General features: G+C 36.8%; 3 protein-coding genes and 2 long non-coding RNA genes across 6 annotated transcripts; 1 reads left to right on the forward strand and 4 right to left on the reverse strand.

The window, feature by feature from the left end:
* Positions 1-11,264: 11,264 nt before the first annotated feature.
* LOC140150519 (uncharacterized) lies at positions 11,265-16,885 on the reverse strand. The gene is made up of 3 exons (XR_011858803.1): positions 16,721-16,885; positions 13,279-13,425; positions 11,265-11,856 (listed from the first exon to the last, which is right to left on the reverse strand). It is a non-coding gene; the product is annotated as an uncharacterized lncRNA (long non-coding RNA).
* Positions 16,886-33,655: 16,770 nt separating this feature from the next.
* Positions 33,656-38,358, reverse strand: LOC140150520 (uncharacterized). The gene is made up of 4 exons (XM_072172552.1): positions 38,138-38,358; positions 37,037-37,143; positions 36,068-36,358; positions 33,656-35,821 (listed from the first exon to the last, which is right to left on the reverse strand). Exons 1-4 carry the CDS (start codon positions 38,162-38,164, stop codon positions 35,818-35,820), a joined length of 429 nt encoding a protein of 142 aa, XP_072028653.1. The 5' UTR covers positions 38,165-38,358; the 3' UTR covers positions 33,656-35,817.
* Positions 38,359-43,517: 5,159 nt separating this feature from the next.
* Positions 43,518-48,893, forward strand: LOC140150522 (uncharacterized). 2 transcript variants are annotated; one of them, XR_011858805.1, is made up of 3 exons: positions 43,518-43,641; positions 45,750-45,842; positions 47,122-48,893. It is a non-coding gene; the product is annotated as an uncharacterized lncRNA (long non-coding RNA). The 2 variants fall into 2 exon arrangements; XR_011858804.1 differs by having other exon boundaries at positions 43,541-43,641; positions 45,703-45,842.
* Positions 48,894-51,158: 2,265 nt separating this feature from the next.
* On the reverse strand, positions 51,159-56,452 carry LOC140150521 (uncharacterized). The gene is made up of 3 exons (XM_072172553.1): positions 56,310-56,452; positions 54,177-54,283; positions 51,159-53,380 (listed from the first exon to the last, which is right to left on the reverse strand). The coding sequence occupies exons 1-3, from the start codon at positions 56,373-56,375 to the stop codon at positions 53,200-53,202; spliced, it is 354 nt and encodes a 117-aa protein (XP_072028654.1). The 5' UTR covers positions 56,376-56,452; the 3' UTR covers positions 51,159-53,199.
* A 13,344-nt stretch (positions 56,453-69,796) lies between these two features.
* On the reverse strand, positions 69,797-107,593 carry LOC140150524 (alpha-N-acetylgalactosaminide alpha-2,6-sialyltransferase 1-like). The gene is made up of 8 exons (XM_072172554.1): positions 107,495-107,593; positions 98,078-98,778; positions 93,487-93,658; positions 87,939-88,092; positions 85,918-86,026; positions 82,872-82,978; positions 76,352-76,464; positions 69,797-74,068 (listed from the first exon to the last, which is right to left on the reverse strand). The coding sequence occupies exons 2-8, from the start codon at positions 98,561-98,563 to the stop codon at positions 73,854-73,856; spliced, it is 1,356 nt and encodes a 451-aa protein (XP_072028655.1). The 5' UTR covers positions 98,564-98,778; positions 107,495-107,593; the 3' UTR covers positions 69,797-73,853.
* Positions 107,594-114,453: the final 6,860 nt, after the last annotated feature.

Below are 114,453 nucleotides of genomic sequence, written 5' to 3' on the forward strand. Positions count from 1 at the left end.
CGTTTGGGGCCCTGGGGCCCATATTATGTGACATATGAAGGTTATATATACATATGACAATATAATAATAAAGACCTATCTGTGTACCAAATCTGAACCCTGTAGCTACTTTATTTGCTGAGAAACGGCCGGCCCTTTGTTTTAACATTTGGGCCCCTGGGGCCCCTAGCCTTGTAAATCTGGGGCCAAAATGGGCAAAAGGCACATCTACAACTTAGGGCCCATACATATGGCATATATGAGCCCCAGTGATCTTGTACTTTTAGAGCTAGGCTTGTCAATCTGTTGCACCATATTTTAACATTTGGGCCCCTGGGGCCCATAATATATAACATATGGGGCTCTTGTATATTTGTAAATATAGAGTACCCCTAGGGCTATCACTGGACCAACTCAGGGCCCTGAGGCTGCTTCATTTGATGAGAAACGGCGTGCTTTGTATTTTCACATTTGGGCCCCTGGGGCCCGTGACCTTTGACCTCTGGGGCCAAGATGGGCAAAAGGCACTTCCACGGGTAGGGCCCATAAGTGTACCACATATGGGCCCTGGGGCCCTTGTAGTTTTTGACAGAATGATGTGTTTGATAGGAGAAGGAGGAGGAGGAGGAGGAGATGAAACCACAGAATGGCAATATACCCGTTCATGCTTCGCATGCGGGTATAATAAATAACAAAAGAATTATGTATCTTGGTTCTGTAAAAATACGTCTTTATAACAGGGTTTTTCTTGTATCAGAGTTCGTTATAATGAGGTTTTACTGTAACATCTAAAAATAGGAAAGGGAATCCTCATTTGCCGCTAAAGTGATGTCTCGAGCGAGTATTTTGTCAACTTCTCACATGATTTGCATCATAAATTTACCTTGGGAAATTAGCTTGTTTTATCCATCATAAAAACAATAGAAAACAAAAGCTTTGACTGACAGCAAGTGCTCGTATTATGCGGATTTCGTGTTATTTACCTCGTATTAAACAGTTTATTTTGTACAGTAAATAATAGGGGAAAATCGGGACCACAAGTTTCTGTTTGTAGTAAGCGGTTTCTCGCATTAAGCGATCTCGTATTAACGAGTTACCACTGTAAAAAGCATGACCTTGGGTCTATTTCCATTTAACTGCTATGCTTGGTGGGGGACATTACTATGATATGTCCCTATAATTCTACACCTCATGAAGTGCCTTGCCTGGTGTGTCAAGCACATTCAGGTAGTGTCCATGGCAAAAACGACTTTGCACTGATAAAAATACACAATTGCACCCTCTATAGTCATACTTGTATAAAGGGGCAGTTTACAATGTAATTATTTTAGATTTAGCAGAAGGGTGAATGTTAAATTGGTCAGAAACCCACATACAGGTGTCAACATTGGGGGGGGGGAGATTCTACCAACCATCCCCCTTAGCATTGAAAATATGGGGGGATTTATCCCCCATCCCCAGGAAATGTCTTGCTGATAAACATGTCTTAAAGGGGCATTTCGTGATCCACAGCCTCATCCCCCCACTTTTCCCAAAAAAAGTTGAGATTTTTACACCACATACCTCTGGCTACATAATGTTTATGTACCAAATATTTCTTGCAGATTAATTCGTTTAGCAAAAATATCGCCAAATTTGAATTTTGTTCTGGTGCACCAGAACGAAATTACAACACATTGTCTATGGAGCAGTGTAATACACATAATCATGCATAACTCGCAAACGCAAAATCGGAATCAACTGAAATTTTGGAAATAAGCTTTTTTCGTGGATATCAACTGAAAAATGTCATAAAAAGAGGATGCTAGGATCACGAAATCCTCCTTTAAACAGCACTCCATGACACTATTTTGACAGTGTACATGTACCACTCTGGTTAAGTTGCTATGAAGCTTGCCAGGCTGATAATGGATTTGCATACAATTTCTTGGATAATTGGAAAGAACCACTAGCATGGCCGGATTTACCTTTTTTGGGGCCCTGGGCCAGGCCAAAATTTGGAGGCCCCAAACGCACCGTGATGTGAGGAAGGCATGTGCACTCAAGTTTACTAGGACAAGCGCGCAAAAAAATTCAATTTTAGACTCGGTATTTTAGCCCAAATTGAAGCTGAATTTTGCTATATAACAAAGCAAAGCGCGCAAATTTTTCAATTTTGTACCCTATTTTGGCCCAAAACATGGTATTTTTCGGCTAAAATGGAAGATGGACACTGCACAGGGCAATTTTGGGGGCCCCAAAAATTTGGGGGCCCTGGGCCCGGGCCCATCTGGCCCTATGGTAAATCCGGCCCTGACCACTAGCCTATATAGTTTATTCTCAGGGTGCTATTTTTGTTGTATTACTTTTGCAAACCATGTAATTCCTGTTTTGTGGATTTCAATTATTATGTTTATAACTTTACATTTTTTATAAAACTAAAATACATGAGTATAAGACAGGGCTGTCAACTCTCACGCATTGGTGGTGAGTCTCACGCATTGGGTCACTTTCTCACAGTCTCACGCCAAAGTAGTATAATCTCACGCCCAGGTAGTAAATCTCACGCAAAAAGCTGGAAAATGAGGAAAATCTCACGCATCGTCATGAATAATTTGTTGCTCCTACCCCTAACCCCCCCGCTTTTCACATTCTTGTGCGCCGTGGCTCAAATAATCATGGTACAAAATGAACATTGGAGTCGGCAAATCCCGGTACGCCTCTGTCTCACGCCAATCAATTCCAAAAAGTTGACAGCCCTGGTATAAGAAGGTGTATAATGTGTCTGTGTTTGCCTGCAAACGAGGACATACACAAGATTTTTTACTATAAACTGTGGACTTGCCTGCAAACAAGCACCATCCTCGGTTTGAGGTGGTCTGGAGTAGGTCCCAATTGCATGCCAAATGCATTGTAGAGATATGTCCGCTATTGTGCAGTATTTCGTGCTGTATATTATACACAACACACCCATACGGCACATTCTCCGATAAAGTGTTCAAAAAGCCAAATCTTTGTCGCCCATAGTTTCAAGTCGTATTCAGACTTGTTTCGTCAGAAAGAAATGACTTTTATTAATATAACTAATACTTAGGAGTTGCTTTCTAAAATGTGTTGGGCTAGAGGTTGTAACATGCCTAGAAAGTATAAAACAATAAAGCTGATTATGCATATCCATTGTTTTCCTCCATGTCGCCAGCCAAGGTGCGTTCCGTATAATGTGTCCCTGTTCGCTATACATGCGCGCATAATAATGGATTATAGGTACTTTTCATTAGCTGGTATCATGCCCTAATTATAAAGTATAAAACATCACAACGCAGGTTATTCAATTTTTCCAACAGGTCTTTGAGACTATGTCGCCAATATTGTTCACAGATACGTTACCATATTTCTAATGGATAGCAATCTGTCAAAATAACTAGCTATATTAATGTTCTCATATGTGATGGATCAAGCAGGCTCCATAGTTATATTATATATGTGGTACATAACACAATGGTTTCAAAGTAAAAAATCAGGTCTATTAATGGCAAAAAATCCTGACGTTACGGTCATGTCGTCACAGATACGTTACCTAAATTCTACGCCCCTCGGAAAAACGCTGTGATAAATGAAGCCAAATACCATACCAGACTTTAGTACATTGGGTGATGACTGATCAAGTATGGGTATTAAGTCGGTCAGTTTTTACCAGTTCACGATTAAGACAAAAGTGTGAAAGGGCTTCACAGATACGTTACCACAGATACGTTACCCCAATGCGTACAAGTAATATTGCTCAAAAATGAAGTATTGTTGACAAATCACCCATGCATTGTTTTGTGCTCTGAAACTATTAAAGTTTACGATTCTGAATGATTTTCATGAATTCTTCGTGGTTGGAATTTTGCAATTCCCGAGATCAAACTTGAACGCTTTATCGGAGAATGGGCCATACACACGAAAAATCACCATTTTATTCCTCAGTTTTGAATGTTGATTCAGATGTCCTCGTTTTGATAGCAATACACAATGTCCACAGTTGCTGGCAAACACAAACAGGGGATGTATAATAAGGTATATTCTTTTTAAACTGAAAAGCATTCAAAGCAGCAAGCAAAATTGTACTATTGCATCACATTATCATAATATTATTCTACAAATTGGGAAATTAAAACAAATAGATAAAACATTAAATGAAATAATATTAGTGTTTATTCCATTTGTTGCTATTTGCAATGTAGGGTACCATTTTGGGTTATGTTACTCTGTGTAATTTTTTTATTTACTATCCATCACATAAGCGTTCTTGTAGATTTGGTTGCTTGAAATGCATACATTGTCCAATCTGCATTTTCAGGCTGTTGACAGCCCGAAATTACAGCACAGTGGTATAAATATAATTCTGCATAACTCACAAAAGCAATGTCCGAATCAACTGAAAGTTTGGCTTTAAGTTTTTTTCTTGGATATCTGTTAAACATACTATGAAAAGAGGATGCTAAAATCACAAAATATTCCTTTGATCAGAGACACAAGTCCAGTGATCGTGAAAGTAAGGGGGAGAACAGCGGCGTAGGGTCAAATCGCAGCGCGATGCGATGCTTTTAAAACATTGCAGTATCGCGCGATGAAATTAAAATGTACTTTTTAATTTCATCGCGTGATGCTGCGATGTTTTAAAAGCATGTGGGGTCTGCATCTTTTATGGTCATTCTGCCGACATAGCAGCCAATCACAAGCGTGAACGGCTGCGATATCACAGCGCGATGCTATAAAGTTGAACAAAATCCAACTCCATTGCGGACTGAAATTTCCACCGCACGATGAGAATTTTTACCGCCAAGCTCGTAAAAACCTGGCTCAGATTTCAGTTTTTCGCCAGCCCATTCGGGGCTGGTACCTGTTTCAGGTTTGGGGTCAGTTTACTCAAGAGATTATATTTTAGTGGTATTGGAATGATTTTTTTTTTTACTTTTTGTGGTTAAAAAAAAAAAAAATATTTTAATTCGATTTGTTAGGAAAAGTAAGTATGTTTTGCCGTTTCAACGAACGAAAACGAGTGAGTATTACCAAAGTTATGTATGAACTAATTAATTATGACTTTAAAAGTTTAAAGGCCTAAATGTAACAATAATAGTTAATATATATAGCATCATATGGTCAGCAGAAGAAAATCTGACATCACCTATGATGTCATATCAGTGTCCTTGACCGGGGGGTCCTTACTCCTTGACCACTGAACAGCGTGATATCATGTTGATAACAGATCTATAGAATCAAAATCTTCATCATATCCCCGGATCATATCACAGATTCTCAACAATCTGTGATCATATGGACCATATTGATGTGAAAGTAGTTATCTATCATATCCTGTGTCGTTTTATGGATAAAATGACTCAAAATGTTATTGATGAAATGGTTGCTATCATAAACATCAGTTTTGTCTTTTCAACGGGAAAAATCCGATGCAAAATAAAGTTTTTAGGGCCTAGCTATAATATGGGCATAATTTATGCATATAGTATTGAACAATGTACCCCATTTGACATGCACTTATAGACAAATAAATTGTCTTACTTTATTAATTTAATAACTTCTTTATTATAAATAAAATGACACATAACTATTTGATTCATAAAATTACATTCAACAAAATGATTGAAGAGAAAACACACAAGGCACTAGGCAGACTGTTATAGAATGGAGTATGTAAGATGCCATGTCCATAGCTTCGCAGGAGTTTCCGACTAGCAATCAACATGATCAGCACATTCAGAAAAACACAGTTTAAGAGTGAAGATTGTAGTGAGTAACCAGTCCTTTATAAATGTGCTGGCCACTATCTATTATAATATAGTTGGCTTAAACTATACATTGCGAATTAATTAAGTTATTTTAAAATAAAATGTACATGTAAGTTAACTCAAACCGGCAGTGTATATATCGAAAGCAGTGAAATCGGACATTCCTAAGCGAAGATATTGAGTTCGTAAGTTCTGGTATTACAAAATTGGAAATTGCGATATCGTGGGTAAAAAGCTGAAAAGAAAAAACAACAACAACAATAAAACAACAGAGCAGAAAATTTGGAGTACATGTAATGAATTAAAAGAGTTGACATGAGATTAGGAATTAATGTTTTCTGCTGTTTCAGTGTGCATGTTCTCATCGTTGATGGTTTGGTGGACTGTCATGTAGATGTAAGCGTGATCCTAAAAATGCCTTTCACATTGACCAAAACTAATTACAAGACCTCTTCTACATTGAGGCTGGCTTTCCCTTTTAAAGGGAATTTTATATAGCATTGCATCGCGTGCGATGTGGAGTAAGAACCAGACTTAAGTCATTACTGTTTTGCCTGCCTGCTGTTCTTTCAGAGCATGAGAATCTGCTTGGGGACTATCGACTATCTGTATGAATTAGGGATTCAATCATGTTTCACCGTTGTTCATCACCGTTTAACAACGATGCGGCCGCGTCGTCTGCGTGGTTTACTTCGCGAGGGCAGCTTTAGCTGCCCGAGCGAAGTAAACCACGCAGACGCGCCGGACGCGAGTTGTTAAACGGTGATGAACACCGGGGAAACATGAGTGAATCCCTTTCAACAACGCAAAGAAGCTAAAGATCGTATAATTCACGATTATTTCACGAGGAAATGTCAGTTAATCATTGTCACTAAGCCTTACAAAAACTTCGATGATTTCTCTGTTAATATCATCAATAAAACTACAGAATAAAACGGCAAAATTTAGCCGCTATCTGAAAATACTGAATTCAACTTGTAAGCTTTCATGTACGCACAAAGGTTCCAGGCATGACGAATTTTACGCGCTCTCGCGTAACGCGTAGTCTCGCTCGCGTTCGCGTATACGCTACAGTAAAAGTGTGGATTCATCACGGATTAACAACGGTTGGCTCCTGTACAAAGGTATAGGAGGAGTTGTTGAAATGACTTTTAAGGTCTGTCTCAGAGCTGAAAGTTAGAAATAAAGGCACCCAACCATTTTTTTTTATCGAACCACCTTGTTTTATCACTTATTATTTTCAAATTAGTTTCCTTGGTGTTCAATTACCAAGTGCCATTCCCACCAGGTTTACAATTCAAATTGTGAAGTAAAAATGCATATTTTGTTCAAGGCAGTGGTAAAGTAATATGGGTTGAGAATTGTTAGTTTTAAGTGTCAACCAAGATGGTAAAAGACAAAATACACTGAAGTCACTTTCTGTTTTTTAGGTTCAATATTTTATTCTAAAATATAAAGTACAATGGTCCTATCTTGTCACCAAATTAATAATCGTGGCACAGATCAGCTACTATACCAAGGAAAACATATTATAATTATCATCAAAATGGTAATATTGTCATCACAAATCATGATGAGGAATAAACTTATGAGAATATAATGTATTCTATAAAAAAAATAGGTGCACATATATCCCTATGTAGAGCATAAACATACCTGATAACGTGGATAGGTATGGAATTAGCTTTGGCCAATCATGATCATTACAAACCAGCGTAATTTAAAAGGAGAAATGGTAAAAAAAGTAAGTCACTTCAGCTAGACAGAGTCAAAAATTTAGTATTCCCCCAAATTTGTTATAGGCCTAATAATGATTGTAAGATATTTTTTTGTACCTTTGAATTTCCGAATTAAGCATCTGAATTTATGTGATTTTTGTTCAACTTTTCCATACATTTGATTGAATTTTTCAAAGCTTTTTGCTTGATATGAGAAATAGTGATTGGACTTTTGGTTGTCTGTGGATTCCAATTATATCCTTCTTTGCAAAAAATACGCTCTTAGGGCGTGCATCTATTTTATGGAACAGCTCAAGGCAATTTCAAAAAAAGTTGTACCATAAATGCTATAGGTTGACTGTACAATTTATATACAGACCGCAAAATAATGTACCCGTTTTCATCCCTGCATATCCTAAACGAAATCAACTGTGTCAAAATTAAAACCAGCAGCCAGTAACTGTACTCTTTTAGATCTAATTTAAGACCCGATTTGTTGAAATCGGTTGATACATTAGGAAACGAATTTGGAGAAAACCTTCTGTTAATAAAATACTATGCTGAGCCACCAGCCTGGGTGGCTCACGCTCCAGTAATTTCAGATGATTGAGCTCAGTAGTACATCAAAGAATGTCTTCCAATTCATGAAAACAAATAGATAATCAGCTTATCGGATTAAAAGCTCAGCGAGTGTTTGTAATTATCAGGTGGTTTTCTCCAAATTCATTCTCTAATGAATTAAAAAACGGTGATCTAAACCCAGGAAGGAACAAAAAGTTCCATTTTTAATGTGCTAATCAATGGAAAGCATAGCGCTAGTTCTCTTTATATTCGAGAAAGATTTTTGGGAAGGATAATTATTTCAAATAATTATAGAGCATATAATAGCAATCTGCAACTTTTGAATATTTGCATCATCTTTGGGATTCTGGATCACAGTCTCTTCATTTCTTGACCGATTTCAACGAATAATAAAATTCAAAAAAATAATCCGAGTTAAAAGATGCAGCTATTGGCTGCTGGCTCTAATTACTATTATCAGTCTTTGTGCAGGATATACAGGGTTGTAAATAACTGGTACCTTAATTCTTTTATACTCTGTACTACATAGTATAGGCTAGACAACTGTTTTACAACTGTAAGGGTTTGTGGTCTTATAGTGGATTTCTTGGCAACAGAGTTTTACTATCAAGAGTCATTACCAATAAACAACACTGAACAAAACTACATACAAACCAAATAAATTTACCATAATTATTATACTCGTCATGCGATGCACTAGATACAACTTTTCATCTTGATAAGACGATCTACTCCATCCATCTTTTGACAAAAAAAACGCAATAAACTTAACATCGTACCTGTGTAATTTCTTAATGCAAAGAATTCCATAACGGCGCCCCATAGTCAGTTTAATACAAAGGCACAGTTTATAGTTACCTGGGTTCGTCAGTATCAGAAAAACAATAATATACAACAATTGCCTTAAGGCGGGTCGGAGGGAAGCATAACCTAGCAGTGTTTGCACTTAACTATTTAGGTAAATAAAGCTGACGCACAAAAGGAAATGTATAAGTTCTATAAAGGAGACCACAAGGCTTGGTTAAAAGGCGTGTCATTTCCGCTCCCGGTTTTTCTCAGGTGGTGGCTGACATGATCGAGCCGGCAACTTGTGACAGCGCCCGGCCGTATGGCATTTTCAATATACTTGGTTAGTTTTGTGGGGTTTGTTATCGAACCTCAACGGTTTTAGCTTATATTTATATTATTTATTAACATATAGGCCTATTCAATAACACGGTTGCCGATGAAAATTTACTGAATTTAGGGAATGCAATGCGGCCACCACCTGGTTTTTCTCGGAAGAGGAAAGACGCCCAAAATTTCCGTTTTGATATATTATTGGCCGTATTAAACTCAAGAACCGCCGTATACCTATGGAAACGTGAGATTATTGGCTTCCTTGACGCATTTCAATGACTAAAACTGGTAAATATGCCTTCTGCCATCCGACTCGCCTTAAGAGGTTTCAGTCGTTTGAACAAATAATAATTGCACCTGAAAATTAAACAATACTTAACACGCAAATATAACACTGAACAAATAATGTAATATAACTTAAATATAAATATTTTCATAAACACCCTATAACAATTGCACTCTATTGAACTTATAAATTAAAACAAATAAATAAAACAATCACTTAAACACATAAAAGAACAATACTGAAATAATCATACCGGTAATCAAGTTTTTGTTTTTCATTTCAAATTGTTTTATCAATACTGTATGACAGATTGATATGCCAAGTTTTTTGATATTTTTTTAAACTAAAAAAGAGATTTTTATAATCTTGCGAAAAAGGTAAAATCTGTATACCTGGCACAGTACAATATTGCATTTTAATTTATGTAAGTTATACACTATACAAATTGTCAATATATTTTTTTAAATAGTCAAAACTTCAATATGTCGAGTTCGAGTTCACATTTTTCGGAGCCGCGTAGATTATGATTAAAATCGAACATTGCACTCATAATTATATAATTTACAATAATGACTTGATTTTGTTCTGTATTTAAAAATAATATCAATATTGCGTTTCCGACACTATCGCCATTGTGTAAATTGCACTTCTTCCTATTGCTGACTTTTACTCATGAATTACAAGAGATCACACGATGGGCTATTCCAGTTGAAATCCACACTATCCCTGTGGAATATTTTGGAAATACCTTCCACAGGGGGAGTAAGTTTTTCAAATGTAATTGGTCAGAGGTAATCATTTTGAAACCCATACTCCCCTGTATAATGGTTACCTATATCTTCCACAACTGGAGTGAGTATTTCAAATGGAAGTTACCCAATTGTTTATTCTATTCGAAACTCATACTCCCTCTGTGGAAGACTTTAGCTAAATCTTCCACAGGGGTAGTGTGGATTATAAATGGAATAGCGTAACATGAATTTAACAAAGAGACGAATTGCTATTCGGCATTCTGCCAAACTCATAACAAATGTATCTTTGTGTAAATGTAATTTTTAAAATAAATTTGGCCTAATAATATTTCCCCTGATAGCTTATTTCACTTCCTTCTTAAATGTTGTACCATTATCATGTACAAATCTGTGTAAAATGTTTTGAAAGAACAAATGAACCGAACGAAAGCACCATAAAATAATTATTGTAACATACGTTTCAAAATAATATTTACATTGTATTTGGTTAAAATAGGCACAGGGTTGTAAATTCATTTGGTTGACCAAGTACACAGGTAATATTACAGTAATTTGTGTCTTGCCTATAAATTCAGATTACACTACCTTTTTTAGTACTGTTAATACAAAGGGCTTACAATACTAAGGCTAATTCAAAAAGTCGAATCCTTTATATTTTTGAAGTTAATGTTCTTTAGCGGACATAATAGTCCTAGGCCTATTTAGGCCTATACTAATCAAACGCTGGTAACATTTTCATCATAATCGCTACCAGCCCACTTTTAATTCCCCTATACCCCCACCCGTCCAACATCTCTATCCCACCCCTACACACAGCCACACTCTTAGCAAAAAGGGTTCTAAAAGTGTCCTCTATAAGGCACCCTCCAGAAAAACGGTTCTTTAAACTGAAAGAGCCCTTTTAGATTCTTTAAATGGTTCTTTAAACCTTTTGTAGAACCTTGGCCTTTATAAAACCTTTTTTGGTTAGTTGCAGAACCGTTGAGAGTTCCACATAGAGGACAGATTTTAGAACCATTTTGCTTAGAGTGCGCGCACAAACCCACAAAAATTCCCCGGAAAATTCCTGTTGGCGCCACTGCCTGGACTATAGTTTGGTCGACAAAGAATTCGTTGGTTGGCGTATGTGTAGGCCTACTACGGGGCCTACTAATGTCTGCTCACTGCTCTCCATATGAAATTTGTGAGCTTATGACCTTCAGGGATGTAAGTTTGTAGGATTAATCCTGAATTCAGGATTTTTTTGTGTCCAAATTTCCGCACTTTTATTTATTATCAGGCCCGTTTTGGGGCTTTTTAGCCCAAATTCACGCGCTTTTTCCAGATGTTTAGGATTTTTTCTTCAGTCCTACTTACATCCCTGGGCCTTACGTTTCACATCACGTCATCAGTATCGGTAGGGCCTGTACATTTGGTAGTGGCCTACATCCTATAGGCCGTACATTGCTTTTCCACGAGTGATGGTGTCTACGTCACAGTGTGGCAAAGCCATGACTTTACGTGACTTCATAGATACTAGGTCTATTATAGTCCAAAACTATAGGCATATTATGCCTTGAATTATATTCATATAAAGTGTGCCTTCACTGTTTGGTAATTCCAGACACCGCTAACTCTCCGGTTATTGCATGATCCAAGTCTGGTAAATTCTGTAATGTTCAAAGAAAGATAAGAAGTATTTAAAATACTAAACAATATCGTTAAGGAATCATTTTTACACGTTATTGGGACCTTTTTTGGTTGAACAATCTACACCACAATAGTTTTAACATTTGTTAATAAAAGAATCTCCGCAGAATATATGCGTTTTTCTTATACCGACGAACCATAAATGACTATAGACCATCCCTTTATACTATAATGACAGTAGAGGGCTCATCACGTAAGGCACTTCACGGGATATATAGGGACGGTGTATAGGCCTAATTTGGTTTTCGTAAGTATGCGGGTGTTCACCAAGTCATTCAAAGCGAGGACAAGATATAGTTTCCCACATTCAAAGTGAGGACATTTTGGCATAGCGAGGACAAAATCCCAGTCCTCACTTTGTGAACAGGTGCACAGGATGACACTCTTTCTGTAGGGGGTATAGGGGGGGGTATGGGTGAATTCCTCTCTTTGTATGTGCTATTCGGAGATGTCCTCGCTGTGAAAAATGTCCTCACTTTGAATGTGTGAAACTCACTCTTGTCCTCGCTTTGAATGCTGGGACAGACACACTTTTATACCTATACACACGCTTTTACACACACGTCCTCTCTTTGAATGCCCGCGTACGTAGGTATGACTCACAATGTGTATACAAACCATGCTTATTAGTCGCTGCTCGTGCTCGGCGAATCGCGTCAGGTATACTTCACGGGTTATATATAGGGACTGTTTATAGTAATCTGTTATTCGTCGGTATGCTGAAATCGCAGTGATTAATTCTAATACTGGTTTCATACTGCCATGCCGCTTGCCGCTGAGCGGCATGACGCAAGTGCATTGCAGACAAATGGACACAATCAATGCTTGTGATTGGCTGATATCAATATGTCTTGCTGCAGCAGCAAGCGGATTGAAAGTATGACAGGGGCATAACTGATTTAAATGCTTGACAAAAGTTGTTATGAATAGAAACACATATCTTAGAGGACACAATCTAAGACACTTTATAGTTTCATCAGCTCGTATAAATCGGCGGGAATTGTTGGGTTTTTACTATACGCCGAAAAGTAGCCAAATAAAACGTTCAGAGTGATTAGTTGACCTGTCTGGTCTATATTGTGCATGTTTAAGAAAGTAGACTAACTATGGGACTTGAATAAATGATTTGTGATGTTTTTGGTGAGATGTCACAAGACAATATTCTTGAAATTAAATATACTGATATTAATCCGCGATGTTATAAGGCCCGCCGATTACGAGCTGATTAAAATATACTTGTGAACAGTTGAGACATATCTTCAAGCAAGTCATGTCTACAAAGTCAAGACGTGTCAACAACTTGAACTTGCCGATGCCAGATATTGAGATTTGACGATTGTCATGAATTAAAACGAAGCAAACGAAATTTGAAAAATACACACCTTTGTCATCTACCTCTCTGATGTCCCGCCTTGAAGATAGTGATGATGAATTGGTAGCTATAGAAGGACCCCACACACTACACCCACGATGATTGCAACGAATAGGATAAGCATAACAACGATGAAAATCTTCTTCTTTGTGCTCCACTGAAAATTGGAAATTGAATAGTAAAAATGTGTAAGAAATATACAGACTTGACATTTAGTATGGAATATTTCTTTACCAAGTGTCAAGACTAATCTGAAAGGGGTCTGCATAAACCGCACGGGTTAAATATTTATTGGGGTGTGTCGGGATATGGTGTCAAATATTTTTTGATAGAAAATGTGCTTTCCGTGAGTTTGCATTATAGGCCTACGGTGTTAATAATGTATAGTGCATTTGCCTGAAATGGCGGATTTATAGGGAGGCTGAATTTGAGCTTTGTGGGGACACAAATTCGGACTTCATCATGCAACATTGTTATGTTATTATTTATTTGGGTTTGAGGTGATATTTCCTGAACTTTGGTGTGGCGTACAGGGCATGTTTTTTATTTATTTACAGTGATATAGTATTTCACAATTTCATATTCGTGTTTGGTGTCATCAATCATTGGATATTTGATAAATAAACCAACAAATATTCAATATGACATACTCCACACAGCATTATTATATTATATGCACATTTGAACTTTCGCATAATTGTCTGAATCCGTCACCACTAATTGATGTTCAATTTAGAAATGATTACTTATGTATTATTATGTGCAGTGTCTCTTTTGCGATAACATGATGAATTGGCCCCTTTTTATTCATAGTTCAAGCCTAGCGATGAGCGATTGATCAATCAACCAATGAGAGCATCCTATATGTAGACTATTTCTGCATGCGCCAAAAATACAATCACTATGATTGGGCAATTTGCAAACACTAACGTCAAAATTGAAACACGAATATGTGCGGAAGGGCGGGGCGAGAGTATTGGAGTTATATTTCTCAATAATGATCTTTATGAAATGCCATTTGAAGTGAAACCTATAGGAGACAAGAATCAATTAGACTTTAGGCATTGTAAATAAACTCTGAGCTAAAATGGATAAATAAATAAAAGAATTAAAAATTGATATTTTTGATATTTCTACTCGAAGTAAACTTTATAAATCTGATGATTTCTACCTAAAGTGTATGTAGGTGGGATGAAAAGCCGACGATCAATTGTAAATTTTGACCTTTCGTATTGAAGATATGGATTTTTTCCCCAAAACACCAAAAAAAAAAAATGAGGTCTTTTGGGGAAAAAATCCATATCTTCAATATGAAAGGTCAAAATTTTCAATTGATCGTCGGCTTTTCCTCCCAGCTACATACACTTTAAGACTATATCATTAAATTTATATTGTTCTTTCACTTTAAAGAAAACTGTTATATCTCCAAAATGTGAAAAATATCAAATTTTAATAATTTGTCATAAAAAATTTGTATTATATCGTGAATTTCATAAAATAAAAATTATTTGATATCAGAAAGACATTCTTCGTATTCAGAATGCAATTCGATAGGTCTGATGTGCTCTCATGTCCCACAAAAAATGCTGTCGAAATGTTCAAAACGCTCATTCCAGTTCCCTTAATTAACCTGACATTTATTGTTATTAAAAGGTTTTACAAAAAAACCCAAAAAAACAAACACCTTTTTGTGTTTACAGGGCTATAGTTAATTGTTATGAGAAGACGCAACCTGTGAAAATAACGAATATCTCTCTTCTAATAGGCCACTGGATACTTGGTATTACGTTGATTAAGCTGCTGGCTCATTATCAATTTGTAAATTTGCATATTAATGCTATGATACCTGATTAATTACATATTTAATAATTGAATTATTTTTTCATACCCGGTATATTTCACATCAATGTAAAAACCATACAAATCATGCACTTCCATTTGTAATGTTCTCATCAATGATAATATCATACATATTAACATGTAATTTATTTAATCGGAATGATTAATACAGTTCTTAACTTCTTATATTTTCCATTTGTAGGCTTCCTATCGTGCTTAGAAAAAAATTATACGAACCTTATAAAAGGAAATGTATGAAATCTATATTTTTATTAAAATAAATTGCATGTTTTGTATGGTTGTGTCATTGATGTGCGATATGTCTGCACTGCAAAAAATATTGAATAAAAAGGTCCCAACTCAACAGTTGAGTAAAAAATTTGAGTAAAAAATTACTCAACATTGAGCTCATATAGGCCTAGATCACAACTCAACAAATGAGTAAAATATTACTCAACATGAGCTCAATTTTGAGTAATTTTTTACTCATTTGTTGAGTTGTGACCTATATGAGCTCAATGTTAAGTATTTTTTTACTCAACTGTTGAGTTGTGACCTTTTTACTCAATGTTGAGTAAAATATTTTTGCAGTGTGTCTACATGGTTTAGATGCATAAATTAACCTTGATTTTCTAAATTCCGACATTTCAGTCTCATCTCATATAAAATAATTTATGTCCAATATCAGTAATTATATCCACTATGTCCACCGTATACTCAAATTACATCCAGTGGCGGCGCTACGGGGGGGTATTTGCCCCCAAATATTTTCTTGCCCCCCAGTTTGCACCCCCCCACTTTTGAGGCAAAACCCCCAAAATAATCACGTAAATTTCCTCTTTTTGCTGCAATATTTGCCAGTTTTGCCCCCCTGAAATTCACTTTGCCCCCCCGAAAAAAATTCCTGGCGCCGCCACTGATCACATCTGGTTCATGCAATGACAGCATTAAAATAATTATGCACTTTCACCGCCAGCTTTAACTATATCATGAAGGCTACTAGTGATATAATGCTATGGCTATATCATATGGTTAAGCGTAACCTGGCGAACATATTAATATGCAGCACAGGAAAATGCCAATACCAAAATGACTCACACCGTTCAATAGCAAAATTGCGTGGAAAGGTTTTTATAAATTGCACAGAGCCGCATCTGTATATTTTTCATTCGTTAAATTATTTATTATACTAAAAATAAGCATATCTCAAATGTGTAGATAAAATATTCCGTATTTTAAATGTTGGAATTATACGTTAATATTATTTTAAAAGGTAATATATTAAAAGCTAGGACAATTAATTAATTTTGGATCCGTTAAGCAGGTATAAATTAGTAGTTCAACAGTAAACTATTATATAAAAATATATATTTGCATTTACACAGCTAAATGTATAATTGCTTCGCTACTTGCATTTCATATATTGCATATACATGACATCATTAATTTACAAAATAATAATTTACATTCTTGCTGTCATTATTGACATGCACAGACTTCACAACGATATACATATCTTACCATCATACTGTCAAATATCAGGCTAGTTATATAAGCTACTTTGGAATTGGAAAAATAAAAATGAAATTAACATCATTAATTTACAAACATACCCCTTCTCCTCCGCCTCCTGATCCAGCCCCCATGATGACGTCACGAAATAATGAATAATATTAACAATTTAAAAGTAAAATAATGATATAAAAACATCTATGTGACATACATATTTGTGAAAGCAAAAGCGCCGTGTTTATACGCCCATCCGCAGTATTATAGATATAGATAGTCGTTTGACCTATGAAACGGGAAGTTATCGCGTGAACGGAAACCCTTGCTCTATATGCTAATGGTAGAATCATCAGCCAGGCTGATTGACCTTGTTAATGATATAGCATGCGAGAGTGAAACAAATGTAATCAAATATTATCTTTATCTCAATTGATAAATCATTGTTATTTTAAATTACTAAAATATTTCAAAATATTTTTTTTTAAATCAGTGTAACAAGAAATTAAAAATGTTATTATTATATGATTTAAAATGTGCAAGTTTCTTCATTAAAACAATAATCATAATTATTAAGTTAGCTTTGTGAATACAGCCCTAGCAAAAATGTAAGATTATATTGAATAATAATAATAATGAAAGTATTTAAAATATGCTTGCAAAGCAGTGTATCATTATTTTTTAAAATTCATCAATATCGCGCTTTTGCTATCTACGGTAGATAGCACGATAATCATGCATAATGCATCGTACACGGGCTTACGGAGCACTCTAAAGGTCACTAGATTCGTGTGTGTATAATGTGTGTTTGTGAAAGCGCCGCGCTACATGATCCGATTAAAGTCGATTAAATGATCAAGTATGTCAAGATTCATGGGCAACATAAACGCATCATGGGTTGTAAATGAGAGGAAAAATAAACATATCTGATTTCCAATGTTACGGAAATCCGGTTTAGAGCAGGAATAATTTTGATGATACAAACATAAACGTTCATGGCACATCTTGTTTTGTTGGTTCTAGCCTATTATTCCGAATAGAAATTATTTTTTATTTTACACGCCAGCATAAATTTGACCCTAAAATTGCATGCACTCTTAGGGACCGTTCAATATTTAGGCGTACACTGGGGGGAGGGGTGTGTTGACAAAAATCGACAACAAATTTTGCCCCCTCCCCCCCCCCCTCGCGTTCGCTCAAAAATTTCGGATTCTCCCTTGTTTTCCCCTTTTTCCTCCATTTAAAACTTAACATCCCCTCATTGATTATAAGTAAAAATATCCAGATTTCCCCCTCAAGACACCCAAACAATTCGGATTTGCCTTAAAACTCCCACTCTCCCTGGCGTAAATATTGAACGGGCCCTTAGAAAAGAAAGTTCCAAAAGAACCATTTTGTCTTCTCAGGAGAACCCTTCCCTTGATGATTCTTAGAAGAATCATCAAGGATCTTAGGACACTCTAAGAGACTCTAAGAACTTTTTTTGGCTCTCTGAAACTCATGTTGAATCTTTATTGATTTATTGATTCTTCGAAAGGTTCTTAGATTTTCACTAAACCCCTTATGAATTTGAAGGTCCTTAGGGGAATCTTCACTGTAAAAAGTGTGTTTAGAAATTAAACACTTTTCTAAACACTATCTCGCACCACGTTTTTAAATGTTTGAAATCTACACATGTTTAGGAATTTGATGCTTTGTGTTCAGGAATTTAACACATGATGTCTTGAAATTTGACATTGGTGTTTAGGAATCAAACATGTTTATAGAAACATGGTGCAAAAAAGTGTTGAATTTCTAAACATGATTTTTACAGTGTTTCCGTTCAACCGAAAAGGTTCTTAAAAAATAGAACATTTGGAGAACCAAAGAAGCATCTAAATGACTTTGAGTTCAGAGAACCAAATATTTCCTGAGAGTGTCCTAAGATCTTTTTATGGTTCATCCTAAGAACCTTCTTCTAAGAGTGCAAATGGGAGGTTTCATAAGTACCCACCAAACACAAAACGTTTTACAGAAAACGTTTAAATGTCGGGTTCTAAATATTAAGGATACAAAACGTTTTAATAACATTGAGAAAACATTTTTGAAAACTTGGTGCAAAACATTCTTATTTTAAAGTATTGACAAAATATTTTGCAAATATGTTTGCCAACATGTATTTTGCAGTAACATTTTGACAACATTTTAAAATTTTGTTGTAGTGTTTTTTCATATAAAACGTTTTGAAAATATTTTCATGACCTTTATATAATCAGACATTTAAATGTTATTAAACGTTTTGACCAAATTTCAAAAGCATAACACGTTTATAACGTTTTAAAAACATTTGTGTGTTTGCTGGGATATCTGGATTCGTGTACTCTTAGTAAAAGGTTCCAAAAACCCTTAAAGAACCTTTTTGTCCTCTATATGGATCCCTCAAGAAAATAGTTCTTTAAACTGGAAAACCTTTTATATTCTTTAAAGGTTTCTTTAACCTATTGGCTTTTTAGAACCTTTCTGGTTCGTTACAGATTACAGAGCCGTTGTGGGTTCCATAGAGGACACGTTTTAGAACCTTTTTGCTGAGCGAATAACCACAATGTTGTCGTTTGAACAAATAATGGGCTATTCCAGTTGAAATGCACACTCCCCCTGTGGAAGGTTTTAGAAATATCTTCCAGGGGGAGTATGTTTTTTAAATGTAATTTGTCAGCGTTAATAATTTTGAAACCCATGCTCTTGTGGCTTTCCCTATATAGTGAGTATTCATGGAAGTTACCCGTATTCTGTTCGAAACTCATACTCGGTCTCACTGTAGAATAAAAGTATACTTTCACGCAAATAAAACAATGAACTACATTTGGTAGGATAACATAAAATAAACAATTTTCAATAATATACTACAAGTATTATAACATTTACTCTATACTATTATTTTATAGTAAAAATTAAAACATAAAAATAAAACAATATAAATCAGCATACAACAAAAGATCATCACAAATACACTCTTAGAAAAGAGTGTTTGACTTAGAACCTTTTTAGTCCTGTATACGGAAGCATCTCCCAAAATGGTTTTGGAAAAAACCAGTATCCCGAAAATGGTTCTAAAAGGAACCAAATAAGTTCTATCAGCTTTTATGGTTATACAAAGAACCATTTTAGGGGGATAGAAAACTTTTTTGGTTCTATACAGAATTTTTAAAATGGTTCTTTGTCAAGAAACCAACTTAAAGGGTTCTATACAGAACTTAAAAAGTTCTCAAACCCATATGCTGATATAACCTTTTTGGTTCCTATTAGAACCATTGTTTGAGAAAATGGTTCTTTTTAGAACCATTTTGGAGAGGGTACCGTACACAGGAGTAAAAAGGTTCTAAATCGAACCTATTTCAAGAGTGTAGCTGCTGTATGTGTGAGTGTGTTTTGTGAGTTTTTGACTCAGTAAGTATAGCGTTTTCCTTTCGGTTTTGAACTGAAAGTAAATAAGAAGGTTACGAGAAAACGTAAAATAGTACGTAATTTGTATGTATGAAAAGGACATTTCGTGATCCAAAGCCTCATCCCCCCTGAAAACCTTTGGCTACATAATGTTTATGTACCAAAAATTTCTTGCAGATTAATTCAGCGAAACTTAAAGCAGCCCTTCGAGGTGACAATTTGTTTCAAAACTTAGTTCTTTTTCTGATTCAGAATCAAACATTGACAATATGATTTACAAATAAGTTGGTTTTGTATTTTAAATTTCACTTTCGCCATTACTGCACTAAGACTTTCCTTGTGGCTTTTATACCACTGACTAAAATGGTGATTTTTTGCTTATTTTTTTACCGTCTATTCTATTCTATTCTGTTCTATTCTATTCTATTCTATTCTATTCTATTCTATTCTATTCTATTCTGTTCTATTCTATTCTATTCTATTCTATTCTATTATATTCTGTTCTATTGTATTGTATTGTATTCTATTCTATTCTATTCTATTCTATTCTATTCTATTCTATTCATTCATTCAATTGATTTGTTCACACATGATGTTCACATTTATGATAATTACAATTTTTAAAATCTTATAAGAACATTTATATTAAATATCTATATAGAGAAATGCATTTAATGATACAAAATTATATAATTAAATAGCAATTTACAATCACAATTTTCAGAATCGTATATAAACAAATTTATCTGAAGTATATATTATACAAAACTATATGATTAAATAGCAATTCAACTAATCATACATATTATTGTTTTTGGATTAAATTGTCGAATTTTCCGGATATTCAGATTTTTGGCCCCGTCTGAATACTCCTTTACTACTTTCTATTCATTGTGGCGTCATCGGTATTATTTAGCCCAACATTGCTTTGCCGTGAGTGAATATTAAAGCCATAAAATGCGATCCTATAATATCAAATTTGTTGGGTTTTTTCAAACCCGATTTTTTGGCATAATTGTAATGTTTACACCTGTCCCAACTTACACCTAAATGGAATCAGCCACATTTGTTGTGTTTGTTATGTCAAAAGAGCAATTTTGACATAATGGGCTATTCCAGAAAATAAGTGCACACCCCCTCAAAGAAATGTCTGGATTCCCAGGTCTGCTTTCTGAAAACGACTGGAATTCCAGTTGCCAATGTCACTTGGAAAAAGCCTGGAAATCCAATTAAAAAATCACGGAAATGTCCAAAATGAGCTCTCAAATTGAGGATTTCTGAATTTGAACTATTTTCCTGCTGGATTTTTTCGCCTTTGGACACTTTAAAAGTCTGGATTTCCAACAGTCACGACTGGACAAAAAGTACGGAAATTCGAACTCCTCTATAGGGGGTGTGCATCTATTTTTTGTTTGTTTTTGGAATAGCCCAATGTGTTATTCTGATATTAAGTCCCCATAGAACTCCACGATAAAAGCCAAAATAGCCAATGGAGTTTCTTTCGCTTTACCTTGTTATTTCTGTTTAAAATGGACAGAAACCTTTTCTAAAGTAATTATTACTAATAGGCCAACTATTTCAGCCTTTTGAGTAAAGAATAACAAATTTTAAATTTAATGGAAATCGTATATTATCATGTTATGGCTCTCTACGGCGGGATGAATTGAACGGGAACACTTTCTAATTTTACGTCACAAGTGTAGACCTTCAAATCTACCAAGTGTACAAAATAGGCCTACATTATAAGTGGATGCATGTTTAATTTATCTATTCTTTTCAACACATGTTCAAATCACTATACTACTGTATAGATTCCTATTTTGTGTCCTTATAGTGTGATGTGCCCTGAGTAATTTAATTTAATTTAATTATTTAACTTTGTTTACAAGCTGAAAGTATGTCATGAGATGGGAAAACCCCTTGTACGTGCAAGATAATGATGTGGAAAGTCGTTTTGGAATTCCCCCAAATTATTGTAAACAAAGTCAGATCTATGTTTGGAACTTGGAAAGCCCCAGTTCATTGTTGCACCATCAGGAAAACCCCCCAGGAAGTGATGTAATGTGAATGTGTATAATTAATCTTGGGAAATCCCAAGATTGCAGCAATGTTGTGAAAATGTTATTGAAGTAATGGTTTATTAATAGATTATGGGTTTTTGCATGAGTACTGCTATAAAAAGCTGGAGGCTTTTGTTGGGACTGGACAGAATGCCATGGGAGATTGAGATATTCCACATGTGTGTGATGGTCTTCGTGCTTCAAAAAAGAAGTACATTTTAACCAGTTTATATAGCCAATAATTGAGCTAATTTTAATACAGCAACGAAGAAGACAGCGAGCACACAAAAGTGCTCTTCCTCGTCAAAGGATTAAAAGTTCTTCTGTCAAATTGCTGGAGTTTGCTGGGTTTGTGAAGGCCACGCATCTGTCAAAAAACAGCGGAGCTGTGTTAAAGAAACCTGTTCCCTGGAAAAAGAGTGATTGGTGAAAGAAACACCATTTTTGGAGAAAGCAGCGCAAGGAGATAGTTTTGCGGAGAAAGCATCGCAAGGAGATATATTTGTGGAGATACATGTAGCAGCGCAAAGGAGATTGGAGGAAGCATCATCATTTTCGTATGAGGATTTTATACGCAAGGATTTATAAATGCAAGTGTACTATGGACTTCGCTGATTTTCGCAGGACAAGTGAATAAGGATATATTACATCAGTCGTCCAGAACATTGCAAGAACTCTAGGATCACCAACAACAAGACAGCTGGTTAAGTACTGATATAGTAAAACTGTCATTGTGTGATTTTATTGTATATGCGATATTGTTATTATATGTACCAATCATACTCCGTTTTCAATTAAAGACTTAGATTTTGTTAGCTTAAACAAACAGTGTATTTGTGTTGTGCATTCGTGTGAGTTCGGGAAAAAGGTGATTTTGGCCTTGAGTCAAGTACGACTCGTAACAATAGTTATAGTGAAAAAGTTCAATTTGGTGACCACTCTCTGGCTAGTAAGGTTTGACGATTGATTCGACTTCTATGGACCATTTAGAAAAAAAATAGCCACCATGTCCCTCGCGAAAATCCCGGCATTTTTCGCTAGAGGCCAAAATCCAAAATGGCCGCCGCCACCATTTTGAAAATTTAAGTTTTGAACCAGAGCACCTATAATCATGCACACAGACACTTTTTCGGATATGTCGAGTACAAGGATTCCGATTCTGACATTAGTTTGACATTACGGCATCATTTTCACCCAGAAATCCAAGATGGTGGCCGGCACCATCTTGAAAAATTTAGTTTTGAACAAGAGGACCTAAAATCGTGTACAAAGACACTTTTTTAGATAAGTCGACCACAAGGATTTCAAATTTGACATTACGAACTCATATTTACCCAGAAATCCAAGATGGTTGCCGCCGGCGCCATCTTGAAAAAAATAAGTTTTGAACCAGATTACCTAAAATCGTGTACAAAGACACTTTTTCCGGTAAGTCGACCTCAAGAAATCCGAATCTGACATTAATTTGACGTTACAAAATAATTTTTGCCCAGAAATCTAAGATGGCCCCCATTTGGTAGAGCGTAAATGTGATTTTTGAATGAGAGCAGAAGCATAAGTGTGTCATTTCCGCCTTATCTGGGGTTCATGTCTATTATATGGGGTTTAAACTGCCTTATCTTGGCTTTACATCCCTTATCTAGGGATAAGGCGCCTTATCTGTGGTTTAGACGGCCTTATCCTGGGTTTACGTTCCTTACCTGTGGCTAAGATGCCTTAACCTTAGCATATCGCAGTCTAAACCCAGATAAGGCATATAAACCCCAGATAATGCGCCGTAACCTCCCTGTTTTCCTTGTAGTTTTACATACTCATGAACCGCAGATAGCTATTGATAAACCACCCCTTTGTGTTATACTAACTGTAGAGGACGCAATTCACAGTCTTTTTCCTCCCTGTTTTCCTTGTAGTTTTACATACTCATGAACCGCAGATAGCTATTGATAAACCACCCCTTTGTGTTATACTAACTGTAGAGGGCGCAATTCACAGTCTTTTTCCTCCCTGTTTTCCTTGTAGTTTTACATACTCATGAAACGCAGATAACTATTGATAAGCCACCCCTTTGTATTATAGATGGCGCGGTTCACAGCTGTTATAATTTATATAGGACGGCTTATAGTAACGTGGTATTCGGCGGTATGTATAAATCACGATGATTATTCTGTCGGTCAGACATCCGGGCTTTTGCTCCATATATCACTCTCACTCCCCGAGTGCCGCTGGAGTGAAACTTTGCATTGAAGTGTACACTTTCTGTTACTGTTAATTGTTTACAGTTTGATATACATTCGATTACCATTTTCTCTTTGCAGAAATTGAGAGAATATCAAACTGGACAATATGTTAGTGGAACTTTTTATGAAACGATGAGGCTGCTGTTTCAAATTTTGTTAACTGTCACATTCACTGCAACAGCAATCTTTCACTCCAGTTTTAGAGGAAGGTTGAAGAATGACCCAGTTATGACAACCAGAGTTCGGTTTTTGCTGGAAAAGTGACAAAAACTTGTTTTTGCCATTTGTTGTCTGGTTTAAACCGGCAAAAACCTGTAAAACTCATATATAGTCAGTCAAAAATTAAAAAGAAAGTAACACACAACTTTAAATGAATCATTCAACATTTTTTTGTCTCATCAAGTCCTTAAAATAAAAGCGTTTTGAATTTGATATATGCCACATTGTGAAATTAGGATGTGTAGGGGAGACCGGGGATGGAAGTTACACGGGGAAGTTGTTACACCTCTCAGTGTGCCAAGCTGGAATAAGAGAGGGCAGGCTAACTGACATCCATATGTTGCCTACACATCACTGGGGTATACTGCCAATCACGAGCTTTCTCCATTGTTCTACTAAAAAGTTATGTTTAAAAAACCTTTTTTTGTCCTCTCCTAGTAACTTTCTGACAAAACTGTAATATTGTAATAGCTCTAACGACTGAAGGTGCATAATGCTAGCTTGTTATGGTAAATATAGTATGTGTAGGTCACTAATATATCCCCGAGTCATGATCTGTAATTCTGCCTCAGGGTTGTGTTATAATGGCGTATGTGTGCAAAACTCCCTATGGGGATAGTTGTTACACTGTAACAACCTACCCCATGTAACAACCTACCCCAGTTACAGTTTACATGTGTTGAACTAAATTTTGTTTCAATTTTCATGTTTAAATATTTCATATGTTTACTGTGTATTTGCTTTACCTAGAGCTGTAATTGCTCTACTATTAATGATGACAAGAACCTGGAAAAGGAAGTCAGAGAGGGGGAAAACACCTCTTAATGTATTATGGAAGCTGCTGCCCAACGTGTGTTGGAATATGGCGATTCTTTGCGGGTTGCAGCGGCTAACCATAATATAAGAGCATCATAGTTTAATATATATGAACTTATTATAGAATGAATGATCTAAATGCTTCTAAAGGCCTATAAAAGGTCCATAAAATTTTGTAACATTGTAACAACTTACCCCGCATGGTGTAACAACTTACCCGGTATGCGGGGTAAGTTGTTACAAAAAATTACCTTCATTAGTTAATTAGTAGTTAATTAGTTGTTTGATGTTTTCATGTTTTGTATGCCCCAAGGTTTAGTAAACATAATGTGCTAACCACACACCCAAGATGGAGTGTTTGAGTTCTTTCATTGGAATTATATGGGGCAAAATGTAAATTTTGTAACGTTCATCCCCGGTCTCCCCTACTTTTGTTTGAAGGTTGTTGTTGTTTGATCTTGTTCTCTAACTCTGTTGTTTTGCTCACCTTCCTTCTGTCTATTGTAAAAGCCGCTTTAAAAATCCAATTGTTTATGTTGATTGTTCTCCATTGTTGGAGACAAGACACATCTATTATGAACATCTCAAAAAAAGTAACTAACCCACCTTAAATAATGGCAATTATTCAAAACCGGGCTGTAGTATTACAAATCTGTAAAATGTGTTAAAAGCAGAATTTATTTCTGCGCATTTTGACACCTCATTTGATACGATAGTCCAGAAAACAATAAAACACTGGTCAATTTAATGTAGTGAGGTCCAGATTTGAAAGTTGCACTTACAATAAAACACAGACAATACAAAAACACTCAGATATCATTATCCCCAGACAGAAATAAAACAACACGTTGACAACTTTTTGCGACTCATGTCGACATTAGAAAAAGATCAGTGAATTTATTTACCAAATGTTTGTTGACAAAGAAAACTGGAATCAGCTATTACACAAGCAGCCCAAAATTGGACAAGCGATTGCTGGTACTATACTTTTCTGGTGGTTACCTAAAAGTAGCAAAAAGGCAAAGCAAGCAAGAGACAACTTTGTTGATGTGAATATACATCATGACGAACTCCGCCGGGACAAACCTGGAGTACATGTAAGTTGACTCAAAAGATAAATATTAAGGAGACAACTTTACCCGGTATGAAAATACCTACGTGGTGAGCTCCATTCGTGATTACCTACAGAGCCGGTTGCTCACTAAAATGCCGCGGTCTTAGCAAAGCTGAGGCCTTCAAATATAAAGATAATTGGATCAAAGCATGATCTCAATGAAAAAGCAAACATTGACTGGCTGAAACCTTCGTTTTCCATATAAATACATAGCGTGCTCCACTAGACTACTGAAGCCATAAATGCTCTTCAGGAAGATTACCTGACAGAAAAATAATGATTGTTTTGAAATAACTGGTTAAGTTAATGTAAGAACTACACTATTACATTAAATATCAAAAATTCGGACAGAAAAACTGCCTCTCACGCACTTCACGTATCAATTATACTATAAGTATCGAGTAACATTGCCATCATTTTGTGGTGAATATATCTGCTTGGTTGGCTTTGTTACTCGACTAGTATAGTAATAGTAATAAATACCCACTCTACCTATTCACGAAGCCTCATCTATGACAATGATAATTCTTATACTAATTCTGGAAAGTATTTCAGATTTTGTTTTGAATATGAATGATATCTTCAATCAATATATTCCCTGCCTCCACCATTAATGGGTGTGGTGGGTGGGAGAACATTTTTCACCGATCTTCCTCCAATGCTTCAACGACAGAGAATGACGCTCGAGCAAGCAATACCGACACACGTGATTGGACCCCACATCGCACCAACGAATCACGCCATTGGCCAAAGCTAGTTACCCGGGAAAAACCTGACCTTTGACCCGGCCTGAAACTTTCTTTCTGCAGGTGATAAATTGAGTTTCACATGATACTGAATACAAATCAATAGAATTTACTGCAACTTTCAAATCTTGGGTTACATTGATTTAAATGTACGCTGTGACGTCAATATTTAGTCAATTGCTACAAATGAGGTGTCAAAATGTGCAGAAATAAATTCTGCTTCCAGTGCATTTTACAGATTTGTAATACAATCGCCCGTGTTTGAATAATGCCCATTATTTAAGGGGGTTAGTTACTTTTTTTGAAATATTTATTTAAATGCAATACTATATTGCGAAGAAACAATTTTAACAGTGTAAGAATAAAAATGAAGCAAACGAAAATTGAAAAAAAATTGTCAGGTCATCTACCTTTTTGATGTTCCCAAACTTGAACAGAGTGATACATTCATAGCTACAGAAGGAGCCCACACGCTATACCCACGATAATAGCAACGAATATGATGAGCATGCAAACGATGAAAATCATCGCCCCGGGACTCATCTGTAAGTAAGTAAGAGTAAGTAAGTAAGTAAGTAAGTGAGTGAGTGAGTGAGTGAGTGAGTGAGTGAGTGAGTGAGTGAGTGAGTGAGTAAGTAAGTAAGTAAGTAAGTAAGTAAGTAGGTAGGTAGGTAGGTAGGTAGGTAGGTAGGCAGGCAGGCAGGCAGGCAGGCAGGTAGGTAGGTGGGTGAAGTGGGTGGGTATGGGTGAAGTGGGTGAAGTAAGTGGGTGGGTAAGTGGGTGAAGTAAGTAGGTGGGTAGGTGGTGGGTGGGTGAAGTGGGTGGGTAGGTGGGTGGGTGGGTAGGTAAGTAGGTAGGTGGGTAGGGTAAGTAGACAGGTAAGTGGGTAAGTGGGTGGTGGGTGGGTAAGTAAGTAGGTGGGTGTAAGTAGGTAGGTAAGTGGGTAGGTGGGTGGGTAGGTAAGGTAGGTGGGTGGGTGGGTGGGTAAGTGGGTGGGGAGGTAAGTAGGTGGGTATAGGTAAGTGAATAAATAAACAAAATAAAGGATTCATTATTTTCTGTCCATTTATACATTTTGTATAATTAGACCTATAATATTATCTATACTAGTAATTTATACATTTTGCAGTAATTAGGCCTATAATATTATTTATGCTAGTAAACATTCAATGTTTAGAAAAAAAGTATGTGACCAAACTTCCCCAATAATCCTGTCAGAGACCTAAAACTAACATGTATAAAAAAGTCTATATTTTATTTTTATGGATATGAAACCAATGTTGCTTTAATAAGATACACAATCTATTGTTATCCGGCCCCTTGTTATCATATTAAATATGAGAACAGACATCTTGTGCAAATATATAGCTACAAATATCACGCAATATTTGAACATTGTGACGTTTTTTCTTGTTCTGTTCCCTTTCACATTGTTAAAAACATTGGGTAAAAAATACAGCATGATGCAGTCATGTCTACAGTAGAATTCATCTCGACCTTTGCAGGACTTAAACCACATTAAAAGCTATTAAACCAAGATAACACTCATTGAAACAGCTCAACTGATTAAATCGGATCTTCTCTGGTTGTGCACATGTGTCTGTTTTAAGCTTGTTTTACATGTGCGATATCGCAATAAAGCTGGTATTATAGCTTCGGTTGGGTAACCGATTATAAAGGAAACGAAAGGATACAATGGTATGTGGACCTTTGTTCACGAAATGAGACAATGGCCTGCTTTTTGTTAACCAGCATTCTTGAAAATGAGCAACATAATGATTGTTGACTTAACACGGTTTGGAAATAATTTCTTCATATTTTTGGTGTTATCTGTCGTTTACATATCCTTCCTAAAACACAAAAGTGCGACCCTCTCCAAACACCTAAATTAGCTAAAAATTTAGGACATGTTACAAAACTATATTTTCTAGAATTTCATAGAATAGTTTAAATGTAGCTTGTACCGTTTTTGTGGCATCCTTCAGAACGGAGCGGTCCGTTACCAATATAGCTCAATATTTTCGGTCAAATCTCCATTCAATTAACACGGGGAGTTGGCTAGCTATGAGCTAGCTATGCTTTGCCCTCACTCATATTCTACGAAAGTGCGACCCTTCTGAACATCTAACCTAGCTGTAATGTTAGGTCATGTTAGAGAAATATATTTGCTAGAAGTTTGGAGAATAGTTAAAATATTGGCCGGTTATTTTTCACACAGTGATGTTAACTAGGCAAATGCAATATACTTCTAACATAGACTATTTGTAAAGGTCGCGCGTCAATGGTGAGAGCACTGTGTATTGTGTATATAGGAAAACGGACAGTAACTGCAGTATGGTTTACTATAAAGGCGCGTGGGATGACAGTGTCCATATTTCTCTCGTTTTACTGACCATTAATTATAAAACTACAGTATAGGCCTACTTCTTAATATCGAGTCATTGATCTTATAGGGAATGAGTTATATTTCCATAGGTCTTGCGGTTCTTGAGTTAAGAACAATATCATAATATCAAAACGAAAGTTTTGGGTGCCCCCCCCCCGGCCCCCCCATCATTTAATGCACACCTATACCATTCATCTTGTGTGTCAGCTTTATTTGTGACAATAATGTAAGAGCAAACACCGCTAGGTTATGCTAACCTCCGAACCCCCTTAACCTAGCAACACGATTTTTGTCGAAGTTTACCCAACTTGTTATAGACCTACAGTGACAGTGAAATGAATGTCACTGGATGTCATGGAATTATTTGGTTGATTATAGGCGTTGCCAGGCTTCTAAAACTCTTTACGCTGTATTTTTCTGTAATTTAACATAGAAATACTTTATTTACCTCTTTATTTCGACTCAAAATGAAAAGGAAACAGTGACAGTGAAAATTATATAATTTATAATTTTGTGTAAAAAAGTACAAGTCTAAATTGATCAGAAATCCTACATTATTGCTTTGACTCTGGATTCCGTTATTTGTGATATAGGCCTCCATGTAAGGTAGAAAGCATCATGAAAAGTGAAATAATGTAACTGGAAAATTAAAAAAAACACAGCATAAGTATCGTTAAATTATACGTACCTCTCCTCCGCCTCCTTCTCCAGCTCCCATGATGACGTCAAGAAATAATGAATGATACAAACGATTTAAAAGGAAACAATGATATTATAAACACGTCTATCCACAGTGAAATTTATATGTGGCATATTTGACTGACTGGCTGTCAATGCGAGAGTGAAACAAACATTAATCAATGTTATCTGTCTCTTTAACATTAATTAAAAACATGCTTAATTATTAATGGAGGATGTTGCGTACATGTTGCAGAAAAAAAAACCATTTAAAACTAAATTTCTATGATTGAAAATGCGAAGTAAGTTGCTGCCTTGGAAAATAAGTAAGTTTATATTTAAATCAAATTAGTAATTTTGCTTGTCAAAACCAGTAAGTTTTTACTTACTAATATTTCGTCCATCTCGTCGGAGGACTTCATCAGATGTGAGCATCTGATCCACTTTCCCGGGAAACTGGCTTCCGGTTTTGAGTAGTCTTACTTCCCTAGTGCTCCCTTATGTGAATGGAATTTCTGAACGAGTTCAAAGAATTTTCAAAAAGCACAAAGTCGACACCGCTATGAAACCACATCAAACCCTCAAAAAATCCTGGTCCACCCCAAAGACAAAAGAGACAAGCTGAAAACAGGCAATTGCATTTACGAGATCGGCTGCCAAAATTGCGATCTCAGTTATGTTGGCGAGACGTCTCGTCTGTTTGGGATTAGGCTCGCGGAACACCAAGCGGAAGTCAAGAAAGCCAACGAGAAAAAGTTCACACGGTCAGAACGTAGGGCATCCGAGCAAGAGCAAACAAAGTCGGCCATATCCGACCATGTCGCAAGGGCAAATCATGTCGTCAATTGGGAGGATTCCAAGATACTTGGCAAGGAACATGTCAGAAAGTCTAGAGAAGTACGAGAAGCGATGGAGATCAGAAAGAGGGGGACAAAGACCATGAACAGAGAGGAGGGCACTTATTTCCTAAGTCACGTATTTGACCCACTTTTGAAGACTGGAAGTAAGACTACTCAAAACCGGAAGCCAGTTTCCCGGGAAAGTGGATCAGATGCTCACATCTGATGAAGTCCTCCGACGAGATGGACGAAATATTAGTAAGTAAAAACTTACTGGTTTTGACAAGCAAAATTACTAATTTGATTTGAAGTACAAACCTGATGAATCTATTCACTGAAGTTTATATTTGATTTGCAGCCCTAGGAAAAACAATGTGAAAATAAAAATTAATTAATAAAAAAAGAGGTAGAGAAGACACGCAAGTAAATGAACAAAATTGTTCCAGGGTTCAACAATAATTGTGCAATACCCTCGATACCCGGATCGACAGTCCTTTGCTACCCAGCAAACACAAAAACGTTTTAAAAACATTTTAAATAAGTTATATTTTGGCTTTTGGTTTAGGTAAAAACGTTTTAATAACATTAAAATGTCGGGTTATATTAAGGTCATGATAACGTTTTAAAACGTTTTGTATGAAAACACACTACAACAATTTTTTTTAATGTTTTCATAAAATGTTATTGTAAACTATTTTTGCAAACATTTTTGCCAAATATTGTGTTAATACTTAAATAACATTATGTTAAAATATTTGAATCCAGCAAACACAGAAATGTTCTTAAAATGTTTTTTCAGGTCGGGTTATATAAAGGTCATGAAAACGTTTTTAAAACGTTATTGAAAATATTTTGGGCAAACATTTTTCGCAAAATATGTTTTCAACCCCAGCATAACATTCTGTTTAGAATGTTATGAATCAAGATTTTCAAGAATGTTTTTGGAATGTTATTAAAACGTTTTTATACCCTTTATATAACCCGACATTTAAACGTTTTCTGTAAAACATTTTTGTTTGCTGAGCAGTAGATTATCAAAAAATGTTTTTTAAGGTTATGAAAATGTTTTATACTCTTAATATACCCTTTATATAACCCGACATTTAAACGTTTTCTGACAACCTTTTATAACCTTTTGCGAATGATGTCGAAAACGTTTTGTGTTTGCTGGGTATCTACCGTAGATAGCATGAGTCATCTATTTATAGACCTTCCTTCAGATATTACTTTTATATGAAAATAAACATTTTCATAAAGGAATTTACGCAAGAAATCCAACTGGCATAATAGATTCCTGCAAGATGAGCAGTTTTTGAGAAATTCATAAAATTTGATTTTACTTCCTGGAAGGCACACGCAGTGGACTAGACAGGGTGCGGTGCAGGGGGGGGTGAGGCTGCAAATTGCCAAAGGCCAAAAAAGGTCCTCTTTGCGAGTGTGGGTGAAAATAAACTAAGTTTTTTATGCTTTTTCGGTCCAGAAAGCTCCACATTTGGCCATTTGCGAACGTAGACAGACACCCCTATATACCACCCCACACACCCCCACCCCTATCACATACATACACACATACATACATAATTTCTTGAATGAATGAATGAATGCATGAATTATAGAATTAACTGATTCATTCAATCATTATAGTTGATTAATCTGCATTTTATTTATTCATTTTTCTATTTATTGATTAATTAATTAATTTACTAATTTATTTAAATTACAAAAAAATGCAATTTAAAACAATATAGGACAACAAACTAATAATGTATCGATCGATGTTGTTCCTTTTCCATTTTATTAATCAAGAAATGAAATAAAAACCGTTTCGTTACTTACGCCCTGGCTTCATGTGGAATATCATTTACCAACTAAAATCTGATTCCGTCCGCAATTTGTGGTCCAGGCTCACAATTTAGTTGCACTTCTTTACTATGGAAGTCAGTGGCCTCAGCCTTGCGGCCTTATGTTTAGGATGTGTCTTGAGGGCTCTTATGTAATTGGAACACCATTTAGTTGCAAGTCTTCATTATGGAAGTTAACGGCCTCAGCCCTACCGGGCTTGCGGCCTTTATGTTTTAGAATGATGGTCCTGGACCACAACTTGCGGACGAAATTAGATATCTACCGCTTATACCAATACCAAGTGACAGATGGAAAAGCGGTTTGATGTGATTCACAATTATGGCAATTGACATTCAAAGTCATAGTGTACGCCACACAGTGTCATCCCCCTTTAATATGAGACGCAGTAGCCAAGTGACCTGACTAAGGCTACTGACAATAGCGGGGTAATTGATTTCTCGCTGTGTGAGTAAGCTTGTTTACGACATTGCGGTCAAAAGGTCATACTGCCTCCACTGTAGTGAGTGCAGCTATATACAGGACCAACGCAATATAAAATTAGAATTTTGGTCAGATTTTGAGTTCAAGACGCATGGCCTTTCTTCAAAGCGCAAACTAACGACTATCATATCTGTTCAAAACGTATTTTCAAGTGTATGAGACCACACATTTTCGTCTGATATCAAAATCGTGCATAGCAATTCACGTGTATCGATCCCGTGTATTTATTTTAATATCTCTGCTGCATCAAATAATTATTAGCCAGGCGATGTCGGTGTGCGCCATCGTGTTGTGCCTTTGGGTAAGGCACTTTATCTCCACTACTCCTCTCCACCTAGGTGTATAAATGGGTACCGGCATTCTTAAATGCTGGGAAAGTACTGCAGACTCGCTGTAGCGGAGGTGTAACGATCCCCCAATAGCAACATTACATGGAGGAGTCTGGCTCAATCGCCAATGAAAGAGAGATGGGCACTCCTAATCACTGTTTATACAGGATCGTCTCCTTTACCTTTACCTTATTTGCAAAACTGACAAACAATCGATGAAGATTCATGATTAAATGCAATTGTTCGAATTCTTCGAAAATGTCTTTATAGTATCTTAAATTTTCGGTGAGAATTATTCATATAGGCCTAAATGTACTCATATTTATTACAATATTTACAATAAACATTAAAACAAAGAAACAACATTCATAAAGGTATAAATTGTGGTGTGTGAGAAAAACAATGGGCTATTCCAGTTGTTATCCTTACTACCTCTGTCGAAGATTTTGGAAATAATGTTGCACAGGGGAGTAAGTTTTTCAAATGTAATTGGTCAATGTTAATCATTTTGAAATCCATACTCCTCCTATATATTATGACTTTACCGATATCTTCTACAACAGGAGTGAGTATTTCATATGAAAGTTACGGTCTCTATTCGAAACTATTATTCCCACTGTGGAAGATTTTAGCTAAATATTCCTGAGGGTTAGTGTGGACTTTAAATGCAATATATTAGTTGGTGTTTACAGTGTTAATAGACTAGTTTTAAAGACCAAAAAGTCCATTTTAGTCCAAAATGTGGAAAATTGAGTCTAGTTAATTAAGATTTCGCTTGGGAACTTTATAGACGAGTCCAGGTTTAGCTATATATAACTGATGAAAAACTGCAATGTACGTATGTCCACTTATACATCCATGTTATAGGGGGTACTGTGGACCAAAAGGTTGTGGGTTCGAATCCCGGCGGTGGTGCTAACGTGTTATGGCCCAAGGCTTTCAACCTCTATTGTGTCTCCACCAAGGTGTATGGGCACCAGCGTATTTAGTTGTGCGGGATCGTGAGGGAGTGAATTCAGGGGAGTCTGGTCCAAAAGAGATGGGCACTTGGGCACGTAAGCATTACTCCGGCGTGACTTCGTACCTTACCTTATAGGAAATGAGTCAAAGAAGCTAATAATCGCATGTATATTTCCATAGGTCTTGCGGTTCTTGAGATAAGGCCAACAATATATCAAACGAAAGTTGTGGGCGTTTCCCCCTCACGAGATAAATCATGCACATGGGGCGAAAAGGACACGCCTTATATCAAGCCTTGGGATCTACTTTATATAAAGCTGACATAAGAAAAGGGTGTGGTTTCTATGTAGAACCCATACCATTCTTCTTGTGTGTCAGCTTTATTTGTCTCAATATTTGAGTGCAAACACATAGGCCATGTTCACCTTCGGCAAGTCTTAACTTTTAAGGGGATGTTCAAGTTGCAACTATTAAAGCCTTATAAATACGACCACTATGGCCTCAGCACTGCTAAAATTCACAAGTTTGAGCGAGAAAAGAATAAGAAACTCTACCATGGAATATGACTTTAAGCTCTTGCAAAATGTAAAGGTGCCTAACTCATTTCACTTTCAGCGACATTTCTTTAACACATCGTCTCTATTACTGCATATTGCCGAATAACATCCAATCGTCCACGTCCGCCCCCTTTGTATTCTCTGTCTACAGAGGGCGTCGTTGATTTTCTTTTACAGTCAGTGGCTGTGTTTACTTGGTCGCAACATGATGATGTGCTAATCCAATGTCGACGTCAAAAATGGCGATATCGCATCCGACCTCCTGGTCCTGTCTTTTACAGTCAGTGGAAAACTGTGTTTATCTAATCGGTCGCTACTCGCGCTCGGCGAGTCGCATTTTAAAGCACTTCACACGTTAGATATAGCGACGGTTTATAGTAATTTAATTTGTTATTAGGTAATATGCCAAAGTCATGACGATATCATGATTATATTCCAGCTACTTTCAAGAGGTTTGTCGTTTTTGAGGATCTATAAGTTTCATCTGATCACCAGTATCACCTGCAAGTGGTCAAAACAAAGAAAACATCATAACATGCATCATAGTGACACGCCATTAAAAACAGAACTGATGTAAGTTTAAAATAAAATATGGTGAATCTTTTACCTTGATCCTTGTTCATTTAATATTGTGGAGAATTTAGTCACCAGTGTGAAAATCTTAGTTCAAATGGGAGGAGTTAATCGGTGCCAAACACCGATTCTGATTTAAACGGCTTTTCATGGGTCTTTTTCAAAGTCTCTTACCTTGGCGACCGCACAATATCTAATAATGATAGATCGTCTGATTTCCGAATTTTCCCGCCAAAAAGAAAATCCAATGATCTTCTGCCTCGTCTTCGATCAGTTTTGCTGGTTCCCCTCCTCCGCGTAGGATTGCAGTCGGGATTCGTTCGACTACCATGTTTGCCTTTTTTGCTAGCCTCGGTTTCAGAACACGGTGTTACGGTCTTCGGTGGGGCTTGGGTGGTCACGACATGCGGCTTGATTTCTTTTCTATATAGGGTATTACCCACTTGATATATGATTTCTTTTGGCCTTTGGGAAGAAACAGAAATAATTATTACAAACAAACAAAAGTAGGTAATGATGAATCCAACGGAAGAGGGCACAAAAAACATCAAGGATCTTTAAATGATATAAGTGGGTACCTAACATATATGTGAACAACTGTAAAGAGAGCAAGGTACACCAACTTGATGTGGAGAAAAAAATAAAACATAACGGTATGCAATGGAGCCACCTTTTCAGGATATACTGGTTTTGGTAAAATATGACAAATTGTTTAAGGGTATATGTACGTCACATATACAACATAATGCATATACTGTTCAGTTCAGTTTTATTTCGCTATAGCAAGATGAATAATCCCGTGAATAATACAGCACATCAGTATATCTTTATGTATTACATAGCCTACAAAGTTATGCTACAAAAGTAGGACTAATTATAGGCCCCCTAATGACACAAAATTTTTGTAAATAATTTAGAAACTTTTTGAAATTCATTCCGCTTAAGGTGGCCGAATCAAAAGCTATCAAACGAATCTCCACTGAAGACAATGAATGCACACGGTGATCATAATGATTTTTGTTTGAAAATGTAGGCTAAAGGGACGTAGGCTATAGCCAAAGGGACTTTTTTGGTGGGCATATATGACATGCGATACTGGCCACAATCACAGTCATTTCAAGAAAAACACTGTATTATACTTACGGGCGTGGACATAATATATGACATGCGATACTGGCCACTATCACAGCCACTCCAAGCAAACATACTACAAGAAGCAGACATAATCGCCATCGTAAGCCAATGTGTGACTGCAGTAAAAAGCATAATATGCATGTGCGTATATTAATGGGCTTACATGATATAGAACAAAACATAAACAAACACGTACAACATATTAACGCAACGTAATGTGACGTAATAGAGCATAACATGATAGAATATTGTATAATATTATACGTAACGTATAGCGTAACGTAACGTATAATATAACGCAGAATAGAGAGATTGCGATTTCCAAACGTATCGAAATTACGTGGTTTTGAATAGATTCCACGTACGTTCGATTATACGTACGTTTTGAAATCGCAATCTCTCTAATATATCGTAACGTATACCGCAACTGTTACGCAACTTAACGTAACAATACATAACCATTAAAGCTAATGTAATCTTACACTAACACAATATAATCACAACATAATACTTAATAAGCGTAAGGTAGACCAAAGACACCAGTAAGTCCCAAATGCGTTAACTTTTTCTTTGGTATAAAACCAGGTTTTTTAGGCGCGTAATTGATTAAATTCTAAGTGCGGGTAAGTATCAACACATTTTTAAAAGCTTTTTTTTATACCGTTACTCGTTATTTTCATGATTGATTAATACGGCAGAAACGCGTAAGCAGAAATAACGAGGTATAAACGTGAAAGAAACTCACTGACTGACTCACTGTTCACTGACTTTAGCGTAATAGTCTGAAGTTCAGTTGTCCCAATATAACCGGAACATAATATACTCGTCCCGCTAAAATTTAACACTGGTGACAACCTTGTCAGAAAGTGATTATTTTGATAGAATATATTTAAAATTAAAAAAAAAGATAAATTAAATTTTGGATTAATACGCAAGCCCAGTCATTATCTCACCACATGTAAAACGCCCTTTCAGAGGGCCTTTCACTCAGTCGCATTCGTTAACCACTTGCCAAAAATATGTTACGTGTTGCATTTATCAACATTCTTCCGATTTGCAACTAACAAGAACTCTATTGTAATATTAATATTATTATAGTAGGTTACGTACCTCCTTTTCGTTTTTATCCTTGGCCATGATGTTATACGTGAATCCTAAACACCCGCCTAAACACCTCCATACAGAACTCCATAAAGGCAATTCACCAAGTAGTCATGGACACAAATGCGGCTAAATAATAAGGTATAAACCGCGGGCATAAACGAACCAATGTCGAGTTCAATCTAATAAGACTGGACGAGCAAGCTTTACATCACATCTATGATATTGGCAATTTAATATCATGGTTCCAGATCCAGGCTTATAACTCTATATACGCGGGCGTTTTTTGTTACAAATTCAAAAATTGCATAATTGTACATTTACGTGGCCATATTTGGAATCGGCATGAAAAATGCATCAAAATGAGTACAAACAAGCCTAGTATTGGTTCAGTGGTTCTTAAGGTAGCTCTTGATATTTTGAGAAAATATCTCAAAACTTGGGACTTTTTATGTTGAAGCCTATATACTCGCATGCAGAGCATTAATACCATGGTTCCAGATCCAGGCTTAATTGAGCAGACATGCAACCCATGCATTGGAATGATTTGCTTTCATAATTTACTAAAGAAGTATACTCATTTAACAGTACGCAGTTCATTAACCCCAATATGTTGTTACGCTCATAAATTGACCTCTGGTTACATTGGGTACAAAAACTCATTCTCCAGAACTTGATGTCAAATTTGGTTCTGATGGTTTAAATGGTAGGCCAACGAATTGTGTAATTAATATGAGATTATTTCACTCATAGTGATTTTATAATGTCACTTTTGACTCATCATGTGAAAGTAATTGCTTTATATTTCTATTATTCATCATTGCCTCTACCACTACCAAGCAGTTATGTTTCAATGAACCGGACACGATAATTAAATTAGTATTCCTACCCTTGAACAATCAATCCATACGTGTTTTAATATACGATAGATGGGCGGATTAGAGCGCAATGTGGGCTTAATGCTCTGCCTGCTTACCATATATACTCATAGGTTTCAACTCAACATAAAAAGTCCCAAGTTTTCTCAAAATATCACGAGCTATCTCAAGAACTACTGACCCAATACTAGGCTTGTTTGTACTCATTTTAATGCATTTTTCATGCTGATTCCAAATATGTTCATAAAAATATACAATTCTGATTTTTTTAAAAATTTTTAAGGAAAATTGGAAACTTGTCTTCCGCTTTTAACCACGGTTTAAATGAGGTACCCGCGTGATCATGGTAAATAGACTAATGCATTGGATTCATTTTTGTCCAGTTTCACCCATTATTAATTTATGTTGATTTGACAAAACTGTGTGGTTTGTGAGCATATATTGGGTCAAATGTGTATAGCAAATTATTAATTTGAAATGTTGATTTGACAAAACAAAATATTATATTTTAACTGCGGTTGGTGAGCATTTTGATTATAGGGTCTTTGACGCCGGGTTAAATGTTTGTGGAGAACCTTACGTTTTGCAAACGTGTAGGCCTATAGTAAATGACAACGACTTCGCAGTCAGTCCCGACAAGGATAGTTTACTCTGTCCATCATGCAGTTATTGTTAACTTCATGTATGCACACAACACAGGGGCACTCACAATAGGCAATTGACCCGTACTGGTAGCGCTGTGTTGTAGATATAGGAGATGAACTAGTTAGCGTCATATATCAAAATGTATAAAAGCTATGATTTAGTACTTGCTTTATGTTTCAATTACTTATTCTTTTCAAAATCGGAATTTTTAACCCGGTACAAGCTTTAATAACGGGGGACCATACATTTGTATGAGAAAGGAAATTACAATCTTATCCAAACTCCCGTGTCAATCCAATGCACATTTTGCTTCAATCAAGCATGGTTTATTCTCTACATATCAATCTTTAAATTATTAGCATAGTCCTTATAATAACGGTGGACCGCCTTGATGAGTAAATGATAGCAAACCAGTGAAAAATACCCCAAAACTCAGTCAGTGGAGCTCCGCCCGTACATGTCAATAGCGTCATTATCGATTGGATTAGTTGACCGTAGCGGACAATTCGATAGCTCATTGGATTAATATTATCACGTGGTAAGAAATTTGCATTGGACAATCGATTACTATAATGGATTAGTACTGCCAGAGAAGCTGGTACTGCATATCTCGGTTTAATCTTCACTAAGCGGGTTTATCATCGGCTGAAAAGGTCACGGTGAATTTGCCGTGGACAAAACTGCACTATGCATGTACATCAATGTTCTGAGAACAATGCCTGAACGTAACACCGCCTACCTTAGATGTCATCTACATAATGTGATTTTGCTCGAGCACAGTTACAGATCCTGGTGCAGGTGCCTCTCCAGGATCATGTGACTCGACGAACATTAATATTGTCCCCGAAATGAACAAACATTATTGTTCGGTATGGTATTCATCGGATATCACATACCGTTAAGTCATACGAGCGACTAGCGACTGATTATTGACAAATAAACTGATTCGTTAGTTTTAAAAAGGAAAAACAAACGAGCCGTCTCATTTGGTCAGATCACAATCGCTAGTTATTTCAGCTTATCTAAGTCTGCACAAAAAGAAACTCAGCTGTTATAAACACGACTACAGTTTCAGAACTAATAATTATTTTCACAATATTTCAACATAGAGAGAAGAATGAATTATTTACACGCATTTTGATACCACATTTGTCAAATGTTGTTCAATATTAACAACACAGTAGTGTTTTTAAAGAAAAATACCAGAATTTAAAAGTAGCAGTTCACAGCGATCAATGGTTATTATGCCAGCACGGTTGCACGTAAAGCCCGCCATTATCTTCACGCTTACTTCAAATCAATACAAATAGCTGCAACTTTTAAATTCGGCTATTTTTCTTCCAAAACACTGCTGTATTGTTAATATTGAACAAAATTGGACAAATTGGGTATCAAAATGCGCGTAAATAAACCATCCTTCTTTTTATGTTGAAATAATGTGAAAACAATTATTAGTTCTGAAGCTATAGGCCTAGGCGTGTTTATAACAGCTGAGTTTCTTTTTGTGCAGACTTTATATGTGATCACATATACCACTATGCAGTCTTTCCTGCATGTAGGCTTTCCTTACGCCGGACTTTCTACCAAAATCATTGATGTGAATCTGAAGTTACACATTAGGCCCTATTCCAAGATTTTAACTCGGGATCGGGATTTGTAACGAGCAACACCACCCCCTCGCACATGCCACACACGCCCATACAAACGCGCACACGAATGACGCATACAATATGAGCAACCACACGCAACCACACGCCCGGCCCCGCCCCGCGACAAAAATATGTGTTTTTAGTGATTTTCCCCAAAATGTGTGTTTTTACTTGACTAATTTCCATTCCAAAAAACTTATACGTATCTTGCATGAATAATCAAGAAGTTAGAGCACTTTTGATGAATGCATTTCTGAAGCTCCTGAATAATGACTGAACTTATGTTGTACTAATAAATTCATTGTTGTGTTATGTGAATGCTAACATAACACGATAATGAATTTATTGGAAATATTATTGTGTAATATGCGGCTCATCATGTGTAGTCTGGAACATATCATGATTTCATTTTCAATAAATAATAAACAATGCAAACACGTATGGTATTATCAATTTAAAGTATATACTATAGACAAATGTAGACAAATACGCGGTGCCAAATATTCAGCAGAGTATCATAGGCCGCCCTACTCGTATTATTGAACGCGAAAATCAAAATCAAGTAACCGTAGGGACGTAGCAAGAGCCTTGGGGCCCATGGACAAGAAGCAGTAGGGCTACTGGGCCCCTTTTAACATGTCCTTCAGCCCTGTCCCTAAACCACATATATGTGTTCCAATATCTGTGCTATAACCCATACTTTTGCTCGGGCCAGGTTTCGGAAGTTGTGAATTGTTGACCCATTTATTTTTTTACTTTTTATTTTCTAAAAAGCAAAACATTTTCAACGCGTGTTTATATAATTAAAGTACGTGTATTGCAGCGTAAACAGACAGATTGGGACAACATGTACTATTGTGCACCATCTACAAGCAATGCACACAAATTATAATCATGATAATTGAATATATGAATACAAAACCCACCCAAGTCCATACTTTGGCCAAATTGAGTTAAGCATGGGAAATTGTTGCTATACATAGGCCTGTCATGAAAGAACAACTCAAATTGTCTATTGAGCATGTGAAAAATAGCATGCATGAAAGAACCACCAAAGTCCATGATTTGAGTCTTGTAACACATTGATTGAAATCCAGTATGTATAAAAGTCCACTTGTAACACATTCATTACTGGAGAGTGACTTGGTTTAATCAAGGAAAGTGTGTGGTTTACCGTATATTACATGGCAGAATGCTTATCAACATTATACATACCTGTGTGCTTTATTGTGTATTATCTTACTAGTGGTAATCTCATTCCAACATTATTGTCTTTGTATATGATTCAAAAAACCACCCAAGTCCAGCATTTAAAATGAACCCCACGAAGTCCCTGAAATGCTAATCGTCATACCTAATACAGTTTAACCTACTCTTTTGCATGTAAAACTTACCATATTGACCAGGTAAATCTAACTGAAGGAATTAAAATGATACACAAGTTTTTTCTCAAAATCACTTCCCATGGACTTGGGTGGGTTTTGAATTCATGTATTCAATTGTCTAATGTTGACCCATTTTTTTGTGGCTGCGCTGCTCGGGGCCCCTGTCCACACGCTTGCTACGCCCTTGTTCAAATACATTTTACATAAAGCGCAGGACAAATTGCTTGATAACGATTTTATGCGGCATATAATTATTTTGAAACATACTGTAAACGGACGATTTCATCATCGTACTTTTTACCATGATTATGTTGATTTTGTCAGCCACCTGCATACAAAACGATTTTAATCATCGAACTTTGAAAGTACAATGGGACTCTCAAATCTATTACACATTATAGACGTGCTTTATTCGTATACATCGCGCGTCGCGTGTGTTTTTCATATACCAATGTTTCTACGAAGCACAAAATTATACTGATTTAATAAAAAATAGCATATTTTTTCGGGTATAAAGTGCACTAACTTTACCCTGCACATATTGCGTATTAACGCTCCACGCGGGTGTAGGCTGCAGACGACAATTTTCATTTTTTTTAAGTCGAAAAATTTCAGTGTTGTAAATCTTCATGAACAAATTTGGAATCAGCATGAAAAATGCATTAAAATGAGTACAAACAAGCCTAGTATTGGTTCAGTGGTTCTTAATATAGCTCTCGTGACTTTTTATGCTATTGCTAAGCCTAGCAGGCAAAGAATTAATGATGCACACACAGAGCTAAAGTGCATGTAACGCATTAGGCATACACCAAAATCTATTATCAGGTCCGCAATACATGTATAAATATAAAGATATTTTGGTGGATTAAGAATGATTCGTTACAGAAACTCGTAGCCATCCAGCGTCTTCGTATAATACATATCGTTGCTGAAGTTTATTCTTCTATACAACCACGGTAGGTCTCTTTTAATTAATTGAATAATTTTGAGTATGAACTTGTAAAACTTGTTGAATTCTAACACTTAATTCTTAAGGGTCAATTATAGACGGTTTGCACGTGTACGTGTGAAGTCATATTATTCGATTCTTCTGCATGTGTGCGTGATTGGTTTCTTAATTCTTATTGCACTTAGCTTTATTAATAAGCCTATAATGAATTAATTATAGGCCTATACTTTGATCAGCTCGTAATCGGCGGGCCTTATAACATCGTGGATTATCAAAATATGTTATTTCTAGTGACCTCTTGCCAGAAGCATCACAAATGAAATTATTAATTCAAGTCAAGTCATATACTTTGTCTACACCCGTGTCTACACACAAACTAGGCCAGACAGGTCAAATGACAGCATCTTACAGTTTGATCAGCTCGTAATCGGTGGGTCTTATAACACCGCGGATTGATATACTTTATTTTGAAAATTATCGGGCCTTGCACACCGACATCGCCTGGCTAATAATTATTTGGTGCAGCAGTGACATTAAAATGAATACACGGGATCGATACACGTGAATTGCTATGCACGATTTTGATATCAGACGAAAATCTTCGGATACTGGGTTATAAAATGATGAATATCTCCCGTAAATGAATTTTTCTCAAGAAACCAGATGTGGTCTCATACACTTGAAAATACGTGTTGAACAGATATGATAGTCGTTAGCGTGGACGTGCGCTTTGAAAATTGGCCGTGCGCTTTGAACTCAAAATTTGACCAAAACTCTAATTTTATATTGCGTTGGTCCTGTATCATGCATATGGACTACAGCGCGCAGCAGGCTATAGCGGCACTCACTCAAGTGGAGAGTAGTAACCATTGACCGCAATGATGTCGTATACAAGCTTACTCACACAGCGAGAAATCAATTACACCGTCTATATCAGTAGCCTTAGTCAGGTCACTTCGCTAATTATACATCTCATAAGGTCCGAATAAAATGGCCATGGTTGGCTGTGGATTCAACCTACCATGGCGATTTATACCATGAAGATATCGGGGCGATGTCACTGTGCCTTGTGAGATCTCGTCAGAAGCATCACAAATTATTACTTGAAGACCTATACTTTGTCTACTTTATTAACACGCACCATACAGATCAGACATGCAACTATATCACTACACTCTTAACGTGGGTCTAATTGTCGGCACAATGGTAAACAATTCCCGCCGATTACGTGCTCATCAAAGTATAACGTGGATCTACTTTTCGGCGTAGTGGTAAAAGCCTAACTTTCCCGCCTATTTCGAGCTGATATTGGGCTCTTTATTCTAATATGGCTTTAAAACAGCGTGAGCGTAAATGACTATGAATTTGGGACACCGAAACAAATGTTTACATTGATACCAGACCTATTATAATAGTACAATAATTAGCCCCTCTCCCCTCCAATAATGGCTTTAATTATAAACGTTTTTTGTTAAACTGAGACTTTTACTTTTTCAGAAATTAATGAATTAATCGAAAAACTTTTCAAAGAACGCTCCCTTATTGGTCCGACCCTTAAGCTCTACGCATCATCACATTATAAACTTTAATATTGTCTTTGCATGCAGTATTTAGCCCTTTCACGGCTAGCAACATTTTTGATTTAAATTTAACATTGATTTCAACGTACAGCCCAGTTGCTGCAAGCAAGTTCAACCAAGTTAGCAGATGAACGAGGCTTTGAACGAGGCGAGCAAAAATAAAATAAATGTGTATGGTATTTGTTTAATATTTGATTGCCTAACTGGATTCGCTGCGAATATCTAACAAAACTTTAAAAATAAGTCGGGGTCCGGTATGAAAAGTTAGGTATGAGAAGAAGGCCCGGCTCGGGGGAGTATTGTACCAATCCCGATTTTTTGGCATATGCTGCGATTTTTGACTCTACGCTGTGATTTTACCCTAAAATGCTTAGCTTTGAATTGTTATGACAAACTTGTCACTTTTATGTCGCATGTAAAACGCCCCCAAATCTAGAAATTAGATATTGACTCTTGGTAATTTTTTCGATCATATTTTTTTTCTTCAGATCTAACACTTGAAATATAATATAATATTTTATTTGTGTGTTAAAAGCCGTCAAAACCGTAGTAATGGCTCGCATTGTGAATGTACTCCTGGTGTGTAGCTTGCTGTTCTTCTTTGTTTACAACGCCGAGTCTATAACAGGTAAGGGGCTGTCACTTTCCTCAAAAAGAAAAACGGATTTTTCGAAAGAAGAAAGTCTTAAACTCGCTCTTATATAGGCCCCTACTGAAATTAAATTGTAACACATCTAACTAGGGCGAAGTTTTATTCCCCTTCTGGATTTCCGCTATAAAACTTCCGATATCTGTAATGTATAATATAATGGTTCTTTCTAGCTCTGTTTCTTCCCATTGATACTATACTAAAAATACAAATTCCTTTAAAAAAGGAAATGGGTGTACAAAGAAAAGTACTCATGACGTAGGGTATTGTAAATTTTTGACATCCGTAGTGGCAATATATATAGTATAGGAATGAGTGTGCTGTGAAACAAGTAAATAAGGAAGCACTTTAGTATATTACGATTTAAAAAGGTTAACAGCGTGAGTAAAAACGCATTTTTTGTATATACTGCAAACACACCCATGTTTGTAAATATCTCCAAACGAGGATCCCATTTTGCATGATTTAATTCTATCTAACCGAGGACACAGGTTCACGATCAATATAATTCTATCAATATACACTTAATCGGAATCGTAATGCATGATAAGCTCGCGCCTTCTGTTTTGGACCCATGGCTTTTCACGTCTCTGTCACGGTAATCAAAATCTCAATCAACAGTGATTTATAGTAAAAAAAACCTGCATCGTAACCATGGTAACTGCATCGTATAATATGACAAAAACGTCATGAAAATTTCATCTAATACTATAGGTCATGACGTATCAAAAGTGAAACTAAAACAGAGCGTATCCACTGGAGTGGATACGCCCAAAACGTACAAATATCTGATTGATGCCAAAATAATGCCATAATTGCCCCCCAAACCTCGGAGTCCCACCATCTGGGGGTGCGGGATGAAGGTGGCCAAACACCATGCCCCAAAGCCCTCTAGCAACGGCCCGACGTGAATGGGGAATCAGTGTAATAAATATATAGTTCGTATTTAGGTAATTGTACGTCATTGATTTGTTTTCATTGTTGTATTTTCCTTTTTCATTTCTTTCTTTCTTTCTTTCCTTCTCTCTCTCTCTCTCTCTCTCTCTCTCTCTCTCTCTCTCTTCTCTCTTTCTTTCTTTCTTTCTTTCTTTCTTTCTTTCTTTTTTCTTTCTTTCTTTCTTTCTTTCTTTCTTTCTTTCTTTCTTTCTTTCTTTCTTTCTTTCTTTCTTTCTTTCTTTCTTTCTTTCTTTCTTTCTTTCTTTCTTTCTTTCTTTCTTTCTTTCTTTTTTCTTTCTTTTTTTCTTTCTTTCCTTCTCAGATGATGCCGGACAGGTTGCACAGCAAGAGGAACGCAACTTTCGCAGCAATGCCAGAGAGCAAAATGCGCAAGAACTTCCACAGCAAGAGGAACGCGGTAATAGGATTCAAACCCTCGGGGGCGGTCGGTCAAGGAGGCCAAATCGGGGGCCCAAAAGCGGATAAAGACGACGACCACACTCCAAGAAGATAGTACCTTGAGCGGAATAATTAATTTTATCAATACATAACATTGGTGATGGTTTTTGCGATTATATTCATATGGTGGTTTATCATAATGACTTTGTCACAAAAAAATTGTTTTGATTTGGACATGATGCAGAAGCAAATCACTGTGAAAAGAAGCGGTTCTCATTTGCTAGCCATAGGCTTCAACATAATTGTAAAGTTTTGAGAAAAATATCAACAGCTATAATATCTTAAGAACCACTGAATCAATATTAGGCTTATTTGCACTCATTTCAATGCATTTTTCATGCTGATTCCAAATATGGTCATGAAAATTTACATTTCTGAAATTTATAAATTGTCATATATAGTCGTCACCCGCGCCGTGTGGAGTGTCTAAAGGTTGAGAGACAGGGCTGCATCTCAATTATGTAACTTTGTAAGGGTACTACATGTTAAAACATGTCTAACGAACTGTGCCATCGGAATCGAGACAGAAAGCTGACTTTTTATCCCATCGGTGAGTGACGAGCGATTGATTTTTAGCCAATGAGCAATGAGGTAGAGCGCTTCTGAGTAGTATACGGGGCTTTAGGGACATCTCGAACCGGAAACTACCTTTAACCTCGGTTGACCTTTGACCCGAACCGGAAACGACCTTTGACCTCGGTTGACCTTTGACCTCATGAATATTACTGAGATGTCCCTAAAGCCCCGTATACTACTCTTCTGGTTAATTGCGTTGGGAAAAGCCAGGGCCGGATTTACCATAGGGCCAGATGGGCCCGGGCCCAGGGCCCCCAAATTTTTGGGGCCCCCAAAATTGCCATGTGCAGTGTACATCTTCCATTTAGCCGAAAAACACTGTTTTGGGCCAAAATAGTCTACAAAAGTTGCAAAATTTTGCGCGCTTCGCGCGCTCTGGCCTGCTATACAGCAAAATTAGCTTCAATTCGGGCTAAAATAGTATAAAATTTAAAAAAAATGCGCGCAAATGTCCTAGTAAAATCTAAAATCTTGGCAACATGAGTGCACATGCCTTCCTCACGGTGCGTTTGGGGCCTCCAAAGTTTGGCCTGGCCCAGGGCCCCCAAAAAGACAAATCCGGGCCTGGGAAAAGCGCGCTACGTCATTAGTCAATTACCAATCGCTCGTCGCTCAGCGAATGAGTATAAATTCAGCTCTAGGGGACGAAAAAATCCCGTTCAGAAAGGACCTTTCAAGTATATAAATAGGGTCGGTCGGTCGGGATGGATCTGTTTTCTGGAAAAGGCAAAATGACCCTTAAAATATCACAGAAAGGTTGAAAATCCGAACAAAATCTGAGATATTTGTGCAAACATATTTTGAAATTGTTTTCAATCCACTTCAACCAAGATTTTAATTTCATTCAGGTAAAACAACAACAGTCTTCAAAACGTAAAATCTGGGTTGGTCGGGCCCCTGGTCGGGCCCGTGGAACAGGTTTGTTTTTTCGTCGCTGTTAATCTTTTTAAAACAACAATGAAAATATGTTACGTCGATGTCTTGGGAACACTTAAATACAAAAACTTCATTTTGTTTGCTGTTTTGAAATAAACCACATTAAAACGATTCAGTAAGAAATATGCTTACAGTTTGTGTCTGTCTGTTTATTGATTTTTTAAAACCGGGATTGCTCATTCATGGGTTAATTCTCTGTTCTTCTACGAGACCCAGAGAATCTAAGAATCTATAGGGAGTCCCGACCCATCACCATGTCCTCAAGTAACCTGCCCAGCCTTCCAGTCAGCCCAGCATCCAGTCACCACTTAAGGGCGCATGCCAGACCCGTACAGGGGGGGGGGGGTACGAAAAACTCAGTTTTTAAATGCTTTTTTAGTCAAATAGGTAAACATTTTGAGAAGGGCCACTTTTCACAAAATCGCCCCTTGGAAAAAAGATCTTCTTTTTCAAAATCCGCACTCCCAAAAATAAAATCAGCCCGGGCGCACCATTATCCATCTGGAGAGCATGGAGTTTGGGTTGGGCGAAAAAACTTGATTATTACAACAAAATATGTATTACCAAATACCTCTTTAATTGAGTAGAGGGAATTCAACATAACGTCTAACATTTAATGGTGCGCGGTGGAGGTTCCAGATCTCATCCCGTTGCCTGGTTACCTATTCGCCGTAGAAGTGATGTAATAAGAGGATTAACTACCATAGCAATAGATGAATACAATTTTTGAACGTATCGCTCTTCTCTACAAGAAGATCGCACTCATCACATGTGTATGTCTGCAATTATTGATTGAATACAATATAATAGAATTTTGTAAGTGTCAGCCAATTGTTGAAATCGTAAAAGCTCCACAACCAAACTCGTCATCAGGGTTGGCTTCAAAACACCATCAGTTTCCCCGCCGGTTCCACCCGGTTTCTATTGTTCTAAACAATGGAACACGGTTCAACCGCCGCGCCGGTCAACCGGCGTCCGACTTTTGAAGCCGTCCCTAGCTTAAATCAGTCCAGTCAGTGAACAATCAACATTGAATTAATAAATTCGAATTTAGATATTCGTCAGGTGGTCATGGGCGCCGCCATTACAGAAAACAATCAGGAGACAGATGATAATCCATTATACACAAACAAAAGAACAGAAAAATATCAATGAATTGTAATAGAACTGATTTTAAAATGCATCGATAGCTTTTCCATTTAAAATCCACAAAATCCACACTACAGCTCAACTTACCGTACTTTGCCTAACCAGACAGTCCATGCCAAAATTGTTACTACACCTTTACATTTCATCGAATCTCTTTTTGATGTCTGTCATTTTGAACATCACACTTGAAAGATGTATGCTATGTAGAAACTTTATTTTGCAATTTCATAATTTGCATATAATTAGCATATTTGCAAGAAAAAACATTTAAATCAATAAATACCTATATTTTTCACAATTTCAATATTTTATTAGAAATTAAGCATGTAGGCCTTTTGTTATGACTTGATGAATGAAGCTGTTAAAACAGATTTTGATATTTTTGCTTATTTTTCCTTTTTTGCCCCAAAATGTGTAAAAATCAACATTTTTTGGATGACCTATATTTTCTTTGAATATTTATCAAATTTCTTAATTTAGGTATAATACAGTGCAGAAAAAGATGTCAAAAAATCTGTTAAAACAGATTTCCAATAAATTGTTCCATTTTCCATTTTGGGTTAAATACTCAATTTTCATGCGCGGGATATTTGAAACATAAAATGAAAACATGTCCATTGCACTTTTTCCTCGAGATGTACTATAATATCAAGGTTACGGATATATTATAATCCCTTCTTATCTTCACTGATCCATCAGATACCTATTGTTATGAATGATCAATGAAAAGGTTCAGAACTGGGCTACTAATGGTCTGTCAAGTATCTATAGTTGTTTTCATGACTGTGTCAACTCAAAAATCATGCAAGGTCGAATGTAGGAAAAGTATGATCAGTTGAGCTGTACCCCTGTGGAAGATTTAGCTTTTAAGCTAAAATGGAAACTTAAAGTCTTCCACAGAGGAAGTTGTGGAATATATGGGTAAAGCCATAATAGGGAGTATGGTCAAGGGGGTGACACTAAATTCACGGTTGTTCTATTAGCAACGCAAAACCTATGAAAAATTCCGCTGGTTTACTAGCTAGAAAGTGAGGCCAGTTATCGATCCGTTATGAATAATTCATGTTCGGCCCCTTGGATAATGTTAATTGATATTGGCAAATAACAACGTTGTTAGTTTTGCGAACTTTGCCTGTTCAATGAGAGTATAGCGCGCCCCCAATACATCTGGGCACAAACCAGGCGAAAAACGATCCAGTTTAATGAAATGGCGGACGGGTATTCCCATCAGGCACCAGTGATATGTTTTTTTTCAAAGAAAGTCTATTAATTTGATATGAAATGACATTTTGCAATAGCAAAGTCAAAATTAGGACTTGAGGTTAATAATATGAAGGAAATACGTGACAAAGGCAAGGTGTGAAACACAAGTAGTATTTGAAGCCTCAATAACCTTTGATACCCGACCTGACAGCTCCTGACCTTCCATAGCTTTCCATCATGGCGCCTTATTCGTCTTTATGTATTTCTATTTATGCTCTCAAGTAAAATAAAATACCACCAGCACTAAGCAGACAGAATGTTACTTGGCTCCCGGCATGAATTATTGATTTTATACGGAGGTAAAGAAATACACAGTTGCCTGCAAGCCGTGCAACATACTCCAAATACTTACGGTAAATCTGAATAATGGTCACATGTTGACATATCATGTGTTCGGGAAATCACGTGGTAACATTTTAAGATTTCAGGCTTGTTGACTAGTTAATTGCCATTTGTACTCTTTATTATTTATCTTTGTTAATTAACATATATTTTAAATGCTGATAAATCGTGGTTGGCTGCCCATGATATCTGTTAAATTCAATGTTTTATGAATATAATTCTACCACGCAGAGGGGTCACGCAGAAGAATTTCACCTTACCTGACTTAGCTAGATTTCGAAGCTCTGCTCTTCAAATTCATGTAAATTTCAAAGTTTATACACTTAATATATTTAATATGATACTATTTTTTTGTTATAACCAACTGGTACACGAAATATACTAGCTTATTACCTATACAGATAGGTGAATATCAGCCTTCACTCAGCAATTTGACATGCCCGGCATATGCAGCCATTCTCCGTCTGGATAATATGACTGTCGCCCTCAATACGTCTGGGCACAAATTTAAATAACAATACGCTATTTACATATCAATGCGGCCTCATGCTAATTAATGCTGCCCCATCCAGGAGTTCATCTATGGTATGGTTTCAAAATGATTATAACCCTGACCAATTACATTTGAATAACATACACCTCCTGAGGAAGATATCTTCCACAGGGGCAGTGTGGATTTCAACTGGAATAGCCCATTTGCACTTGGTCTTCATAGTTGAGATTTTCTTTTTCAGATGGAGTTTGAAAAACGAAATTTTACAAAATATTTACTGATGGAAAGCGAAGGTATTATATATCTCCTCTTGCAATCACACACCTTTGTTTAATACCCATGGCGTACACATCATCATCATAAACGCTTCTCGTCAGGCGGTGATGGAAGCGATATCGCCAATTTTGAGGTCGCCATTGGATTAACACATAATCATGAAATCTTCATAAACAATTCTAAATTTGTTATGTGGTGTCAAAGCAAAATTATCTTACTCTAAAAGCGTCGGGGTACGACCGTGTACCACACTGCAAGTATGTTAATTTTCTATTTGTAATTGCTAACCGTGTATTTTGAATGGAGCTGTCAGCCCTGTATCTTCGCCAGCCTCGTACGTCACGTGTTGCGCTTCCTATGCCGCCTGCTTCTCGTCAGCAGTTTGACATAGCGCCATCAAGTGTACACAGTCATGAATAGGCCATTATTTAGGCGTGAAGGCATCGGGTGAAGGTCACCTTTCCAGACTTTTTGTCTGCAAGCAGTAAATGGCAGCCATTGGTATCAATGGATTGTTTAATACGAATTAATCAATTCGGTATCACTGACTGTTCAAGGTGCCGTGGATAAAGCATGAAGTGAAATCAGATTTTACTCCTTTAAAGATAATGAAAGAGTACCGTACCGTACCGGCGTCCATACACATTACAATAATTCCTTTAATATTTCTGCACTAAAATGCAGTGAGAGGATACATGAAATTAGCAAATGGCATGGGCAAATGGCGCCTCAAACATATTTTACACACACAAAATTATGCACAACTGCCACCAACCAGTCATGTGATGTTGTGTTCTGTGCCTCATGTACAAAATCTGTAAATGTTCCTTCGCTAAATGTGGTCAGTATAGCTTTATCAGTCGTCCACTGATTGACATAGGGCAGGCCTATGAGTTTGGGCCGGGCCTATCCGCGGCGGCCTTTGCCTCCTCTAGAAGCAGTTTTCGTAGCACCACCCGAGTCCGTGGAACAGGTTTTTCGTTTTTTACTACCAGTTCCCGGAGTGCAATCAGGGTCCACGGTTTTAGGTGCAGGTGGTACGTATACAAGTTTTCCATTTGCATTCAACTCGATCCGTTTCTTCACACTGGATAGGTTATATAGAGAGAAATAAGTTAATTAATTAGGCTAATTAATAATCAATTAGGAAATAAATAAGTAAATCAGTACATTAATCGATAAATACAACAACAATAATTAAATCGGAGGGGGAGAATTAGCTAGCTGTGTTTGCACTAATATTGTTTGGTCATTTTCATATACTTTGAAAACTTGCTTGATTTATTGTGGTGAATGAGATATGTATGTTTTACAAAAGTGTTGTTGATTCAGCTCTCTTTAGGCCTACAACATAACTCAAGAACCACAGGACATACGAAGGTATAGGCCTATATCTGTGATATTTGAATTTTTCTACACACTCGCTATGAAATGATTAATGCAATTTTGCCAAAGCTCACTACCATTCGCAAGATGCTGTGAACTACCAAATCGCAACAGTTATATAGTTGCTAACCATTCATCATTTAGCAGACATTATTACCAAGAGGGTACAATACTTTATCCAGGGGTTAAATAACAGGGAAACTGGGTGGGCATACACCTACCCGGTGAATTGTTTTGTACACCCATCAGTAAATTCAACCTGTCCATAATCCAAAATGCCCCCCCCCCCCCGGGTGGGTCTTCAAAAATTTTGTACGGGGATGTGCCATGCAGACTCTCGGATGCTAACTTTCTCTATTCCTACTTTTAGCTGTTTTTGCTACCCATCAGTATACCAATTTTCAACAAAAACACCCCATCGATATACCAAAATATACATTTAAAAGCCTCCTTTAACCCCTCCCCCAGGAAATACCAATCCAGAAATTATTACTTACGGTCGAAAACAATGTACATGGCATGTAATGCTGGCAACAATTACGGCCAATCCCAGCAGGCAAATGGTTAACAAGAAAAACACTCTCCAACGAGCACTCACATGAGACTGTATAAAGCAATCAAGAAATAATTGGCAAATAATTATGTTTCAAGGAATTCATTATAGGCCTACCAGAAACATACAATAATGGTTTCTATGCATATAGACCTTTCGCGTTCATATACATCCGAAGGGGGAAAAGCACAACAAACAATATAAAAACCCCACCCGAGTCCAAAGCTATCCCCAAACCCACCCCACACAACGGCAAACGCCTAAACGATAATTCTCCCAGATGATAGAGTCTCGTTACGCATTACTGGTCACTATAACATGTAGGCTATAATGCACACTTTCCGTACACCGGTTGACCACACCAAAATATCATACTGCAGTTACTGTCCGTTTTCCTATACACAATACATAGTGCTCTCACCATTGACGCGTGACCTCTACAAATGATGTATGTTGGAAGAATGGGCACTTGCCTTGTTAACATCACTGTGTGAAAAATAACCAGCCAATATTTAAATTATTCTCCAAACTTCTAGCAAATATATTTCTCTAACATGACCTAAAATTACAGCTAGGTTAGATGTTCAGAAATAGTCGCACTTTTGTAAAATATGAGTGAGGGCAAGGCATAGCTAGCCAACTCCCCGTGTTAATTGAATGGAGATTTGACCGAAAATATTGGTATCGGACCGTTCACTTCTGAAGGATGCCACAAAAAAACGGTACAAGCTACATTTCAACTATTCTCTGGCAATCATCATGATGAGTTTCTTATATAGTATGCCGAAATTGGGTACTGTAGGTGATTGACAAAGGGTCGCACTTTTGTGTTTTAGGAAGGATATGTAAACGACAGATAACACCAAAAATATGAAGAAATTATTTCCAAACCGTGTTAAGTCAACAATCATTATGTTACTCATTTTCAAGAATGCTGGTTAACAAAAAGCAGGCATTGTCTCATTTCGTGAACAAAGCTCCACTTCCTTACGTTTCCTTTATAATCGGTTACCCAACTGAAGCTGTATTATAGCAGCTCATTGCTATATATCGCACATATAAACAGACACATGTGCACAGCCAGAGAAGATCCGATTTAATCAGTTGAGCTGTTTCAATGAGTGTTATCTTGGTTTAATAGCTTTTAATGGGGTTTAAGTCCTGCAAAGGTCGAGGTGAATTCTACTGTAGACATGACTGCATCATGTCGTATCGTTTCAACCTTCAATTTACGATATCATTGGCAATATTAACACATACACACGAGCACCCCGTACACACAACCCTCCTGCCTACAACCCCACTACCCCTAAACACCCCCACATACAACCCCACCACCCAAACACTATACTTATGATTTCATACAAAAGTGCATGTTGAAGAACAAAATGGATCGTTGGAACTCTTTAAAATCTTAGAAATTTTGTAAGTTTTGGATTAAGAATTTTTTCTCACACGTTCAATCGGGACTTAGGCCCTACATTCCACATCCTGACCCACCCCACCCCTCTAGACACAACACCCCACACAAATACCACTACTTGTATTCACCGGCAAACGAGGATGCATGTGATACACACACCGTCAAACGAGGACGTTGACGTACTGACATTTTCCGCATAACCGTGGACGTCTCAGACATTTAAGTATATCCAAATGAGGGCTTATAATGTAGATATGGTGTATCCTGGCAATCAACGTCCACGGTTTGCACCAACGCACACCTTCTTGTAATACCTCCAAACGAGGACCTCATTCTGCATATGATTTAATTATACCGAGGACACGTACACCCGTTCTTAATCGACACACACCGTGGACCTCACACCCCCACACACCAAGCAACTTACTATCCAATCGTGATTCGTTCTATACCCTCCTAAATAGTGGATCAAATGCATTTTTGCATCATTTACGTTGTCCTGGCAAAGTAAGAAACCGAGAACGTCCTCGGTTGGAGGCGTGTGCTCTGTTGTATGGTGTGTATCCATATGTACGTCCTCATTTGGAGGTATTTACAAACGTACCAACTCACCCCCACGTCATGCAAATAACACAATGCACACCGAATACAAACCTCCTTCATATATTTAAGATCACAGTCAGGAACTTCAGGGTCACTGTCACTCCGACACTCATCCATTGTGTGTTATGTCATCTTCAATACACGCATATAGTAGGTTCAGCTCAGATGAAAAGTGCGTCTTTACCTGTATTGGCCCTGTATCTACTATGATGAGCTTTATCCAAATATTGACAATTTTATATGCATATAGGGATGCGGAGGAAGAGTTTTTTCTGTTCTGACTAATGACTGAACATTATGACATTATGGATCCTTGGTACGTCCCATAATGCCACTGTCATCGTTCATACTCAATTTAAATTAATTCATTAGAAGTGACACTGACTAGACGAAATACATAGGCCTATAATATCTAGGATAATTGTATTATAATACAAAAAATGTAGCACAGTGATTCTCATAATGTGCCACCAAAGTTAATAAAGGTTTGTAGAGTGCCACATATAGGCACTTATTTCTTATCCTTTTCTCTGTTTTCATTTTTCAATGCCTCTTAAGTTACATTTTGCACTGTTGTTGGTACTTGTTTTGCCACCATCTGAGGAACCTGAATGTTAAATGACTATAATAAACGTTTTCACTGCCTGTCATGACTGTATGATCATGTGTGTTGTGAAATAGTGAAGTGGCAACATTTTTAAGTGGCAACCTATTAAAATAGGCGCCGGGATGTGTATAGGGGTATGGGGTGTGGTGGGTGGGGGCGGGGCACCAGAGACGTAACAACCGGGGCAGGGGGACAAGTTTTCCTCGGTTCGAAATACCAGGACCAAATTGACCAAGAGGTTTGGAGCGATTATTGAAAAGGGTGCAACTTTACTATAGTCTCATTACAAGACTGCCATACCCTATTACCATAAACCCTATTACCATAAACTCCGTAAACGAGGATTGGACTCAAGTTGTACCCATCGGATTTTCGGTAATTGTATTTTAAGGTTAAAATTGCAAATTTCGCGCGCATTTGCCCGGTCAATTAATTTTAGTAGCGGATCAACGAGACAATTCGGAAATTTTGCCCAATCCCCCTGGCTTGATGGCCCGGCATGCTCCTCCTCCGGTGCATAAAAAGGGAGGTTTTTTGGGGGAGGGGGGACTCGACTAGGCCTATATAAATATTTTAAGAGTGAGCATTTTGCCCACTGATGTTGCATTATGGGATATGTACAAATGGGGGATAGACTGAATACGGTATATGCATACGTGATGTTAGTTTAACGTTATAAAGTGAGCATGCTAATGGACGATCCATTTGCCTCAAATTATATGCTTATTTAACTCATCAAGGACCTAATTATAGCATACGAGGATACGTAATAGTCCAGGAACCACGGTCTTGTTTAAATCATAATAAGGGACTGTGCAACAATAAGACCAATTTGTTTTTTCTTGCCCTCCACCGACCTACCCAAAATTGGCCAAAATCAGGGTCGGCCTTTCAATTTTTAAAAAAATTTTTTTAGTTTTTAGTTTATAATTTTAATGGTTTTTTATTACTTTTTCTGTGTCTAAATTTCATTTATAGCTGTCAATTCCTGCATCAATGTTTCCAATAAACTTGGCGACCGACCCACCCCAAAAATCCCACTTGAGGGCAAGTAAACATTTTTTGCGTAAGTATGAGCTATGTGGGATTTTTGACAACATAATTTCGAGATGATGAGATAAATGATGAGATACTTCGTGCCTATGAGACGACATAATTTCGAGTTAATGCGTACCAGTTCAGTTCAGTTAGGAGGAGCATGGAGGTAGTAGCTCTACCTCCATGGGAGGAGTGACACCTGTTGTGTGTGACTCCTCCTAACTGAACTGAGCTGAACTAACTCGAAATCATGTCTTCAATAATTATGTCGTCACTAAGTTATATCACCAACTCGAAATTATGTTCTAATTTCATGGTTTCGTCATCTCGAAATTATGTCGTCATCCTACACCCAATAACTTGGTTATGTAGGCTAAACTAGCATAGATAACCCTAAAACCAGTGGCGTGCTGGACTTTTTATCGGGTGGGGTGGGGTATAAGATGATTTGTCCATGCAAAAGTGCAATTTTACATAGGTGTTCACCGAATGTGTGCGTATTTAAACAGTACTAAACAAGGAATATTTCCTTTTCGTTTTTCTTGAGTTATCAGGGAGCAATCCGCCGGCCCTCCGTCGGGCACGTCACTGCCTAATACTAACATTATCCTTAACCCTAATCCTAACCTAAAATGCAATACACTCTAACTTTAACCTTTTTCGCACTATGATGTGTTTAGAATCATGTTCCCGATATTCCTGTATGTCACTGAAAGGCATAGAACTGGTTAAGGGATGAAATCAAAATTCGACCGGCGGTTGACCGCCGATTCCGCCCGGTTTATGTTGTTTTAAACAATGGATACCGGACGGAACCGGCGGTCATCCGCCGGTCGAGTTTTGATTTCATCCCTAAATAAATGAGGCACTTATGTAATAGGCCTTTGTCACTGATTTATATATTATGAGTTCCCTCCGCTCCGAAAGTCAATCGCGAAAAGTCTATGAGTTTGGTTGCACGCTCCAATTAACGAATCAAGCAAGCCGGGCAAGCGAGGCTCAGCTCTCTGAATGTATTATGTGGGGAGACGGAGCTAATTAAATATATTGGTGATACAGATAATTATTTCTGACATAGCTTCACTTTATTATTTTAATTGACTGATTGTGTATTTGCAACCGATTTTATGGCCTTCAAAAACGCCAATTTGAATTACCCTGATTCTAAATGATTATAATACTGAACGTAAAATGTCACGCACTTATGAACGCGTAATTTCTACTCTCCATTCCAGAAAAAAACCACTATTTTATTTATTAATATTAAAAAACGTTACCCTGTTTTGCCCAATGAAATATATTAAAGCTTTAGTTAGTTCTAACTGGCAATAAAAGTGAAAGTTGAATATTTCGTAATTTTGAGGGAAAATGGGCCTAAACCATGCAATTTTGGGCCCATTTGGGCTCAACATGTGAGTATAGACTGGGTTTGCTCATAATTTTGATAATCGGTTATCAAAGATATTAATGAATTCGTTTTCCAAAAATTATAAATTTTAGAATGCAAAACTTGAAATTAGTCTTAGTACTAATCTTTGGGCTTTGTTGCCACAGCATAAAATGTACACAACACACCCTAAACACATGCTTTTGTTCCTTAAAGGGGCATTTCGTCATCCACAGCCTCATCCCCCCCACGTTTGACAAAAAAGTTCAGATTTTTATACCACTGGAAACCTCTGGCTTACATAATGTTCATGTATTTGTTCAAAAAATTCTTGCAAAAATATCGTCAAATTTGTATTTCGTTGTGATACACCAGAATGAAATTACAACACAGTGGCCTATATGGAGCAGTGTCATAAACAAATCATGCATAGCTCACAAACGCAAAAGCTCTGGTACCCAGGCACGAGAGTGGCTTTGCTTGAAAAAAAAACTGAAGTAGAACGAAAAAAGCTGAAAAACAGCGTGAAATTGGCAAAAAAGACCCCAAATTGGGCTGAAAATAAATAAAAATATGCAAATTTGAATTGTCAAAAAAGCTGAATTCAGCTGAAAATCTCATGTCTGGTACCTTCTGCTTGTTGACCTGGTTCAACTTCATTGAGGAAGCTTTTCATACTTTGCACTATGGATAGTGAGGATGGAAAGCCAACCACGCCAAAAATAGACTACTATGATCCACACAATAATTTTCATTAAAAGCAATTAATTTATTCACTTAATTGACAATTCACATAATTATCAGAACAAATAATACAAAACACAATCACTTTCATCATATATTTGACCTACTTTTGGCTACATGTAGAAATAGTACATTTTTGGGGATGAACAGTACTGATACATTATCAAATAAATGAAAGGGTTTTCTATTTCTATTTTTTATACAAGTGATTGTTAGGCCCCTCCAGGTTTGTCTCAAGAGACATGTATGTGAAATTGGATTTGCAACATACAGTGGCAGCGCCAGGAATTTTTTTCTGGTGGGGGGGGGGCATTGAGGTGGTAAAGTGAATTTAGGGGGGTCAAAATCAACAAATTTTACATAAAATTACCATAAAAAGGTGAAATTTTCGTAATTTTGGGTTTTTACTGGGGGTGGGCAACAGGAGGTATTTCCCCTCATGTCCGCCCCCCCCTCGTGGCGCTGCCACTGGCAACATAGCCCTATGCAATCGCCCTATTCTTAGTTGTCCAATAAAAAACTCTTCAATTTATAATCAAGAATGCAGGAAGGGTGACCTACTTTTTACAGCTAAAATATATCAGTGTTTTATAAAAAAATTTAGTAATTGTACAAAGGTAGGAAGGGGGGGGGGTCTAATACCTTCCAAGACATGTAAACATGAACTGAGAATATATTTCATACATATTTTCTCAGCTTATACATGTATTTTAACATTTTGGTGTACGTAGCTTTGCATATCTCGTGTCTCAATTCATGTTATTTGTACTCAAAATGTATCATAAATTTGGAGAGTCATTGATCAAAAATATAAACAACTTCCACCCTTGAGCAGAGCAGAACTCTACAACCCCATAATACTGATTGCTCATTATTTTTTACATAATAATTCACCAAAGTTAAGGGTATACGATGTATTGTTGGTCGAAGCAGCAAAAAAAATGTAGTTCACAGCATCTTGCGAATGGTAGTGAGCTTTAGCAAAAATTGCATTGCTTAATTCATAGTGAGCGTGTAGAAGAATTCAAATATCACCGATATACTTTTGTAGGTCCTGTGGTTCTTGAGTTACGTTGTAAAGAGGGCTGAAACAACAACACTTTTGTAAAATGTACATAACTCATTAACAACAATAAATTAAGCAAGTTTTCAAAGTATATGATTTGTAGAATGAACTTTTGCAAACATCAAAGTGTTATTATTCAATAATATATTGAATCAGATAATGAAAATTGATTTTTATTTTGACTGCTTCGACCAACAATACCTCGTATAACCTTAAGTAAAATAAAGCATTGAGGCTATGGACACTATGCAACTCACCAATAAAAAACAACAATAACCTTTTAGTACTGAATTGGAAGGAGTACATGTATATAAATGGGTAGTCTGACAGCAGAGGCGAACCAACCCGGGAGGACTCCCCCCCCCCCAAAAAATACTGAGACAAAACTCTTCCTTTGTCCAACATTGTCCCAATTGTGATCCATTTCAGCATTAAAATTGCAAATATTTTCACACATTTGTCCCAGCTGGAAAAGTAATTTCAGTAGCGGGTGAGCGGGACGATTTCAAAATTGTACCCCTTTGGCCCGGTTGCCCCGGTACGCCACTGCCCGACAGATTAACTGATTGAGAAAGTCAGACAGAGACACAGAGACAGACAAGACAGAATAAGTCAAGAGGGAAAGAGACAAGACACAGGAAAAGCCAGCAAAGGACACTGATCACTGTCAAACTCCTCAAACAATATCTTACAAGTACAGGTTTGGAGGGTTTTTTTTTTGCATATATTACAGGTAATATGTACTAGAATATTCAGATAAATAAAAGCTATAATTTCATAACAATAATTACTACATGTGATATTTCACAATATTACACACACTATTAGGATGATTGTATTCATTCATTTGCATTTTGCACTCACAGTGATTTAGTGATGGGACGCATTATACATTAATCAAGCCTTAATATGGAGGTAAGCTATGCACTGTGCAGGTTAAGTACATGTATACATCTGATAACCATAAAAGTAGATTTGATACTGTTACAATAACGTACAGTCCAGCCTCTTTTATCCAGCCTTGATGGGACCAAGCACTGACCGGTTAAGTGACAAATCCGGACAAGTGTCAAATCCGGACAAGTGTCAAATCCGGACAAGTGACAAATCTGGACAGTGTCAAATCCGGACAGTGTCAAATCCGGATAAGTGACAAACCGGATAAGTGACAAACCGGACAAGTGACAAATCTGGACAGTGTCAAAGCCGGACAGTGACAAATCCGGATAAGTGACAAATCCGGATAAGTGACAAATCCGGACAAGTGTCAAATCCGGACAGTGTCAAATCCGGATAAGTGTCAAATCCGGACAAGTGTCAAATCCGGACAAGTGACAAATCTGGACAGTGTCAAATCCGGACAGTGTCAAATCCGGATAAGTGACAAATCCGGATAAGTGACAAATCCGGATAAGTGACAAATCCGGATAAGTGACAAATCCAGACAAGTGACAAATCTGGACAAGTGTCAAATCCGGACAGTGTCAAATCCAGACAAGTGTCAAATCCGGACAAGTGACAAATCCAGACATGTGACAAATCCGGACATGTGACAAATCCGGATAAGTGAATTATGTGCAATTCTGCATTGATTGTCTGATAAGTACTAAAATTGGGGCACCAAAAAATTACGCACTATGGGGTAATAACACTGAAAGATGGTGTTTGAGTGTTGTAGGTAACATACACGTGTCATGATGAATGTGCCATTCCATTTAAAATCCACACCACCTCTGTGGAAGATTTTGGAAATATCTTCCACAGGGGAGAATAAATTTCAAATGGAATTAGCACATTAACCAACTCGGGGGGGGTGGATTTTAAGTGGAATAGCCCAATGCTTCATAGCATGAAAATAAGCTTATTCAAAGCTTTAAAAATGTGATTTCTAGCCACTAATTCGTATCAAAGAGATCCGGATAAACAAGGTTGGACTACATTTCTGGTATGGATGACAATGATAATAATCATTACTGTTTCCTAGCTGCTATACAAAAAAAAAGGAGTTGTTACAAAATTCCAGTTATGGATATTCTTGTCATTTTGTTATATTGGCCTATTAAAATTTAAAATCCACACTACCCCTGTGGAAGCTTTTGGAAATATCTGCCACAGGGGGAGAATGTTTTACAAATGTAACTAGCAAGGGTTAATCATTTTGAAACCCATACTCTCCTGTATTATGGTTTGACCTATATCTTCCACAACTGGAGTGAGTATTTCAAATGGAAGTTACCCAATTGTCTATTCTATTCAAAACTTACACTCCCTCTGTGGAGGACTTCAGCTAAATCTTCCACAGGGGTAGTGTGGATTTTAAATGGAATACCCCATTTATGACACGCTCTGATCCACCAATGGGACCAAAGTCGGCAATAATGAAAACAATAACAAACATAAGAAATGGCATTTGATATTACACTGCTCAAAGTAATTAAAGGATCAAAATATTCCATCCAGATTATCTTGACCATACTTGTACCTAAATCAAAATATCTTTTTATATTATGTGGCCTTGTGCATGCTCTACTAAAAACTGTAAAAAGTCTGACGTCGGCTTGTGCTGTCTCTTCCCAATTCTTCTTCTTCTTTCTTCTGGCAACCAATCAACTGCATCTAGCTCCGCAAGGGATTGACAGATTTCAACCAAACTTGACCCAAAAGACCACTGGGCTAGGCCAAACCTTCCATTTGACTTTGACCTTGCTGTGACCTTTGACCTAGCTATAATGGTCAAAAATGTGATTTCACAAAAAATGCTACTCCTTCCACAAATTTCATGTGATGAGGACATGGTTATATCATGTGACTTGACTTTAGTCGGTGTCTATAGGGTGTGCTCAGATAAGGGGTCAAAGGTCATTAAGGGGTCATTTCCGGTCAAAGTCTAAAAAATATTCAAAAAATCACTGTCTTTACAAATTACATAGCAGAGAGTCGCCATTAGCACACATGCATCGCTACTAGCCAGGGTCTTTAGGATGCCTACAGTTTTGGGGTGAAAGGTCATTAAGGGGTTACTTCCGGTCAAAAACCAAAATTATCAAAAATGTTCAAAAATTTTTATCTCAAAATGTAAACACACCAGAATAATATAACCAACATACATGAATTAGTGTTCCCTGATGTATGCATGGTATTTTTATTTTGGGGGTCAAAGGTCATTAAGGGGTCACTTCCTGTTTTTAGCTGAGTAACTTTAAGAATTTTATCTCGACAACTAAACATAGTAGAATTTTTAATTAAAATTGGAACAATGCATTTTGTCGGTGTACATAAGGTTTTTCTTTCATTGAGGTCAAAGGTCAATAAGGGGTCAAAAGGTCAATCAAAAATTAAAAAAAAATCAAAATCCATGTATAAGTTCCGATTAAGCTGAAATTCACCAGGAATATTTCTTATGACATCCTAAGCACAATGCAAGAGCAGTTGACCCCATCCGTAACCCAGGGGTCAAGTTATAGGGGTCAAATTGCGGCTTGTATTCAGCGTCTGTTGACTCTAGTTATGACTGTTTCATCTGGCACTTAAAACATCTTGAAAGATTATTTTGTTTTTGAAAAACATTGAATGAAATATTTTGATCCTTCAATTACTTTGAGGTGTGTAATTTCAGAGCACATCAGCAGAGTAATGTCTAAATGTGATGTGATCAAGCAAAATCAGTCGGAACTCGGCAATAATAAATTTTCAGTTTCTTACAGGATAGTAAAAAGCATTTACAAAGCTGGATTTTGCAGAAAATGCCATTGCAATTGAACAACCAGTTCCAAAGATATGAGCAATTAAAGAGTTTCCAAAACAAGAGGAAACAAAAAGAAATATTTCCTTTGTTTGGCTATATCTCAAAATCAATATTTCCGAGTTCCGACTGATTTTGCTTGATCGCATCACAAATACAAAATAACTATTGGATACATTATGTTACCACAGATAACAAATATTACTAGATGACTTCAAAATTATTTATTTTAAATTAAAATTTTAAAATTAAAATTTTAACATTTACGTAAAACATGATTTGATTATCTGAAAGCAGTTAGAAATCACGAAGAAGTTTTTATTTTAATACAAAAATTATTTGTAAATCACTATTTCCTCCCCAAGTGAGTCAAGAATATGACAAGATATTTTAAGTAATACTGAATATTTCATTATTATTCTTATACACTACCCCTTAAAGCCATATTATAACATTCCCATAAAAATATATTCTTTTCCATAAAATGTTAGCCTTTACTGTCAGATATGTCCCCCTTTAATTTTCAGCCGCACAGCTGAGGTAAAGCAAAGAAAAATTGGAATTTACTACCAGCGTTGATGTCGCCAATGCGTGTCACTGCATCGGTCGTGCTACGGCAGGACGGCACAGTCCTGTGATGCGTGTATGACCTTCCCGCATACTGTGTTATGAACATTGCATACACATTTGACTAATATTTCCATCGTAATAATTCCTGGGTTTTATCTAAAATCTTGGATTTTGACAAAACTATATAGCACCTAAAGTCTTGATTTTTTGGGGGCATATTAGTTTAATACAGTACATTACAATCCTGTAAAAAACAAAATTTGAAAAATATTGAGGGCATCCTCCTCAGCAAATGTTACAATATGACTTTAACTTGACACAGACTGTTCAAATCAGCAATACGTTAAAGGAAGGTGACCTGATATATTTGGAAAATCAAATTCTTTAAAACTTATGTATAAACATAAACTGTTGTACCTTTCAAGCATTCATGCAGAAAGATCATGTAAATGTTCATTAATTGTTAATGTGACTAATTCTTCATGGAATTGCCATTTAATACAGCGTAAAACTGGTAGTCTACAGTGCTTTTTATTAATGATCATGTAATAAATTGATATCAAATGAAAGATCCTATTTTTCTCATTAACATACTGAAATTAGGAGTTCCAAATCGTTGTATATTTCAGATGATATCATCAAAAAACTGCTGAATTAGTCTAAAAATGTGGTATACCACATTTGAGACTAATTCGGAAGTTTTTTGACGATTTCGTCGTTAATATGCCGATTTGGAACTCCTAATTTCAATGTGTTAATGAGAAAAATATGAGCTTTCACCTGATACCAAAATCTGCATTTTGATAGGGTGGGGATGAGGCTGTCAATCAGGTCACCCACCTTTAAGTGGGATCTAATGGTCCAAGTTTGCTTCATATACATGTACTCCAAACCTGTTTAAAGAAAAAGTACATATTATTCAAAATAATGAAAATTTTTTGCAAAAATCAAAACTTAATACTGGTGGAAAATTGGAAAAGTATGATTCATTTCCATTAGCACATATATCTATATAAGCAACTAATCTGCATTACAACAAAGACACATAAGACTTCAAGCTATCATCTAATTTCTGAGTTGTAGAATGTCACAACATTACAAGAAATTACAATATATTACAAATAATTTTATAAACAGAAGTTGATTTAAAATCATGAAATTTACATAATATTATAAATTGATATCATCAAATACAACATAAATTAGAGAAATATAATAACACTAGTAACTACAGCAGCATGATCACATATGGCATTTCTATTAAGCATTTGGAAATTGGGCAATTCCAGATGAAATCCATACACCATCTATGGAAGACATGACCTTAATCCACCACACAGGGAGTGTGAATTTCACATAGGATTACTTGAATGCGTGACTCCATTTGAAAATCTACATCCATGTCCTCTATATGGAGTGTATGGATTTCAACTGGGATAGCCCCAATTTCTACAAACCCCATTCATAATCTGGACATTTTGTAACTTATTTTAAACTAATACTGTAATACAGGGGTGTGAGTCACCACATCCAAATAGCACTGAAAAGCTAGAAACAGTGAGTAAAAGGCTGTAATTCGAAAAGATCCTACATACTTGTACAGCACAAGTGTGTACAAAAAATGAAAATAAAAAGCTGAAAGCAGAAACTAAAAATTTTGAAATCTGCTTAAAAAGCTGAACACCCTCCCACTGAAAAACAGGTAAAAACTAGATTTCCTATATTCTGCTTCATGATCATCATATAAAGCAGTCGGGTATTATCATTATCAGCTCTCAACAAATCACACATGCTATTACATCACAATGATGTATGACCTAATATATAATTTGCCATAGAAGTAGTGATGTAACAGGATTAATTACCATAGTGATGGGTCAAAACAAATTTTGAATGTATTGCCCTGCACTATAAGCAGTCTGCATTCATCACCTGTGTATCTGTCCACTCATAGAGTGAGTTTATAGTGAGCTAGTTTATCCGTTATTTAGTAGCGTATAAGTACTGCGAAATCAATATTATTGCATTTTTATCTTTCCATATGCATGCAGCCACTATAAACACGCTCATAGATTGAATACAATACCACTTTTTTCAAAGACACTAATCCTACAGGTGTGAGTAAATGTACATAGCCTCAGCAAAATGTGCAATTACTATCCAGGTCTTTATGCCTATTCTTTGATAAGAATTCTTTGAGTTATAGTGTATGACTTTGTCTAGTGTAGGGCAATACATTCAAAGATAGTTTTGACCCATCACTACGGTAATTAACCCTAACTGAACCAGGTCTCACCAAATCTCACTATTAAAACCATTGCTCGTGCATGCATTGCACGTAATGCGATGACGCAATCAGCCTAAGTCATATATACCCAGGGAACCGTTGGCCGGGCCAACATCACCTGTGTGCCTACAGGTCGGTAATCTTCTGCGTGGCATGCGAGGGGTCCGAGGTTCAAATCCCGGGGGTACCAAGTGACTTCTTTGTTCATCTTCTCTCCTTTTTCGTTTCTTCTTTCCCTTCCGATAGCAATAAGTACTGCGAAATCAATATTATTGCATTTTTATCTTTCCATACCACTTTTTTCAAAGACACTAATCCTACAGGTGTGAGTAAATGTACATAGCCTCAGCAAAATGTGCAATTACTATCCAGGTCTTTATGCCTATTCTTTGATAAGAATTCTTTGAGTTATAGTGTATGACTTTGTCTAGTGTAGGGCAATACATTCAAAGATAGTTTTGACCCATCACTACGGTAATTAACCCTAACTGAACCAGGTCTCACCAAATCTCACTATTAAAACCATTGCTCGTGCATGCATTGCACGTAATGCGATGACGCAATCAGCCTAAGTCATATATATCCAGGGAACCGTTGGCCGGACCAACATCACCTGTGTGCCTACAGGTCGGTAATCTTCTGCGTGGCATGCGAGGGGTCCGAGGTTCAAATCCCGGGGGTACCAAGTGACTTCTTTGTTCATCTTCTCTCCTTTTTCGTTTCTTCTTTCCCTTCCGATAGCAATAAAACCTTATGTTCAGTTAGGGTTAATCCTGTTACATCATTACTTCTACAGCAAGTAGTGGTAGGTGGGTAAATTTGGCAATCATTGCTACTATAAATCATGTAAGCCTTATACACTTATTTACACATTTAATATAAAAAACATGAAACCATGTATTATATTTTACAAGTTCTAATAAAATCTGGTCTTGACACAAAAACATTTCTGTGTATGGATTATAAGGCCAAAAAAATGTTTGGTTGCCCTCAGAGACTGACCCAAAAAATTAGAAATCTTGGGTCAGGTTTTTTTAACAATCACTTTTTTTTTAAAGAAACCTTACATTTGGACAGTATCAAGGACATTTTATATTTGTTATTCACTCATTTTATTTATCAAATGCATATTTGATTTAAAACAAGAAGTATTTTCATTTAAGGAACGACTTTACTGACCCTCCAAATTTTTGTCTAGAAAGGGCAACCAAAGAATTTTTTTTAGCCTAACTGCCTATTCCAATTGAAATCCATCCTATGGTAGACATGACCTTTTATACCTTCCACACAAGGGGTACAGATTTCAAAATGGAGTCACCCATACAGGTAACCCCATTTGGAATTCACACTCCTTGTGTGGAACATTAAAGTCACATCTTCCACAGGGGGTATATGGATTTCAACTGGAATGGGCCATTACAATATTACAAACATTATGTGTGGAAAATATTGTCTGTGTGTACATTTAACTTGACGTAAAGAAATATTTTTCACTCAAAAGTTTTTCGATATATAACTGAAATGACAACTTCTTCAAACCAGTGGTTTATACTGTCTCATAAATCTCTAGCCGAGATATCAAGGTCTGCATGACATACTGTCATATCTCAAAAGGCCATCTTGTGTGAATTACTTTTATCATTATCATCAAATAATGTAAGCAATACACTGTAAAATTAACTTGCATGAAATACAACAATGATAATAAAAATCACACAAGGCAGTCTTTAGAGATACGACAGCATGTGATGCTGTCGACGATATGTTTTACAGAAACTTGTAATACACAAACTGAAACTTGCACCTGTTTTATTTGGCTTCTTTGCCACAGCCCATCGTGGAGCACCCTCGCCAGCCTGTCCAACCTAAGCATCAAAGACTATATGGAGAGTGTGGCCCAGTGGTTAGAATTCTTGCATCTAGTATAATTCTGGCTTCAGGTTCCTTGAACATCCTTGAAACAAAGTCTTAATTTAATTGGTAACATCTGTAGATTGAATTCAGACTTCCACTCTCCCCATGCTGTATTTAGAGTTTAACCATGATGGAATCCCAACCTTTGGAGGGGATGTTAAACCATCTGTCCTGTTTACAGAAGAGCCATATGCATATCAAATCAAATAAGATGACACTAGGATCCACAACATGCTCATCTATCTGTGGCGCAGTTCTTAAATCCCAATACATATTGTATATTCATTATTCATTGAATGACCTTAGAAGATGTGGGTACAAAAACTCATACTCTGCAACTTGAGGTCAAATTTTGCACTATGGAATTGAGGTTATTGGACTATGCAATTGGGATGAGGCTATTGTGATCCATAGTGTGAGGATCCTTGCATGCATGGAAAAGTCGATGCAAATGTCAATTCACCAACATATAATGTTCAGCCAATTAGATTTGACTTGAAATACATGTCTGGTGATCACGTATTCATGCCGTGAATGATAATAATGCATGGGAATTGCACAGCTGACCTGCTGAATTCCCAGTTATCAATAGATGCATGTAATTGATGCCCCACTTCTCGACAGACTACTTTACCAAGGAAGACAAACTGAACTCATGAATGAAACAAAGAAGAGTCCGAACTTGTCTCATGTAGGGTAAATTAGTGTACTGGTAGATTACTTTGCTTATGTGCGCCGCTATACCATTTTTATATCCAATCCAATTTATAATCCAATAGTGAATTGGAGTTACCCATGGAGCCATATGGAGTCTGAAACTTAAAAAGCTTAAAATGGGTTGTCACTTCAAATACCATTAATACTATTACTAAGTCACATGATGTCGGAGTCTCCTACTCACATCACATGACTTTAACCATGTGATGCTCTGCACATATCAGATGACAGATCACATTAAAAAACATTGCATTGCATTTACAAGGTCAAACAAGGTCACATGACAAAATACAACCATTAAAAATGTATTATTGTACTTCAACAAGTAAAAATTCTACTAGTCTGTACGCCTTTCTTGAGTCAGTATTTAGTAAAACCAAATTTTGTGATTTTCTCAAAAACTACTCATTTTGGCAGGAATCTACTATGCTAGCTGGATTCCTTGCATCATTTCTGTTCTGAAAATACTTTTATATAATTATTATCATTATTTTTTGAGATACAATGAAAAACAATATCTGAATTTCAAAGGTAGTTTTTGAAACTGGTCAACAACACTCGCGTTTTGAACACCGAAACCATTCTCCATCATCAGCGGTGTAATGCTGTTGGTAGACTGACTGCTGATTCTATAACTTTCTAGAATATATGCTTCTCTACTAGAAACACCATCACAAAGGTAAAAAAGGGCATTGTCAACATCTAGAAACACTAGATAAGCATCAGTCAGTCTACTAACACTGCTGATGGCGGAAAATGGTTTCTCTGAAATACTTGGCTCAAAAAGTGAGTGTTGATGTCTATTCCCAACACATATAAATCCCTTCATTCGCAATATCTAAATTACTACCTCAAGTATGGCATACAGACCACAATCTACTTATTTCATAAACATGTAAATACATGTAGCATATTTCTCCGTGTATTTTCATAATTGTATAAATTGCTTCTTTATACTACAGCTTCAAAAATGTCAATACAAATATATTTTCTCAAAATAAAGGAATCATTTTTGTATAATTTTTTTCTAGCTATATACAAATTCAGTATTTTGGAATTGTGCACATTAAATTTACAGCATTTCATTATGATTTGGTATATCAATTCATACAAAATATGGGTTTCACTAGTCCCCAAGGCTTTGTATTTACAGTAAAACATAACAGATCAATTTAAAGCCTAACAGCAAAGAATTCAAACTTTTGGTGTAACCTTGGTATGATATTCATGAGCTAGACTTTACTAGACATTGCAATTGAATAAACACAGCTTTCAACACTTGTACATGATCCAAAATGCGATCATATATCCCATATTTCAAACTACAACGCGAACACACGACCTTGGATACAATAATTAAAATACTAACCAATCATAATGGTTGGTTTCACTTCCGTGTTATGCATGCACAGGCGCTATACGCTCATGTATATCGTCCAGTGTATGTGAAAAATTGTCACGCTGTCAGGCTGGGTTCATTCAATTGAAATTTCTAGTATAATGCAACGGCTCCATTGAGCAATTAAGCAGTTAACAGATTAAGCTATATAATCCCAATTACCCAATAGTCTATTCTATTTAAAACCCATACTCCCTCTGTGGAAGACTTTAGTTAAATCTTCCACAGAGGGAGAGTGTATTTCAAATAGAATACCCAATGTAGCTTGCTATTCTTACGAGGGCTTAATAGGCTTCATACATTCAACTGTACCTAGCAAATTAAAATTGACAGATATTTTCTAGACCTGGCAATTTGTGCATGATTTGACACCCCTTGCCACATGTAAACGTCCACTATTATGAAACTGACATATCCAGTTTAGGCATATTTGGCATATATATATCAACATCAGCACCATTAATACTCTCAACATGTCATTCAACAACAGTCCAATATTAACAAGGGATTTGTACAAGAAGGTCCTACCTGCAATAGCTGTCCTATAGACAATTTTGATATTCTATATTGTACACATGACACCTGGCAGCTATTACAAACAGGAGAGTGTTGCACAAAACCCTTGATATTGAGGTGTAACAAGAAGGCCTATCTACAATAGCTGCCTTATAGACATTTGACCATTTCTGTATTCTAAACTGTACAATATGGCACCTGTCAGGGGGAGTGGCAGCTATTACAAATAGGGCAATTTTGCACAAAACCCTTGATATTGAGGTGTTAGATCAAGAAGGCCCTACCTGCAATAGCTGCCCTATAGACATCAGACAATTTCTGCATTCTATATTGTACACAATCTAAAAAACTGACACCAGGCAGCTATTGCAGACAGGGCCTTCTTGCACCAACTCCCCGATAAAGTTTTGTCCAAGAAGGATTGCCTACACATTTATTCAAACAGGGGTGTGAGAGGCCACATAAGTATCAAAAAAGAAGAAATTTCTAAAAAAAAGCTGGAAAATAGGTGTAAAATCGGGGGTAAAAACGCCAAATATGGGCTACAGATAAAACAAAACATGTTCATTTTGGCAACAAAAAGAGGAAATCTGCTGAAAAGAGGAACTCTCACAACCCTGTTCAAATTAAAGAGGGATACGTTTTGAGAAATTATCATCAATACATATAGACACATAAAACAAGTAAGAATTTTGTTGCACTGATCATACACAGATCAAGAATAAAACAGGATTTCTGAAATAGTTCCTTGTGAGAATCATTTAATTCTCACCCAACATTTGCCACACACACATAAAGACTTTTACGAGAATCACTTTTGGATTCATGAAAATTTGTTTACAAGATTCTTTGCGAGAAAAGATTTGCGGATTCACGCCAAAATTCTAGTCCTCGTAAAATTTAACATATTTTTTCCAGGACGTTACCATCTTCAGATTAATCAATATTTGTACTGTCAAAACAAGAATAATGCATCCACAAGATTTTGACCCACAATCATGCTCCTGGATCATAACTAGAAAAAATAACCTTAACACAGAATAAAACTTGGACATATTGACTAGCACAGCGATTATATTGTGCAGGTCAAGCTCTCTCAGGATCGAGACAAGATAATGTTATTTACTACTTAAATCCGAAATTTAATTATTTATTTATCATGGGCATACAATTGCATCATGAATATCAGAGATATTGTCAACATGTAGTGGTCCTAGAGCACAACTTGTTTGCTAACCTCCAAGTGGTGCTACAATTAGTGGCACTGATTCTGTGATTCCCCGAGCATAACATGTTGACAAGGTCTCAATTTTGAATTACGGCATGGCATGCTGACATTCCCTGTATACTATGAATGCTCAACACAATTTGCCGCAGAAGTAGTCATAAATTACCATAGCGATACATTCAAAAATTGTTTTCACCTATTGCTATGGTAATTAATCCTGTTAAATCATTACTTCTATACAGCGGGGAAAGCAGGAAATTAGACCTCATAAGCGAGTCCAAATATTGATTGATCGGCGACATCCAGGAAATAGTTTTACAGAAGCACAACTAGCATTTTCATAATTCACACTTAAATAACCTTATCACACCTTCGTACTCTCATAAATCACGCTTAAATAACCTGATCACGCCTTCTTCGTGCAGTTTCATCCAAAGTTCTCTTTCGTTGTCTACATCGTGGAGGGCGGTTGATTTATTTGTATGCGACACAAATTTTGTGTCGTAGTAATGGAGTGTAAAGCGGGTATCATAGCCGAACCCATAGATGGTGACTTCATCGCAGAGATGAACAGCAAGAAAGACTACTAAAGCACCTGCAACGAAGGAAAACCACACAAAGAAATATTGTAATATTGTACTGTTTTTACACAAAAGGAGAACACAAGGCAGTACAGTGCACATACAGATCCCAACAGAATTAACGAAGACAGATATGTCATATTTGAAACCAGCAGCCAATAGCTGCATCTTTTAGCTCAGACTTAAGACCTCATTCGTTGAAATCGATCAAGAAGTACAGACACAGTGATCCAAAATGCCAAGGAGCATGTACCGTATTCATTCCAATAGGCGCCCATGCCCCAATAAGCACCCACCCAGGGTATTTTCAATTTGCTAAAGGGTACCATTAATGTTGAAGTGACAGATAGATGTTGATACAGTGAAATAGCTGCAGGACTACTAAGTCCTGCATAAACTTGCAATACATTTTCTGCATCAGAAAAGCTACTCGAACGTCTCGGGACCCTTTTATAATAATACGAAAATTTGTCTCTAATAAACGCCCCTTAATTATTATAAAAATTTAGGTAAACAAGTTAAAAAATAAGTGCCCACCCAAAATGACTTTGTTAAGGGCTGGGGTATGAGCGTTTGGACAGTATTTATTTTGGGACATTAGAGCACATCAGACATATCGAATTGCATTCTGAATACGAAGAATGTCATTCTGATATCAAATAATTTTGGTTTTTGAAATTCGCAATTTAATACACATTTTATGGCAAATCATTAAAATTGATATTTTTGATATTTAACAGTACTCGAAGTAAACTTTATAAATCTGATGATTTATACTTAGCGATATGTAGGTGGGATGAAATGCCCGACGATCAATTGAAAATTTTGACCTTTCGTATTGAAGATATGGATTTTTTCCCAAAACACAAAAAAAAATTAGGTCTTTTTGGGAAAAAAATCTATATCTTCAATATGAAAGGACAAAATTTTCAATTGACCGTCGACTTTTCCTCCCTGCTACATACACTTTAAGAATATATCATTAGATTTATATAATTTACTTCGAGGACTGTTATATATCAAAATTTGAAAAATATCAAATTTGTATAATTTATCATAAAATTTGTATTATAATGTGATTTTCAAAAATGAAAATTATTTGATATCAGAAAGACATGCTTCAGTATTCAGAATGCAATCGATAGGTCTCAGGTGCTCTCATGTCCCACAAAAAATACTGTCGAAACGCAATAAACGCTCATTTTAGATCCCTTAAGCGCCCTGGGCGCTCATTGGAATGAATTACGGTACATTCAATAGTTGTAGATTACTCCATTGGATGCTCTATTGATTTGTGCACAGAGTGTTCTCAAACAAGAAAACTAGAGCGTGCTTTCCATTGATTAAACTTTTGATTGGTCCTGGTAGCGCAGGTAAGTGGAGCAATCGAGGCATGTGCCCAAGGCGCCATTAATGGGAAAAAAGATTCTTCTTACCTGTTGTAGGCCCAGAGCCTTTGGCTTCCACAAGTTTTTTTTTCCTAACCAAAGTGGAGCAAGCGAGGCATGTGCCCAAGGCGCTATTCTTGCCATAGCATGGGAAAAAAGATTCTCTGTACCTGTTGTAGGCCGAGAGCCTTTGGCTTCCACAAGATGTTTTTTGCCTAACCAAAGTGGAGCAAGCGAGGCATGTGCCCAAGGCGCCATTCTTGCCATAGCATGGGAATAAAGATTCTTCTTACCTGTTGTAGGCCGAGAGCCTTTGGCTTCCACAAGTTTTTTTTACCTAACCAAAGTGGAGCAAGCGAGGCATGTGCCCAAGGCGCTATTCTTGCCATAGCATGGGAAAAAAGATTCTCTGTACCTGTTGTAGGCCGAGAGCCTTTGGCTTCCACAAGATGTTTTTTTTGCCTAACCAAAGTGGAGCAAGCGAGGCATGTGCCCAAGGCACCATTCTTGCCATAGGATGGGCAAAAAGATTCTCTGTACCTGTTGTAGGCCGAGAGCCTTTGGCTTCCACAAGATGTTTTTTTTGCCTAACCAAAGTGGAGCAAGCGAGGCATGTGCCCAAGGCGCCATTCTTGCCATAGCATGGGAAAAAAGATTCTTCTTACCTGTTGTAGGCCGAGAGCCTTTGGCTTCCACAAGTTATTTTTACCTAACCAAAGTGGAGCAAGCGAGGCATGTGCCACAGGCGCCATTCTTGGCATAGGATGGGGAAAAAGATTCTTCTTACTTGTTGCAGGCCGAGAGCCTTTGGCTTCCACAAGGTTTTTTTTGCCTAACCTAAGTGGAGCAAGCGAGACAAGTGCCCAAGGCGCCATTCTTGCCATAGGATGGGAAAAAGATTCTCCTTACCTGTCGTCGGCCGAGCGCCTTTGCCTTCCAAATAATGAGTGAAAACATAGCGGAAGAAATCTGGATGGACCATCTTTAACCTGCCTGGATCTATACCTGGAGTTGCTAATTTACTGCAAACGAGAAAATGACAGAGAAAGAAGTGTTAAATCACATAAATATTTTTTTTTTGAGTGAAGAACATCTTTACATGAAATAGAGTTGAATAGCTGCCTTATATAAAATAAGCCCATTGTAAGATGTTGATTTTCTTACTTGAATTCCTATTGACCAATAACTTATTCCAAGTTGGAGCAGTGTAGCATGAGTCATTTGATGGGAAGGGGGCAGAGCCCAATTGAGGGGGAACCTTCTTCTGTTTTTGGCAATTATCAAATTTCAATGGGATATTTCAAAATTTACACTTTGATTTGGAGTCCCTGTACCCTATGATACTACGTCACTGCCATGTTATTCTTCAACATTTAGACCTAATATGTGACCCGCTTTGACAAAACCCATGAACAAGTCGCATTTTTGACATTTCATTCATGATTTGAATGAAAAGGTAAGCACAAGACAGTAAGCTTTAAAATGATACCAACATTATATATAAAATAGCATCAATACTTTTCAAGATATGGCTAATTTTGTAAATGATACAGTTGATAGTATTGCCAAATTGCTATTCATGGGCCAATTAGTTTCATGCCTTACACAGGATTGAATAGGGATTATCATAGTTCAACTGTTATTTATTGATTAAATAAACCTCTTTTTAATAAGATTTGAAATGCCACTTAGTCCCACAGTCAAATACCATGAAATTAATAATTCCAAAATTTGATTTTTTTTATGGGAATGTCATTTTTAGAGGCCTATAACTCAAAAAACATGTCTGGCAACGTTTCAGGTTTTGTTGGACCTGATCACATATGCAAATGGCAGCTATTACACATGTCTACACACATAAGATGTCCTTGTACTCACATTATGATTTATCTTTGATATATCAAAGTAACCTCAGTGGTCAACTTTATTTTAATACTACCATATTACCACCTTGACTGCACTATATAATCACACGACCTAGTCCATCAAAGCTGAACAATGACTACAAGAAATGTGTATCTACAGCAAAGAAATAAACTCAGACACATGAAGATATCACTGCAATTATCTCAAACTGCTGAATCTCAGCTAACTATTCACTGCATAGCACCAAATGTAGAGGGCGATATTCACAAATTTGTTTCAGTGCGATGCAGTTTTTGTCATAGTTGCTTACAGCGCACAGTGTCAACACCCTGTATTATAAATATTTTTTTCCATACAGCTCAATACTCCGTTGAAATCAATATTCTATTATTGACACAGATAAAGAAAGTTTACATATGCATTGTGTTATAGGACGTGCACCTGGAACTTAACTGAATGGGCTAAATGCGTTCCTTGATACCTATAAAGTATAATTGTCATTCTCAAAATTAAATATATCTCAATTTTTACTTTGGATTTCAAATTTTTTACTTTAAAAATTCAGTAAAAGATATATACAGCAAGCTGCAAGGCCCCGCTAATTAGTGTACTGCTTTTCGAGTGAGTGTACTGGAAACAAAACCCTGGTTTTACCTGAAAACAAATTTTTTTCTTGTAATAGAAACATCATATGGGGTACTAGAGCATGCACAAATCGTAGTAATGTGTAGAATATAGAAATGCTGTGGTATCTCATATGATAGTCATGATATGCTTAGCCTGAGTCGCTCGGCCTATCTCGAACAAAATCACAATGCGTAGCTGTTAAAAAACGAGAGGATTCGCTGTACTATCACGGCAATTTTTAACACGAAGATATAGGGATGATGACGATGTGCAGCGTTAGGCAAATCATGTATACACTTTACAAACTAGGGGAATAGGCTGTTTGTTCAAGGGTCATTAGTCCAAAAAGTTAAGGTTTAGGACATTTTAGGTTCGGATTAGGGATAAGGTTTTTAACATGGAAAACTGAGGTCCTGGGTTCGATTCCCAGGCAGGATCACTTTTTCTACTTGTGTGAATTTCAAATGGGGCTACCTGAATGGGTGACTCCACTTGAAATCTACACTCCCTGTGTGGGAGATTAAAGTCATGTCTTCCATAGTTGTATGGATTTCAACTGGAAGAACCCATTCTGTTAAGTTGAACCAAGTTCAGCTTTGATTATGATCTGACCAACTGAGTTTGGGCCCTCTCCTGTTGAAGATATTACATGCATAGTTCATAGTGGGCCATCATAGATATACATGTATGTTCCCTCTCCTGTTGAAAATATCACATGCATCAATAATACCCTGTGCTACTCCAATCCACACCTCGTTGACATCAAAGTTTAATACTAGAGACATTTTTAATAAAGAAGTAAATGTTACAACTGCACTACTACTGATAACCATGCTAATTTAAGCAGTGCAAGACATATGCATTCAAAACTCACAGTAACGTATAACGTACAATACATGCAACCAAAGAAAAAATGTTAAACGCTCTTACAAGAGCAGTGTAACCTCCTAGTACAGATATGCAGAGAGATATTCTGCACAAAATAGTCTGTGCAACTGTACAAGAATTCACCATAGAAGAAAAAATATTTGGCCGACTGGCTGACCCTTCCTGCCAGAATACATGTCACCAGAAACAGGTTTAGCTTAAACATGGTTTCAGAATTTATTCATACCAACTTTCATTCTTCACCATGCAATGGTTCAATCAAACTCAGACATAACTCTACCAAATCTTACACATGCTCTTGTAACAGTATTTGAGATCCTGTTCAAGCGTGACATATTCTACATACAGCATACAAGTATTAGCTAGAAAGCCTTGATTCTAATTAAGATTGCATGCCCCCATGCATGATGCAATTACTTCCCTATCAATGTCAAAGTATCATTTCATGGAAAACAAACCCACACTCGATAGATGTTTCAATAGCTTTGAGGTATCAGTTTCTAACCGCTAAGATAACTTCAAACTTCTGGCATCTGATTGGAAGCATTTTTCACCTTGATGTGGCAGTGACATCAGTATGCATTGCATTCGGCACAGCATTAAATCGATAACATTCTCTCAAAATGCTGACATACACACGCACATGCAGAAAGATGCCGTATACAGGGATGTAAGTAAGCCTGAAGAAAAAACCCTGAAAATTGGGGAAAAGGCGCGTAAATTCAGGCTAAAAAGCCCCAAAATGGGCTGAAAATAAAAGAAATTGCGTAAATCTGGACTACAAAAAAACCTGAATTCTGTAAAAATCCTGAAAACTTACATCCCTGGCCGTATATATGCGCACGCTAAACAATGCTCTGCCTCAATGTGTTGACGTCACTGCCACATCAAGGTGAAAAATTGTATCATTACAATCCCAAAGTGTTAGCTATGAGAGATTTTTGGTGCACAAAATTTAAGGTGAATTAGAAATTGATATAATTTTATCCAACCCTGGTTTTGTAATCAAAAATTTCACAGGAAGAAAACAAATCCACCCTCTGTGACAGTTGGGTGTATGTATGGAGGGTGGGTAGGTACGGGGTGTGTTTGTGTACTTGTGCTTTACATGTAATTATACACAAAGTTAGAGTTAGAATTAGCTTTAAAACACAAAATAATGAAGGAACAACCAAACTTGGCAAATGAGGACACACACACAGAACTGTGTGACCATGGACATAAAGGAGCTGCGGACATGTTTCTAGATCAAAAACGGCATAAACAACGTCAGAGTGAGTCAGCTATGGTCCTACAAACTATGTAGAAAGCAAAGGATCTCAGGTGAGCAACAAATTTGAATTAGTTTAAACTTCATTAATTGAACAGCATAAACAATAATTGCAGTTTGCGGTGTACACTAGCACTGTAGAGTCTGCACTTGGATAGTGAAAACAAACTATATAAAAAGATTCCATATTAAGGGGAAACTGTTCCAGATTTTGCATTTTGGGCAAATTTGTTTTAATTTTCCTGTAAAATCAGCCATTTTTGGCCAAAATTGATTGGTTTTTGATCAAGTTTTTGCTATATTTTTCAACCTTTCTGTGATAATTTAGGGTAATTTTAAACTTCAGAAAAAAAAAAACCAAAAAACCGACCAACTGACCCTATTTGAAAAGTCTGACTGGTTTTATTTTAGGTCCCCAAAGGGGAATAAATATGTGCCCACACTTGGGTACAGGCTCCTCAGCCACCATTTTGAATCTATTCACTCTTCACACACACCGTATGCTAAAATAATTGTAATAACACCTTTTTTGAATCGCTATAACATCTTAGAGAACCAGATAAATCCGGGAACTGACGTCTGAGATTGACTCCATGCGACTATGATCACAACTCATGAATATTAAGTAGGCATTTAACAGTCATTAACCTATTGACAGCTTTGTGGGAAAGATTTTAGTCTATTTGCCAGCGAAGTGTTACGTGTAATCCGATTATCACTATGTCAACTGGATCACGCTTTTGAGTTCTGCACCATGATTGAAATGATCGCACCACAAAGTCTATGGCATGTACAATGTCAAAAGGTGTGTGATCCTGTTACCAGGGAGTTATGTAACCACTTCGCTGGCGAATAGCAAAAAGGAAATGTTATCATTAATTGGTAGGTGGATTGTGTGGAGTGAGCGGAACTGGCGGTGGTGGACACAAAGTTGGTAGTGAAAACTGTCCATGTTTGCCAGTGGTTACTTGTATGGTGTGGGGTGTGTATGGGGGTTCTTATCCAAGGTACATTGTGGGGTGATTTATACATACAAACCGACATAACAGGGTTTTTGCACAAGTCAAATGGCCGTATATGGCATCTAGAGGGGGTAGATATCATCGCAAAACGTTTACATACATACACGTCCTTATGGGGTGTCCTTATGTCAAAACCCCATAATGTTGGTTCCTACATACAGATCAACCCATAATGTCGGTTGTTACTTACATACATGTATAACCCCACAACGTTTGTATGTAAAAACCCCACAACGTTTGTATGTAAAAACCCCACAACGTTTGTATGTAAAAACCCCACTACCTAATGCGGGTAGGGGTGTGTGTGTATGTGTATCTGTCCCCTGTGCAAGTGCAAATGCAAAGCAAATCATACCAGTGCATGCCATGCAATACCTTTGAATGGAAGTACATGTAGTATTAGGTTATACAGCAGATGGGTATACTATGGGTTTACTGTGGATTACAATATAATATAAAAAACAACAATAATGCAATGTTAACAAATGAGTGAATGCACACAATAATATGATTAGAATAAAAAACAGTAATATGCAAATATATAAATAATGCTCAGGCCATTATTTGATTTTTCAAAAATTAAATATTTTTTTGATTGAGTACCTGATGGTTTGAAAACACTGTAATACAAATATTTCCTCGAATAGTTGCCCCCTCACTTTTTTCAACCAAGATGTTTCAAAAATGCCGATATTTCCATGCTATCTTGTGTAGTAAGCTTACCAAGTTGCTCACATGGTCGATAATAGCGTTAATGATCGTCGAAAATCTGGTCGGAAACCCGCAAGTGAACCAGAAATCAGTGTTTCTAAATCTAGTTCATACTTCGTAATTTTAGTGTCAGTTTTAAGCTTACCTAATGATTTTAATGGGAAATTACCATTCTAAAAATGACCTGTAATAAATGTTTTTTTCAATTGCAACTTCAAGTTTTCTGCATAAAAATAATTATAGCAAATTTTGATTGTGTAAATTATGAAAATATGCACTTTAACAGTAAATCATGACAATTTTACTAGTAGGTTATTCTAATAAAACAGGAAATATTAAGGAATGGGATGGGGATTGGTAGGGTATCTACGGGTACGTACTACTAGTGCAATGTGCTGTGGGCATCATCATCATAATCTTCCTGCTTAGTCTTTATCTTCCTGTTGTGCCCTAAATCGCGTAACTGCTCGCACTGCAAAATTCATAAAAACTAAGCACTAAAATAACTGGCTACATTTTTGCATTCCTCTTCTTATTAGACGAGGTTCCAACCACTAGAGCACTGTGCACCACTTCTTTATACTGAGTGCTGGCTTTTCCAGTTGAAATCCATACACCCCATATGGAAGACATGACCTTCATCTTCCCCACAGGGATTGTGAATTTCAAATGGGGTTACCTGAGTGGGTGACTCCATTTGAAATCTACACCCCTGTGTGGGATATTAAGGTCATGTCTTCCATCTAGGGGGTGTATGGATTTCAACTAGAATAGACCAATTTGTGTCCAATCAATACCTGCATAAACTAAAAGGTTGCATGATGTCATTTTTTTTGTAGTCGAATATGTTGACTATGGTGACTATTTACAGGTCAAGTTGATGTCAATTATTTCTCTCATTTATGATGCGTTTTGAAGATATAAATAGTTGGCCAGCTAACACCAGGTTAGTGTCCAAACTTATAACTATAGCAGCGACTATGACCATAGTCAATTTAGTCACTCAACCCAAGTAAACTACCTGCTAATTTCACAATGTACTTACTATTTTTTGCCTTTACTAATATATACAGGTGGAGGTCGACCCTTTAGCATGTGTAATGCATACTCCAGGTCATACTTCTTGAAGGCAGTGTATAGGTAAACGGCATTCTAGTACAGGGGAAAAAAGAAAAGAAGATTGTTAGGAAACATTGTTTGAAAGCTGCCTTAAGGGTAGACGAGGTATTGTTGGTCGAATCAACCAAAAAAATCGATTTTCATTATCTAGCTCAATATATTATTGAAAATTAACACCTTGATGTTTTGCAAAAGTTCATTCTACAAATCGTATATTTTGCAAACTTGCTTAATTTATTGTTGTTAATGAGTTATGTGCGTTTTACAAAAGTGTTGTTGTTTCAGCCTTCTTTACAACGTAACTCAAGAATATCATCACCGATAAAAGTATCTCTGTGATATTTTAATTCTTCTACACCCTCGCTTTGAATTGAGCAATGCATTTTTGCCAAAGCATACTACCATTCGTAAGATGCTGTGAACTACCAAATCACAACAGTTTAAAATAATTAATAACCTTAAGGAGAGTGGAATGGCAAGAGCCCACAGCAGCTGAAAGGAGTATCCCATCATGCATTGCAGTATATCAGCTTGCTCAGCAGCAAATGTATACAAAATATAAACAAGAGCCGCTTTATTGAGAGCTATTGATAGATTCACAATACTTTAGGGGTCTTTAAATATAAGCTTCCCTGATTTAAGAGAGTAATTGAAAGTTGAAGTGTGGGATTTTGTGTACATTTTCTATGGCACAATCAGTTCTATAATGGTACCACAAAGCATAATGGCAGGTGGTGGATGACATGCATTCCCTAAATTCAGTAAATTTTCATCGTCAACCGTGTAATTGAATGGGATTATTTTGAAATTTTAAAAGCGCTTGAAATATCACAAACAAATAGGCCTATGTTGATAAATAATATAAATACAAGCTAAAACCGTTGGGGTTTGATAATGAACCCCACAAAACTAACCGAGTATATGGAAAATGCCATACGGCCGGGCGGTTTTACGAGTTGCCGGCTCGATCATGTCATCCGCCGCCTGCATAATGGGATACTCCCTTCAGCTGCTGTGGCAGGAACCATATTTCAAGAGTACTTCTTAATATTTTGATATTAAGATTAAGGGATGGCGTATGAGCGTTTGGACAGTATTTTTTGTGGGACGTGAGAGCACGTCAGACATATTGAATTGCATTCTGAATACAAAGAATGTCCTTCTAATATCAAATAATTGTTATTTTTTTGAAATTTGCAATGTAATACACTTTTTATGGCGAATGATTACAAATTGATATTTAGCAGTCCTCAAAGTTAACTTGAAAAAATTTGTTGATATGACTTAAAGTGTATGTAGCTGGGATGGAAAGCCGAAGATCAATTAAAATTTTTGACCTTTCGTATTGAAGATATGGATTTTTTTCCCAAAACACCAAGAAAAAAATAGGTCTTTTGGGGGGGAAAATGTATATCTTCAATATATGTAAGGTCAAAATTTTCAATTGATCATCAGCTTTTCCTCCCAGCTACATACACTTTAAGTCATATCATTAGATTTATAAAATTTACCTTGAGGACTGTTATATATCAAAAATGTAAAAAATACCAAATGTAGGATTGTAGTGGGGGAAGTTTTTTTAATTTTTTCAAAAAAACTCCCCACACCTGGAAGACAAATGGTGGATCCCCTTAAGCCAAACAGGTTGTTTGGCTGTCGTCAACTGACCGATCGTAATCTTGAAAATCTGGAAAAAGAATTCGCTGCGCACAAGAATACCGATCCTAATTTTGGAAAGAAATAATTTTCCTTTCACAAACTGTTTGAAAACATGAATGAAGTCTACATAAGTAAAAGATGACAATTTAGTCTTTATTTATTAAGTTAAGTTTGGCTATGCGACCTTCTGTTTTTTGTAACCACTGAAACAAATCAATTTGCACTAATATGTGAAAGATTGTATTGCATGAACCATTTTTAATTTTGTGATTACAGTGTGTGCTTTTGGAGTTGTAATGAAATAAAATGCATCCAGTAATTTTTATTGGGACATACAGTACACTTATGCAAACTTAATTAGGGCTTCAAATTGCATGTAAATTAAAAGAATTATAATTAAATGTGAAACATCACAGTAAATTTACCAAACAGAAGTATTATTAAATCTGAAACATCAGAATGAAGATGTTTAACAAATTATATAACATTAATTTGAAACTAAACAAACACTGAATGTAATTAGTGGTAGTTGTATATACAGATTTTGAAAAAACAGAAATCTGAAACCAACCAAACAATGGTGGTAATTATATTCAGATTGCAAGTATTGATCCATGGAGGATGAAATCAATATTTGCTTCTCAAAACATTCCGCAGCCTGGATTTAATAATCAGTGCTGATAAAGAAAAAAAATAAACAAGTGTTGATCATAAATATTCATGAGCAACAGAATCAGTACATGTACTTCAAAAGCAAAATGGAAATGTTTCTGTTTATATACAGATGTGGGCTTTGAAGTAATTCTTACATTATTACTGTTGTTTTAAAGGGGCATGGTCCTGTTTTCTTACTTACATTAAGGACTACCATTAAAACACTGATTCCAAATTTTGAGTTGTATTGCTCATTTTGATATGAGAAGCAAAAACATGTACATTAACAATGCCCCACAGGATACACTTGACAGTTCATTGCTAAATTTTAAGAACTATTTTTTTTTGTATTTCACCCATGTACATTTTGTATATGGCCAGCTTATATAGAATTTTTTTTTTTTTGTAAATTTGTTTGCAATTTTATTGTTTTTGTTCTTTACATGTATGTTTGCTGGTGTTGGGCTATTGCAGCTGAAATCAATAAGACATTTAATCTTCACCAGGAGGAGTGTAAATTTCAAATGGAGACACCCATTCAGGTAACCCCATTTGATATTCACACCCCCTGTGTGGAAGATTAATGTCATGTCTTCCACAGGGGGTGTATTGATGTCAACTGGAATACCCCATTGCATCCCATGTGACTCATCACTTACAGGGTCTACCACATCTCTGATGTGCATGGACTCCGGGAAGAAAGTGTAAAAAGAAGTCTTTGTGCCGACATCTTGTGCGTGTCGTCCTTTGGATATAGCTCTGTTTAATCTGTTGATATAAAAGCAGTGGAAAGCAGAAAGTGAAAATGGCTATCAACTGAAAACATTTATTTTATTACATGTGACATGATCTGGTCCATGGGAGCCACAGGCGGCAAATTTGAAACTGAGATAATGGTAAAAATATGGAGTAAAAACAATAAAATAAATAAGAAAATAGACATCAAAAATCTTCATAACTTTAGAACTAAGTATGCTAGGCCTTTAGTGTTTTCAGTAAATGATATCTTATTGTAGGTATTATGTAGTAATTATTAAAGTAACTCAATTTTCAAAAATGCCTCCTTTGGCCCCCATGGACCAGATCGTGTCACATATATTCTTGACCTCGTTTTAACATATTATTGGCAACGCTATAATAATTTAAAACTTTTATTTAAAACAAAATCTCAATTGCAGAAGCCCAGCATAGTGCATATTTTGCAACTGTTTAATCGTTTCAAATAAATATGTCAGAAACTAATTAAACTGCATTACGTTTTCAAATAAGTAAAATTATGTTCAGGCCTACAAACCTATGACAGTGGATGGGAATCCATTTGGATTATTGCAGGACAATTTGGGAGAATCCTTGATTCTAGCAAATGTTGAGATATAGCAGGGCTGTCAACTCTCACACATTAGCTGTGAGTCTCACGCATTCGGTCATTTTCTCATAGTCTCAGACCAAGGTAGCATAATCTCACGCCTAGGTAGTAAATCATGCAAAGAGCTGTCAAATGAGTAAAATCTCACACATCGTAAAAATTTTTTTTATCCCTACCCCTCCCCAACTTTTTAGATTCTTGTGCGCCGTGGCTCAAATAATCATGGGTCAAAATAAACATTGAAGTCGTCAAAAAATAATTCCGCCCGGTACACCTCTGTTCAACAGTGTCTCACACCAAGCAATTCCAAAAAGTTGACAGCCCTGGATATAGACTGACTAAACATGGGTCGATATAGTCAAGATATAAACATATATTTCTAGCTATGTGCTCTGTTCATTGAGGTACTTTTTGATGCTCTTGACCCATGTTGTGCTATATAGCAAATCAGTACAGAAAATTGAAATGGAAGAAATGCATTGTGGAAAGTGTATGATATTTTCTCTGGATTTTGCCCAATTTGCTTGGAATTCAAAAATATTGCCCACATTCTCTGTTTTTGGATAAAAATATTTAGATCTGGAATAGATTTTACTATTGAATTTGCTTGGAATTCCAAAATCATCCTTAACCCTAGCATCCCCGATGCATTTTGGCAAAGGGAAAGGAAAGAAGAAAGAAAGATGAAAAGAAAAGTTTGTTTTCTCTGCCCCAGATTTGAACTACTGACCCCTCGGGTGAGGAGGACAAGACTGGGGATAGCAAGCCACATGTGAGAACATTGCCTGGCTAATGATTTTGTACATATCGTTGTTGCGCAGGAAAAAACTTCTTTATGTGTTTGTGGCCCCTGAACATGTTTAAAACAAAACTGTCAACCGGTTACATAGGAGGTTTTGCTTTAAACATGTTCAGTGGCCAATGACACATTTCCTGCAGACGACATGTGATTTTGTGTGATTACCCAATTAGATCATGTGGGATGCTTGATCTTGCAGTTGTAGAGTAGTATTTTGAAGCACCAAGCATGGCTAATGCTCTGTGTGCTAGCCATAGGCTTCAACAAAAAAAGCTTTGAAATATTTTCTCAAAATACAATACCGACCTAACAACTGCTGAACCAATAGTAGGCTTGTTTGTACTCATTTTTATGCATTTTTCATGCTGATTCCAAATATGGTCATGAAAATTTTGCAATTTAAAAAAAAATTAAACTTGTCGTCTGCAGTCGACACCCGAGTGGAGAGGGGTAATGATGAGGTTTTAGGTTGTTTTCAAATAGAAAAGCCTATAGACTAAAAAGAGAATACATACCTAAATACATAATCATGACTATCGATTTCTTCTCCTGCATTGGATCCATTTAGGATCCCTCCGCATCCCACCACAGCACAGCGTACACACTTGCCGCTGGGTCGGTTGACAGGCCCATTGGTGAAGTTGACATGGTTGATGATTTCCCCTAATACTGTTGAAAAGAAACAGAATAGCAACAGAGAGCATAACAAATGGTTATATTTGTATGATTAATTGTTCATGCTTTGTCACTTGCATATCGTTTCATTTATTTTTAACTTTTAAATATCATGCTTCCTTACACTGACCTATTACTTATATTCTCATGTAGTTATTTTTGCAGTAGCAGCAGGGAATACCAAAGTGCAAAAATAAATGTGCAAAATTTCCATTTTACAGCATGGCAACAAATACAGCCTAACACAAGGAAAATGGAACTCCTGGTTTTGTTGTGGTAAAATCACAATAAAGGCCATTTTTCAAGCGTTTTTTCAAGCGTTTTTTTTCGAGCGTTTTTCAAGCATGACTCATGACTACCCACAAGCTCCTCATTCATTTACTTGATTAATGATTGACCTCTATATATTGACTGACTGTTAGTATTGCCCTATACCTGTTGTTCATGCCCTGAAACTTTGAACAGAGTTTAAAATACTAGTATCCACAAGATGACCACTGTGACACTGACAGCCTCTACAAGGACCTGCCACACTCCAGTTGAAATCCATACAATACAAGTATGGATGACATGACCTTAACTTTTACCTGATTGACAAGAAAATTGAGGTCATGTCTTTCATAGAGAGTGTAAGAATTTCAACTGCAATAGACCAATAGACAATAATAATTGGATGCTGAACTAAAATATAAATAAATTTTTCCTGTACAGGTTCCAAAAACCAATGAGTACAATAAAAAAAAAAAAAAAAAAGTACAAGTATAAAAAAATATAAGTCCCAATGCGTTAAAAAAGAAGAACCAAAATGCAATGCAAAAGCAAAATAGAACAATGGAAACAGAAACTGAAACTACAGTAAAAAGAAGATCCTATAAAATGCATGAGAAATGATCAATAACACGGTTAAAATAGATGGGTTTTAAAACATTTGAACTGTTCAAAATGGTTTTAAATTCTCTGACAGATTCTGGTAGATTTGTTTCAGCTGTAGAGAACATGAAAGCACAACGTCCATAATAAGATACAGTTGATACTGTGAGAAGCGGTTTGACATTTATTTTGATATCAGGATTTAGGTTTAATGTGATGAAAACTACAAGGAAAGCAGTGATATTGACAGATTTTCAATACCGGTACCTGTTATTAATTTTATCATTGGACTAATGTTGCTTTATGTTGGATGGCCTACATGCTCATGTATCACAACACTATAATTTGGTTCACCTCAAGTTCGGTAGTGACGTCAATGCTTTTTTGCGGTTGCACCACAAGCGTGCCAACAAACCGCCTCTGTACGCATGTGTCCACATTCAGCGCTTTAAACTTTACGCGTGCGATACAATACTGCGGCAAGCAAAACACGCACATATGTCACTACCAAACTTGAAAAAAATTTTTTTTTTTTTTTTTAATTTTTTTTTTTTTTTTGGTTTTGGAGTGTCCCTGGACCTAGACCTAGATGCTAGGATCATTCATGGTTGACCTAAAAAAAAAAAAATAAATAAAAAAAAAAAAATTTCAAGATATTTTGTATTTTTAATATGAAAATTGATATTTTGTATTCATGTCATACTCTATTAATGATATCAAGATGCATTCAAATTCAATGCATTTTGATATCATTAATAGAGTATGACATGAATATAAAATATCACCCCCCCAATTGTGAAAATTTTTCACCTAAAAAATGGGTGGGACTATACTCGGACCAATACGGTATATATTTAGTTTAAAATTAGCAAAATGATTTGTCTGTTTGTAATTTTGATTGGTGTTTTTCATAAAATTCCTTTAAAAGGGTCTATACATTTCCCTTGGCTACCTCTGGGTACATATTTATGCACACGAAATTTCTTGCAGATTCATTCGCTTGGCAAAAATATTGTTCTGTTATTTAAGAAATTACAACAGTGGCCTATAGAGCCTACACATAATCATGTATAACTCCAAAATGCAAAATCAACTGAAATTTGGGAATAAGCTTTTTCATGGTTATCTACTGAAACATACTGTCATAAAAAGATGAAGCTAGAATCACAAAATACTCCTTTAAATTAAGGAATAGCATATTGTGCACATGCTACTTCATCGTATCAAATAATGTATTCTCAAAATTGAGACAAGCATTCCTACATAAATCTTGATCTCATTGAAATATTGATTACATTGTGGCACTGAAACGTTAGGATGTGTGCTTCAGTATCATATTCAGTTTCCAGGATCTCCAGGCAGGTGAAAATGAGAGTCAGAAAATGAAGTTTCTAAAGTCTCTATGGTCATGAAAGATTGATAGGGTTTATTTAAGTTGGTTTTTGAAATAAAGAGCATGTAGTAAACCTACATGTTTTTTTGTAGCATATCGCAAATGCTTCATATTTCAGGCTAAGCAATGTTTTTGTATATTATATATTCTGAATACAACATTGTCTCTGTGCTATACAAATATCATAAATTTTTTTTTAATGAAATATTGATAGGATTTACTTAGACACCCATTCAGTGATCCCAGCAAAAGTGTAAAAATTGCTTAAAAGTGAAGTGTAAGTCATTCACATTGTCATTTGATATTTTTGAAATGAAATATTTGGCAAAAAAATGAAGAAAACAGCAGAATTGATGAAGTTGAAGCCCCATTCAAATACATGTAGCTGATTTATATACTGACAGTATTACAGATGCCAAGTAATGCCTTATTTTGTCTCAAATACACGGCTTTCAGTTGATCCACTAGGTAGGCAATGTTAGCACATGTATCTATAGACAATGACAAAGGTACCAAAATCTGAATTTTGATTACTTTTACGATTGTCCAGTTGGACAAATCACTGAATGGGCCTTTAATTTAAATAATTTAGAAATATTAAACATGAATTAACATAGCTTATGATGTTACATAGAAAATTGCTATCAGGTCAAGTGTTATTTTCATTTGATATTAATTTCAGCACTTTGCTATACAAATCCGGATTCCGGATGTGAATTTGTTTTTCACACAAATTATACCTTGCATATAAATAACTACATGTACTTTGATTGAATGAACTAGTTGGAATAAGTTTGTGACCAGTTGACATAAGCACACATGTCACTCAAATTAGATAAATAGTATCAACAAATGAAGAAAAAATTGTGGGAAATTCCTATAAAGAATTACCCCAGGCTCCCACTAGGCTTGGGAACGTTAAACGCATGTACCGTTAAACGCACGCATGATCCGCACGCATGATCCGTTAAACATTTAGCAAATTGTGGTAAACATGGAAATTCTATTTCTTCAATGCTAATCAACAGTTGAAAGTAACAAAGACGACCTTCATAATTTACATGAAACTTGCTCAAAACATTCATTATTTAACACTAATACATGATTGGGCAGTTGACTTTGCAAATTTCACCTTATGTAAGGCGCCATTGGGACTAACATAATCTGTTAGAAATCCCACTTTTGTGAGGTGCACCGCACCTATAGTATATTCATGAAATCTTGCCGCCTGACGGGCTGGACCAATACATGTTAATACGTTAAACGCACGCATCACTGATGCGTTAAACGTGTAGGAAAATAAACGGAATAACCCATCCCTACCTTGAGTTCCACCTTCCACCATATACATGTAGCCAGACTGCAGTTTTGGTTTATAATGCATTTTCATGCTCAATACTGTCCAGTAAAGGTTTACAAAGAATCAATATTACAGGCACAATCCCCTCCCTCCCCCATACACTAAATCGTGGTTGTGGTTTATAATGCATTCCTGTCTAGGAACCGTGGATATCCGCAGCGCGGCAGCAGTAACTGTGATGAGTCTACTGTTAGATATTGATTTCTCATTTACAGGTGTTTACAAAAACCCACCTACGCACCCCACCCATCCGGTACACACACCAATTTGTACTCTTAATTCTGGCATGATATAAAGCGGGTCTAAATATTGGATCTAATAATAACTACTTATCACTGTATATATACACACTACATGTAATGTACACATAATGGTTTCAAAATTGCTTCCTGTATACATGTAACATTGAGTTTCAATATCATTGCAGTGATCCAGCAAAAGTGTATAAAAATTAAAATTGTGTATAAATTTCCTAAGTGAAGGATAAGTCATTAAAATTGTCAGGTGTTTTTAAAATGAAAAATTTGACAAATTGAGGAAAACAGCAGTACTGCATGACAAAGTTGAAATTTCAAATACCTACCGTATTTCGTCAAATAGTTGCCCCCCCTCAAATAAGCGCCCCCCAACCACTTTTTTCAACCAAGATGTTTAAAAAATGCCGATATTTCCACGCTATCTTGTGTAGTAATTATAAGCTTACCAAGTTGCCCACATGGTTGATAATAGCGTCAATAATTGGCGAAAATCTGGATTGGAAACCCGGAAGTGAACCAGAAGTCAGTGTTTCTAGTTCATCATTTTAGCGTGAGTTTTAAGTTTACCTAATGATTTTAACGGGAATTATCGTTTTAAATTGACCTTGAATAAACGACCCCCCTTTGGGAAAATGTAACGCCCCGGGGGCGTTTATTTGTCGAAATATGGTAACTAATTTTAAGAGAAAATTATTACAGATTCATGAAAAATGTCTTATTTTGTCTAATAATACATGGCTTTCACTTTAACCACTAGCAGGCTATGTTAGCACATCTATGAGGTTTACAAAGGTGCCAAAATTTGACTTCTGATGATTTTTACGACCCTCCTGATGTGCAAATCACTGAATACAAACTGTAGGCCTTTAAATCAAGTCAAATTTGAATTTCATACATTTTAGCTAGGTAGGAAATAAAATACTTAATGGCCGAATAAGGAATTGTCCACGCTCAAATTTGAGATTTATTTGTGAGCACTACTTAAGATGTATTCTTTTACTTGAAACTGATAAAATACAACTTGTTAATATTTTCTCAAATTTTTTATTTAAAATCATTATTTCACTCTTTCCAACTCAAAAAAGTCACATGGCTCAAGACAGCTGAAGGTGGGAAATATCAGTCAAGAATGCGCAAATGCAAAATATTGTGAATATTGTGTCGTTGCGTGATGCGACACGTGGCGCAGCACTAACCTGCGTGTACATGTCCAACGCAGTAAAGTCGCATTCGGTTGGTATATGACTGCAGCCGTTCTCATTGATTCCTTTTTCTATGGTCCACCAGTCTCGTATGTGACTGACCATTTGGGTACAAATTCCCAAAATTCTTTGCTAAGAAACCGAGACTGAACTTACTGAAGTATTTCTTCACTGAAGCTCTGATCATAAATGCCTACATATACATTTGACTGTTTGGGCATGCGCAGTAACTCTTTGACAATGTCGGTTTCTTTACGAACAATTTCATGAATGACCAAAACGCTTGATTGACATACGAATACTTACATGTTCTATTTTCCCGCATGAACCCAAAAGGCAAGGTGTAATGTGCTAATTTGTAGTAATTATCAAAATTGTTGATGTCGCTATCGTCTGTGAAGACCTTCACTCCGGGACGATAGTGTTCACGGAACCACTTGGAATACTTGGAGATGGAGGATAAAGTCTTTGGACATTGCTGTGGGAAAAAAATTGTTTAATATAGAGTTGGGTTAAATCTCTGATATCAATGTTTCTTGTTCCCTGAACATACTTTTCTGAAGTTTCAACTTTACATTTTTAAAATGTGTACACATTACAGACACACAGAATGAGGTTTTTAATATGCATGTAATCTAAAGTTTGTTCGGCTTATACATGTATAACGTGGATATTATTCGGGTTTTTGTTACTGCGTGCATCAATAAAGTCCCAACTCACGCTCGCGTAATTTCACATTGATAAGTGTGCGCCAATCACACATTACACAACTAGCGTAAGCACTGCGGCCAACAGCGTGCATGTCATTCTACATCAATACATGGTGTTACGAGTCTTATTTTTTCTGCCTTATATAAACCGAACAAACATAAGCTGTACATTCAGGCCTTGCCGTTTGAGGCGAGCGATCACTCTCGCTCGCCACCGCTCGCCCAAACTCAATTTCTAGCGAGCGATTTTCCACTCGCCATAGACACTAAATTTCGCTCGCTGCAAATCACCCAAAATTGAACTTCCAATTTACATTCAAGTTTCAACACTTTCAATGTATTGAATTTGTTGTAATTAACGGTGCGTAAAGTGTTTCATATTGGTATGAATTAGTCTTTCATTCCTAGAGAGTGATTCGACCACGGAGAGTGGTTCAACCGCTCGCCTAGCCCTCATGCTAGCGAGCGATTGACCACTCGCCTTTAAAATCTAGACGGCAAGGCCTGACATTTATAACATACATACATGTACAAGCTGGAGGGTGGTCTTGATTTGATTTGAGTGTGCCAAAGGGTGTTAGTCAGACCGCAAAAGAATCAAGGTACTAATTAATTTCACTCCAGTATGACAAGTACATACATCCTAAGCAAAGACAGATTATATAGTAATAGTTAGAACCAGCAGCCAATAGCTGCATTTTTTAGCTCGGATTTAAGACCTCATTTCTTGAAATCGGTCAAGAAATAAAGACACGATGATCCAAAATCCTAAGGAAGATGCAAAATCATAAAAGGCCAAAAAAAAAGGTTGTCTCAAAGCTCACGAGAAATTTAAAACAAATGCGAAATGCGATTTTTTTTTTTTATTCCCGACTTATTTCATGGTATTTTGAGAAAAAAGTCTGAATTTCGCCAATAATTATCTGGAAGAAACTATAAAAAAATTTTTTTTGGAAATAAAAAAAATTTCCGCATTTCTTTTTTTTTTTTTGTCAAATCGCGCAAGCTTTGAGACAAACCTTTTTTGGGGGGGCCTAAGTTGCAGTGTGCTCCATTGAATTTGATACAATGCATTCTCGGACAAGAGAACTAGCTGTGCTTTCCGTTGATTAGAACATTAATTTAAATTCTTGATTAAGTTCATCAGGACTGATCTGCTTGGGTTGCCAGTTGACTTCTTGTTGGTATTGAATACCCACAAGAAGTCAACTGGCAGCCCAAGCAGATCAGTGCATCATCTGGCTGATGAAAAGAGCAGACCTTAGCTCTTGAAACGTCCCATACAGTAAGTGTTTCAATTGGACTTGCATAGAAGAAATCTTTAATTAATTAATTTAAATTAACGTCATAAGCGTCAAGAAGACAATCAAGGCGTCTCACCATTCTCCACAAGGCAATCCACTGTCACCTATCCCTACCAGTTGGAACCCTCCTTCAGCTTACCCAACGATCCTCACGGCACTTCAACTCCAGATCATATATACTCCACTGTCAGCATCAAAGGACTGTTAAAATATTGTCCTTCTGGAACTCATTATTACCTGAAGCACTTGTCTCAATAACAGACCCTAACCAACAGGGACAGACTTAGGTTTCAGTTTTCTACTGGCCCTCCGGGCCAGTGAAACTGCAAATCTACTGGCCCTGCAATAAATTTACTGGCCCAACTTTTTCAATATGTTCTACTGCAAAAAGTGCAAATAAAGAAGCATGTTCCCATGCCCGTAACCAGGGGGCAGGTGGTGAACACCACCTCGTCAAATGACAAAAAAAAGTCCCCTATTTTGAGCCAAAAAGTCCCATTCACGAGCGTAGCAAGCAAAAAAAAATAGGGGTTTTCAATCCTTGTCGGTCAAAAAGGTCCAAATTTTGAGCGAAAGTCCACTTTTTAAAAATCCTGGTTACGGACGTACCTGCGTTCCAATGCAACTTTGAAAGTTAGAGACTACCAGTTACCAAACTTGACACATGTTACTTGCAGGGGTGTGATTTTCCGGATTTCGGATTTTTGGGATTAAAAAAATCCGGATTTTCAAAAAAAAAAAAAAAATTTTTTTTTTTTTTTTTTTTTTTTTTTTTTTTTTTTTTGGCCCTGGACCAAGAGCTTAATGCTTAACAGAGATGTCACATTTCGAATTTTCAGTTTCCAGGTATCAGAAAATCTCCAATTTTAAAATGAAAATTCCTTAGAACCCTGACTGGATGATTTATAGACACACTGTACTGTGCAAAAATGGTGATGCAATTTCTCATGTGTATGTGAATGATATGATACTGGAAGTATGTATTCACAGATAATAAATGTTTTTATACTATAAAGTGAAGTATTTTAGCAGTTTCTCATTTTTGTATTTTACCCATGAAATTGCATCTCCAGTGGTGCTCAAGTGTGTAAAACCCCTCTGGCCCAGGGGCCCTTAAGCGGGCCCCTGGACCCCCGGCCGCAACAGGCGAGAGCTCCGCTTCCTCCGCTTCGCAATTTCATTGCCTTGGGGTTTTCAACCAGGGGCCCTTAAGCGGGCCCCTGGACCCCCGGCCGCAACAGGCGAGAGCACCGCTCGCTTCGCTCGCTCCGCTTCGCAATTTCATTGCCTTGGGTTTTTTTTCAAAAAGCACCAATCACACCCCTGTACTTGTTTGTTAACATTATTTTATTCTATGCCACCATGGACCCTAAAAATCTGTTTCCAGGATCTATGGTGCCACTTTAATTCAAGCAAACCTGAACATTTTTAATTGTTTTGTACTGAGCGTACTCAATATAGAGAGACTAGTCTCTAACACAAGTTCAGTCAGTCCTTCCTTAATTAATAAATCTATAGTTCCAAAAGTTCACAAAAGAAAAGGTTCAAGTATGCGGTATTTGCGATATCGCCAGCATCATCAGATAGAACATAAAAGAGCTTGGAAATAGTATGTAGGTACATCGCCGAAAAAAACGGGCAGAAACTGTGTCCAATTGTGTCCATTGCTGATTATATCTTGCCTCATATGAGTTATAACAGGATCAAAAATCTAGTGGCCCGCCGGGCCAGTATTGTTGGAAGTTTACTGGCCGAGGCAATATCAACTGGCCCCGGGCCACCGGGCCACTGCTTAAATCCGTCCCTGCTAACCAATTTAAAAATGCAGTTGAACAATACCAAAGCAAAGCAACCAACCAGAACAACTAAAATACCATCTGCATGCGCAACACCCTGACCGCTTGATTCCGCAAAGGGATGTTGGACAGTACTCTACAAGAAGAAGTGCAATTTTTGATTCTGTTCCTTCCTTGGGTTTTCCGTTTCTTTTATTTCTCAACCGATGTCAACAAATGAGGTCTTAAAGCAGAGCTTAAGGGTACAGGCATTGGCTGCTGGTTTTAATTTTGACACCTAAATTCTTTTGCAGTCTGTATGTCGGTACCTGTTACATGGCACGGGTGTTCGATGGGACCATTTATTAGTTTTTCAAACAAAACATCATGTATAACCAAATTTTAGGCTTAAACAGCTAAAAGTGATATCGTGCTAATGTATACAGATGCTTTTGAGTCGTTTTAAACTTTAATCTCCCCTCTTTTACAAAATTATTTACTTTTATAGTTTTTTTAAAGCTTTTTCTGATAATAAAATGTATCTATTAATGACAAAATTGGTGGCGCTATTTAGTTACTGGAAATTACCCTTTCAAGCTTTTAATACAAATAATTCCTTTTATTGTTTGATAAAATATGTTTATAAAATTTCCTTGTTGCTTGTTTTACCTATTCCAGCTGTTTTAATGGCGGTATTAATCACCTAACCCTTGCAAATAAAGAAATATGATTTATGATAAATAGCGCCATCTATAGTTTGCATTTAGTTAATAATGAAGCCAATTCTACGTACATCAAACAGCCGTGATGGATGCTACCATCAGTCGACATATGAATGATATGATTGTTACGGATGTCAATTTCGCTCAGAAATTGCAGTTTTATATTCATGTAGATGTGAAAATGCATAGATTTTTGTAATATCTACACTTAATAAATACATGTAGAATCTCTACTGATTTTTTTCTTCTCCCAGAGGCTTCAAAATATTTTTGGTCAGCGAGTCTTTCAAACAATTTATTTTCCACAGTGTAAAGGACACCCTCTGGTGGACCTGCACTGTGCATACACAACAAGAAAAAAAAAAAGTATATTAACTTGTACATACCGACTGACTGAAATGAGGTTCATGCATATACTCCATTTGCTCTAGTGGAACCTTTTTCGGTGGAATTGGTTTAGTCTTTGGTTCCTCCAAAACCGTTTTCAAATCGACAAGATTTCTCTTGGCGGAATTTGCCAACACGTTTACAAACGTCCTATTGTTGCTTCCCTGCTGTAAGAAGCTCATTGAAAACTGATCAGCGTCGGCATTTGCTGCACCAACTTGTAGGGAGTTGTCCTGACCGTCCGGTTTTATCCTTTTCAACATTTGCAAGATCTCGTCTAATTTCTCTCCTTGTCCTAACTGATCTTGTTTATGGTACCACTGATTGAGGTCTCTCGCTCTCTGTTCTGATCTCAAAGGCTCTGCCGGAACCAACTGGTTCCTGTGTCTTAGTAGCAAACCTGCCACTGTTAGAAAGGCGTAGACTCCTAAGCCTACGATGAGGGCCAGCTGGACTGGCCTGTGGCGTAGGATTCTCCCCAGCATGTTCGGTGGTGGTGGTGGAGGTCACGACCCAGGGGGGTCACGACTGCACGGCATACACCCAAGATCTGTGTCCACAATAATCATACAACATCTGATATAAACAGCTGTTGTTGTGATCATAGGCCTACATGTAGGTCGATATCATCTTAGTCCACCATTATTCTGCAACTTGATGAAAACTACTGTCAGTCGATCATGCAGCACCAGTCTTGATGCTAGAAAATACAATGCAAATAGAATTAGAAATAAACTTTGAATGCCAGGGGTTCATCATAATATGTTATGGTGGGTATATGTACCCTGTGGAACTCTAAATGATGGGTCTTTGGGAGCTGACGGCTATAGGTAAAAAGGGGTCTTTTAGAGCTGCAAACTGTCAAACTCAAGGGTCTTTCTTGGCTTTCTGATTGAAAATCACCTTGGAAAAACACCCAGTGATTACAAGTGAGAGGAATGTGCAACTTGGAGGTCGCAAAGGGTCTTTCAGCACACACTTTTGGTAAAATTCAGGGTCTTTTGAAGCTGTGCAGTCCAAAATTAGGGGACCTGACTCTCTAAAAGAGCATGTCACAAAACATGCCATAAAATAAATACCTCTTGATGAAACAATTCCGGAAGTTTGATTTCTTGATTAGGTAAATCAACGTAAATTTAAATAATTACCAAAGACAAGGGAAATTGGTATATTCTGTGCTGAGAAAATTGACTTGTTTCAAACTGAAAGCCCCTGTACAAACCAATAGTATTTTGCGAGGGAGTCCACTTTGTTTGACAGATGTGAGAAGTGGATACAATACATGTACATGTAGATAGAACAGCCCCGACCGAGAGAATACAGCAGTTGAAGAAAAAAATTACTTTTTGTTGGCATAAATCGAACAAAATTTTCGATAATGGGTAATACCTCAGGGTAATACTAGGATTTCAAATTTATGTTGTTGTGAGGAATGACATTTGAAGCTTTTGAGTACCATATTCCAACAGGCCCGTGACAGTAATTTTCGCTTAATGCGTGCCGACTTTTCTTCCCCGTTCGATTTAGCACTCGTTGTTGTTTTGGTTTCCACGACAGCACCCCGGTACATGCATGGAGGCGCTATCTTGGGTTTCAGGGGGGCTGGCCGCCAGCACCCCCTGAACGCGCCCAGCACCACGACTATGCGATCAGCATCACGTTCCCAATTGTCAATCACCGGGGGTCAATCACCTCGAGCTTGACAACGATATCTGAATAGACTGTCGCCAAGACTAAGTTACGTGTAGGGCATGTAAATTTAGGTTTTGAAAGAGTATTTTCTTGTATTCTTGGCTGGGATCGCGGGGTTCATGGTCGATTTCAGGTATTTGATAAATTAAATTCATGGATGGGCTAAAAATATTATTAAAATAGCTGATCAACAATTGTAAAAATTCCTTTATAGCAGACTTGAAATAGTCTAACCGTGGATGCAGCAAGAGACTATTTTACAGGAAATTTTCTTGCTTGAACGCGTGGCACGGATGCGATACAGCCGGTATAAATCGCGGTAGTGTTCCAGGCCTACGCGGTGGCAGGGTAATGGTGGCTTCCTTAGCTTTATATTACTTTCATTGGCGAATGGCGAGTCTGGAGGATTTTGGATTTCTTCAACTAACCCCAACAAATTTGGTATCCCTGGAAAGAGCATCCAAAAAGAAAGAGAATGGTGAAAACCCCAGCTCAATAGACCAAGTGAGTTAAGCCCATTTTCCCTTTTGACGATGACACATTTCTGTCTGTCAACTTCTGGTATATAAAATGTTGGAAACATGCAGCATTCAATCAATAACACAGTAAGCATGTCATAGTGTGGCTACTGCACAAATCCGCGGATGAAACTGCCAGTAAGCTTTACAAAACTGTCTTAAAAACACACCAAAGTTTCATCACCTGAACACAAATGCAATCTTAATATTTTATGAGTAATTTACATAATTTTGATGTTAAAAATGTAGTAAAACTTACCGAAATTCGCGCTACAAGAAATGGGAATTTTGAAAAAAAATTTGAGATCAAATGATGTCTTGTGTGGTATTACTGGAAAAAAATCGCAAAATTTTGCTTCAGTTGATAACGTAAAATAATAAATATTCATGAGTTGGGCGAGAATACAAGTTAAAACGAGAGCCCATAGCCCCATACTATAGCAGACAAAAAAATGGCGTCATCCAAGTCACTTGGTCAGCGGAAAATTGCTCTGTGGAGCACCAACTTGGGATCATAATTTCACACTTTTCAGCATTGTATTCTTTCCCAAATTGGACATGTATGTTGAGATTATTATTTTTTCTCTTAGGAAATGAATCCAATCTGTATTTTGAGTTGCAGAAGGTTCATACATGCACATGTATGTAAATGGTAAGATTTCAGGAGGTAGTTTCTACATGTTAATTTGCAGGAGTAAATACCTCACACCAAACCCAAAGTCTAGGACCACATAGCCAGAATACATCAAGCCAGCAACCAGGATTGATGCGTATTAAAGTATTCATTTTCCTCTGCATCAATTGATCTATGGAACAAACTTCCTGCCCAAGTAGTGGAAGCAAAAACATTGCAGGGCTTCAAGACATCACTGCGCAGCCATTGTAGTGATGTTGAAATTGGTAGGCTTGGGCATCGTCAGTCTTTCGCATATTGCGGCCAAAAACATATCACGATATCGCCATCTGACGATATTTTTATCCATGGTACATGCATGATCAGAAGTTCACTGTTATACGGGTGCAAAACGGCCCGGCAATCAGTGAAACAACAACTTGAACAAGAATACAATTAAACAGACCTGTACAAAACATACTTATTCAATCCACTGCCATCGTTCAAAACAGCTTCTTTATATCCAAAACGTTAAATTAAAACCAGTACACATGCCATATTTGCTTGTGCAATCTACAGTACTTCCGAGATTTCACCACAAACGCCGCCATTTATATTGTGCACGAACAGTTGGCTGTGGACAGACGCTGGATGGGAGACCAATTAGACTGCTGCCCTCAATGAAAATTAAGTTGGCTGTACAGAAGCTGGATGGGAGACCCAAGTATAAGTATATCGCCTGTCACTTTTTCTACATATTGTCATCGCGATAAGGATTTAATATCGCGATATATTGCAGGGTGCAATATCGCCCAACGCTAGATCTTGGGACTTTACATTAAACAATTTTTTTTTCTGCACATCTCCATGCGAGTTCACTTGTCAAGTTGACTTTAATGCACCATGCACAACGTCGGCTTACCAGAACCAGAACCAGAACACAGTAACAGATACAAATTACAAAATCGCCATTTCACTGGACTCGCTACTTTCATAATGAGCTGTCAATGTCATATCCCAACTCAACTGGTGAGTGTAGGATTGCAAAACTGAAAAGAAGAGTGAATTCATGTTCATATGTACACGCTATGTAACAGCGCGCATGATTTGTCGAGAGCCGGGCATAAACAGCCTTTATGCCCGGTGTCACTCCCGGATGCGAGTTCGCCGGGTAGGGAAAATGAAGGAAAATCGAGTTTTTTAACAATGTTACTGCCATGGTAGTTTTTTGTTATTATTTTGATGAAATAAGAATCACAAAATGTTCTGGCATGTATGAACCGGGTTCATTCATATATTTTCATGACTAAACTGGGCATAAATTAGGGGTTCATTAAACGGTTGTTTATGCCCGAGAGGCCGCTTGAGCGATCGATAGTGGTGGGATACGAGACGTAGGCTAAAAGGGCCATGCATGCAGGATGATGGTGTTCTTGAACTCAGAATTGACTTGGTCTCGTTTTAGTATGTACATCAAATGTACTATTGTACTATGGAGCCGGGTATAAATAAAAGGCCTGTCGCGACCGTCCAAAACTAATGGTACCGGTAGTAGTTGGTAGGGAGTCCGGTGAAACGCTGAAAATCCAATTCCTATCTGTTTATGTGTGAAAATGACCAAAAGTAACTTACCCATATGGCCCACGAAAATCAATTCTGAGTTTATCGTCACTTTTTTTCCAGGTTGGTGAGGTGATTTTTTCATTTTTCATTATTTCATCAGATTTCATTATTGACCTAAAATGCGTGTTGATTTAAAGCAAAATGGAAATGAATGCAACAAAGAAATTTTCACGAAAGGTAGGGACTAGAAAAGTTAGAAAAGAGCCTGATTTTGCTTCCAAGTTATGAATTTACATGTTTTACAAACATAAATATATTTTTCCAATTGCTAAAACTGGTGAAAACACTGATACTTTGAAAATAATGAATTATTTTGGCATTTTTGAAAATTTGACGCGGGTATTTTTGGTTTCCAAAAAGTAACACGGGCATGGGACGATAAACTCGAAATCGACTTTCACGCGCCTGAACAATTTTCCCCGTCATAGAAATCACGAAAATAAAAAATCTTGCAGCTTAAGGGGGTACTACACCCCTGGCCAATTTTGTGCCTATTTTGCATTTTTCTCAAAAATTATAGCACATTGGTGATGTATATTATAGGGGCAAGGACTACAACTGCTGCACTGAAAATTCGGCAACTCAAGGCAAGTAGTTATTGATTTATTGATCAAATATTGGTTTTCCCTCATTTTTGACTGTACATGTAACTCCACAACTGTTGTCTGTGCTGAAATAAAATTTCCAGTGCAGTATATAGTCAAATTCAGTAAACCTTTGACGAGCACGTATTTTAAGTCTACATCGCGTATTTACTGCGTTGGATGCACTTGTCTTTGATTGGTTGCTGAGGCAATCTGCTGTTGCCGAGTGGAAATTTATGAATGAACTGTGCGCCGTACGCGTTGTTAGCTCGAATTTGCAACATGTGGTAGTCGCGCTCGCGCATTTGATTATAGTTGTAGTCCTTGCCCCTATCAGGGGTAGCGTTAACCCCGATCAGGGGTGAATGACCCCCTAAATTTAAAAAATATCAATTTTTTACCCTCTATATTGGGAATATGTGCAAGCTCGGGGTGAACTCTGACCCTCTACTTTTGGACCTTACTCCTACCCCTGACTACACTGCAAAATATTTTTCAACCCCCCGAGATTTAATTTTCACCCTTGGATTTTCTGCAAGCTCGGGAGTGAAAAACACGGGAAAACAACCCCTGACTTTTGGGCCTTAATGCTACCCCTGGCCCCTATAATATCTTACTTGTCACCAACTGGTGTTGTTGTGGTCCTGAGTTGTGGAATGGATGACAGACAAAAAATGGATTTTGAAAAATTAAAAAAAAATCATAACTTCCCCCATTTCTTCGCCTATTGCATGAGCTCATTTTTGCACTTGCATTTCTTTTTTGATGCTCTTTACAGTGATACCACATTTTTTGGGGGTTTATAAAAAAATTCAAAAATCCACCAGACTCCCTACTATAGAAAAATTATTAAATTTGTGTACATCGTATTCATGGAACATTCAACTACGCTTGTTCATATGTTACTGACTTACTCCACGACTAATCATGCTATGTACACGAGCGTACAACGCTACTCTATGACTATGCGTCCATATTAGCGAGGTTATCTGCGTACAACAGTTTACTACGGCTACGCACAGCCATGCAAAGAGTATGTTCTAGTACAGGCAGGGATCTATACGGTGATTTTTTTATTTTGGGTGGATAAAAATACACGTAACCCATGCACCACGCAATTGAATCGCAGCCCGATACTGCACAGGTTCGCTAGATCACTGGTTACAAGTTGCTCTTGTCTATATCATGTAATCGGCAATCGCGGAAGGCTATAAAGTCCTAAAAAACGTGGCGCACATATCATGATTAGGTATGCCCACATTGCCTATCATAGAGGCTCCTTCAACACCCAACTTGTGACCACACAGAAATGGTTTAACTGTGTAAGCCCCATAGGAAAGTACAAAAATTTGAAATTTGGATACCAGAAACTTTACGTAGAAAGTCAAAAACTGTCAATTGGTATACCTTGATACAAAAGTTATCATACAGTGATAGTAAGATTTTTTCAAATAAAATTGCTTTTGTGTAAAATGGATCGCCGTGCTGAAAAATGCTGCATTACCGTACTTGCTTTTTTGTAATTCATTATAAATTAATGATGATCACAGAATTTGGGAAAAAACATTTGCCCATAACTTTGCTAATTTTTGTCCTACAGACATGGTTGACCCCTCATTTTTTAAGTTAAATAACCACCTAAGTTCCAAATAAAACAATTTCCATGTGAAATATACTACGGTACTTGAAAATTTTGAATTGACACAAATTTTACGGTAAGGCCCATTTCACGGTTAGGCGCCACTTTTGGTGAAAAAAACTTTAAATTTTCAAAATGGATTAAATTTCATTTAACTGGGGTTTTCTTTTCCACGTAAGACCAGATTTTCATAAAAATATCATTTCCCAGCTTAAATCTCTCTACTTCTTGAAGAAAATTATAATTTATTATCTCATGTTATGTAATTTTTAAACAAATTTGATAAATATTGAGTAGTGAATATTTATACTTTTACTGTCCAATACATATATAATAGATATTTAAAATAAACAAGTATGTCATAGGCTCTCTTCTGACCAAATTTGGGCAAATTTTGTTGTGTAATGACAAATTTATGGCCACTTACATGTAATTTTGTGGTAAAAAAGGAAATTGACATGAAAAGGTTTACTCAACAATTTTAATAATCAATGAATGACTCTGATATTTCACAGCTTTGATGGTCATAATATGGGTAATGTTCACAAATAATATCAGCCAGTTTGAAAGCACAGGTCAAATTCAAGATTCTTATGTTTGTGCAATTTTGGATGTGACAGATGTCAATGTGAACGGAAACCACACATTGTAAAGCAGAGTATGTTTCAGAAAATAATGATTCAAAGAGTTTTCACACACTCAGTAAATTAAATGGGATATATTGAAACATATTAAACCTGTGTTAGTGTTCATTTTAAAACATTGTTTACAATTTATAGAGGTGGATGTGACATTTTTAATTGTGAACAGAATATTTCATTATTATAAACAGTTTGCTTGTCAAAATATAAGCTTTAAAGCACTTCTAACACATATATTTTGATAGATTCTATTGAATTGAGCAATGCTAAAATGTTTTTCCTGACCCTTTATATTTTTGCCAAGCAAAATGTTTATAATACTGAAATATTCCGTTCACAATTGAAAATGTCACATCCGCTTCTGTAAATTGTATACAAAACTGTCCCCTAAAAGACAACAACAAAGCCATGAAATAATCATATGTGACATGTATGAAATAATAAACCTATTTTAGATAGTCAAATATCATGTTGTTTAAGTATTTTGGCCTAAAAACTACTAATTTTGAGGATGTGACATGTGAGCGGAAATTGAAGCTTTTGAATCTCCTGTCACAATTAAAGAAGGCATGCTGAATTACAAACTTATTGTGCCTTTTGATCCCCCACAAACCTGTAATGAAATAACTTCAAACTGGCATCCTAGTCCCATTCCTGTCTTAGTTCTTTGAAGAAACTATTTTGGATGTGACAGGTACCATGGATGTGACACATGTCAAGGGAAACTTTGAAATGACATCTGCAAGCTAAGTTGATGAAGGAGTTTTCATTAAATGGTGTCATTAGATAGCTTATAGCTAGGAAATTAAAAAAATCAAGGAGAACAAATTCTGCCACTTATTTGTTAATAAATTATACTATTTGGAAAATTAATCGGATGTGACAAAATTGTGAACGGAATTTGTTGGCAAAAATTCAAAATATCGCTGTATCTACGTATTAAGAGCAACAAGTGTAATTTGTTCAACAAATAGTAACAAGACTCTGAACTTTACTAAAACACACTAGTTTGCCATTCATGTAAAGTATTAGTCGATCTATTCCACATTGAATAAGGTACATAGATGTGAACGGAAAATGTCACATCCGAATTCAGAAATTTAAATGGTTCTCATGCTAGTTAAACTGACAACTACTACTTTGTTCATGTATGGCTGTATAGTGCAACTTGTTCATTACATAAAAACAACAAAAGCAGCTGGTAGGCTCAACATAGTTAAAAGTGGCAGCATTGGAAAATAAATGTCTGTTTTTAGGTTGCTAGTAAAATGTGGTTTTTGACCACTTCTTCCCCCTGTGCGCCCTGAAAGATAAAAGCAGAAAGGCCGATTAAGCTAGTGGAGGTAGGCTATACAGAGACAATGAAAAATCACCAACAGTCAATTCTGTAACCCCATTATTTTTTACACACCAGGCCAGATACGTTGAAAATCAAAAAGTGGCGCCTAACCGTGAAATGGGCCGTAAGTCATACCTAGTACAAGGAACTTATACGATGTCCTCATTCACAAACTGATACTATCTGTCCATCGTATAAGACTGTCCCCGTACGGCAATGTGGTGAAGGAATATTACACAGTCAAGAATAGGCTCCATCATTTTTTTGTTCTGATCCCTCCCAGTCTCCCAAAACATCAAAAGCGTTGCACATTTACTTACTGTCCTTTTTCATATAACGCAGACAAAGTAGGGCCAAGCTACCTAGAAATGGTCAAATTTTAGCAAGAAATATCTCTGTGTAATCCTATGCTATGACTATGTACATGTATAGTCCCATATACATGATATATATCACATCGTTTATCGGCGATTGTGATTTTTTTTTTCTGAAGTTTGGCTGGTACCCACCAGCGTCATTCCCGTGACGTGACACAGATAAAATAATCGACCGGAAATCGGGGATCATTAAAACGTCAACAAATTTCAAAACATAGAAATCAGTAAGCGGTCCGAATTTTGAGCCATACAAGTTTACGTGGTGAACTAGGTATTGGTATTGCTAGTGTCATGAGTGTAGAGTTCAATTGATCTAGCTTTCAAAAATCATGGTCTTTAACTGACAAAACATAAACGTAAATTGATTTTAGCTTATACATCAATACCTACCGCACTCACAAATCAATCAATGCCCAAATATTCGTATGTAAGCCTCGAAATAAGCTGTAAAGTCCTGCCCTAAAATCTCAGCTCTCACTCGGCCGTGTACCGTCGCGAAACGCCATTTCCAGTTAATTGATTGTATAGTCTCAACCACAAATCCACAGTTCCTAAAGTAGATTCCCAGGTTCCTTACACTGTGAACTGCGTATGTGGTTGATGTTTTAGTATTTTGACAACAGGTCAACATTTCAGGGGTCAATCTGGTTTAGGCCGTATAAAATTAATGTTTTGGTTCTCGTCTCCTCCCGCCTCAATTTCTGAGATTTGTCAGATTTATTTTTATTATGTTTTAAGAGAACTCAGGAACTCACATTAGGCTATTAGCCTTTAGGGGGATGACATTTTCTTCGGAAGGGGGGGCAAATATACCGGTATACGGGGGTCCAAATAATTAAATTTTTGGAAAGAAAAATATGGGGGGTCATACAATTTTTGATGACCAAAATGTAGGCCTAGGTCACAAGATGACCACAGATGGTGTGTTTATTTTATTCAAAAAGACCGATTTCAATACAATTTTAGCCTGTTTAGGGGGTAAAGCTTTAAAGGTGGGGTCATAATTTTGTTGCCGCCGAAATAGCGTGGTGGGGAGGAGTTGCAAATAAAATTGCCGCCAACTTTTTTTGTAAATTTGCACCCCCCCCCGAAGAATATGTCAGCCCCCAAATGTAGAGCCTACGATGTCCTTAAAATTTTTAATTTGTTATTTTATAGGGGGAAACGGGGCAATTTGGTCCACCTAAGGGGGAAAAATGGGACACCAGATCTAGGCCTATATCACCAAGAGTTCAGTAGATTTATACGTTTCACAAAAAATGGTGCCCGTCGGCCTCCGGTTTCATTGTTTATTTTATTAAGGCGTCCCATTTTACCCCCTATGCAAAATTGTTGCTGTAAAGAAGCTGGGGTAAAATGGTCCAGCTGGGTAAAATGGGACGCTATTGATTTAGGCCTACTATGGGATTTTTTTTTGTTGGGGCAAGATGGGACAGTGCGAGTTAGGGAGTGTTCAGAAATACTTTGGTGGGGGGGCTGGTAAAAAGGGGGGGGCCAAAAAGTTTTGGACCTTAAAAGAGGGGGACCAAAAAGTTTTAGGTGGTAGGAAAGGGGGGGCCAAAAAAGTTTTCCTCTTCAAAACCCAAAATTTTTGCGCGCGAAGCGCGCATTGAGACGCTCTATATCACTTTCAACATGGGCAAGTTTTGGTTTTCAGTGCTTTTGTTTGAAAAAATGATGGCAGTTAGTGTCAAGGGCTTAGGCAGCCAGCCGTGTAGGGAGTGTTTTACACACCCAAATTTGTAAATACACACCCAGTTTTTGCTCACACGGCCTATACTTTGTACACAAATCTTACACACCCAGTTTTTTGAATTTACACACCCAAACCTTCAAATCCTGCCTAAGACCCTGCTTAGTGTACACATATCTATTAATTAATATAACATTAAAGATGATCAGCAACATGCAACATCTGGGTTGGTCTAAGAAATACTGGCACTTTTTATCATAGCATTTTATATCTCTTCAAAGTAGACAAAAATATGATTTTATACCAATCTGATCAAAATACAACTAAATCAAGAAAATATTGCAAATAAATTGGATTTCTTTGCACGTAAATTGCACACTTCAGTTTACTATTTCTCATTGCAAAATTATTTTGGTATACACATAGGCCCATGGGTAGATTTACCATAGGGCAGAGTGGGCACAGGCCCAGGTACCAATATGCTTTGGGGGCCAAAACTGATACCTGTGTACATTTGCGTGACCAAATTAATCTCATATTAGCTTTTTGCATAAATTAGTTCTAATTTTAACAATATTTGACCATTCAAGCTTCAATTGGCCAAATTTTTTGCGCGGTTCGCGTGCATTTGTACTATCATAATAGCCACGGATCCAAATTATGCTGATGTGCCTATAAACCTCCAAATAAATCCTCTATTTCATTTATCCATGTAAAATCAGATAAACACCCTGATTTGGGACAAATCTAAATTAAGTATTAAAAATTAAAATTTCCTTGTGCTTGTATTTCATGCGCAATTTTCCCACTGGGAATGTTTCAAACATTTGCCTCCCTCAATGACATGTGACCCAGATACCACACCACTGGAAACAACACTATTAAGTATGTTTGTTTTTCAATAATGGGGGGGTCAAAAAGTTTTGTCTGTCAAAAGAGGGGTCAAAAAAGTTTAGCGGTCCATCGAGGGGGGCGGGTCAAAAAAGTTTTTGAGTGAAAATTTGGAGTTAGACCAGCCCCCCTACCAAAGTATTAATGAACACTCCCTTAGCACACAGTAAATCAATGGCGTCCCATTTTACCCCAATTTGGCACATTTCTAAAAAGAAAACATTTCTTTTAATTTTCGGAGAAAATAGTAAAAAATTTTGTCTTATTTAATTGAAAATTTGGCTTAGAAGTTATTTTTTAATTTAAGAAACACTAATCCGGGCCATTGATTCAGATTTAGCCTTAAGTCGTGACCTCTGCTTAGACATGAAAAAAAATCGAATATTTATTTTGATGTGTTACGGCCCTCAGAAGTTCTTGTTTCAATAAATAGACATTATATCAGTTCTTTTGGCAAAATATGATTTCCGAAATCACCGTGTCCCAAATTACCCTGTGTCCCAATTTGCCCCAAGTTACCCTACTCAAAATGCTGAAATAATACTATAGGCCTAGTAATAATTGTCAGGAATTGTTTCTGTCCATTTTGAGCTGAAATAACAAGGTAAAGTAAAAGAAACCCTACTAGTTCGGCTGCCAGTGAGTATGACGGTGTTTTGGTGTAGGCCTATAGCCCCCCCCCCCACACCGACATCGCCTGGCTAATGATTACTTGGTACAGCAGATACTAAAATCAATACCCGGGATCGATACACGTGAATGTCCTTATATGCACTATTTGATATTCAGACGATAGTCTAAATCTTTGGATACCGGGGTAGAAAATGATGAATATCTCCCGTAATTTATTTATTCTAAAGAAGCCAGATTTTGTTCCTTGCACTTGAATATATGTGTTGAACGGATATGATAGTCGTTAGCTTGCGTGTTGATAAAGAACCGTGCGTCTTGAACTCAAAAAGTGATAAAAATTCTGATTTTTATATGTGCCGAACTATAGCGCAGCGTAGGTTAGCTGCACTCACTCGTTGAGGCAGTCTAAAAGCAGACGACCTCATGGCGTACCGGTATACATGCTCACTCACACACACACACAGAGGTCAATTACCAGGCTATTGTTAGTCGGATACCCCTCGGCTCATGCGTCTCAAAAGTATTAAACAGGTCGGAACAAAATGGCCATGCTTGGCTGTGGATTGGCGATTTCTGCCATGAAGATATCGGGGCGATAACACTGTGCCCCCTATAGTTGAAGGATATTGCTTCTCAAGTATTTAGATTCTAAACATTTCAACATGTTTAGGCCCTACTTTCATATTGTTTAGAAAGTAAATGCACATGTGTTTACTTTGTAAACATGCAAAATTAAACACCTTGCAGTGTTTTAAAAGTGTTACAGAAACCCTAAACACTAATTGGATTTACAGTGTATGGTTTGCTCTGTGTGAACTTTGACCCGCCATATCTCAAAATGCTCAATGCTGACAGAGGTCCAGTAAACTTATTTTTGAGGTTGGTGGTCTAGAGAAGCAACCTGGATTTTATTTTACAGAGTTTTTAATATGGAATCCTCTAAGGGAATACAACTTTCTCTTTGTACCAGAAACCTAATTTCAGATGCATGTAACGACAGTTATATTACGGTAAATTAAAATAAAATGACACTGAAATAAAAACAAAATAAAACATTTGATTTCAAAGTGTACTATTATTATAGGTTTTCCCGTCCAATTTCAAACTTTGGTCGTTCAGTTTAGTATAAGTGTCATTCTTTTTCGCGCGAAATTGAATGAACGCTTACATTCTCGATTTCAGTTGAGCAAATGTGCAATCTATTTCATTTAATACGCATTCAAAATTCTTAATAGTGCACCCAATTTCGCACATTGTGCAGCAAATTTCGCAAATTGTGCAGCCAAATTCACGTGGCCTTGAATTCAGAGCCTCTTTGGAAATACAAATTCATATATGCGGAAACAAAACGGAAAAATGTTCAATCGAATTCGCAAAAGTGCAGCATCAAATCCAGAAGTTCTTAAATATTTTACAATGGTTCAAATATAAAAATGCTATTTATCGTGTTTATATTGAACATTAGATACATGTATCGTCAACATTGTTCAAACAAGGACGTTGCTATATTAAATGTGAAGGGAAAACATATTTTAAGTACTGTTTAAAATTGCCGTATGCATAGGCCTAGTAAAAAAGAAAATGAATTATAACTAATTATAATATTTAAAAGCATTTTTCCCGGTTTAGTTCAGAAACCATAAAGTGATGTATGTCCCATAGTTCAATCAAGCTCAGTCTAGTTAATCATATAAATTATAAAAATATAATGAAAATCCTCCTTTAAGTTAATGCTACTTCTTCTTACGATAGGTCTTTTTTAAATCTTCGTATTTTTAATTGTATAATATGTATCGTATAGGAATAAAAACTGAATGAAGACAGTCAAAACAACATCCAGAAATTAAATAGCTAAGCATATTTTGCAGTCAACTTATAAACATATCCTTCACATCACAACCTGTTTAATTAGACCCATTCCATTGTGTGAAAATCTGAACTATAGGCCTATACAGAACCAGCCAAAACAGAGAAAAGTTTAAAGATCTTAGGAAAACTGTTCAGAAAGAGTTGCAACATGCAAAGAATGAATACCTAATGGGCCTTCTTACAGAAGATAGTAATGGAAGTACATCTTGTCCACAGGTTGGTAAAAGATTTTGGCAATACACAAAAGCATTGAGACAGAACAACAGTGGGGTAGGAACACTGTTAGTTGATGGGAAGGAATTTTCTGATGGCAAAGGGAAAGCGGAAGCTTTGAGTAGTCAATATAGTAGTGTTTTCACAGATGAAGATTTGTCTCATTTCCCTATAATGAAAGGCAATCCCTTCCCAGAAATTGGGGATATAATCATTGATACTGAAGGTGTAAAAGATCTTCTTCAAGAGATAAATTCCAAAAAGGCCTGCGGCCCTGATGGTGTTCCCTCGCGAATCTTAAAAGATCTGAACGAAGAACTTGCACCCGTGATAACGCACATCTTCACACAGTCAATCCAAACAGGAACACTGTCCCGTGACTGGCTCACTGCGAATATCACTGCCATATTCAAGAAAGGCAACAAATGTGATCCCGCCAACTATAGACCGGTTTCGCTAACATCTGTTACAAGTAAATTACTTGAACACATATTATTCCGTCACATAATGGACCATCCTGAAAAACACAGCATTTTATCAAATTTTCAGCACGGTTTTCGCTCCCAACACTCCTTCGAATCTCAGCTCATAGTAACAGTAGAAGATCTGACTAGAAACCTGGACAGTGGGCTACAAACAGACACACTCATACTCGACTTTCAAAAAGCGTTCGATACTGTCCCTCATCAACGACTGATCCGGAAATTGGAATTTTATGGTATAAAAGGACCCATCTTGGATTGGATAGAATGCTGGTTAAGAACCCAGCGGGTCGTCGTTGAAGGGAAGACATCTGAACCAGTTCATGTAAAATCTGGAGTTCCCCAGGGAACAGTATTGGGGCCACTCATGTTTTTAATATATATTAACGACATTGCCGACAGTATTCACAGTGAAACACAAATAAGACTATTTGCTGATGATTGCCTACTCTACCGAGTTATTAAGTCACCAATGGATACCGATACTCTTCAGTCTGACCTAAATACCTTGGTGGAGTGGGCAAACATGTGGCAAATGTCTTTCAACACAAAGAAATGTAAAACTTTAAGAGTCACTACCAAGAAAAATCCGATTATGCATACCTACAAGATGGCATCTGATCAACTGGAATCCTTTTCACACCATCCGTATCTTGGAGTTGAACTATACAATATGAAATGGTCTCATCACATAAATAATATCACAGCAAAAGCAAACCGAGCATTGTGGTTCCTCCGCAGAAATCTATGGAGATGTCCAGTAGCGGTAAAACAACAGATGTATTTTGCTCTGGTCAGACCCTTGCTTGAATACGCGTGCTCCGTTTGGGACCCCCATACAGCATCGGATACTCATAAAATCGAGATGGTCCAACGTAGAGCCGCAAGGTTTGTTACCAGAAATTACAAAAAATCACCAGGAGCTACCAGGTACAATGACAAACATACTGCACCAACTTGAATGGCCCACATTTGAACAAAGAAGACTGGAATCACGATTAACCGTTATGTTTAAAATCAAACAAGGCCTCATTGCCATTCCCATACCGGATTATGTTCAGAATCAGACAGCATCCCAAACCCGCCAATATCATCCGGCCAAGTTCAGAGTCATGGAACCCAAAAGCAATGCTTACAAATTCAGTTTTACCCACGCACCATTCTAGACTGGAATTCATTGCCAACTTCAATACTCAATATTCAAAATATCAATGGTTTCAAAAATGCACTTGTAGATCTAAGGGTGTAGAGTGAGGTAATTTAAGATTGTAGCTTTGTAGTGTAGTACTTGTTTTTCATCCAGTGCCATGTTATTTCTCAGCGTGATATTGCTTCGGCAACTTTACTGAGTATTTGTATAGAAATAGAAATAGATATGTCAGTATACTTGAAAATGCGCATAATTTCAAATTGAATTCCTTTTCGCTAATTAGATTGTCAATGCATGAAATTGAAAATAGGATTAACAACGTTTCGCAGTCCCCTGTGCATCTTTGGCGAAATTGATTGCCTATTTCTTTAAATTAGACGTCTAATGGTGAAATTGAAACATTCGAGAACGAAATTTA

The sequence above is a fragment of the Amphiura filiformis genome, chromosome 4 (assembly GCF_039555335.1).
Source record: "Amphiura filiformis chromosome 4, Afil_fr2py, whole genome shotgun sequence".
NCBI lineage: Eukaryota > Metazoa > Echinodermata > Ophiuroidea > Amphilepidida > Amphiuridae > Amphiura > Amphiura filiformis.

Coding starts and splice junctions, on each gene's coding strand:
- LOC140150520 (XM_072172552.1), bottom strand. CDS start 38,164: ATGGCCAAGGATAAAAACGAAAAGGAG. Junction 37,144..38,137: donor AGGATAAAAACGAAAAGGAG/GTACGTAACCTA, acceptor TTTTTACTGCAG/TCACACATTGGCTTACGATG. Junction 36,359..37,036: donor CATATATTATGTCCACGCCC/GTAAGTATAATA, acceptor TTCTTCCCAAAG/GCCAAAAGAAATCATATATC.
- LOC140150521 (XM_072172553.1), bottom strand. CDS start 56,375: ATGGATGAGTGTCGGAGTGACAGTGACCCTGAAGTTCCTGACTGTGAT. Junction 54,284..56,309: donor ATCTTAAATATATGAAGGAG/GTTTGTATTCGG, acceptor TGCTTTATACAG/TCTCATGTGAGTGCTCGTTG. Junction 53,381..54,176: donor CATGTACATTGTTTTCGACC/GTAAGTAATAAT, acceptor TAACCTATCCAG/TGTGAAGAAACGGATCGAGT.
- LOC140150524 (XM_072172554.1), bottom strand. CDS start 98,563: ATGCTGGGGAGAATCCTACGCCACAGGCCAGTCCAGCTGGCCCTCATC. Junction 86,027..87,938: donor AGTCATGATTATGTATTTAG/GTATGTATTCTC, acceptor TTATATCAACAG/ATTAAACAGAGCTATATCCA. Junction 76,465..82,871: donor ATTAGTAAAGGCAAAAAATA/GTAAGTACATTG, acceptor TCTCGTTTGCAG/TAAATTAGCAACTCCAGGTA.